This window comes from Tasmannia lanceolata, unplaced genomic scaffold, assembly GCF_043159265.1.
Source record: "Tasmannia lanceolata isolate RefF3 unplaced genomic scaffold, GAP_Taslan_0.1 ptg000025l, whole genome shotgun sequence".
In the NCBI taxonomy this organism is placed as follows: Eukaryota; Viridiplantae; Streptophyta; class Magnoliopsida; order Canellales; family Winteraceae; genus Tasmannia; species Tasmannia lanceolata.
Window position 1 is genome coordinate 2,253,264 of NW_027518702.1, and position 144,179 is coordinate 2,397,442.

General features: G+C 38.4%; 2 protein-coding genes across 13 annotated transcripts; one reads left to right on the top strand and one right to left on the bottom strand.

Moving 5' to 3' along the window:
- The first annotated feature begins 926 nt into the window (after positions 1 to 926).
- Positions 927 to 24,543, top strand: LOC143857939 (elicitor-responsive protein 3-like). The gene is made up of 5 exons (XM_077368490.1): positions 927 to 1,159; positions 8,272 to 8,337; positions 10,074 to 10,200; positions 18,971 to 19,085; positions 24,124 to 24,543. The coding sequence occupies exons 1-5, from the start codon at positions 1,093 to 1,095 to the stop codon at positions 24,211 to 24,213; spliced, it is 465 nt and encodes a 154-aa protein (XP_077224605.1). The 5' UTR covers positions 927 to 1,092; the 3' UTR covers positions 24,214 to 24,543.
- Positions 24,544 to 26,875: 2,332 nt separating this feature from the next.
- On the bottom strand, positions 26,876 to 71,253 carry LOC143857913 (uncharacterized). 12 transcript variants are annotated; one of them, XM_077368451.1, is made up of 9 exons: positions 71,081 to 71,253; positions 67,152 to 67,242; positions 53,465 to 53,577; positions 53,272 to 53,373; positions 40,170 to 40,307; positions 39,984 to 40,085; positions 30,671 to 30,820; positions 29,121 to 29,286; positions 26,876 to 28,458 (listed from the first exon to the last, which is right to left on the bottom strand). In XM_077368451.1, exons 3-9 carry the CDS (start codon positions 53,528 to 53,530, stop codon positions 27,302 to 27,304), a joined length of 1,881 nt encoding a protein of 626 aa, XP_077224566.1. In that variant the 5' UTR covers positions 53,531 to 53,577; positions 67,152 to 67,242; positions 71,081 to 71,253; the 3' UTR covers positions 26,876 to 27,301. The 12 variants fall into 12 exon arrangements, with proteins under 12 accessions (XP_077224566.1, XP_077224568.1, XP_077224564.1 ...); XM_077368453.1 differs by having other exon boundaries at positions 53,465 to 53,602; XM_077368449.1 differs by having other exon boundaries at positions 67,152 to 67,288.
- Positions 71,254 to 144,179: the final 72,926 nt, after the last annotated feature.

Sequence of the window (144,179 nt, forward strand, 5' to 3'; positions counted from 1 at the left end):
GAGCTCTACATGGTTTTCAAGAAGGTGTTTTGAAATCCCATTTCTCCACTCTACAAATTGTAAAATTAAAAGCCTAGCATTAACATATGTACATGAAACGAAATTGCATTTCTCCATTCCACAAATTAATGTCAAAAATTAAACCCTAGCATCAACAAATACCGTAGCATGCAACTCTATTTTACTCTGTAGGTGGATACGCATATATGAAATGAAATCCCATCTCTCCATTTCACAAATTAATGTACAAAATAAAACCCTACAATAAATAAACAGCAGAACGTTTCTCCATTTCACAAATTATTGTAAAACATAAAACCCTAGCAGCAACAAACAACATTTAAAAGCATTTACAACTATTTTACTCTGTAGGAGGAAATGCAGTAACTGACATGTATATGAACTGAAAAAAATAAAAAACATATAGCATGAAAAAGGATTCCCCCCCCCCCTTTTGCATCTCTCTCAATCTGATTTTCCTCTTCAAAAATAAATAAAAATGAGATTGAATAAAGGAAGGGAAGGAAACGACGTACCAGGTAGGGTTTCCTTCAAATGCGAGGTTTGATACGTACTTTTCACCTTGGTCGAGATTGCCGTCGAGATCGCCGGAGTGATTGCCGTAGAGATCGCCGGAGGGAGGAGAGGACGAAAAAAATTTAACAGAGACGAGAGGAGAGAAGAGAGAAGAGGGAAAACGTAAATGTTTTATTTTTAAATTTTTCTAAGTCATTTCACTGTTTCTGCCAGAGGGGCATTTTCGTCCCACGAAATTTTGAAAACCAAATTTTGACCCCCTTCTGTCATTTCCAACAAGCACTTGACCCCTCTGATATTATGTCTTTTATTAGTCCCCCTGTGTCAAATTTCCTTCAAATAATGGGCCCGGGGCGGTTCACAATATTCACGAACCCGGTTCATAATATTCATGAATCCGATGGTTCTTGCTTTCTTTCGCGTTGTCCGTTTTACGCGGTTTGCTTTTTCCGTGTGAGGATTGATACAAATACCTCCTTCAAATATTCATTTTCAAATCCATTTCTTTTCTTTTCCTTCATTCCATCTCTCAAACGATTCTAAGATCGATAGAAAATGCCTCAAGGAAAGATCGAAGTTCTTCTCGTCTGTGCCAAAGGTCTCGACAACACTGATTTTCTCTGTGAGTTTTCAAGAATATCTCATCATTCAATAGCTCTCTCTTTTCTTTTAATTATCTTCTGCCTCAATGTCCCTCAGATCTTGCTTTTCTGAAACTCATTTGAATTTCTTCATATTAATGCTGTTTTTTTCTATTTTGTTTCTTCAACTCTCTGTGTTTTAGGTTTTTGTTTTGGATTCTTTTGATCTGTGTTTTTCCCTGGAATCTCTCTTTGGCTGTTCTTCTTCTACAATTTTTTTCAGATCTCGATTTTCTGGCACTGATTGGAAAATGTTTTTCGTATATATATTTTAACCTTTCTATTTGTTAGGCTTCTGTTTTGATTCAAATGAACAGCGCTATGCTTTCCTGATTATCGGTTTAGTTTTATCTGGATCTGGATTTTTTTTCCTTCATTAATTTAATGTTTCTCCAATGAATTGGTGTTTTCTAGGTTATTTTAATCACCTGCTTGATATGTTTCTGTTTTTAATATTTCCAAACAATGTTTTTAATAATCAGGAATTATAATTTAAGTTGGTGTTTTCTTGGATTTTATTCTTCTTCTCTTTAAAAGGATTCTTTTACGTGGAAAACCCTCCAGTGAAGAGAAAAAAACCACAGGGCGAATACTACGGAATATCCACTAATCAAAGTGGGTAATGTAGCGTCTCTCTCGAGTTTTCACCCAAGACTTAAGGAAATACAAGAAATTAGAAAGATACTTTACCTTCTTAGGAATGGCCAATCCCAATTTCTCACCACAAATACGCATTCCAATCTTCAAGATCGAAAAACCAAATCCTCGCGAAGTCTCCGAGCATTAAGAGGATTCAACGGTGCGGTGAAAATCTTCAAGAAGAATGCCCAAAAGGGCCTTAGATTCTGATCCCGAGCAAAACCCTAAAACCGTTGTTCTTCTTTCTTCTCCTTCTCTCTTCTTCCTATCATGTATTTTTTTTTTCTCTCGTCACACCCACACACGACTTCTTTTTATCTCTCCTTTTGTTTCTCTTTTTTGCGATTAGGAAACATCTCTAGTTTCCTATATTCAATAGGATACTGTGTGTGGGTGTGGGGCCCACATCATGGGGCTGGACCCCGCAACAATTTCAACCATCCTGTGCCATCATGGAGACTCCCCCGGGTCGACTTTTCCCCCCCTTGGCCGCATTCTGCATTTTGCCCCTACATTCTGCATTTTGCCATACAGAGTTAATAAAACTCCTTTGACTCTTTGGACTTGTGACCCCGTCGACCTAGTAGTCACCCGCTGCAGTTGCGCTCTTAGTTGTGTCCATGCTGAGTTGACAAGGATTTTTCTTGGCTGCATTTTGACCCATATCCTCTTTTTTAAACACTGATTTTAACTTATCCATATGAGAGACATTATCTGCTTTTATTTTAAATGTGTACTTGGTTATTGTTTTTGTTTTTAAGGAATAGTTTCTTTTTGTGTGAAAACTATTCTTGACTGAGTTTTTTTTTTTGAAATGACATACATTTTATTAAAATGAGAGAGGACCACTAGAATGCGGTGGTTGGAGATACATAAGAAAGCTATAGAGAAAATACAAACCAAAAACAAGACTCTAGGGAAGAAAATAAAAAATCTCCAGGCTCTCTCTATTAGCTCCAGATCTGGTTAGCCGATCAGTGAACATGATGAAAACGAACTGACCGCCCCTCCACTTGATCCTGAATAATCTAATCGATCACCTCTACAAACCTCCAGGATTAGGCCAGCTACCGACCGTCTATCTAATAACATTGATGGAATCTCCCTCCACAACTAGTTTGTCCAAATCACTTTTCTGAGCATGAGGACTACCGCTGTAACCTCTGTCTTTTTTGAGTCCTTAGCCCCCAATGGGTCCCAAGTAAGCTCATACAATCCGTACGAGGAGACCTCACTCTTGATGGCCCAGGGTTACCAATGCTAGATCCATCAAAGTTTAACGTCATCCAGCCAGGGTTAGGGGTTTCCATCTAGGGGTTACCGATTCCACTCTCTCAGAGCTAGAGTAAATCTCCTTCGAGCATCTATTAATATCTAAGTTAGAGAAGAGTTGGAAGGAGGGCGAGGATCCTCACCCAAGAAATAATGATCGAGATATTTTATTAAGTGAAGGGCCTTTGACAATATTTTTGAATGGCCTTGCATTCCTCTCCTTCAACGAACTGAAATTGTGGCTAGCAGAGCCACCCTCCAAATGATCCTTCTTCTGCAGGCCAGGGCATGAAGTACTAACTATCCAATAGATCAATCAAACGAAGTGGGAAAACCCAAGCCATCCCAAATCTACCAAGGATGCAACACTACTGCTTTTTACTAATTTTTTTCTTCATTTCCTTCCATTCCCGCTTTATTTATGCTGGAATTTGGTTTTCTCATATGAATTATGTTTTCTAGTTTTTCCTTGTGTCCATATTTTCACTATATATATATATATATATAGAGGAAAAGGATTGTGAGCTTGAGCGTTCCAATCAAATGGTGCGCTTGAGCTCTCAAACCCATGTGGCCCACATTGTTAGGATGATCCAAAGCATTCATTTGAAAGGCCCTTACATAGATAGGGTGTGTACAAAATATCAGCTCCATAGGATCATCCTAACCCATCCATTTGAGGAGGTCAAAATGGACAGACCACAAATCTGCCCATTTTTGCCCTCCACTTTTGGAGGGGTTAGGATGATTCAATGGAGCTGATTTTTGGTACACACCCTATCTATGATGGGGCCTTGCAAATGAATGGTTTGGATCCTCACAGAAATTGTGGGACCCATGTGATTGGTGCACTCAAGCGTACCATTTGATGTTAGAGCTCAAGCGCACGAACACATTCCTCATATATATATATGCATGTGTGTGCGTGCGCGCGAACAGTATTTGTCAGTCTAGTCACTCTCTTTTTCTTTTTCTTTTTCCAATCTTCTGTTTTAGTTTCTTCGGTCGCTTTGCGATAGGGATTTCATTGTAAAGTTTGTCTTCTAGTTTATCATAATTGTTATTAGTGTTGTTGTTATTTGCGTGTTAGCTAGGTTTTGGTTTTAACACATGACCCCTGAGTAATGCATAAGCTCCTGAAAATCTTGCTCTTTGGCTTTTCTTTTGCTGAACTAGTCTAAGCATGGTTTTAAATTTCCACGGAAACCGACACGAAATGACTGAAATGTTTCTGTTTCCGTCCCCACCGAAACAGAAATGACCAAAATGCATAAATCAAAATTGAAAGTGTAATAGTCGTATACCATATTAGTATGTAATATATACTATATTAGTATGTAATATATAATTATTTTTATACGAAGTGAATGAAAAATGTGTAGCATGTATTATTTATACATATTTATATGAATTACATGTGAATTTTGGCAGGTACTAAATTGTTTGACATAAGCGACAGTGCATGTCATTGGGTGTTTGATATTTTTTAAACCATTATGGATGGTTGTCTTGCTTATATGATAATTTATAAGTGCGTATTTGTGCTTATTCTAGCTTTTCCTGAAGTTTCATCTTTAAATTCTGTCATTTGCATATGTTGTAATACGTTTCCTTGATTTTATAGTATTTCCACCGAAACCGAAACGTTTCTGTTGCGACCGAAATCAAAGCCAAAATCAATATTTAAAACCTTGAGTCTAAGTTCCTTCAATAATTGAAATTTCCTTTACGAGCTATATTTTTTATTATTTTATGTCTGTACTTGTTACAGGATTTTTGTTTCTGATTACTGTAAAAAGTGATTTTATCTACAAGATCATTCTCTTTTGCATCTACTGATGTTGTAGTAACTTATTGAAATATCATTATTGCATCGGATATTTGATTTATTTTATCGTTATTTTTACGTGCTATATAAGTTCCTTCTGTTATTTTATCATTTTATCTACAAGACCCTTCTCTCTAATTTAGTTTTGTTCTGTGTATTTTTGTTCGATTTCTCGGATATTTGATTTCATTTTAGTACAAATATTGTTTTCTTGAGTCCTTGTCTACATCCATACTGCTGCTAGTTCTTTGTTTATGAGCAGCAACTGTTCCTATAAAATATTAAGACTCTAACCATTGCATCTTGCTCTCTCTTTCTTGTGCTTTTTACAGTGGATAATTGAATTTGTCAATGAGAATGACGTTTTCTCGGGTTTTCAGCCACACTCTTACCAGGCTATGTTTCTAATCATATGAACATCAACCTTCTATTCAACTTCTCTCTAGTTTTGTTTTGTTTATCTTTGATTTAATTCCCTCAGATTTTTTTCAGAGCTTCGAACATACCCCCACCCCCTCCTTTTCTTCTCTCACAAATAATATTTTCTAGGGCATTTTTCTATCCATAATTTTTCTGGATCTCTGTTTTCTAATTCATACGAACATCGGTTTTCTTTGGGAACTCTTGGCAGTTTGGAAGAGATTTTTTTTTTATACTTCGATATTCACACTGGATATCTCGTTTCTGATTCATACGAACAGTGACTGTTAAACATCTCAAGACTCTAGTCCCTTTGTTGTCTCTCTCTCTCTCTCTGGTGCCTATTTTTGGTAGTTATTTGAATTTTTTTCATAAGAATGATACATTTAGGTTTTTAATCCAAAGTCTTACTAAACCTCTATTTCTTATTCATACGAACATCAATTTTCTCTCTATGCTCACTCTAGTTTTCTTTTTCTTGTCTTCTTCCTTTTTAATTTGTTCACATCTATCTTTTCCTGTCAGAGATTTGATTTTTCATGTTTTATTCATTCTTTTTATCCACAATTTTACTTGGACCCTTGCATTTTCGTACGAACATCACTCTTCCCTGTAGCCTCTTGAAATTCATTGACTGTCTTTTGTACCCTTCATTCTCAATCCTGTTACGATTCCTTGAATCTTGCCTCTTGTGAATGGTCACTTGAATTTCTTTGTACGAATGTTGTTCTAAGGTTCTTCATCCCTTTGTTTAGTGTTTGCTACCTCTTTGTTTTTGGCTAATATGAATTATGAACACTAAGTTTCTCTGTAAGATCTGCAAATTCACATTGTCATCTCTCTCTCTCATTTTCATGTTTTGATTCTTTCGGTTTCTTTTGGGAGATTTGAATATTTTCATGCGAGTGATGTATAATCATACTTTTAGTAGGGATCTGTTTTTCATGCTTGTGTTATTTGTGTGGAAAATCATATTCACAGGCTCTTTCTGTGTATTTATGTTTTATAGAGCTGCATTCTCATTACAGAAATTTGATTTTTTTTTTCATATGTTGGAGTTTGTTGATTTTTTACCATATGTTTACTAGGATTTTGTTTCATTCATCCAATTCATAAAAATGCCGATTTTCTCATTGGGTTTTCATAAATCCATTCATAATTTTTCCATTTTATCAGTTTTCTATTTTTGTTTTAGTACCATCAGATCTGCCTTATTTGGGTAGAAATTTGAACTTAAATACAAACGGTGTTCTCTAGTTTTTTTTTTTTTCCTTTTTTTTTCATTGTTATGCTCGCTAAGGTCTCTGTTTCTGATTCATGAAAAAAATACTTTCACTGTTTGTTTTTTAGAGTATCATGATAACTACTTGATCTAGCTTTCCTTTGGGCTGTAACTTTAGTTATTGAGAGCATATTTTAAAACTCCCCTGCATCATCGTGGACTCCCTGAGTCAACTCCCTTTTCCCTTGGCCACATTCTACATTTTTCCACCGCCTTCCGCATTTTGCCCTACAGAGTCAATAAAAACTCCTTTGACTCTCCCGAGTTATTACCGCGCCAACCGAGTACTCAGCCACGTCAACCGTGTTCTTGGTCGCGTCTGCGCTGAGTTGATAAGGATTTTTCTTGGCCACATTTTGACCCGCATCTATGTTTTTAAACACTGAGAGTATGATGTTAACTTCTGATCTAGCTTTCCTTTAGGCTACAAATTGAAATTTTCATATCTGTTATATTTTACTCATGTTTTATCGATTGCTATTTTTGCTACTTTTCCATTTGAAATTATATTGAAAATATGATATTCTCTGGAAGTTGGTGAAAGTTTCATGTTAATTTCCTGGTCTTGCTTTCTTTTGGTGGCATTTTGAGTCATGAACCACATCTGCGATGATTTCTTTTTTGGCAATGACTCAATGCATTTAGTAGGTTTCTATTTTTGATTCCTACGAAACACAAACTTCTATTTGGGCCCTCCAATATCTTCTTCTTCTTCAAATAAGTGACTATTAAGAACCCAAACAACAAAAAACAACATCAGCCGTGCTAGCTGAACACACAAACAAAACTGGAACCACCCCCCGGCATGTGGCCTGCTGCAAGCAGGGTATCTCATCCATACTCGTAGACTAGAACAATCTATCCCAAAAGTTGCTAGTTTATATGCCCTATGGTTCCCTTCTCAATGTATATGGGAAAGGGAGTACTAAGTACTCGGATAGCCCATTCTTCACATCCCTGAATAGCCTTCGCATTCGTAAAGGGAATGCCCTTGTTGTTAAGCTATTTGATAGATACTAATCTATGATTTAGCCGGCACTTTGAATTCACTGCTGACACACGTGTCAACACATATCAACACCCCTTTCGACACTTGTATACGTATCGCTAGTAGTGTTAAGACTTAATGTGGGCATATCAACATGTTTTTGTGCTGTGTCAAATGTGAAATACTATTTTTTGCTTGGCTTTTTTTGTTTCAAATTTTCGGAGCTTGTTTTTAGAAGTGACTTTTTCCTGAAATGAGTTTATTGCCACCAATTCTGAAAAAAATGAGTTACTCTATGATCTGAATCATTGATTTCTGGGTGTATGATTAATATTTTTTTTAAAAGGTGTATGATTAATAGTTTGACTTATTTATGTCACAATTACCAGATTTCTTTTAATTTTAGTGATTGTTTTTTGATAAACTGGTCATTGGCACTAGTTTAATTGTGAGAAATGAGAATGGTGAACCTATTCCGATATTATTTTGCAGTCAGGTCCCTACTACTTAATTACATCTATTCATTTTTATATTGGAGTTTTCTAAATAGACATCTATTTTAAAGTCTTGTCCAACATAGCAATCTTATCTCAGTTCTGTTTTTTTGGTTTATTATTAGTTCACTGTCGTATGTTTGATGAGCTTTAAATGTCAAACAAAACAGGTAACATGGATCCTTATGTCATCCTCACCTGCCGCACTCAAGAGCAGAAGAGCAGTGTTGCATCAGGTGCATTTCTTAGCCTCTTTAAATTCTTGGATGCCTGAATCTGGCATTGGCCACGATTAACAGTGTTTGATCCATCCGCCACATCTGTGGCTGTGGATCATATAAAGGCGGATATGTTTTCAAAATCCTTTTTCTTATACGATACTTTCTTTATTTGCTGCAGTTTTCTTTCTTTATTCAGTCCTCTGGTTCGTCACATTGATCTGGTTGCAATTTACAAGAACCATTAGATAATTAATTTGGCATAGGTGTAAAAGTTTTTTCTCATGGAAACGATATGGGAGTAGTGGGTCAATGTCTGGAATATAGTAGGGTAAGTTTGAAGCGCTAAAAGTGGGGTGTGTGGGGTCTCCTACAGCAAGATTTTAAAATTTGACACCTTAAGGCTTTCTACTTGAAACTTGGCTGAGCAATTAATCTATTTTTCGAACTTGAAAACTTGATACTCAATTGTTGATACTCAATTAATCTAAGTCAAATCGACTTAGTGAGTTCTTTGAGTACTTGGTCAAATTTCTATTCAAGGTCTTATCACCCTTAGGCCATTCGTTTCATTGAAATCAAGGAGAGAAAATGAGAGAGTAAGCCATTTTGCCACAAAAATGACTGCAGCCTTGCTTTGATTTGCATGCCAATTTGGGCTGGATTATCTTTTTGGTTCATTTGGTTTTCTTCTCTTTCCCCTCTACCCAATAATTAACAATCTGGGTTTGCTGTTTCTTTCCTTTTCTTTTGCAGTGAGTTCACTTTTTCTTTTTCTTATTATGTTTTTCTCTCTCTTACCAACAGAAAATAAGAAAATAATATTATCATTCTAAAAATATTTCACTAAAGAATCTTCCGAAGTTGGTAGCATAGCTTCTGACAGACAGATTTCAAAGCTTTTTGTGGCTTCCATTCCATTTGCCAGAACTTTTTTGTTGGGTGAATCTTCTACATAGAGTAAGAAGAGTATCACTCCCACTTCAAAAGTTCACAGTATCAAGACCGTTAGGGTCACAATGGAGCTTATTTTGTACTAAGTTTTTGGCTGATCCTCTTTGTTGGGAGATATCACGGTCCAAGTTTCCTTGGGCCTTGTTTGTTTTGGATTTTGAGAGTTGATCGAGTCCATTACTCTCAATGAACTCGATAGACACAGGCAGTCCAGAGAGGATAAAAGGGTATGGATATGGAATTCATTAGGGACTTTTCTGTAAAATCATATTATCTTCATCTCACGTCTAATACTGATTCTTCCAGAGTAGCTAGTCCACCAATGGAGTGGCTGATAGGCTTGCTAGAGAAGGGGTTGAGAAGGAAGAGATGGTGCTCAATGATTTTTTGCCTCTTCGAACCTTTATTTTATTCTTTCAGATGTATATTATTTTTTACTTTGCTCTGTACTTGACCATCTCCCAGACATCTCACAAGACCTTGCAATGGCGGGGGCCTCGTGCACTGGGCCGCCCCTTTGTACTTGACCATCTCGGTGTTTCATTAATAATACATAGCCATTCAAAAAAAGAAGAAAAAGAAGAATTGATCTAGTCCAAAACTGATTATTGAACTCAAAATTGCTTTTAATTTTGAGTCTAATAATCAGTTTTGGACTCAAATTGATTCTCAAAATCCGATAAGAACTGGGCGCTAGTAGTTATACTTGTAATTTAGCTTTTCTTGCTTTCTTCCCAAATGTATTATTTATATCTGTTCTAATACCATAGTTTATTTAAAGTAACTTTGTGTTGCCACAGGTAAAGGAACTGAACCAGAATGGAACGAGACCTTTGTATTTAACGTTTCTGATGGTGTCTCAGACCTTACTCTCAAAATAATGGACAGTGATACCGGCTCCGCGGATGATTTCGTGGGGGAAGCAACGTGAGTACCCCATAAAATCTATGATTTTTTTTTTTTTTAATCTATGATTTTCGTTCTTCTGAATTGTATCTCTTATATAGTCTAGATTGACTTATGATCTGTGTTGCATGGATTTGGATTTGCATTTTGGGGTCCGGCACATATTCGAGGTGTTGGATTTGCCAAACCTCAAAATGTAGGATTTGTGGATTCGGTTTTTTTTATCCCTCGATCCTCGAGGGAAGATCTTTCTTTAATGAAAAGTTTTCTTATTTCTATTTAGAATTGATTGGTCATACCTGTATTGCAATAATACAATAATATGAATGACTCGCTATTCACTCGGTTTCTGGGTCATAATCATAAGATTATGTAGGAGAGATGGCCGAGTGGTTCAAGGCGTAGCATTGGAACTGCTATGTAGGCTTTTTTCCGTGTTTCAGAATATGGTTAACCAACATGTTAACTAATCGATTACGATAAATTGGATCGGATTTTGCAGTTTTTTCTTCTGCAGTACCTCGACGTGACATGAGCATGTTTCTTGTTGTTTCTTCAACAATTTCTGATCTCTAGTGGACCTCTCAGTAGGATTCGAACCCAGATTAAGTTCTGACCCTTTGTCAGAGAAAAAAGAACAAATTGATCTTGTAGGATTCCCAAGAAATTCGTCGATTTCTTCTGGAAGCAGATGATTATTCATCTGCTTGTCATGTTCCGTGAATAGCCGGGACATTGAGGAATATCCAGAATGGCATTTCGGGAATCGATCTAATTCTATCTCTGTTCGTTCTGGCCGTGCCTAAGGGCATATCGGTTGAAGTAGATTCGTTCTTTTGATCAATAAAAACCCCTTCCCAAACTGTACAAACTTCTTCCAAAGCATACGGCTTTCTGGATGTATATGATGATATCTAGACAGATGGATCTTATATGAATCGTATGATGAAGTACCGCATGAATCCGATCCAATTTATCGTAATCGATTAGTTAACATGTTGGTTAACCGTATTTTGAAACACGGAAAAAAATCATTGGCTTATCAAATTATCTATCGAGCCGTGAAAAAGATTCAACAGAAAACAGAAACAAATCCACTATCTGTTTTACGTCAAGCAATACGTGGAGTAACTCCCGATATAGCAGTAAAGGCAAGACGTGTAGGCGGATCGACTCATCAAGTTCCCATTGAAATAGGAATGGCAAGAGAAATTGTCTCTAGATATTAGGAAATAACAATGTGGAAAACAAGACAAGGATTCCCTACAATCAAACTGTACAACAATTGAAAGGGATGTAGCACAGCTTGGTAGCGCGTTTGTTTTGGGTACAAAATGTCACGGGTTCAAATCCTGTCATCCCTACCTATTACTTCTCCTATGGGCAGTAACGAGGGATTACAAAACTTCTACCCCGAGCACACGCAATGGAGCCGTAGACAGTCAAGTGAAATCCAATCCACGAAATAATTTGATCTATGAACAGCATTATGGACAGCATCATTGTGGTAAAGGTCGTAATGCCAGAGGAATCATTACCGCAGGGCACAAAGGGGGAGGTCATAAGCGTCTATACTGTAAAATCGATTTTCGACGGAATGACCAACACCTCAAAATGTAGGATTTGTAGATTCTGTAATTTTTATTAAATAAAAAAAAAATTAAAAAAATTAAAAAAAAAAATAAAAATAAAAAAATATATATATATATATATATATGTATATATATATATATATATATATGTCTGTGTGTATGTGTCTATATATATAGATAGGGAGAGAGAGAGAGAGAGAGAGGCGTGTCTACTCTATAGAATAAATAAGTTATCTACTCCGTCGGCCCCAAATACAGTGGGGGCCCACATTGTTTGGGTGATGCAAACCATTCATTTGATAGGCCCTGACATAGATAGGGTGTGCTCGAAAAATCAGATCCATAGGAGCCCTTCGATTTGTGGAGGTTAAAATGGACGGGTATAAACCTCCACAAAATGGCCAGATTTGTGAAGGTTTATGTCCATCCATTTTAACCTCCACAAATCGAAGGGTTAGGATGATCCTATGGAGCTGATTTTTTTAGAACACCCTATCTATCTTTGGAACATCCAAATTAATGGTTTGGATCATCCAAACAATGCATGCATGATTTTTTTGAGGGGCAACACAGATAAGTTATCTGCAGTACCCCGTAGAAACAACTTTCCACACACACACACACATATGTTAGAAATGGAATTAGGGTTAGAAGAGGGGAAGAAGAAGATGAGTGAAGAGATGGAGAGTCTCCACTAGGGAGCTCCTCATGTAAATGATGTATATATAGGCCCATCCAAGGAAGCAGGAATCTTCCCCCGCATCGTGGAATCGCGATTCCCTGGAACCGGATTCCGAATTGGGAATCTCGATGATTCTCCAAAAAGTGGGATCGTGCTTCTCCAACAACGGGATCTGCTTCCCAAGAAACGGGAATCACGCTTCCCCAAATTGAGAATGCGCTTCCTCGTCGCTTCCTATCGTTTTAATTTTATGGGAATCACAAAAATGGGAAACACGCTTCCCCGTCGTGCTTCCCCGGTGCTTCCCTCCACGCTTCCCTGTTGCTTCTCCCGACCCTTTGCTTCCCACTTCCTGCTTCCAACTTCCCGCTTTCGCTTCCCTCTCTGGCAACCTTGGGATCATCTAGGGCAACATGAGTACAAAGACTATAATACCCTCACTACTACAAGCAATACCTAAACTACCCTTACATACTCTTCAACACTCCCTCTCAAGCTAGAGTGTACATAATATGGAACTCCAGCTTGCTACAAAGAAACTACAACAAACAACTAAAAATAACAAATAAGTACAATAATCTCATACACACATCCATCTTGGTATAACACTCCTCAATCTGGTGTGGTGAATACATGATGAAAAACATAACAAACAAGACAACGATGAGCATGAGGGTACACTCGTCGAGATCAACAGCCACCAACAAATGAACAGCTCCCCCGTGAAGCAGCAATACGGCAATAGCGGTTAGAACAGGGTCTCCCCCTGAATGAGAGTCCGTCGAATAAATATGCAAACTACGAAGGATTGAACCGTGCACCTTGGCAGGGGAATAACAACGATCCATCGAGCAAAAAGGCACACCAAAGGTGCGCACGTGAGCAATGACGAAGCACCACGAGCAGGAACACCAGCTAAGTAGCACCACGCCAATAGAAGATAACCACCGATGGGGAAACCATTAGAAACAAGGTCGACGGGGAAACCATCCCTTGGAGAGAATAAGAGATAGAAAAGATAACCAACCAATGATGGGGAAACCATCGTCTGGTGACAAGGTCGACGGCATGAACATCGTTGCCTGAAGACAAGAAGAAAATGAGGGAAAAGATAAACCAACCAACGATAGGGACACTATCGTCTGGAGACTAGTTCGACGGCATGGATATCGTCGCCTAAATGGAGCCGACCAACAATGGGGACACCATCGCCCTAGAAAGAGAGGTCGACGGGAAAAGACTGTCGCCTGTAGGAGAGCCATTGCTCGGAAAAGAGGGAATAAGGCATAAAGCCGAGAAGACAAAGGCTGAATCGGAAGCACAACAACACCCCCTCAGGCGAAACTACATGAGCTCGGAGATGACAAGACAAGGAGGACAATATCAAGACAAACGAAGAGATAAGGCATAAAGCCGAACAGCACGAAGAGACATGAAAACAAGACATGAAAACTAGAAAGACGATAATAATCACTAAGGGGACGAACGAATAACATAAAGAGAAGACGATAACACTCTCTCTCAAGAAAAGACAACATAACAATATAGCAACACTCCCTCAAGAAGACAACACAACAACATCGCAACACTCCACCAAGAAAAGACACAAAGAACTACATGAGAACACTCCCTCTCAAGTTGAAGGTCAAATACCTTCAACTTGCAAAGAAAAACAGACAATCAAGGCACCACAGCTCTCTCAGACATTTCATCGAATAGTTGGTGTGCGCCTTGAAGAACAACTCAAAGGAAGAGAAAATAAAGAGATTTGGAAGGAGTTTGGGTATATTGGGAGCCATTTGGCTTCCCCAAATGGGATGGCGGTGATAAAGTATGGTCCAAAAGGGGATTTGGGATTGTGAGTTGAGAGTGAGAGTTTTGAGTGGAGGGCCAAAGAGCCCAAAAAATATAGAAAAGAGGATAAAGGGTTGGAGTAGAGATTAGGTTAATGAGAAAGAGGAAAATATGCCAAATAGGGTTTACCGCAAACCAAGAGGGAGTTTACGGCAAAGAGATCCAAATGGGTTGTGTGCATATATGCACACACTACACTCGCGCGCGGGCGCGCGCACACACACACACACACAGAGAGAGAGAGAGAGAGAGAGAGAGAGAGAGAGAGAGAATGCAAGACTGGAGAGAGATTTTTTTTTGGTTGTTTTTCCGGTACAGACAAGGTAGGTTGAACTTCACCGCAAGAGAAAGATTACATAGAGTTTTTTTTTTTTCCAGTGAATATGCGATTAACTACTTTAAGCAAGGGGAGATGGAGAAATGGAGTGCCATTAGAGTTTTAGGTGTTTTGTGGTTGCGGGAAACCCAAAACAGGGTTTTACGAAAAAGAAAGAGAGAGATTTGAGAGATGAAAGATACAAACAAGGAAAGATATTTGGAGTGGGAAAAGGTTGCGCACAAAAAAAGGGTTGTCCAAGAGACTAAGAGAGAGATTTTTGAAAAAAAAAACTAAAAAAAGATGTAAGTAGAGAGAGAAATACGAGAGCGAGAGTTTACGGAGAGATTTTCGGGATTGTGGGGAGAGATTTTAGGGTATGGAGAGGATTTGGGCGTGGATTTAGTTTCTACGACAAAACCAAAATCGTAATAGAGAGAGAGAGAGGCGTGGATGGCGTGAGGTAAGATAAACTCTTCTTCTTTTCCCTTCCCATAGGATCTTTGCTCTGATACCATGTTGCAAATGAGATTAGGGTAGAAGAGAGGAAGAAGAGAAGTGAAGAGATGGAGAGTCTCCACTAGGGAGCTCCTCATGTAAATGATGTATATATAGGCCCATCGAGACAACATGAGTACAAAGACTATAATACTGATGCAGTGCCAACATGGCAGCCATGTCATGCTTAGGTGGTTTTGGTGGACTTCCAAGGTGCATTCCCGCAATAATGTTGCTGGCCCGTTTTGAACCTAAATTTTGGGCATCTAAATGGCAGAATCATAGAAAGTGGTGAACTACAAAGTTGTAGGTATTTTTGAGATCTTTCCAACAAGTATTTATGCTCGAAAATTGGACAAGTGGTTAGAAAGTTATGGCAGTTTTGGTGGACTGTGTCCGTGGGTTCCCAAACCGGTCAAAGTTAGTGAGTTCCAATGCAATTAATGTTAGTTTAATCTCTAAGTTAGCTTGTGGAGGAAGTGGACGAATTTTCTTTGGTTGTCTTTTATTTAAAGGGTTAGAAACCATATTTAGAGGGGATTTTGGATTTAGATTAAGTTATGTAATTGATGGAATATCAATTGGGTTGAGTTTTGCTCCCATTTTCTTCTTCTTCTCTTGGATGTGTTCTTGAGTTATAATTTTCTTCTTCTTCCCTCTTAAGCACCCGCATTATTTGGTGTAAGAGCCAACGTTACTCTCTTGGGCTAGCTTTGATTTGATTTCATGGCGGCTCGAAGAGGTAGAGGAAGGCGTGGTAACCAAATGATGGAAGATTTGAGAGATGAAAGAGATGATGAACTTCAAGTGCTTCGAAGACAAGTTAAGCAGCTTACCATGCGACTTGAACACCAAGAGGCTCGTAGTGAGCGTGGTGGATAAAGCCGTGGAGGTTCTAGTGACAAGTCTGATGTGAATCCCTTCGCCAATACTCGTGAGGAGGCCTGGTTGGGAATGTTCTATCGTGATTTCGACACCGTCAAGATTGATTTGCCGGAGTTCCATGGTTGTCTACAACCCAAAGAGTTTCTACAACCCAAAGAGTTTCTTGAATGGCTTAGTACCATTGAGAAGTTCTTGGATTATAAGGAGACACCCAATAGCCAACGTGTATAGCTTGTGGCTACGCTTCAACATGGTGGGATAAGGTTCAAGAGATGAGAATCCGCAAAGGAAAGTGTAAGATTTCTTCTTGGGAGAAAATGAAGTCAAGGCTTAAGGAGAAATTTCTTCCATTGGATTTTTGTCAAATTATTTTTTCTCAATTCAACAACCTACGTCAAGAATCTAATGTGTTGGACTACATCGAAGAATTCTACAAACTCATGGCTCGTAATGATATTCAAGAGGGTGAATTGGACAAGTGGTTAGAAAGTTATGACAGTTTTAGTGGACTGTGTTTGTGGGTTCCCAAACCAGTCAAGGTTAGTGAGTTCCAATGCAATTAATGTTATGTTAGTTCCTAAGTTAGCTTGTGGAGGAAGTTGGACGAATTTTCTTTGGTTGTCTTTTATTTAAAGGGTTAGAAACCATCTTTAGAGGGGATTTTGGATTTAGATTAACTTATGTAATTGATGGAATATCAATTGGATTGAGCTTTGCTCCCATTTTCTTCTTCTCTTGGATGTGTTCTTGAGTTATAATTTTCTTCTTCTTCCCTCTTAAGCACCCGCATTATATATATATATATATATACATATATATATATATATATAGAGAGAGAGAGAGAGAGAGAGAGAGAGTTAGTGAAGCTACACATACGTGTAGCTAACTTAGCTACACCGACGGCTTAAAATATAGTGGGCCCACATTGTTTGGGTGATCCAAATCATTCATTTGATAGGCCCTCACATTGATAGGGTGTGCCCAAAAAATCAGCTCCATTGGATGATCCCAACCCTTCAAACTGTGGAGGCAAAAATGGACAGATTTGTGAAGGTTTTTACACGTCCATTTTTGCCTCCACAAATTGTAGGGTTGGGATGATCCTATGGAGCTGATTTTTTGGGCACACCCTATCTATGTGAGGGCCCATCAAATGAATGGTTTGCATCACCCAAACAATGTGGAGCCCACTGTATTTTAAGCCGTCGGTGTAGCTAAGTTAGCTACACGTATGTGTAGCTACACTTTCCTCATATATATATATATATATATGAGGAAAGTATAGCTACTCGATCGGCTTAAAATTTTTGATGGGATGGCAGGATTTTGACGATCTCTGATTATAGACGGAAATCAGATAAATAAGAAATGCTTGATTAGCAGTTGTGGCAGATTGCCTTGAGATAAGCAAACGTGTCAAGGAAATTTCGAACTTAATACCAATCACTCAAAGAAAAATGAATGTCTTCACCATTTTTTTCGATTTGTTTCTTCTCTGCATCCAACACGCTTCCCATTCTCCCATTTTTGGAGCAAACAAAGCAAGTATAACAGAATCACCGAAGTAACTCCGACTCCGACTCGCTTCAGTAATTCTACATCTTTTGCCGCTCAAAAATAGGAAAATGGAGAATTGGTACGGGCAGCTCAGGATTTCCGAACGGAACTCTACCTCTTCCACTCTACATCGAAGACGAAAAATGGGAAAGCACAAAAATTTGCTTTTCTTGAGTGTTTACAAACTCACTCCAAAGTCCTTGAACCCCTACTTTCTAGGGCGGCAAAGTCGCCTTGAGTACTCTCGTCAACCATTGAATATCTACAATGTGTTTTCTCAAAGTCTGGTCTTTTTTGGTATGTCTTGTTCTTTGGTCGTTTGTTCATGTGGACTTCCAATATGTTCTGATACACAGGTTTTATCAATACTTCTGTACACATGCACTAACATATCCCAAGTTTTAATATCCCAAGTTTTAATCTTTCTAGAAAATGTTTAAAATAGCTTTCCTTTCATAGATTTTCAACTGGATATTTATCATAAGCAATGTTGAATCCTTGTCGATACGTTTCGACATGCGAATCCGACATGGATTTGCGTCGGACGCATCCAGATTCCTATTGTAGCCGTGTCCCGTATGAATCCTGTTTTTTCAGACGAATCCGACACGCCGTTGTCTCTTTTAAAATGTGAATTTTCATTTAAACACGTTTTCTTCTTTAATTTTTTCCTTTCTTATGAAAGCTCACCCTATCCTCTCAATAAAAAACCCTAGCACCACGACCTTCCACCCTCGAACATCGACCCCCTTCTTCGCCTCTCTTTATAATCCTAACATCTCGACCCTCTACCCTCAAAATTTTCATGAATATATATATATATATATATATATATATATATATATAAGAAAAGTGTAGCTACACGATCGAGTAGCTAACTTAGCTACTCCGTCAGCTTAAAATACAGTGGGGGCCCACATTGTTTGGTTGATGCAAACCATTCATTTGATGGGCCCTCACATAGATAGGGTGTGCCCAAAAAATCAGCTCCATAGGATCATCCCAACCCTACGTTTTGTGGAGGCAAAAATGGACGTGTATAAACCTTCACAAATCTGTCCATTTTTGCCTCCCCAGTTTGAAGGGTTGGGATGATCCAATGGAGCTGATTTTTTGGGCACACCTTATTTATGTGAGGGCCGGTCAAATGAATGGTTTGGATCACCTAAACAATGTGGGCCGTATTAAAAACATTTTTTGTATGATTTCATTATCCTAAAGCACTGGAATATTTTACTTGATTTTTTGTGATATATTTTTTGTTGTTCCTACGAAATGGGTGAATGTTTATATTTCCCTTGCTTAATTAATTTAGTTGTCTTTACTCTTTACCATTCAAAAAAATTATAATTTAGATGTCTTTGGAGACCAATAATTTCCTTTTTTTTAATCTTATGGTCCTTGCAGCATTCCTTTAGAGCCCGTGTTTCTGGAAGGAAGTGTTCCCCCAATGATTTACAATGTTGTTAAGGACCAACAGTATTGCGGAGAGATCAAAATAGGCCTCACCTTCACTGCAGAGGTATTTATCCTCTTCCGTTAAGTTCTAGTTCTACTTATGCTTATATTACAATAGAAAGCCATTAACCACTGTCACAAATATTTTCCTCGGGAATTTCTAAGGAAGTGTATATCTTGGTAGATTTTAGATTTATTTTGTTACTTTCATATCTATATCGGGAAAAGAACTTGAGTAAACAAATTTTAAACAATATAATAATATAAAATTAAAGAAAAATATATAAAATTAAAAAAATTGTAGAATTATCTCAATATTCTTTTTATGTTTTCATGTTAAATAATAAAAATGAAAATACTGTGATATTTTTAAAATCTCAAGATTATTTCAGGGTTTTGTTTCTCTATCGAAATGTCAGCCATAAAATCACAATATTTTGAAAAAGTCAGAGATATTTCTGACTGTGCCATTAACTATATCATTTCTAAAACTCTTAGTCATTAATTGCTAATCATAACATTTAACTTCAAAACCATTTCACATAAGATTAAATGAAAATAAGTTTTAGAAGTATCCAAAGAAATCTTAAAACTTCAAAGTTACCGTTAAACTTTCAGAACACAATTTTAAGTAGGCCTTCTGTTCAAATAATCGATGCATATTCCCTTTCCCTTATCCTAACTAAAAATTGAAGAATATATAATCAAGTAGAGTTATTGAGATTCACTCTATTGGTAAACCCTCGCGTGAGTATCCATAGTGAAGGCTTATTCTGGATTTACTTTATTACAATCCACACTCCCATACTTATTTTGATAATGACACTCCTTATTCTGGTTAAACAACATTGAAAAGTTAATTAAAAGAATGTAAAACAACAGAAATTTTATAGTATGTAGTCCAAGATTTCAAACAATGGCAGAGCAATGTAATGTAGTAATTACCAATAAGCATTTTAATAAAATAAAAATACGGAAATGTTTTGCCCGACGGATTTTCTCAACAAGTGGTATCAGAGCTGTGGTTGGAGCGATCGTCGAGGCCAGGTGGAGTGATCGTGGGTGCTGTGGTTGGATCGCGGATCTTTGGAGTACAAAGATTGTCCAAGAAAGATTCTCGTTCGAGGTGGAGCGATACACCGAGAAGTGCGAAGTAATTTGAGATGGCGGTAAAATCAAGTTCTACTCAGTTTAACATCGACAGATTTGACGGAAAGGACAGTTTCACCCTATGGCAAATGAGGGTGAAGGACATCTTAGTTCAACAGGGATTAGCTAAGGCCTTGAAGGGAAAGGATGGCAAGACGGAGAAGATGACGGATGTTGAGTGGGAAGACATAGAATCGATGGCGGTCAGCACGATTCGACTATGTCTGGCAGATAGCATTATGTTTAACGTTATGGAAGAAGAAGATGCGCCTAATTTATGGGAGAAGTTGGAAAAGCTTTACATGTCAAAAATCTTGGCCAATCGGTTGTATCTGAAGCGGCAGTTGTATGGGCTGAAGATGCAGGAAGGCGGAGATCTTCTGGAACACATTACGGTGTTCAACGGGCTTGTGGATCTGCTCCACAAGGTTGATGAAAAGTTGAAGGAAGAAGACATGGGCCTTTTGCTTCTTACTTATCTTCCTGATTCGTATGACAACCTGGTGACGACTTTGTTGTATGGTAAGGATACAATAAAGTTAGAGGAAGTCACGAAGTCGCTCTTATCGAATGAGATGTGGAAGAAACTTGTTGGTGGAAATGAAGAGCATGGGTTGGTTGTTCATGGTGGAAATCAAAGATGAAGGTCGTCTGACAGGGGATCGGAAAAAGGCAGGTCTAGATCCAGGGTCGGCAGAAAGGGCGTGCAATGTTACCGTTGCAAAGAATATGGCCACATTAAGCGGGATTGTCTAAAGCGAGCTGACCGAGCAGAAAATGGTACTACGAATGCTGTGGTGGCGGTAACGGATGAGTAAGGTGAAGAGTTCGGAGACGTTCTCACAGTCTCCACAGGTAATCACACTTCTTATGACGAGTGGATTCTAGATTCAGGGTACTCTGTTCTTGTATGCTCCAGGAGGGAATATTTTAATACGTTTCAGAAGACAAGAGCGGGTGTAGTGTCCTTGGGTGACGGGTCTACTTGTGACGTCACGGGAGTTGGGATGGTGAAGATCAAAATGTTTGATGGAGTTGTTTGTACTTTAGGTGGTGTGGCGTATGTCCCAAAGATGCGAAGGAATCTAGTATCTCTTAGCCGGTTGGACTTCAGAGTTGCATGTTTTCAGCTGCAGGTGGAGCCATGAAAATCACATGCGGCTGTATGGTTCTGATGAAAGGCGAGAAGTGTGGCGGGTTATATCGTTTGGTCGGAGACACGGTGACTAGTGTTCCTAAGATCTCGATGGCTAGTTGGAAACAGGGTTATTGTGTGCGCATATGTTGGGTCTCTTTCGTAGTTGGTGCAGAGACAAGTTTCGGGTTGCATACGATGGTGAGGTGTTAGTACCTGCGTTGGGGAGGATGGATCGAGATCCCTCTCCAAGGTTGACTGGGTGAGTCAATGGGTTGGTAGCTACACATGTGCATCGGCCGTGTTGATCGAATCAAGAGGAGTCAGAACCAAGGTGATTCGAGGGTGCGTAGCTGTTGCTTCGGAAGGCCAATGGTGGTTTGCGGTAATAGCGGACCGGTCGCGACATCAACAGGAAATCTTCAGGTGGCTAGGAAATAAGCCAAGGTGGAGATTGTTGGGAAAGTTGCTTGTTTCTCACCCACCGAGTGTTGCTTGGGTGGGAAGGCAATATGGCAAGAAAGGCAAGTGGGTTTTGTTTGTGGAAACCCAAAGGCTGTAAAAAGAAGAATCGATATTCTCCGAGTGCACAGCATAACGAGAGAGGGAGAGAGAGAAAGAGAAAAGACGTTGGAGAGGGATCGCTCCAACCAAAGCTCTGATACCACTTATTGAGAAAATCCGCCGGGCAAAATAATTCGATCGTGTACAAATTAACGAAAAAGTAAAATAATAAATAAAGCCACAAGATGAACACCAAGATTTTATGTGGTTCGGCCAAGCCTACTCCATGGGCAAGAAACACGATCTTCCACTATGAGAAAAACAAAATACTAGGATTACAATGGATTAAAACCAAAACCCACAGCCCGCAACCCTTTCCTTGCTTCTCAAACCCAAGACCGCACACAAGAGTAACCCGAGAGAAATCCACAAGATAAAAGCCCTAGAAAAAACCCCAAGAGGAACCTAAGAAGAATCCCAAAGAAGAATCCACTTTCTCCTTCTTTCCTCTCTCTCTCCCTCCTTTTCTCTCTTTCTCTCTCTTCTCTCTTCTCTCTTTCTCTCTTTCTCTCTTCTCTCTTCTGTCTTTCTCTCTCTCCCTCTCTCCCTCTCTCGTTTTGCCGTGCACTCAAAGAGAATACCGATTCTTCTTTTTATAGCCTTTGGGTTTCCACAAACAAAATCCACTTTCCTTTCTTGTGATAGTGCCTTCCCACGCAAGCAACACTCGGTGGGTGAGAAATAAGGCTACTTTCCCAACAAGAAATGATATATGCACTACCTTGTTTCAGTAATGGCACCCGTCACTTTATTTAACACTTTTCAACTTTGCTGTTGATAGATTTTGGGCAGTGATACCCCCTCCCTCTTCCTAGTCCACAGCCGGTACAACTACTCCAAACCGGTCTCTCTCTCTCTCTCCATCATGAACGGTTGGTGGCCCCAACAATTAATTTGTTTAAATATTTGAGCAACGTAGGCCCCACCATGTTTTTCAAAATGAATTGTAAGGCCCACAGCACAGGATGATCTAAACCGTCCATTTGATGGGCCACATCGTAAATAGGTTGTGTCCCCAAAAATCATTTCCATAGGATGATCCTAGCCCTCCGATCTAAAGAGAAACTCCATATTATAGAATCTCTATCGATCAGAGTGTTGCGATCATCCTATGGAAGTGGTTTTGGGGGCACAACCTATTTACACTGTGGCCCTTCAAATGGACGGCTTGGATCATCCTGTGGTGTGGGCCATACACTTCATTTTGAAAAATATGGGTGGGGCCTACTATTGGGCCTTAATGTTACTGAACGATCCACACCATAGGATGATCTAAATCCTCCATTTGATGGGCCACAATGTAAATAGGTTGTGCCCCAAAAGTCATTTCCATAGGATGATCGCAACCCTCTTATCTATAGAGGTTTCCGTAATATGGAGTTTCTCTTTAGATAGGAGGGCTAGGATCATCCTGTGGAAATGATATTTTGCGGCGCAGCCTATTTACGATGTGGCCCATCAAATGGACGGTTTGGATTATCCTATGGTGTGGGCCTTACGGTTCATTTTGAAAAACATGGGTGGGCCTACCTTGCTCAAAGATTTCAATAAATTAATTGTTGGGCTCACCAATGTTTCATGTTGGAGAGAGAGAGAGAGAGAGAGAGAGAGAGAGAGAGAGAGAGAGAGAGAGGTTTGGAGTAGTTGTACCAGCTGTAAACTTGGGGGCGGGGGATATCACTGCCCTAGATTTTTGAGCATAATAACAGCATTTAACAGCTAATTAGATACATAAACTATGGTGCCATAATTAATTAGGGAATTGCTAGCGTCCATCGCAAAAGGCATTTTGCTGGTCTGTCGCATGTCAGACCAGCCACCTCGTGAATGAAGACAACAGCTGTCGACCACCTCGTGAATGAATTGTCTTCGACAGCTGTTGTCTTCATTCACGAGGTGGCTAGTTTGACATGCGACAGACCAGCTACGAAATGCCTTTTGCGATGGACCCTAGCAAATCCGAATTATTAATTTTCGAAAAGAAAAACCTTCTCCAAACTTCTTTTTTTCTCTTGGAAATTAACCCTAAAGTATCGGTTTTTCACTTTTTCCCATTTCCCTAAAACTATTTTTTCCTTCCCAGCGGTTTCATCTCTTTGTTTCCACGGAACACTTTTTTTTTTGTTGTTGTTTAAAGAATTTGTTTTCTTAGCAGCTGTCATGAAAATTACGATTTTGAAGTATGTCTTCTACTGTTATGATAAAGCAACTTGGTTTGTTTTTTTTAACCGTTGTCAATAATGGGTTGTTGCAGGAAAGGGGTGAAGGGGGGTATGGAGGCCAAGAATATGGAACTCAGGATTACAGCGGAGAGACCTATGGTGGATGGAGAGAATCTTCATGAGGTGAAGAACCAACTTGTTACGATTCTGTGATACTGTTGCCATTGACAATTTCTTCATAATTTTCTTTGAATTCAGGCTTGATTTTACTCTAAAAGTCGTGATGAGGGGATGTTTATTAGATTACTCATAACTTGGTCAAAATAAAAATAGTAATAATAGCAGTAATATTCACTTGTTTGTAGTTTGAAGAATGTTTCCTAAGAAAGTACTCTTATATCTTATAGCACTGGAGTTTTGTATTAAGTACTAGCAAGAAGGAAGTATAGGAACAATGCTGGTTCCTGCTTGAGCAAAAGAGATGATAAATTTATGGTGCATTATTTATTAGAGCCTCAACTGTAAAATAAAACCAAATAAGTTGTAAGTTTAAAAAAATTCAACGATTCTGCTAATGAGGATTGCAAGATTTAAGTTAGGATTAAAATTAGCAGTAGCCGCTCGCGTCTTCAATTTGTATGGATGGATTAGGGATGCAATTTGGGTTGGGTAGGGTTAAGCTTATGCGAAAAAAATGAATTGGAATCAACCTGAAATGTTAAAAGCTCAACAAAGATCCCCAAAAATTGACTTGAGTTGCATCCCTTGGATGGATACCATAAGAATTCAGTGATTAACATGAGAAAAAACTGGGTCTTTTATTGATTGATGAGAAAAAAATGAGATCTCTTGTCCTTTGTACAAGTAGGAGGACGTTTGTTTAGACTGCAACATTTAACACACCACCATTTAGAGATGGATGTGGGTGGACTCACAAACATTCAATAGCAAGTGCCATTTTATTTTTTTAATGAATTCTCAGGGAATTTCTGTTGAATTTTTGGCTAAGTTTTGGTAAAAGTCTACGCACGAAGAAAATTGGGGGTGACTATTTATAGACCAAAACATGTAATTTTGTGAGCAATTTTGGAAAAAAAAACGGAAGATAATCTCTGCTTGAGTAAAATGAGGGAGAGAGATTTTTGGGGCTAATTTTTTAGCACCCTAATTATGATATATTTGCCCCCTTTTTTTTCTCTGGTCAACCCACTTGTGATGTAAAAGAGGCCGTTTGGATACTCGGATTTTAAAATCCGAGATTTCTTCAAAATTGTAGCTAAGAGACAAGAGAAGAAGCTGACCGGCCGTCGTTTTTGACTTCTCGCCCTTCTTTCCGTCAGCAAGAGAGTAGCGATCCTCCTATATTTCTAGGTTTTAGAAATCTCAGGATGCAGGAGAGGTTTCTAAAACCTGGTTTTCGTACTTAAAAGCCAAGAAAAGCAAGATCATGAACCCTCCTTTACACTGTTTCAATTAAAAACCTGGATTCTAAAATCCACGTTTCCAATCGGCCCCAAAAGTAGTCATAAATGCAATAAAGCAAAGTGGCCCAAGGAAGAGAAGGGGGAGAATATATCACTCTCCTTATTAATATACTAGTATTATGGGCCCAAGATATGTGCATGGTGTAAAAGTGAACCCCACGCCATTAAAGCATACCGTGGGCCCATCCTAATGCATATGTTTGTGTAGAGATGGTGGCCCCCAGTCCACCAAAACATGAGGTGTAAAATGGTAGGATGCCAGGCAATGATATAGTGGCCTCACCATATGCAGAGTTGGAAAGTTAACCGTAAGAATAAAAAAAAATGGAAACAAAGCAGATAAGAGGTAACCAAGTTTATGGAAGAAAAGGTTTCCCAATTTTAAAAAAATTCTTCAAAAGAAAACGAATGACAATGGAAAGAAACATTGTTAGTCATTTATCGAACATATATATGCTTCAAAATGGTGACATGTTAAACCAAAATCGAGATTGTATGATTCTAAAGATATATCCATCAAAGATGTAGCAGAAGATTTAAGTTGGAATTTAGAGTCCCTAACTCCTAAAAAAAAAAAAAGGGCAGCCCAATGCACAAGGCTCCTTCCATTGCGGGGTCTGGGGAGGGCTAGATGTAAATTTAAAGTCCCTATCCCTAACTCCTAAAAAAAAGGGCGGCCAATGCACGAGGCTCCTTCCATTGCGGGGTCTGGAGAGGGCTAGATGTAAATTTAAAGTCCCTATCCCTAACTCCTAAGGGTATTGAATTTGAGAGCTTCCATCTAGCAACCAGTTTTGCTAGAAATAATATCTTTCAAAACCATAAAACCAACTTTTAAAGCATATTATACATTTGTATAGCCCCAAAAGGTCTACCATTGCAATGCCTACATCGGCCACTGTAAATTTAATTTCCCATCCCATCCAAATCAGGAGGGAACTTTTTCCACAAAAAAATCTGCAAATTCTTACCTCGTCTAAATTTCCATTGAACAGTAAAAGCGGCAAAAAATCAATCCCATAGATCCTGTACCTCTAACATGTCAATATAACATCAGGTCTTTAACCAATGATTCCAAACCACCCAGCACCCAGCACCTGAGTCCAAATGAAGAACAACACTTTATAATGAATAAAGAGAGGAGTAATGGATCTTCCTCTGATCCTTTTGCTAAATAAATATTGTGATTTTGATCTTGCCAAGTGAGGTTGTGCAAGAAAAAGGCATGCACTCCCAATGCACTCTGGGAGGGACTAAAGTATCTCCAAATCATCTTCCAAGCTCCAAGGGAAAGAAATCAGTAAAGGATGGCCCATGAAAGGAAATGGCGATGAGAGAGAAAAGTCTGTGAAACAACCAATTATCCAAAAGCTTAAGCTGTTAAGTTGGTGTTAGTGCGGCCCCTCTTTTTCTGGGTTGGCTGTACACGGGGGCACCTTTTTTGGGTTGGTTGTACACATGGATTTTTATTATATCAAGGAGTTGGGAGTAATGAGACAATAGTTGTGGTACCCTGTGAAACAACCAATTACTCCAAAAGCTTAACCTGTTAAGAGTTAATGGTGTTGTTTAACCATTTAGACTTAACAGTCCTAGGACCGAGTATGAGAATTACGAATGATCCCTCCTGCGCCAGCTGAACTGAGGTTCCAAACTTTTGCTCACAAAGAACATTTCCCACAACTACTTTTTCATTAAAAGTTGGGGAAACCAGAGGGCTTAAAAGAGACCAAAGACAGTATATATTTACAGATCTTTTCATTTCCTCCAAGTGGAGATAGCTCTACTAATGCTTTACTTTCCCCTTTTGGCATTCCTTGCTCTCTTTCTCAAGCCCACAACCTGAGCTGACACGACTCTTCGTCTGACCCATAACGATCTGCTTCTGGAAGTAGTCTTGGATCGCTAATGTATCCTCCTCCCCTACTGGAATTACACCTGTAAGCGTCTTGAATGCAAATTCGAGGCATGGATCTGGCCATGAATCCCCAAACGGATAGACAAGCGCAGAAACTGACTTCTCATCGGCGAGTTTCTCTTCTTCGAGCTTTTCTGTTTGTCCTTCTTGTGCAGTTTTTTTGGAAGCATGAAGAATGGACTCTACTTCTGGATTGGCTTCAAGCTTATCAAGCTGGTCGGACGCCCACCGAGCCCAGCCACCAGGTTGATCATCAGCTTCATGATGAGCCTGTTGTTTAGCCGTAGGACGATAAACCCTGTCGAGATTCATAAAGACTGGTGGCCCCTCGGGTTCGATTCCAGCGAGTCGCTTTGACGCTCGACGAGGAAAGCGTGTTGCTTCTTTATCTTTGCGTTTTCTTGAACAAGTGCGGGCACTTTCAATTTTTTGGTTCTCCGCTCCATTCTCTGGCAGGCTCTTCATTTCTAGTTCCAATGGCACTCCATTCTCCGATTGCTTGTCTTCGGATCCCGGTAGCATCCCATTTTCCAGGGACTTGCCCTCTTCAGATTCTGATGGTAATCCTTTATCAGACTGCTTGTCTTCCATTGGCGGCAGCCCATTTGCCGTGCCCTTTTTGTCTTCAGACTCTGATGGCACTCCGTTATCTGACTGGTTCTTGTCTTCCACTTCCAGTTGCGGCAGCCCATTCTGTAGGGTCACAGCCTCTGATTGTACACCATTGTCCGACTGGTTCTCGTGTTCTGCTTGCAACAGTAGCATCCCATTTTCTGCGGGCTTCTTGTATTCTGATTCCGGTGACATCTGGATCGCCAACAGTTGCTTATCTTCCAATTCCAACAGCAATGCACTCTCAATTATGTTCTCTCTCAATTTTGAAGGCACACCATTCCTTGAGGGCTTCTTATCTTCTGATGATCCAGTGCCGAGGTGATCTTTGGCTCCAACCCTCCTACTTCCCTGCCTTCTCTTTGGCTCAGCATTTGGCGGGCTTATGTTGCTTGGCCCAGCGCCTTCCCCAACTGCCAATGGAAACAAGATCAGATCAGTGGGTGAAGGACTTCTAACATGAGCCTATGGAGTTATGAGACTTGAGTTATCTTTTCAGCATCCATTAACCAATGGCATTTATACAATTTCAAAAAGGGAGATGATGTTGACACCCCCTCTATTTTTAATTACTTTCATTAGAAAGGCAGGCTGATTAAATGTTCGCAAGCCTTAGACACACCCATATTTGGTAACTTTTCATAGCTTGGATGGGTCATCAGTTGGCCATCAAGTTGGGTGTAAGGCAGACCCAAGAGTGGCAAGGCTTTTAAAAGACCATTCGAATCCAACCCCATTGCAGCTCCTCACTGGACTTTCTGAATGGATCATAAACTCCAAGAAGAAGGCCTTGGCCTGTCAGCTCAATTGGAATTTGCTATTGCAGCCTTGTGAATTCAATCCACAAGTCATATTTACAAGAGGGCATTGAGTTTTGCTGAGGGCCACTTATTTTATTTTTTTTTGTTTTTTTTTTTTGAGAAGATTTTGATTAGTGTTATCAGGTCAAGAGGGTTTATTCAGATCATTTCGAACATGAGTGATTTCAGGATCCCACCTAGAAAGATCATTCTGAAATACTAAGAAAATAAACCAGCAGTCACGGAGTTCGTTACAACAAAGCTTAGAATTTTACCCTGACAATGTTTTTTGTCACTGGTAAGGGCTAAGCACTGTTCTTGCAACAGTGATCCATTGGGCTGTTCTGCTGCCATTTCATCACAATTCAAGCCACGGTTCCCAAAAAGGGATCGCCTTGCTGTTGAGCCTGCTAATTTCTGTCTTTTTCTTGCATCAGGAGCCTAAGATAGAAAACAAAACAAATTGCATAAAGTCAAAACCGCTGAAAAAGGAATGAGCAAGCAGTTCGATAGGAATTATGGCTATTGGAAGGGGAATGCATCTGGCATAACAGTAAAGAACTCATAAACCCTTCAAAGGAGTTCTTTTAACATTAACTTCGGAGTTATGAGGTGTATAAAACAAGGAAGGTTTCTTTGAAGCAATGAATATGTATCAACGAACTTTTATTTTCTATTTTTTCCTAATTTTTTATTTAGGCCGTTTAATATTATCCCTTTTCATTTTTGGATATATATTATAAATAACATATAGGGAACAGTGCTGATTGTATGTGCAGAAAAGTTCACCTCCCATTGGTGGGAGTAATGGACCCCCTTTAAATGATATTCAAGGCCTGTGAATGGGTATGGATCCCACCCCCTTTACACCAATGAGAATGGATTACCAAAAGTTTGAGGAACGATCCTGTCCTACTGGAACTGTTCACTTTTTAATACAACTAGAAAGACTGATTAAGTAGTGAGCATCAAGACACAAAACAGTTATGAGTAAGGTAAACAATATATTATAGGGCCATAACCAAGAAAAAATTGTTGTACTAATCTCTGGCTTTTCTTTCCGCGTGCACACATACAGAGAGCACAGACTACTCTTCTATTTCACCATGCCTTTAGACAGGAATGACTTCCTCATAACTTTTTTTGCCTAACCCTAACCAATTCATGGAAGGGAGGGAGTTTTGGATACTATAAAATGATTTAGTTCCAGGCAATTCAGAATAAGACCAGAATTACCTTTCAAGTAGGTGACAAACACACACTATTTCTCTATTTTAGGTATGTAGTAATACAGCTTTGCCATTCAAAAATAAAAATAAAAATACAGCTTTCAGAACTATAAGCGTAATGCAGTGACATACCCATCATCATCAAACAGTAACTATAAGAAAGGGTTATTAACAACTAGGATTAAAGGAGGTAGAAGTTGGTACTTTTTCCCTAGTGATGAGCACTCCAACTGTGTAACCTTGAGGTCAAAGCCTAAACTTCACAATCACCAATGGAAAGGAAAGAGATATTGGATATTCCAGACCGTAATAGGAAGTCAGTGTATCTCATCCAACATCCTTTTCCGAAACAGAGTGATGTCTGTAAATTCAACAAGTGTATTCACGGTTCTTGAGTGGGTTCCATATGTAATTTCCCATTCATTTTCTGGTCCGGTTTACAAAACATCGAGAAAAACAAGATATTCTTGTAGAGCAACTACTTTAGCAAGATAAGCAGAAACTCTTTATATGCTGACATGCAAAAAACAGGACAAATAAAGGAAGCTGAGGTAAAGAACATAGAGGCAAAATAAATTTGGAGATGATTTACTCACAGAGACTTTGTTTTGTAATGACTGAGCCTCATCGTCAATGCTTAATTTCTTTGGTCTGCTTACGCACTTTCCTAGCTCACCGGTTTCAAGATAGTGAAAGACATCCGGTTTAGAGCGGAATTTGCATCCAGTTTCAGGGTCAGTGTAATACTGCAAAAATTTACCAATTACAAAAAACATGTGTGTAGTTCCAGATGAACTAGTATGTTTTCAGATACAAACACAAAAGATAAAATGAGCAATATTAGATGGAAAGCAATCCAGCACAACATGAAAATAAACCAACTCTAAGAGACAGGAAAAATGACAGCGGACTGAGCAAAGCATGACTACTTTTTTCTGAAAAATAGCACAAGCAGCCAATTGTTTACCAAGAAAAATCAGGACTAACTGACATGAAAACTCAACTCAACTAAGCCGTCGTCCCAAACTAGTTGGGGTCGGCAGGACTAACTGACATGAATGGTAGTGAAAAATATGAATCCCCAAAAAGTACTCTTTTTGGTCAACCTCAAAAAGAACAATGAACAATGGCAGGATTGGTCTTGATAATTTAACAACCAGCAAATCTAATGAATTAGATACATGCCAGATAAGGTTGATAAATCAGTAACCAAGTACAATGTCATAGAAGATTAACAAGACTATGAAGAATGAAATGAATAATTATACTCAACCCTAAAGCGTAGCAGCGGACTAGGCATAAAACCAGCACAATGGTGACGATAATGGACAGACACCTATTATGCATATTAACACAAACGTCGGAATGGTTGGCATACCAATAATCACACTTTGTATAAAATCCTCACCCTAAGTCTTATCCATGCCGCCATTACAAAAAAAAAGAAAAAAAAAAAAGCCTTATCCATGCCATATCGAAGAACTATACTAAACCTTCAGTCACTGGTTAAATGGTGAAACAATGAGGCCACTTAAAAGAATCTAAGGCAAGCATTTACAATGAGGACAAAATCAATATGATGCATCATACAGTCATGGTTCTGAATTTCCATTGAAACCAAACAAAATGACTGAAAAATTTCTGCTTCCATCCCCACCGAAGCCAATACCGAAATCAAAACACACACAAAAACCAATTCAGTAAGTCTATAAGTTGTATACTATATCAATATAGAGACTGGTGATGTTGGCTATGTGGGTCCCATGGAAGGAGAGGAACACTCACATCTTCAAAAACAGTACATAAGGCCCTTTTTTTGTACTCGAAGATTCAATTGCTTGTCATTTCTTGGATCAGAATTTACTTTGCTTCAAATTCACTTCTAGTGAGGTCTTGAGACATTGCTGGAAGGAGATCTGTTTTAGTAGGGAAAGGGTTGAGGCTATGATTTGTGGACACGGACACGAGTGTCGCGTGTCGACACGGAGAAGGAATGTCGGGCACGGGAAACCCCCAGAATTTAGAAACGGTGACACATCTAAAGTACAGAGTATATATAATCATGATCAGTAGATACGGATTCACGTGTTGAGTTTCGGCATGGATACAAGTTGTCTGACGTGCATCTAAAAATCTAGAAATGGTGACATGTACATACATATAAAATTACTAATTACTATCATTATTTGTAACAATATGATGCTAAACTCACAGGAGCCCTTGCGTAAACCGGCTACAAGGGCTCCTCCATTGGATCCACGTCATTTTCTGATAGCATTATCAGTGCCATTATAAATGCACTAAGGATGATGTGGATCCAATGGGGGAGCCCTTGTAGCCGGTTTACGCAAGGGCTCCTATGATTTTGGCATCCCTCCAATATGATATTCATTTAACAAACAAATAAATCTTAGAATTAATCAACTATGATCTAAAACAAATATGAGATAACCAAATAATAATGAATTTATCAATTTATTCTAGTTCTCATACATCTCTAATATACAACGAGAAAGGGAGACCGGTATGATACAATGAATATAGTATTGGAATAAGAGTTTGTTTAGGTTTTAGGTTAGGAGATATAGCAGCAAATATTAGTTAAAGAGCTAAAAGGTGGTTTTACTTTTATAATAAATGAAGACTTAATAATAAAAGAGGTAAACAATTTAAAAAAATAATAAAAGAGGTAAACCCACATTTCAATAATAAAACTGTATGTCACACTTAACAAGGTACAAAAACGTGTCAACACGCCCACATTAAGTCGAAAACTTCTAGCAATACTTTTAAAAGTGCCACTTGTGTCAACAATAAATTCAAAGTGTCGGCTAGATCATAGGGTTGAGGTGTGTTGTCTGCAACGGAATCCTCCAACCTCAGGCAAGGTGAAGTTAAATTTTAATCGGCAGAGCATCCGCAATCCAGGTTCCCCTAGAGTTGGAGGTCTCCTTAGGGATGAGAAAGCAGTAACCATGTGGAATTTAGGCTTATGTTAGTACCGTTATTTAGGCTTAGGATTTCTCTAGACCAATTGGGATCAAGGATTCTAACGAGGCTAAAGTGAGTGCCGTTATTCAGGGTATTCGGCTTATGTGGAGAGAGAATTTGTGTAGGTTGATCGTAGAAGGGGACTCCCTAAATGTTATCAGGTCGTTGGATGGGAGAAGCCCTCACCCTTGGAGATTCATAGGTGTTATTGAAGTGATCCAGAATAGTCTCGAGGGGTATCCGGCCGTTTTTCACCATGTCAGGAGGTCAGGAAATAGTGATGCGGATTGTTTAGCCCAGGCAGGATTTGATAGGATCATTTTAGAGACCTTCGATCTCCTCTCCCCTTGATTTTCCTCTGTGCTTGTAGCTGGTTGTTTTTCTTTTGGTTTTCTCTTTGTATTGACCATCTCGGTCGTGGGGTCTTTCCCCTTTGCTTTCTCTAATAAAATTAACTATTGTTCAAAAAAAAAATATCAGTACGTGTGATATAAATTATTTATATAATTACAAGTGAAATGTGGTGTATGCATTATTTATAAATTTTTACATGAATTACATATGAAATGTGGTGTACTGAATAACCAGACATGCGTGATGACATATGTCACTAAGTGCTTGATGCTATTAGATCATTATGGATGGTTCTCTTGCTTATGTGATGGTTTCTAGGTGTGCGCTTATTCCATCATTTCATGATGTTTCATCTAAAAATTATATCATTTGCATACGGATCATTTTAGAGACCTTAGATCTCCTCTCCCCTTGATTTTCCTCTGTGCTTGTAGCTGGTTGTTTTTCTTTTGGTTTTCTCTTTGTATTGACCATCTCGGTCGTGGGGTCTTTCCCCTTTGCTTTCTCTAATAAAATTAACTATTGTTCAAAAAAAAAATATCAGTACGTGTGATATAAATTTTTTATATAATTACAAGTGAAATGTGGTGTATGCATTATTTATAAATTTTTACATGAATTACATATGAAATGTGGTGTACTGAATAACCAGACATGCGTGATGACATATGTCACTAAGTGCTTGATGCTATTAGATCATTATGGATGGTTCTCTTGCTTATGTGATGGTTTCTAGGTGTGAGCTTATTCCATCATTTCATGATGTTTCATCTAAAAATTATATCATTTGCATACGTTTCCATGCGTTTCTGTGATGTTACAAGATTTCCATCAAAATTTTCAACCAAAACTTAAAACATTTCTATTTCTAAAAACCCGTTTCCGTGATTTTATAAGATTTCCATCAAAATTTTCAACCAAAACTTAAACATTTCCATTTCTATAAAGAGAAGGAAACTCCAAATGTAGTAGAAAAGAATTGTATATTCTCTTCAGATTGGTAAAGAAAATACTCTTCATTACAAAAGAAATGACATTCAAATATCAGCATCTTAATCTAAACAATCTAAGCAGATGCTGGATGCGTCATTCCAACATAGATCAGGCTCGCTATCCTGAGAACTTTCCAACATGCAACTCCATTTGGAGGATTGTCCTCAAGCAAGAGGACATTTTTTAGGCTACAGGGTGGAACATGGTCTAAGAAATAACACATTTTGCTAGACAACAAACATTCTAACACAGATCAGGTTTGCTAACTTTGGAACTTTCCAACAAGCGACTCCATGTGGATCCTCCAAGCATGAGCACATTTTTCAGACTACAGGGTGGAATATGGTGTTTGAAATAACGAGTATGGCTGCATATGAAGAATGTAACTAATGGTAGTTTGGTAATTATTTAATTCAGTCATATATATAAGTTGTTGTATTGGGGCTTTGCATTAGAAGGAGAATACAACCAAGTTTGTTGATTTGACACTATATCAAAGCCAAGTTGATCAAAGCCAAGTTGATCAAGATCCAAGGGAATCTCCATTTGATCCAACAGAGTTACATCTTCCCCATCTCAAAACCCTAGTTTTTCCCTATGTTACTTTATCCCAATTTGAAACCCCAGTTTCCCCTATTTTTGTCTCTCCATTTTCAAAACCCTAACTCATTATTCCTTTCAATCTATCCAATCGCTAACTTCTTTGCCAATAAGGTTGGTGTGGATAGGAGAGTTTGGATCTGGGACCCGACGAGGAGTTTTCTATTCCTTCTTTCACCAATACCTTATTATCGTTACGTCTTCTCTACCTGCAATCAGAGCTTGGAGGATTTCTGCCCCTCCTAGAGTTTGCATGTTCGCATGGACAGACTGCCTCAATAAACTCCTGATGGTGGACCACCTATGCAAACATAAGGTCCTTATTGGCCATTGTGCTATTTGTTTCGAGCTAGGGAATCTTTAGATCATATTTTTTATTCAATAAAGGGTGGCTAGAGAGACTTGGTTGGTCATTAGTGCTAAATCTGTTTGGAGCTTTATGGATTTTCCATAGCACATTGAGGGCCTATATGAGGGGTGGACCTACGCTCCATGGCCTAGAAGGGGTTGCATTCATCGGGGAGTGGATTTGTTGGCTCTGCTTAGGCTCTATGCAAGGAATGTAATAGCCAGGCTTCAAAGGTGCGACTAGGAGCTCCTACGATACAGCAACATATGTTATTTTTTGGGTGGGTGAGGGTGGGATAAATTGGGATCAAACCTGGGACCTCAAGGTTGAGAAACAAAGCCTCAACCATTGAGCTACAGGCCCAACCCCTTCCAGCAACCTATGTTTTCCTTGATTTTGAAGCAGGATGGAGTACTTAATATTTTAGGGGTGTCCTCTGAGTCATCCTTGAGAAGATATGGGCAGAGATGCAATCAAACAAGATTATCACGAGCAAGCCAACCCTCATATGGTTGCCTACCCGTCCTGGTTCGTGAAGCTGAACTTTGATGGGTCCAGCTTAGGGAACCTAGGGCCAAATGCAATCGAGGCTCTTCTTCATAAGGTGGACAGAGTTGCTGACAGATGCATTTGGCATGAAAGTGCAAGCCCTTCTGGCTAAAATTTGTTTGGTTGAGTCTAGTGATTTAGACCTTCTGGCTGTGGAAGGTCTCTCTAAACGTGATACATTGGATGAACAAGGGAGCGAACTACCAATGGAAGTTTTCCAATGTGATCGAAGAGGTCCTGGACCACGTCGAGGGTCACCTATAAAGTTGCAACATATTTGGTGCTCCGCCAATAGTGAGGTTGTTCATCTAGTTTGCTCTGGAGTTGCTAGGCCCAACCTAGAGCTTTTTGACTTTCTTCCTCCTTGATTTTTGTTTGCTGTATTTTCTTCTTTTTTCTTTTGGCTTTTTTACCATATTGGTCAAAGCCCCATTTTTAATAAATTGTTATCCTTCAAACAAAATGACGGTCAACATATGTTGGTTTTGGATGATATATGTCAACGGTCCTTACCGACACGAAATCCATGAGAAGTTATTTTGTTACAATATGTCGACCTTTACGTTGATCATGTCAGTAGCATGTTAGTGGCATTACGGTCGCGGTCAAGCTGACAGAAAAGTTATGTTGACAGCATATATTTTACAGGATTTGGGTCTACATGTCAACAATTCAACTGAAGTGCTTAATAAACTCGGTTTTCAAGTCCAATGAATACATATTTTCAGTTTTCTTTTATTCTTTCGACAATTAACATTCAAATAGAAAAAATATTTTTGGAAAAAGTTATCAAATATGCAAGTTAGGTTCTACTTTTTTATATGTAAGTTATTCTTGCCCAATCTACCAATTGTTAGTTGTTTTTTAATTTTAAAAATTATTTATTTGGTTATAAAAATTAAATAAAAATAATAATTGTATTAAAAATATTAAAAAATAAAAAATAAATACATTTCAAAAATCTTAAAAAATAGACTGGACTAAAAAATTATATAAATAGCACAATTCATAATTTCATACTATTGTATTGTTATTGTTAAAGTATAAAAGATTAAATAACGCCATCTCCATCAGCTTAAGCTTTTGGAGTTACTGGTTGTTTCACATGGTATAAGAGCCAAAGGTTCTGAGTTCAAACCTCTCGGATAGAAAAAATCCACATGCAATGGCCAAACCCAAAAGAGGGGCCACATGTGCCACGTGTAGGCCAACCCTAGAATTAGGGGTCACCCAGTGTTAAAGTATAAAGATTAAATAACGCCATCTTCATCAGCTTAAGCTTTTGGTGTTACTGGTTGTTTCACAGTTATATACTATATTTTATATTGTTATAACTTATAACAACTTTTTGTGTATTTTTAATGGTTCAGATACGCGCGATAGTGCATGTCAGTAGGTGCTCGGGGTTGCTAAACCATTATGGATCATATCTTGCATATTTGTTAGTTTCTAAGTGTGAATTTGAGCTTATTCTAACATCCCTGAAGTCTATCTAAGTTCTCATCATTTGCATATGTTTCCATACAATCCCATGATTTTATAGGGTTTTCACTGAAATACCCAACCAAAACCGACATGTTCTATTTCCACGGCGACCGACATGCATACCAATATCAACATTTAAGACCTTCAGCAAAATTTCCTCATCCATGCATTTACTCTTGTTGATCCTTTGGTCAATAATAGCCAAAAAAAATGCCACACATTGGTTTCCCTTTCGCCCTCACTTGGATTCTAATCTAAAACCTAGGAATTCCATACGTACACGGCCCAACCCAACTCAGCTAAGCCTTTGTCCCAAACTAGTTGGGTCGGGTAATGAATCCTTTAGAAAATTTTCATGAAGAAGGTGAAAGGATTTTCCCGGCTCAAATTGACATAGTCTAATCCTGACACTAGTTGGGTTTGTCTACATGGATCATTTTCTTCTATTCTATCCTATCCAAGGTCATGTTCTCTATTATGTTCCTAGCCCTCAAGACTTTCCTCACTGTTTCTACCCAAGTTGTTTTCGGTCTGCCCCTAAATCTTTTTATTCCATCAACTTAGCACGAGTCACTTCTTCTAACTGGAGCATCCAAGGGCCTACGTTGGATATGCCCAAACCACCTTAAGCGGTGCTCTCTCATCTTCTCCTTAATCGGTGCCACCTCCACCTTTTTACAAATGTCTTCATTTTTAATTCGATCTAACATTGTGTGTCCGCACATCCATCTAAGCATTCACATCTCCGCTACACTCATCTTATGCACATGCTGCTTCTTGGTGGCCCAACATTCTGAGATGGCTGGCCTCACAGCTGTCTTATAAAACTTTCCCTTCAACTTGGTAGGTATTTTACGATTGCACATAACTCCTAAAGCATGCTTCCACTTCAATCAAACTGCACTTATTCTGTGGTTAACATCCTCTTCAATCTCTCCTTCCTTATGTAGGATTGAACCAAGATAGCGGAAGATACCCTTCTTACGTACCTCCTGTCCTGTCATATTTACTACATCCTTGCCCCGCCTCCTTACACAACTAAAGTTGCACTCCATAGACTCTATGTCCTGCTCAGTCTAACCACGCCCTCCCCCCCCCCCCCCCCCCCTTCCTCCACCACACACACAAAAAAAAAAGCAAAAACAAAAATAAAATAAAATAAAATAAAATAAAAAAATAAAAAAGAAACAAAATCAAGCATCCCGTATTTTCTCCTACATATATGGGCCCTGATAACATGTGCATAGGTCACCCAATTTTTTTTTTCCTTCGATGGTCGTTCAACCACCATAATCTCCTAGCCTCTCAAGATCCTTTCAGTTGGCACTATGCATTCCTTTTTCCCTGATATGGATGGACTGGCCTGAATCAAACCCCCAAGAAGACCCTGCTCCTTCGATTACCTTCTGCCGCAATTCCATTGGAAAACCAACTTTATAAAAAGCAATGACGACGTTGAAAACCAAGAGATCTCTAATCTCTCTAAAACAAGATCAAACTTGGTGTGCAGCTAACGACAATAAGAGGTGCAAGAAATGCAAACACACAAAGCAAGAAACAAAAAAATTTACGTGGTACGGCGGTGTGCCAAGAATTCCACTATTTCAATATAAGGATTACAAACCCTCCTTTCTACCTTTTTTATCAGCCACGAAAATGTCAAAAAATTTCAAACCCATAACCCTAATGGATTCTCATCATCCAATTATTTGAATTTAAGGTTATTCTCTCAATGCAGTATTTGCATACAATGACCCAATAACCAAGGCAACTATTATTGAAGTTAATATACTAACAATGTTTAATGAAAGTAAATTTCTAATGGGCTGCCATCCTCAATAACTTGGATTGAAAATAATTAATTAAACATGACTAATAATTGATCTACATCGGCAACATGGCATGGTAACTGATGTATTTTTTTAAGAAATTTCTTGGTATCTCTGGCTCTATGCATCCTAGCATGGCAACCGATGATTATACAAAAAGATCTAAGAAATTGGACAAATATTTTTCATCAGTGGTTCATGTCTCAAGAATACATCGAAAGGTAAATTCACAATGCAGAGTGCAGACAAGTTGGCAAAATTTTGCATTGATTTCATCGCAAAAAATACTTGGTGTTTTACACCCAACTTGTAATGTGGCTTTTACCTGACTATGGTGGGACAACTAGGTAACCTCTTTATTATCTTTTCTTATTTTTCTTTTGAAAATGTTGTTGTTAAAAAAAAATTGACTGGCCACTACCTATTTACATTGGACATTGGCAAGGTGCGTTTTGGTCATTTTAAATACCATGTGAGATTTCTTTGCTCTTCGTAAAGAGGATTTGATGAGTTCAATGAAGATAGATATATCTTCTACAATGCATATACAGACATGCTATAGAATGATAACACAATCAGGCCATTAATATAGTGCAAGGTAGATAAAACTTTTTTCTATGTTTAGCACACATGCCAGCTTGCATGTGATGTGCCAATAAAGTTGTGTGAGTTGCCACTAAGTGGTCCACGTGCAACCAAATATACCCTTAGAAACGAAATATGAGATGAAAAGAAAATTTCTTGTTTAATGAGGAGTACCTTGTCATGTGATCCAGCACTTGAACCACTCTTACGGGTCCTAATCTCGGTAATCCAGCCTGAAGGCAACCATTCCGGTGAACCCTCCATTGGCAATATGAGCTAGATGTTAATTAAACAATCAACAACTAAATAAAGACGTAAAAGATACCAAAGAACCAATGAGTTCGGAGGGGCAAAGCTTACTTCTTTTGGGTTGTTTCCTGACCAAAGGCTGATGCCTCTTAGTTGTTGAGTGTGGTTGTAGGGCGTTCCACTTTCAAGATAACGAAGGACCTCACCCTTGGAACGGAATTTGTCTCCAGTTGTCGGATTAGTATAATACTATAAAACCCACAAATAAATAAAAGTGGTCTTAGCAGTTGTTATAGCAAATAGCATGCCTGCCAAACTCTAGATCCCCTTAAATCACTCATTCAGTTTGTGTATCACTTTATTATTGATAACTGGATTCCTTTTCCTCTTCATTGGGACTATCAACCATCTCTTGTGTCACTGGTGCTAATACGAAACCCAGATCCTTTCAGTCTTCTTTGAAGTGTTTCATGGTTGACATATTACATAGCTTCTTCTTTGAACTCATGCGCTTATTGTCCTTTTCGACCCCCACACGTAATGAATTATGCACAATGCTCTTTCCAGTAAAACTTAAGTCGCAATTATTACTCTTCCTTGAAGAGTAGCATCTCTGTCATAAATCCAAGGCCTGCTCAACAACGCATGCACGGTCTTCATTGAAATGTCATCACACCAGACTAAGTTCATTGGGTTCTCATTGGCCATATTGCAAGATACTTTGAGTTGTGGAGAATTGATCTTTCAACATCTAGAAGCAAAAATTGTGGTTGTTAGGTGTATATGTGCCTAAGGGCACTTTTGTCTTTGTACTCTCTCTCTTGTTATAATAAATACATATGTGAGGGGAGCTCTCTCTCTCACACTCTTTCACTCTTAATATCTTCTCTTCTCCTCTTCTCTCCTCTCCTTCAACATGTTATCAGAGCCCTAGGGTTGTGGTGCCCTAGGGACCAACATTGGAAGAAAGATTTTTCTTTCCCTTCTTCTCCTTTTCTTCTTCTTCTACTTCTTCTACTTCTTCTTCACCGCCTCCACCAGTGCCCTTCCCTCCACCATCCGCGACCTAGAACTTCCACCCCCACCACCAGCGACCCCAGCCCTTCCGCCACCACTCCCAGACCTTCTGCCACCTTCGCTACTTTTTCCCTGCCACCTTCGACCACCACCAAATCCTCCCTCCACCTCCTCTTCCACCCTACCCCTCCAGATCCACTTCCGCCACCTCTTCTTCTTCCTTTCTCTCACCTCCGACCGCTACCCACCCCCTCAGACCCCGCCCCACGTTCTCTGACTCCAACACCACCCCCTCCAACCAAACAGAACCCCCCCCCACCCCCTCGACCTAGAACTTTCGCCCCCACCACCAGCGACCCCAGCCCTTCCGCCACCACTCCCAGACCTTCTGCCATCTTCGCCACTTTTTCCCTTCCACCTTCGACCACCACCAAATCCTCCCTCCACCTCCTCTTCCACCCTACGCCTCCAGATCCACTTCCGTCACCTCTTCTTCTTCCTTTCTCTCACCTCCGACCGCTACCCACCCCCTCAAACCCCGCCCCACGTTCTCTGACCCCAACGCCACCCCCTCCAACCAAACAGAACCCCCCACCCCCCCAAAAAAAAAAAAAAAAATTCCCACGGCCCCTACCGCCCTTCCCCTGACCTCCATAAGCCCCCACCACTCCCCTGCCCTAACGTCACAAATCAGGGGTTCTTCTTCCCTTGAACCCTAATCATTTTTCCACTGCCCTAAACCCAAATTTTAAGGGTTTTCTAACCTTTAACACCTGCTCTTCGTCTTCAAATCCTTCTCTAGTATGACCTAAATCACCCTTGCTCCATTGCAAGGTTTTAAATTTCGGTTTCGGTACCGATTTCGGACCCCACTGAAATCCGAAATTTCGGCGAAATCCGAAATTTGGTAAAATTTTGAAATGATTTTTAAATAAGTCCGAAATTTTTGACCGAAATTCTGAAATTTCGGACCAAAATTCTGATATTTAGGTCCAAAATTTCGGAACATTCCCTTTTAAAAAAAAAAATTACATTTAGGACCGGTTAAATGAGAGAATGCCACAGTGCGGGTTGGCTACTAGCATTCTAAAAAAAAAGGTGCTCATAAGAGAGATAGAGAAAGTGTGTGAGTTGGCTACTAGCATTTCAAAGAAAAAAAAGGATCTGTCAATTCAAAAAAGAAAGTCAGAAAGACCTACCTCTTGCCGTCTCTATCCTTATCTCTGATATAGAAAGCATGTGAGCTGGCTTCCACTAAAAATCAATTGAGCATCCGTTACCTTTTCTTTTGGAAATGATATTTTCAACCCTTTTTTTACTTGGGACAACCCTTGCTAGTGTAAAACAGTAGCCATTAATGCACTAGTGGGGGCTGTCCCAAGTAAAAAAGGGGACAATATCACTTCACTTTCTTTGCACCCTCTCTTTAATTACACAAATTCAGCTTGTCCTTTCTTTTATAATTAGTATATGATATGCTTTTTAGGTACCCTAATAACCCTTGACAGCTGCTTAAATTATAAAGGACAAGATAAGTTATTGCATTTATAAATAAATGCACTGCTAATATCAGCAACTTACTTTTTGCTGTGTTTACAAGAAAAAGGCAACAGTGAAATACATCATTGCTGTGACATGTGGCAGGAAGAAGATTTCCTAAGATTCTTATAGAGTGTCACTTTCACCTTTTCTCTCTACTTGCAAAAAAGAAAGACAACCCTCGGAACTATCACTGCCACATGTATAAAGCTGCACCAAAGATGGTTTCCCAATTAATTATCTGTCTATCACTTCCAAAAAAACAAGGTAAGTGATATATGCAGCCCTTGTTTTACTTGGGATAGCCCCCCCCCCCCCCCCCCCTCCCCCTCTAGTGTATTTATGACTACTCGTATACACTATATGGAGCTGTCCCAGGTAAAAACAGGGGCACATATATTCCAATTTTCAGGGCTATTTCGTGCAAATTTCCCACCGAGACCACATGTTCCGGCAATTTTGCCTAAAATTCAGGCGACAAAAATGTATTTTCCCGAGTCTATGTTCTTTCGGTGTCGGTGTTCACCGAAATCGACACATTTCGGATTTCGGCCGAAATTTAAAACCATGCTCCATTGTTATCCCTTCCCGTGGCTCCGAAGTTCTTTGCTAGTATCTCTTCTCCTTTCTTTACTAGTAGACGCGTGTCTACCTTGGCTATTAGTCTTGCTCAACGCCACGGCATCATGTATGTGCCCGTCTAGTGGTTCTCCCTTCTCTCTTCTCCCTTCTATATTATTCATCTGCCGTTGTGGTGATTGAGAGTCCCCTTCTCTATTTGTCTTTTCATGGATCTTCCTGTCATCATGGATCCTCCTGTCAGCATGCCTCCTTCCCCTTCAGCTCTCTCATCTAGTTATTCCCCTTATGTGGAGGCTTCTTTCCCACAGATGACTACTGAACAACTCGATGGGTCTAATTAGTTTAATTGGCGTATGGTTGTTGAGACCTGCCTCCTTGCTCGAGGTAAGGTTGATTTCATTGAGAATGATCCCCCTCCATCCACGGATCTCTCTGATGCTCGGTGGCGGCAGGATGATGCCTTGATCTGCACCCTTCTCTGGCAGAGCATGGCTCCTCATGTTGCTGGCACTATGATGTGCCTTAAAACGTCCAAGGCAATATGGGAGCACACGACTGTCCTTTATTCTGGGGTTGATAACCTCACTCGTATTTGCGCCACATATTCAGAGTGGATGCGCATCCAGCGTGGTGATACCCCTCTCGCTGCTTTCTACAATCAGTTCGTGTCTCTTTGTCAGCAGCTCGATGTCTCTATGTTGTTCACTTTCTCGATGCCTTGGGCCCTGACTTTCAGTCCCTCCGGCTACGATTATTGGTTCCGGATCTATTCCATCCCCCACGGAGGTTTCCTCTCGTGTCCAACATTGTGTACATGGTGGTTTCTCTCATGCTCTTTCCGTCGATGGTTCTGCACTTGCTGCGTATGACAACGGTGACCGTTCAAACAGCGGCAGTGGTACCTTTAGCCGTGGCAGAGGTCGTAGAGGCCGTACTGGTGGCCAAGATATTAGAGGCGGCCATGGTTACGATGGGTGTGGCTGCCCTTACTGCACTCATTGTGAGTTGGTCGAACATCATATGGATATCTGCTATGTCTTACATCCTGAGCTCCGTCCACAACGTTCTGCCCACATCACTGCTGCCAGCCTTCCTAATGTCTCTACCTCCACCTTTGCCAGCCCAGCGGCGCCTGATGATTCTTTCCTTGTCTCCCCAGCTGACTATGAGGAGCTTCAGCACCTGCGCGTCAGCAGCCGACCGCACACTGCAGGCTTTGCACAGCAAGGTAGTTCACCTGCTTCTCTTCTCACTAGCTCCAATTCCTAGATTATTGATTATGGGGCCTCGAACCACATGACGTGTAATTCTGCCTCACTTAGTTCCTTTCGGCCCTTTATTTCTGTCACCCATTCTATAACTCTTGTTGATAGGACTGTTGCTCCCATCTCTGGTGTTGGTATTATTTCTCCACACTCGGGCCTTACCTTATTCTCAGTTCTTTGCATTCCTAAATCTCCTTTTAATGTACTTTCTGTTAGCTAGCTGACCAAAAATCCTTTACTTTTTTTGAAAATTGACAAATATATTCATACCATGAAAGATACATTGGGGACCAGTAGTCCCACCAGATAAACACAGCATGATGGCCCAGGAGCATACTCCTAGACCAAAAGGGAAAAAAGAAGTAAAACATCTACACACCCAACAAGGGTCTAAATTAAACATCATCTCCAACCAGCAACAGAGACCCTCCACTATAACTTCCAGACAAACATCTACAAAAATCTTCCAGAGAGACCTTCAAAACTTTGACTTCCAAGGGTAACCACAGAAACCATCCACCAAGACCATCTAAATTCCACATACTACACCCAACATCAAGGATTTTATGAGCCTCGAGATACGAAAGACAAAAGTCTCTCAAGCTGTCGAGGATCTTCTTCATTTTTCACGCACCTTGACAATTACGAAAACACTAGCATTAACCATGGGATTGGAAGGGCATCAGGGGGAGTGGATCTCCCCTGAGCAGTTGAGGACTCGGATAGCCCAATATTGCCTCCCAAAAAAATATCAATAAATAGCATATCCACAGGCATCCCACCCACCAAGAAACTATCCCGCACATCTCCTAAGGTTACAACCATAAAAAAACTTACAAGACTCCAATCCAAAAACCATGATAAAATGATCCCCAAAAGCCCCAACCCAAACTATTTACAAAGAAAGAACCCCCTTCACTTCCTGAGAGCTTTGAGCTCTCTACTGCCTCGCCCAGGGGTTCTTCCTTTTTTTGCCTCCATGTCCCGTTCTCTATCTCAAAAAAAACTTATTTTGTCCCATCTACATTCTCCCCATACCCTATTCCCAAGATATCCCCCCATTTTTGTAATCTCATCAAACTCATCAAAATAAGCCTTCTCTTCTTCCTCTGACAAAACCTTCTCTTCTCCAATGAGTCATCCTTTTCTACCTCCACTGAAACCTGTTCGGCCCTACCAATGCAGGATTTGATCTTCCCACTGAGCTCCACCTCTACCGAGCCTCTAGACATCTTCGATTCCTCATTAGGAATAGTTGTGTCCTTCTCCTTCTCCTCTTTTTGGCTTTTTTCCGCCACAACGGCCTTCATACGAGTCTTTTGTTCCTTCCGTTCTTCTTCCAAGCGTTTTTGAAAGTGTGGCAGTTTGTATTCCGAGATACAAGCTTCTTTAACAGATCTCTAACCTGTTAGTTGGAAGAACTCTTCCTCCTTTTCTTTAGCTTCCTTCTTGAACTTTTCCACTGAACTTTCATATACGCCATTGCTATCTCACTTTTAGTCGGGGATCCTTCGCACGCTCTCTTTTAATCCTGCCCTTCATTTTTTAATTGCTTTTTTTCCCCAATTCCCAATCCTTCATCCCTTGCAGCCTTCCCTTCACCTTTGTCTTCCATTATTTACTCCTCTCAGAAGACGAAGAGTCCCCAGGTCTCTCAAAGCTTTCCGGCATCTTAAGAATATCAGAGACAAATTGTTGCTTTTTTTCTCTTCTGCTTGAACATCAGCCCTCTAGCTTCTTCTTATAGGGGAAAGTACCGCCTTTTCTAGCCTCTAGGAGAGAGGGCTTGTAATGATGACCATTGGGCTTATTAACGTCGTGCATGAAAGAGCCATTTCCAGCAGGAAAAGTTTTCGTTTTCCGATTAAAATTGACTTGTTTCTCAGCCAAGTTGCGCCTCTGTGCTACTTTCTTGTTTGACCTACATAATACTTTCTTGTTTGACCTACATAAATCCTTTTTGTAGCTAAAGTTTGTATTTTTCGACGCTATCCCCAGCTTCTTGTCCTTTCAGCCACGATGTCTGGATTCCAGAGCAGATCTTTTCAAAAAATAATCACCTTTAAAGTTTTTATATGCATTCGTTCCTGCCGCCTTATCAAATATTGGTATCCATTGTGGGTTATTATCCTGACTTAATCCCACTCGGTTTGAGGTATCCATTGACAAGCCGCCATGTGTGGGAGCATTAAATATGCCTCGCTTGACAATTCGACTAGCCTCAACACCAATCAGCCTTGGTCTTAGAGCACTAGCCAGGGAGGTCTCAGCTACCGCCTAGCCAGAATCAAATTTGAATTTGGGATCCAACGGATCTTTCTGGCTCTCATGTAAGAGCTGTTTTTTTTTTTACCTATTTTGGCCTCCTTCTCTGCCACCCTCTTCCGGCGCCGGCGTAAAAAATCCCATGATGCTCTTTCCATCTTGACTAACCAACTGGGACGAATCGTCCTCAGTTACAGCTTCAAGCATACATCTAACTTAAGTTAAATAAACCTTACTATCCACTTTTAAGTTAATGAACGGTTTCACAAATTTCCAATGTTGAGTAAGGACCTTTACTGAGGCAAAGGCCAAGCAATAGTCGTGATCCCCTGATAGTTGGACCTGAAGTACTTGTCCAAAAAGCCCTCCCAGAGCTTCAATCGTTGATAAAGACCATGCATGGAGAGGAATATCGCAAAATCTTAAACACACCGTCTCCAGTATGAAGGGCCGGGTTTCAGGAATGCAGGGAGGTAATAGAGTTACCCAGAGCATCTCCCCCTTTTCGGAGAACCCAAAGTGCTTGCTGCTCCTAGTCAAACCTGAATAAGATTTCTGATCTATTAATTACGAGAGGCTTTGGTAATAATGGCATATCCCAAGCTTTAATGGCCCACTGCCAAACCTCCTCAAGTTCCCATGAAGGACATTTCATGTAACCCACCAGGCATTTTTTTCAGCTCCTTCTTACGTTCCTCCACTTCTTTTCCGGCTATGGAGATTTCAGGGAATCTCGCATTAGCTTCCAATTCAGGGGAGGACACCACCTCTCTCTTTCCTCGCGATGAATGACCCCCGTCTTCTCCAACTTCGGCACACGCACGCATTTTCTACATTTACTTCGAGTGCCAAAGTTGTAGTATCCACAGGCTACACACTTCCAATCATCAGCTTGATTCGAGGTTGATGGTAGTCCGAGATCCTCCGCCCACCTTCTTGAGTTCTTTCTACAATTAGAAAGTTTTCCTCTAGGATCAACTGTTCTCTCCTCCTCATTTCCGAAATCAAGGTCATACTCCTGAGAGGTCCTCAGCAAGGATCGAGGTGATGGATTTAAGCACCGTCCATTACCTAAGAGAACCAGATTTTTTCTGCAACAGTCCCTGTCAATCTCCAACGACTCCAACGACTGCAGAGCTTCAAAAGCTGAGTAGCCAGCCGCAATAATGTCAAGATACACATCTTTGAGGCTTTCTATTTTTAGTATCCGCAAGTGCAAATACCATTGGCTATGTTTCTTCCCAGGTAAAGGACCCCTGGGGAGTTCTCTCGACGATGGCCAAAGAACTCCCGAACTCCATCTCTGATTGAAAATATGAATTATTGAACCAAGAAAGAAGAATCCAAAAATCTTAACTGCTCTATCTCCTTTTTTTTCCTTCTTATTATGTCATTCAGGATCTCTTGATTGGGAAGATGATTGGTTCAGGTCGTGAGGTGGATGGGCTTTATCGTCTTCACAGTAGCCCCTCTCTTGCCATTTTGCATAGCTCTGTCGACGCCTATCAGTGACATTGTCGCCTTGGACATCCCTCCCTGCAACGACTTTAGCAGACATCTATTATTTCTAGTCCCGTCCAATCCTTTCAGTGCGAGTCCTGTGAACTTGGGAAGCACCATCGTGTGTCTTTTCCCTCTAGAGTAGACAAATCTCGAGTCCTTTTGAGTTAGTCCATTATGATGTATTGGGTCCCTCGAGGACTATGTCTCGTTTTGGATATAGATACTTTATCATTTTTGTTGATGACTTTTCTCGTACGACATTGCTATTCTCATTTAAAGACTGCTCATGCTTTTCGCACATTTCATGCAGAGATTACTAATCAATATAATTGCACTCTTAAATGTTTTCGCACTCATAATGCTAGGGAATATTTTTTTTATATCTAATGGCTTTCAGAATTTCCTATCCACTCATGGCACCGTGCATCAGTCCTCTTGTGCTTACACCTCTCAACAAAATAGTGTAGCTGAGGGGAAATTGAGGTATTTACTTAATATGACCCGCACTCTTCTCCTTGAAATGCGGGTCCTTAAAGCCTAATGGAGCGACACCTTTCTTAACTCATTTTTCTGGCTAATCGGCTCCCCTCCTCTGTCCTTGATGGCACATCTCCTTTCTCTGTCTTACACCCTCACCGTGACCCCTTCCCCTTACTCCACAGGTCTTTGGTTGTGTTTGCTTTGTCCACAATCTCTCCTTATCCTCGATAAGTTAGATCCCAGGGCAGAAAGGTGTGTCTTTCTGGGGTATTCTCGCACCCGGAAGGGTTATCAGTGTCATAACCCTCGACTACGACGCTTATTTGTCTCCGCCAATGTCTCCTTCTTTACTGCTCCAGCTGCGAGCAGTACCTAGGGGTGTAAATGGATATTCGGAAATTCGATTACCGTCCGCATCCGAATCCGTTTAAAGCGAATATTATCCGAATCCGTTTCAAGCGGATATTATCCGAATCCGTTTATGAGATATCCGGCTCTTAGCGGATGTGAATCTGGTAAATGGTATATCCGATCCGTTTAACATCCGAATCCGAGAAGTAAATCCTTTTTATTTATCATTAATATTTATTTTTAGTAATGACACACTATCTTTTGTTTCTATAAGAAAAGTGAATATTCTTTTTAGAAAAATAAAAATAAAAACAAAAATAGCCCAAACCCATTCCATCAAAATAACCCAAACCCATTCCATCATACACAAAAAAAAAAAAAAAAAAAAAAAAAAAAACCCAAAGACCACTACCAACACTATCATCCATCCCCATCGCCTCCCAAAAAAAAAAAACCCAAAGACCACTACCAACACTATCATCCATCCCCATCGCCTCCCTCTCTCTCTCTCTGCCTTTGTTTTAAAAGGAAGAAGATGATCTCATATATTTTAGGGTTTGAGAGTTAATTTTGTGAAGAGAATGTAGAGGTCTAGTTTTAGGGTTTGGAAAATTCATTCAAGTAAGTAGGAGAAAAAAGATAAAGTGCTGCAATAAAATGTTCGAATTTACCGGATAAACGGATACGGATAATATCCGAATTCGAACAATATCCGACGGATACGAATTTGGTAATAGATATTAAATATCCGTCGAATCCGAATCCGAATTCGGATAGTGTATGCTGTAATCGAATTCGGATATAGCCATATCCGCTCCGAATTCGATCCGTTTACACCCCTAGCAGTACCATTATACCTGACTCCCAGGTCCCTCTATCTCTTCTTGTTCTACCTGATCCTGTTGAGTCCACTTCCTCTTCAGTACAGGTGACTTCGGCCCCTCCTCCAGCTCCTACGAAGGTCTATTAGCGGTGTCCGAGGCCTAAGGCCCCCCATCCTGTGCCCGAGGCACCGCCTTCTCAACTGGAGATGCCCGCTAGTTTGTCTCGGTACCACTTCTCCCTTCTTGAGATGTTACTCCGAACACACCGATTACTTCCCGTACCTGTTCCCATTCGACTGGATATCCTATTTCTAATTTTGTCTCACATGATCATCTCACTCCTTAATTTCGTAGTTTTGTGTCTTCTTTGTCTTTTGTTTCCTTGATGTAGTCTGTGGCCGAGGCTCTTGCGCCCCCAGAATGGCGCGCTGCTATGGTCCCAGAGATGGCTGCTCTTCAGGCCAGTCAGACTTGAGATTTGGTCTCTCTTCCTCACGGTGCCCAGTTTGTGGGTTGTCGATGGGTTTTCTCCATCAAATATATGCCAGATGGGACGATTGAGTGCCTCAAGGCGCGCTTAGTTGTGAAAGGGTATACACAAACATTTAAGGTCGACTATACTGAGACCTTCTCCCATGTCACCAAAATTTCGTCGATTCGTGTGTTGATCTCCCTTGTAGTTAACTATGGTTGGGTCCTCTATCAGTTAGATGTGAAGAACGCCTTTCTTCATGCTGACCTCACTGAGGTGTACATGGAGCAACCTCCTGGGTATGTTGCTCAGGGGGAGATGTCCTCGTCAGTTTGTCACTTGTGGAAATCTCTTTATGGCCTAAAGCAATCTCCTAGAGCATGGTTTGGGAGATTCAGTGATGCTGTTATGTGGTATGGCATGAAATAATGTGTTGTTGATCACTCTTGTCTTTAGCCATTATTCTAATGCTAGATGTGTTCTTCTGATAGTGTACATTGATGATATTATCATTACTGGGAGTCACTCAGTGGGCATACAGAAGTTGAAGGCCTTCTTGCAGAAAGAGTTTTCCACCAAAGATCTAGGTCGCCTGAGGTACTTTCTTCGGATTGAGGTAGCCTATTCCACTAGAGGCATTTCCCTCTCACAGAGAAAGTGTGCATTGTACTTATTGGATGAGACGGGTTCTCTAGGAGTAAAACCTGTTGTTGTGCCCATGGACCCGAAACGGAAAGGAGAATTGTTAGATGACCCTGTCAGATATAAGAGATTAGTAGGCAAGCCTATATATCTCGCAGTCACTCGTCCAGACATCTCATTTGTTGTGGGGGTAGTCAGTCAGTATATGAGCTCACCACGTACCTCTCACTAGCGGTACTCCAGATTCTCAAGTACTTGAAAGGTGCTCCAGGAAGAGGCTTATTATTTAAGAGGCATGGTCATGAGATGATAGAAGGGTTCACGGAAGTAGATTAGGCAGGATCTCCAGCAGAAAGGAAATCCACCACTGGCTATTGCACCTTTGTTGGGGGTAACTTAGTGTCATGGCAAAGTAAGAAATAGGACGTAGTAGCCAAATCGAGTGCAGAAGCATAAATTGAGCCATGTCACATAGGAGTGGAGAGCTTATCTGGTTGCGCTCTCTCCTATCTAAGATTGGTTTCTCGCCATCATCCCTAGCTTAGCTATATTGCGACAATAAGGCTGCTATTCACATTACTACCAATCATGTTTTTTTATGAGAGAACCAAGCACATAGAGGTGGACTATCATTTCATACGCCGGAGAATCCAAAAGGGCAATATATGCACTAACTTCACTCATTTTGAGGATCAGCTAGCTGATGGTTTTACCAAGTCTTTGAGTAAAGCTAAGCTAAGTGATATTTGTAACAAGCTAGGAATGTATGATATATGCATTCTAGCTTGAGGGAAAATGTTAGAAGGTGTATATGTGCCTAAGGGCACTTTAGTCTTTGTACTCTTTCTCTTATTATATAAATACATAAGGGAGGGGGAGCTCTCTCTCTCTCTCTCTCTCTCTCTCTCACACACACACACACACACACACGCACACACACACACTCTTTCACTCTCAACCTTTTCTCTCCTCTCCTTCAATAGTGGTACTTATTCTCTTTGGGAAGGAGAGAAACAGGAACCCACTCATTGGCTCATATGGAAGGAAAGAAAAGAGTGTTCAAAGGGGTATCTAAACATGTAAAGACTATTTAAAGGCAAATCTTCCCTACGGTTGTCCAGTGGCTATCTAGTCTTACTACGCCCTGAGTTATTTCAGTGTCCTCCTTATATAGGTCTTAAGAGATCATGTAGAGAAGTGTGCAATTTGAGGACCCCTGTTTTACACCCAACTTGCAATGTGGCTTTTACCTGACTATGGTGGGACAACTAGGTAACCTCTTTCCTTTTCTTTTCTCTTTCTTTTTCTGTAAATGATTTTGTAATTGGTTTTCGAATAGATGAAAAAAAATCGGCTGCCCACTTCCTATTTACATTGGTCATTGGCAAGGTGCATTTTGGTCATTTTAGAAAACCATGTGAGATTTCCTTACTCTTTATAAAGAGGGTTTGATTAGTTCAATGACGATAGATATATCTTCTACAACGCATGTACAAACATGCTATAGAATGATAACGCAATCAGGCAATTAGCATAGTGCAAGGTAGATAAAAAAAATTCTATGTTTAGCACACATGCTAGTTTACATATGATGTGTCAATAAAGTTGTGTGAGTTGCCACCAATGAAGCACGGATACGGGTACGGGGTGCAGGTACGGCACGATACGGGTATGTGGATACGTGATTTTAAAAAAAAATTAGGATACGGATACCTTGGGGGTATGCTGAATATAATATATTTTTATATTTTATTATATATTTATAAATAAATAAAAAAATTAAATACTTTGTTAAAGAATTCAAACAATTTAATTGGAGAACAATCAAATAACAATAACATCACCAAAATCTAATATTACTTCTAAGTTGTTAGGTTTTTAATTACGGGATATATATATTATAGATATTTTGATATATTAAAACCCCCCCTTTTGTTAATTGGGACAACCCCTCTATTGTAAATCTGTAATTTTCGATTTAATTTGAACAGGGTGCGCACCCGATACTTACACAAACCCGGGTGCGTACCCGGTACGCACCCAAAGAGCACCCGCACCCGCACCCGATATGCGCCCGACACGGGTACGTGGGCCTCCGGAGAGTACTTGTGCTCCTTAGGTTGCCACCAAGTGGTCCACGTGTAATATGTCGATACGGAGTTCCACAAACCTAGAGTTGGATTATTGTCAATCACTACCGAGGATTCAACCAAATGTACCCTTAGAAAAAAAATATGAGATGGATAGAAAATTTCTTGTTTAATGACGAGTACCTTGTCATGTGATCCAGCACTTGATCCACTCTTACGGGTCCTAATCTCGGTAATCCAGCCTAAAGGCAACCATTCCGGTGAATCCCCCATTGGCAATACGAGCTAGATGTTAATTAAATAATCAACAACTAAATATAGAAGTCAAAGATACTGAAGAACCAATAAGATAGAAGATAGGAGGGGCAAAGCTTACTTCTTCTGGGTTGTTTCTTGACCAAAGGCTGATGCCTCTTAGTTGTTGAGTGTGGTTGTAGTGCATTCCACTTTCAAGATAGCAAAGGACCTCACCGTTGGAACGGAATTTGTCTGCAGTTGTCGGATTAGTATAATACTATAAAACCACAAATAAATAAAAGTGGTCTTAGCAGTTGTTATACTTATATCAGATAACATGCCTACCAAACTCTAGATCCTCTTAAATCACTCATTCAGTTTGTGTATCACTTTATTATTGATAACCGGATTCCTTGTCCTCTTCATCGGGACTATGAACCATCTCTCGTGTCACTGGTGCTAATACGACACCCTGCTCCTTTCAGTCCTGACAGATTACATAGCTTCTTCTTTGAACTCGCGCGCTTATTGGCCTTTTCGACCCCAACATGTAATGAGTTACGCACAATCCTCTTTCCATTAAAAATTAAGTTACTCTTCGTCTAACAGTAGCATCTCTGTCATAAATCCAAGGCCTGCCCAACAACACATGTGTGGTCTTCATCGAAATGACATCACACCAGACGAAGTTCGTTGCATTCTCCGTGTCCACATTGCAAGATACTTTGAGCGTGGAGATTTGATCCTCCAACCTCCAGACGTAGATATTGTGGTACTTATTTTCTTTTGAAAGGAAAGAAATAGGAGCCCACTCTTTGGATCATATGGAGGGAAAGAAACAAGAGAGTATTCAAAGGGGTATCTAAACATGTAAAGAATATTTAGGGGTATCTAAACATGTAAAGAATATTTAGAAACAAATCTTCCCTACAGTTGTCCAGTGGTTATCTAGTCTTACAGCGCCCCGAGGAATTTCAGTGTCCTCCTTATACAGGTCTTAGGAGGAGATCCTGTAGAGAAGTGTGCAATTTGAGGACCCTCGGTGTAGATGGACCACTCCTCCGCCTGTCAAGATGAAGCTAAACTTTGACGGTTCGAGTATAGACAATCCTGACTCGGCAGACATTTGGGGCTACTAAGCAACGAGGCTAGCGAAGTTCTCTGGTCTTATTCAAGACCAATGCATGAGGACTGTAACGAGATGGAGGTACATGCTCTTCTTCATTGGATCAGGTGGGTAGAACCATCTCAGATTGACCAAATTATCATCGAGGGGGGTTCGCTAAATGGAATTATATGGCTGAGACATGATCCCTTTTCCGTGATGGTTTGTAGATGTTATAGAGTTCGCTAAACGTAGTTATATGGCTGAGACATGATCCCTTCTCCATGATGGTTTGTAGATGTTATAGAAGAGATTCAGGATCGATTAGAGGGCTACAATACAAAGGTTTGGCATGTTTAGCGACCGGCTAATTCGGAGGTGGATGCTCACTCTTTCCGATGTTGAAAGCGATGATTTTGTCATTCAATCACTTGACTCCTTGAGTAGGTTGCATTGGTTGTGTTTTTCCTATACTGTAACCATGACATTACTATAGATGATTATATTTTTCGTGACCACCTTGGTCATTGGGCTTTTGCCCATTTTAATAAATTTTTCATCATTCACAAATGGTGGGAGCCTCGTGCACTGCGCCGCCCTTTTTTTTCATCATTCAAAACAAATTACATTACACCAGACAGAGTTCTTGTATGATCCAATCTCTAAGGGAACCAAAAATCGCTGATCAACTTTCATCATTGCATCATTAATCAAGGCCACTCTGTAAGGCTGTGGGTGTTTCTGTCACCTTTTTCACAAAGGTTTTAGATACCACATTCAAAATGCTCCCATTATCAACTATCACCTTGCACACTTTCTCAACACATGATTCGTATTTGGAAGGTCGTGGGTGTTTCTTTGTTGATAGTCCCACCTTTTTCACAAAGGTTTTAGATACCACATCCAAAATGCTTCCATTATCTACAATCAACTTGCACACTTTCTCTCCACACCTGACTAGTATTTGGAATATGCTTGTGCTCAACCAATCTCCCCACGCTCTATAAAGGAAGTATTTCACCACATTCAGGTGAGATTCTTCCTCATATATCGCATTATCCTCTGAAGCTCCACCCTCAGTCGGATCCAACTGCCTCGCTCTGAGTACTTGTCATCCTCAACAACAACATTTAGATTGCGCTTAGGACAGTTCGTGGATCTGTGTCCCCACTCTTCGCATCAGTAGCAATGCATGGCATTTTATTGCAGCCTTATCTATACACCTTTCTCTTATCAATGTATTGTGTCGTCTTAGAGCATTGATGTAGGACGATCTATGGGAGTATCTTTTACAGTTAGGTTGAAGGCTTCATGCCCACCAATTTGCAAACCAGCAAATGACAATGGCCTTATCCTTATAATATATACATAAGAAAAAGAAGAAAACTAGAAAGTTCGAAAACCCTAAAAAAAAATCTAACACTTTTGGACTAAAATACCCTTAAATGACTAAAAGGCTCTCTCCCCACTTAAAATTGTTGTAATAAATGTATGGGACATTTAAAACATTCATAACACAAAGAACTTATGTGATTTTGATGGTAAAAGACTCTAGCATCCCTCGTAGCTTATAAAAGACTTAATTAACACTCTAAAAACTAAATAAAACTCTTCTAGAATTAACGATAGGCTCCATCTTCGTAACTGCTTTGATTCATGGCATCTTGGATGGTCTCCGTCAAAGATACTAGCCTAGTGGCATCACCAGTAGGAGGGGCTGTCCTAGGAGCCTTGAGTGAGTCAATACTCAGTGACCTTCTAGTAGTCATCACCCTGGCTTGATATCCAAGCCTCCTAAACGACTATCTCAAGGTCTCTCCTATCTTCAATGTCATCTGGAAGGCATTGCCTAGATCGTAGATTTTTATTTTTTATTTTTTGAATGGTATTGTCTAGATCGTAGATATGCATGACATTCATCCCGCATTTACTCTCCATTCGTAAGTCATAACCCATCCTTGAAGCGATAAAGGGACTTTCAATCGTCCTCCTAGACCTCACACCTCAACAGAAACTCATCAAATCCCAACACATACTCCAGCATTGATAAAGCTCCCTATCGGGTGACCATTCCGATCATAAAGCTTGCCCTAGAAATTGGCCGCTAGGAACTCTTCTTTCAATAGTTGCTTCATCTTGTACCAAAATATAATAGTTGGGTGCCCCATGCGATATAGGAGAACCCTTGCGATATAGTTTCTCCTCATGCTGCCTCCACCGAGTCTTTGCATGGGCTACTAATTTTGTCTCAGTAGATCTAACCTTTTGTTCCTCGGACATGTCATACAAACCAAAGTAGTGTTACAGCACAGTTTTGTGCACAGAAATGAGGCAATAGTACACTGATTTGAAATATGTTCCAGCAGAAATAATAGAAACAAAAAACAGCCAATAATAACTAGCCAATATCCGGAGCTTAATGTGGGAAATAAAACTGAGAGAGAAATAATTACATTATGTAATCAGTAGTAAGCACATTCGCACAGCAGATTGTCTCTATATTACATGCAGAAAACAAAAACAGCAAGCAAGACAAGATATTAAATGGAAGAGAATAAGAAGCAAGTACCCAAGGAATACAGCTTAGGGTTCTAGGAATCCACCTAGAGTTCACAGACACCAAGTATCCACTCAGAAATATGGCATAAGCTTTCCTTTTCATTCATGAATTTTTCGTCAAGTTAGATGTAGAGCGTCTTCTTTAAATAATAAAAACTAACCTGAATAGAAGTAGGACCAGTGTCTCCTAATTAAACTAGATGACTTAAACGACTATAGATAGCCCTTTACTAAAGTCCTAATAAGACATGGACTATGACATGGATGTCCTAATTAACTTAAAGGACATGAATAGGCCCCACAAATGGTCATGCGAATAAGTGGGCCTATTGGGCCTTAAGGCACTAATGGGCGTAGACCCCTTCATTTGGACTTTCTCTTTGGTGGATGGGTCCCATCATTATGAGAAGGATCCAATTCAAGATCTCACCCAATGACGATCCTACGGATCCTGAGCTATGCATGTGAGGAACCGACCCAAGTCCGGCCTTTTGCCACCCCTATTGAATAGGTTACTGAGCAAATAAAAAAGGAAGAATGGATCATTTGTTTTCAAACCCTGGAACTTGTTAGAATAATCATATAGCAAGTCAATTTTTTTATGGTGAGTAAAATAGTTCGGACCAGTGAATTCAACACTGGATCAGTATGGACATGCACCCAAGTCAAGTGTATTAACCTAAGAGCGAAAGCTATTATATTCCACATAAGCAACGACAAGTCAGTTGGGCAACAAGAAATCAGTTAGGCAATGAACCTTCTTTGAGTCTAATGTAACCAACATACCTTCAATGTTTTCCTTTTCCAAAGGCCCAGCTTCTCATTGCAAACCACTTTGAAGAATGACTCTCTTCTTCTTTTTTCCATAATCACCAATAGCCCCTCACCAAGCTTATTGATATGAATTCTATGCTACGTCCTGATCTTCAAAACAACGGTAATTCTTTTTGGCATTTAAAGTTTTAAACATATAAAGGGCAACACAATTCACCTTCATCTACATTAAACTCGTTGTTCGAGGAATATCTGAGCACAGGAATTTTATAGAAGCCTGTGCTAGAATGAATAAATTGACCAAAACTAGTATGAATATTTCTTCAAAAAAATAAAATTGATAGTTAAATGAATTTAACACTCTCAAGTATCCCAACCGCTAGAAGCCTAGGGCTCATTCCTTAACATACTATGGACAATGGACAAGATTTTTGCACCAACAAATCAAGTATTTTAACTTAATCACAAAAGCCACCCACTTCCAAATGGACAGAAAAAATGACCAACTAGTGTAAACCTTCTCCAAGTCTAACTAAGAATCATTTCATGCAATCTTTATTTCTATTCCTTTCAATTCATGGCAACACAAACATCAACAACCCGATGCAAAAATGTATTGCCCATAACGGAAAATAGATTGTACATCAAAGAATCCCTTGTCCATTACTGACCTAAATTGCATGCCCTACACCTCCTAATCTTCAAAATAAGTAATCTCCACGGACATAAAAGGAAATGTTTCCTTCCATAACACCTTTATATTAAACTCCTTTAATATGGAATAGCCAAGCAACATCACTTTCAACGTACACATTATTCAAAACTAACAAAATCTCTCCCAGTAACTAGAATTGTTTTTAAAATGGCTATAAAGCCTTCATCTTCTATAACCAAACTGTTAGGGGACATATCAATTTGGATAATTTTTAGTTTTTTTTTTGTTTTTTGAACAGTGATAATTTTTCCTAGTTAGCACATTGACAAGGGACATGCACCAATACCCTACAGTTTTTGATGCAGTACCAAACCCCAACATATTATCTCAAGCTCCAGAAAACCCATCTACCAAATCCACATAAAGGAATTTCAAACTGTGAGCATTCTCTAAAACTACCATAATAACCATTTCACTCCTCCATAAACGACCCCATAGACATCTTTGACCGCATCTAAGAATCTGCAGCCAAATAAAAAAACCAGTTTGGAAGTCATTCACATTTGTTCTTATAGCGTAATATTCAATGCTCACGATGGCATTCGGCCATATTTCTATGCATTCCAAATCCCAGTCTTCAAAATACATGTACTTTATTGAGACAAATAGAACCAAAACAAATGCCTATTTCCATAAGTAGCTCTCTAATCTGAGAATATGCCAAGAAAGTCGTAGATCATTTTCTTGTGACAATTTCAAAAGCTGAGGTCATAGAGTTGTCGTCATTTGCATGTGACGATCTGGTCAATTAATAATACAAGATGCTTTAGAGCGTGTTCGAAACTAGAGAAGTATCTGAAACATGGCAAGAACGTTAAATGCAAAACCACAAAAAAATGCACATATACCACGCACCCAGAAAAAAACCTATAATAATTAAAAAAATCACAAAGTCTAACAGAAAAATCCTATCCTATATAGTAACATCACTTTTATGCCAAAGAATCTCCCAGAGATAATAGGAATGAGGCAGGAGAAGATATTTCGGAGTTTGCAGCGGCATATGATTTGACGTTAACAAATATTTTTTTAAGAAAAGAGATTCACTTGACAACCTTTAGAAGTGGCACCAACTGTAGCCATATAGATTTTATCCTTACTAGGAGAGAGGAAAGAGTTGCGATTAAATATTATAAAGTCATACCCGGAGAGTGTTTAGTCACACAACATAGGATGGTGGTGTTGGATATATGCATTAAACATTGGAAGAGAAGAGATAGAGATGTTAGATATCCGAGGACTAGGTGGTGGAATCTTAAAGGGGAAAAACCGAAAAACTGAATATGTTTAAGGATAGACTGCTTAAAGAAGGACCTTGAAGTCATGACAAAAGGACTAATATTATGTGGAATGAGATGTCTAGTTATATCAGGAAAGTGGCTAGAGAGGTACTTGGAGAATCTAGAGGGAGTGGGCCTCCGTCTAAAGATACATGGTGGTGGAATGAGGAGGTCCAAAAGGCAATTAGGTCTAAAAGAGAGTGTTATAAATGTTTGCATCGGTGTAGAAATGAGGAGAACATTGAGAAGTATAAAGTGGCTAAAAAAGAAGCTAAGAAGGCAATAAGGGAAGCTAAAGGCAAGGCCTATGAGGATTTGTACCACAGTTTAGGGACGAAAGAGGGTGAAAAAGACGTTTACAAGCTTGCTAAGATGAGAGAAAAGAAGAGCAGGGACTTGAATCATATAAAATGCATCAAAGACGAGGATCAGAGATTGTTAGTAAAAGAAAATGAGGTTAAAGAGAGGTGAAGAAGTTACTTCGATAAGTTGTTTACTAGAGAACCCGTAGCGAATTTGGGAGAACTTGATAACGCTTTTGATGATACAAGCCGGAGGTTTGTTGGTAGAATTCGAACATCAGATGTAAGAGTAGCACCAATTACCGAGGAATTAACTAGATTATTTAACAATATTTTGAAAACTAAGAATATGCCTAATATGTGGAGGAAGAGTATATTAGTACCTACTTATAAGAATAAAGGGGATATCCAGAGTTGCACCAATTACCGAGGAATTAAGCTAATGAGTCACACCATGAAGCTTTAGAAGAGGATAATTGAGCATAAGACTAAGAAAAGAGACGAAGGTGTCAAAGAATCAGTTTGGCTTCATGCCCGGACGATCGACTATGGAAGCTATCTTCTTGATTAGGCGGTTAATTGAGAGATTTAGAGAAAATAAAAAGGACCTTCATATGGTTTTCATTGACTTGGAGAAAGCGTATGATAGGGTTCCCAGGAGTGTTATGTGGTGGGTCCTTGAAAGGAAAAAGTGCCTACTAAATATGTTGATATGATTAAGGATATGTACGATGGAGCAGTAACTAGTGTCAGAACTACGTATGGCACGTCAAGTGAGTTTCCAATTACAGTAGGACTACACCAAGGATCAGCTCTAAGCCCTTATCTTTTTACTCTAGTTATGGATGAACTTACGAAGGGGTATCCAGGATGAAGTGCCGTGGTGTATGTTATTTGCAGATGACATAGTATTAATTGACGAAACCAAAGCAGGAGTTAATGCTAAGTTAGAATTATGGAGAACTACTTTGGAATCCAAAGGTTATATACTGAGCAGGACTAAGACAGAGTATATGGAGTGCAACTTTAGTAATGTAAGGAGGCAGGGCGAGGATGTAGTAAATATAACTAGATAGGAGGTGCCTAAGAGGGATATCATTCTCTATCTTGGTTCAATCCTATATAAGGAAGGAGAGATTGAAGAGGATGTTAACCACAGAATAAGAGTAGGTTGGTTGAAGTGGAAGCATGCCTCAGGAGTTTTCTGCGATCATAAAATACCTACCAAGTTGAAGGGAAAGTTTTATAAGACAGTTGTGAGGCCCGCCATGTTGTATGGCTCAGAATGTTGGGCCACCAAGAAGCAACATGTGCATAAGATGAGTGTATCGTAGATGCGAATGCTTAGATGCAATGATCTGAAAATCAGAATCGTGTCGTAAATCGTAAGAGGGGTCGAATCGTAAATCGTAAGATCTTTTCAGATTTATATATAAAAATTAGAAAAATTTAATAAAAAATAGAAAAAATTATAAATAAGAATAAAAAGAGTGATTATCAATTTTCCATTCAAAACCATTAAAACAGGATTGTAAAATACAGGAATTGGGAGTTGAGAAAATACAGATTTTTTCTAATTCATTTAATTTATCTGAGGGCTGACCTCACATGCAAAGACGAGAGAAAAAAAACGTATATATTAATATCTATTAGAGGAGGACCCCACCTCAGCTGGCTTTTGCATGTGAGAAAAGCCACACTTGGCAAATTTTATTCTTACCTGAGAACAACAAGAAAAAAACATATATATATTGGAGGAGGACCCCACCTCAGCTGGCCTTTGCATGTGAGAAAAGCCACACGGGTTGATTTTTTTGTCAGATTTTATCTTATTCATTTAATTCATCTGAGGGCTGTTCTCACATGCAAAGACAAGAAAAAAAACATATATATATATTGGAGGGGGACCCCACCTCAGCTGGCTTTTGCATGTGGGAACAGCCACACATGGCAGATTTTATCTTATTCATTTAATTCATCAGAGGCAAGAAAAAAAACATATATATTGGAGGAGAACCCTACCTCAGCTGGCATTGGCATGTGGGAACAGACACACAGATTGATTTTTTGGCAGAGTTTATTTTATTCTTTAATTCATTTGAGGTGGCTGTTCCCACATGCAAAGACAAGAGAATAGCATATATATATATATATATATATATATTGGAGGAGGAGAGAAGACAAGAAATAAGAAAAAAAAGGGAAAAAACTGCAAAATCACTCACGGGCTCAAGGCACAGTGAGGGTTTCTTTTTGTTCTTCTCACGGCACAGATTTTCTTCCTCTTTTCTTTCGTGCTGGCAAGGAGCAAGGATGCCATCAAGGGTTTCTTCCTCTTCCCAAACCATCAAACCCTAGCTTGCAATCCCAAACCAGCAAACCCTAAATCGATTTGGGTTTTTTTTTTCTTGCCGTCTTGCCGTCTCACATATATGCATTAAAGAGAGAGAGTCGAGAAGAAAGGTAAAAGTCGATTGGGTTTTTAACTTAAGACCTTGGCCCACTTTTTTCTAACAAAAATGATAGCTAAAATGAATCGTACGATTCACAAAAATCGTGCGATTCAAGATCGAATCGTACGATTCAACCCAAAACCGATTCATTGAAGCGATCTGAATCGTTACCTGTACGATTCGATTCAAATCGTACGATTTGAATCGTAAATCGTACGATTTTGACAACATTGCTTAGATGGATGTTCGGTCACACAAGGTTAGATCGAATTAAAAATGAAGACATCCGTAAAAAGGTGGGGGTGGCACCATTTGAGGAGAAGATGAGAGAGCACCGCTTAAGATAGTTTGGGCATATCCAACATAGGCCTTTGGATGCTCCAGTGAGAAGAAGTGACTCGTGCCAAGTTGATGAAGTAAAAAGAGGTAGGGGCAGACCGAACACAACTTGGGTAGGAACAGTGAGTAAAGACTTGAGGGCTAGGAATATAACAGAGAACATGACCTTGGATAGGATAGAATGAAAGAAATTGATCCATGTAGACGAACCCAAATAGTGTCAGGATTAGACTTAGTCAATTTGACCCGGGTAGATCCCTTCACCTTCTTCATGAAAATTTTCTAAAGGATTCATTAGCCGACCCCAACTAGTTTGGGACAAAGGCTTAGTTGAGTTAGTTGAGTTAATCTCCCAAAGATAATGGGGCTAAATTTCTGAGAACACCCTGATTCTAAACAAACTAATAAGTAGCGATTTGGAGTTTCAAACTACATTCCAAAAGAATCTACCAAAACTTCCCTCATTGATACTAAGCAACAATGACTAGGAAAATTCCACCCATCACAATAACACCAATTTCTGACAGCTATGCCACTGTTGATGTCAATCAAATAAAAAGTAATATAAAAATCCAATATAATCATACCGTTATTCGACCGTAACAGCATTGAACCATCAATCCACGACAGCAAATTGCCTACAACAATGAGCAAAATTTCTGGCACTATCCTGATTCTAAAAGCAACCATAAACGCCACTCAAAATCTTCCAAGTGATCATTGTTGAGAGCACTTTGGTCAATTCAAAGAGCCAGACTTCTTTCTCTCAACTTCATTCAGAAACAAGAATAATTCAATTGATTTCCTAAGATAAAGCACCTTCCCATCATGCACACCCAGATTCCATCAATCTGTTTAGGAACAGTAACCTCTCAACTCATTAACCTATATATAACAGAATTCCGCCAACATTCTGCTAACACGACACTCGCCTTCCAAAATCACAGTTTTCCACAAATCAAGCAACAAAAAATCGTACGCAAGCCGGATCTAAAGCTCAGATCACCTACGAACAATAGTAAGAATGCTAGATAACTTCCATCAGGAGAAAAAAAAAAAAGCTAGAAAACTAGTAATTTTTTTTTGAAGAAAAAGAAAACTAGTAATTGGCTGTCCCCGTAAGTTTCAGTGAATCATGTCGTCAGATTCCGGCCACGGAAATAAAAAATTGCATGAAAAAAAACCAAGGCAGCAGAGGAGCAGATGTCATATGGCTATTGGAAGGGGAATGCATCTGGCAGAACAGTAAAGAACGTATAAACCCTTTAAATAAGTTCTTTCAACATTCCCTTTGGAGTTATAAGGTGTATGTAACAAGGAAAAGGCACATTTCGGTTTCTTTGATGCCTCAAATTTCTTCGATGCGTCAAATATGTATCAACATCCTGTCAAGTGTAGCTAGAACTTTTTCTTCTATTTCTTTCCTAATTTTTTATTTAGTTCTTTTAACATTTTCCCTTTTCATTTTCGGATATATGCTATAAATAACATATACGGAACAGTGCTGATTGTATGTGAGGAAAAAGTTCACCTGCTCCCATTCGTGGGAGCAATGGACCTCTTTAAATGATATTCAAGGCCCATATAGATCCTGGCACACTTTAAACTAATGAGAATGAATGACCTACAGTTTGAGGAACGACAACTAAACAGACTATCAGGTACTGATCATCAAGACATTCGCACATTACAGTTATGAGTAAAGAAAACAAAAAATTATTAGGGAAAGCCAAGAATAAATATTGCGCAACTGGTCAATAACCACTTTTGGTCTCAAATCTTTGGCATTGTTAGTGGAGTACAAAAGAAGTGGAACATGGGAGACTACACGCATGTATATCTTGCTGGGTGCCAGCCTGCCAGGTCAATAGCTTCAGTAGATCAGGAAATGTCAGGCAGATGTTTTGTACTTGGGTCCTTTTTTATGGCACCCAAATATTTTTTTTTTTCACAATGTTGCTTCTCCTGTTCACGCTTGCCAGGGAACTCGATAAACGGCCTTCCCGGTCCTTCCTATTATTGGGAAGGATCAATAATACTACCATATGAGCAGGCGTACATCTTACAATGACAAGTTGAAGTTTTAACAGCAGAAGTCCCTCACAATAAAATTTGTCGTACTGATCCCTGGCTTTTCTTTCCAGGTGCACATTTAAAGAAGCACAGACCACTCTTCTATTTCACCATGCCTTTAGACGGGAATGACTTCCTCCTACCCTTTTTGCCTAACCCTAACCAATTCATGGAAGGGAGGGAGCTTTGGATCATAGTTTCCAGAGTAGGAAGCGAGTGGGGAGCCAGTGCCAGAAGCGATGTGGGAAGAAAAGAGGGAAGCGAGGGGCTTAGAAAAGAGAAAAGGCGGGCAGCCAAAAATTCAAAAAATAAAATAAAGAGAATGTGTGGGAATGATTTTAAATTTTGGCTAAAACCGAAACATTTCAGCTGAAATTTCGGATTTCGGCGCAAACGGACACAAAATTCACATGAAATCGGAAAAGTACAAGCGTTTTTTATCCTTTTTACAAAATTTCCACCGAAAGTCCAAATTTTTTTACCGAATTCTATAAAATTTCCACCAACATTTTGTTAATTTCGGGGGAAATTTTGAAAATTTCCATAGAAATTATCGAAATTTCCACCGTGAAATTTCGTTGGAAATTTTTTTAAAACTGAAATTTAATATAATTTTTTACATGATTTTGGTTGAGGTCGAAACCGACATTTAAAACCTTGTGTGTGGGAAGCGTTGAAATTTAACACGAAGCATATAATAAGCCTTTTGGAAGCAAACAAGAATGACAAAAAAGAGTATGATTATAGTAGGTTAGGGAGGAAGGGTTCATATAGGTGGATTACAAGTAGAAAAGAAGACTTCGTGATTGATCAGAATTACAAGTTTTAGGAATTTACAATTTCAAATGTTTTATTCATATTTATCTAATGTTGAGTTTTTGGAAAAAGTTCCACATAATTTCCATTTGAAACTTAAGATGAGTTTTCAAATTTTAAATGGACTTTTTTTAAAAAGATCCTTCAGCATTATCAAAAGAAGAAGAAAATATTCCTTTAGGAAGAAGTAATCACCTAAATAGGAAGCGTACTCTTAATTAGGACGAAATGCATAGGAAGCGTATGGGAAGTGCGCTTCCTCTAAATTTGGGAAGCGAGAAGAACTTAGCTTCCGAAGTGAGTTTCTGGGGAAGCAAGCTTACCATCCAATTAGGAAGTTTCCGGTAACTATTCTTTGGATACTATAAAATGATTTAGTTCAAGGTAATTCAGAATAAGACATGAATTGTCTCTAAAAAAAAAACAATAAGACCTGAATCTCCTGATAATGGAGCAAGGATCGGAAGACCATTAGCAAGTAGGTGACAAATACACCCTATTTTATAATTTAGGAATGTAGTAATACAAATTTCAGAACTTTATATAAATGAATTGGGCATGTAATACTTCCACTAGCACAAATAACGGTCCTTTAAAGCGGTGATTTACCCATCATCATGAAAAAGTACCTATAAGAAAGGGTTATTAACAGCTGGGATTAAAGAAGGTAGAAGTTGGGACTTTTTCCCTATTGACAAGGGCTCCAAGTGTGTAACATTCCTTGAGGTCAAGCCCAAACTTCACACTCACCAATGAAAAGGAAAGAGATATTCCAAAACGTAATAGGAAGTCAGTGTATCTAATCCAACATCCTATTCCGAAATGGGCTAAGGAAATGCCAAGGGGTAAACAATATGATATGTTTGTAAATTCAGTACGAGTATTCACTGTTTTTTTTTTGAATGGTACGTGTATTCACTGTTCTTGAGTGGATTACATATGTAATTTCCCATTCATTTTCTGGTCCAGTTTACAAAAACATCGATGAAAACAAGATATTCTTGTAGAAAAACTACTTCAGCATAATAAGCAGAAACTCTTTGTTAAAGTATAAAAGATAAATAACGCCTTTCTCCAACCGCTTAAGCTTTTGGAGAAGTTGGTAAGTTAACATGGTATCAAAGCCAAAGGTCTCGAGTTCAAACCTCCCGGATAGCAAAAATCCACATGCGATGGTTGGCCCAAAGTGGGACCACATGTGCCACGTGTTTGCCAAGTGGGCCACACGTGCGGGGGAGTGTTAAAGTATAAAAGATAAATAACGCCTTTCTCCAACAGCTTAAGTTTTTGGAGAAGTTGGTAAGTTAACACTCTTTATATGCTGACATGCCAAAAACAGGACAAATAAAGGAAGTTGAAGTAAAGAACATAAAGAAAGACGATTTAGAGTTGGAGACTATTTAGACTTACAGAGAATTTGTTTTGTATTGACTGTGCATCATCGTCGATGCTTTGATTACGCGTTTTCCTAGCTCACCGGTTTCAAGATAGTGAAAGACATCTGGTTTAGAGCGGAATTTGCATCCAGTTACAGGATCAGTGTAATACTGCAAAAAATTACCAATTACAAAAACATTTGTCTAGTTCCAGATGAAGTATGTGTACAGATACAAAACATAAAAGATAAAATGAGCAAATATTAGATGGAAAGCAACTCAGCATGATAAGAACATAGACATCAACATGAAAATAAACCACATACCAATAACCACACTTTGTATAAAAACCTCACCCTAAGTGATCCAGATTGTAGGCCCAATAAGAGGCGTATTTCCCCATTAGAATTTATTTACATGTTATTTAGTTTGTAGGATATTATTTACATGTTATTTAGTTTCTAGGATTTTATTTTCATGTTTTTCAGTTTTTAGGGCTTTTATTTATTTCAATGGAATTTTACTTTAATTGCCTATATATAAGCCTTTTTTTTAAAGGCAATATATAGGCCTTATGTAGTAGAGCTTTTAAGTTTTTGGATGATTAATTGATTGATTGAGATTTCTCCCCTCTAATTCTTCCTCTACTTCCAATTCTCCTCTCCTCTCCTTCTCTCCTTCCCCTATTCCTCTTTTATTCTTCTATTCTTCTCATCTTTCCTCCTCTTTCCTCTATTTCTCTTCCTACTCCTACATCACTAAGGCTTGCTAACTTGAGAACTTTCCAGCATGCAACTCCATTTGGAGGATTGTCCTCTAGCATGACGACATTTTCCAGGCTACAGGGTGGTACATGGTGTAGGAAATAACATAGTTTGCTAGACAAGAAACATTACAGTTCCAACACAGTTCAGGATTGCTAACTTCAGAACTTTCCAGCATGCGAATTGATGTGGAGTAGTCTTCAAGCATGAGCATATTTTTCAGGCTACAGGGTGGAACATGGTGTAAGAAATAACACGTATCGCAGCATATAGTGAATGTAACTTCAAATCTGCAAAATACGTAATTTCCATGAACATAAAAGGAAAATGTTTGTAAAATGAAAGAGAACGAAACAATGTTGATGCCCCTACCAGCCTACCATAAACTTTCCTAAGGCAACCCCTTTCACCATTTTATTACAAATGGCCTTGTGGATATTAGAACCCAATAAATGATCAGGTTGCCCCTTGCAAAACCACTTGAGAGGCCCTTTATTCAAGAATAATCATCAATATTTCTTAGTAAGCATATAAGCCGCCTAGCCTTAGTTTGTTTAAACCTAAATAAAATTAAAAAATAAATAATACAATGAATGCTTTGACAAACACTCCTCAATAAACTTGTTAAACATAGGAATATTCAAGCATATAGAAAGAAAAAGGGAGATTATGACAGCCCCAAAATTAGGATAACTTTTCTTAGTTAGCACATTTGAAAAGGGGACCAATACCCTACAGTTTTCAATGCACTACCAAACCCCAACATTAATTCAAGCCCCAAAAAACCCATCTATGAAATCCACAAAAGAATTTCTAAACTGTAAGCCTTCTATAAACCGACTATATTAACCATTACACTCCTTCTTTCTCCATAAATGGACTCATAGATATCCTTGAACACATCTAAGAATCTGCAGCAAACTAAAAACCAGTTTGGAGGGCATTCACCTGTTTTCTTATAGTGTAATATTCAATGCTCACGAACGTATTCGGCCAATTTCTATGCATTCCGCATCCCAGTCTTCAAAATACATGTAATTTGTTTCGACATAAATAGAACCCAAAAAATGACTACTTCCATAAATAGCTCTCTTATCTGAGAACATGCCAAGAAAGTCATAAATCATTTTGAGGTCATAGAATTGTTGTGATTTGCACGTGACGATCGGGTCAGTTAATAATGAAAGACACTTTAGCGCGTGTCCAAAACTAGAGAAGTATCAGTAATATGCCAAGAAAGTTGCATGCAATCATTTCTATGCACACAAAAAAATATAATAATAAAAACAACAAATCACAAAGTCTAACAGAAAAAACTACCCCATACAGTAACATCACTTGGATGCCAAAGAATCTCCTAGAGATAATGGGGCTAATTTTCTGAGGACACCCTGATTCTAAACAAAATAATAAAGAGCGATTTGGAGTTCCCAACTACGCCCCAAAAGAATCTCCCAAAAATCCCCTAATTGATACTAAGCAATAATTAGTAGGAAAGTTCCAACCATCACAAAAACACCATTTTCTGACAGCTATGCCACTGCTGATGTCAATAAATAAAAAGTACCATAAAAACCCCAACATAATCATACTAACACCATCGAACCATCGATCGATGTCAGAAAATTGCCTACAACTACGGGGCTCCTGTTTCTAAAAGCAACCATAAATGCCACTCAAAACCTTCCAACTGATCATTCTTGAGGGCATTTTGGTCAATTCAAAGAGCCAGACTTCTTTCTCTCAACTTCATTCAGAAACAAGAATAATATTCAATTAACTTCCAAAAATAAAGCATCTTCCTAACATGCACATCCAGATTCCATCAATATGTTTAAGAACAGTAACCTATCATCTCATTAACCTACATATAACAGAATTCCACTAACATGCACCCGGTACAAAACCCTCGCCTTCGCAAAATCACAGCTTTCCATAAATCAAGCAACAACAAATCGCACACAAGCCCAATCTAAACCTCAGATCCTCTCCACTACCAACAGTTGTAAGAATGCTAGATAACTTCCATTTAAAAAACAAAAGAATGCTATATAACTAGTAACTTCCATTCAATAAATCGCACACAAGCCCAATCTATAACAGAATTCCGCTAACATGAACCAGGTACAAGACACTCTCGCCTTCGCAAAATCACAGCTTTCCACAAATCAATTAACAGCAAATCGCACGCAAGCCCGATCTAAAACTCAGATCCTCTCCTCTACCAACAGTAGTAAGAATGCTAGATAACTTCCATTCCAACAACATAAAAAAAATAAGAGAATGCTAGATAACTTGTTTTTTTTTTGTGAAATAAAAAAAGATAACTAGTAATTGACTGTTTCCGCAGGTAGGGGGCGTAATGTCGTCAAATTCCGGCAACTGAAACCAGAAATCGGAAATGCTGAGAATCTAAATCCGAACAGGGAGAGAAATGCAAGCTTTTGAATCTGAAACCCTAGATTCAGATTAGACACTGATACAAGACACTCAAAATCAAAGTTTTGCACAAATCAAGCAACAACAAATTGCATGCAAGCCCTGTCTAAAGCTAAGATCCTCTAACAACAGTTGTAAGAATGCTAAATAACTTCCATTCAAAAAGAAAAACAAAAAAGAATCCTAGATAACTAGTAATTGACTGTTCCAGTAAGTACCAGTGCCTCATGTCAGATTCCAACGAAAATCCGAAATCCAAAACTTTTTTTTTTTTTGAAATAGCGATTTGCATTAATAAGAAAAAGTGACAAGGGAGCACCCGAGAAGAGGCAACCCAGAGAACAAAAACAAGAAAGAAGAAACAGAGAAGAAGAAGAAAAGATACAATAAAAATAACAAGATTATATTACGGGGGAAGATGATCGAACCAGAGAATACTCCCTCCGAAATCCGAAACTATTAGTCTCTAACTCCCACAAAGAGAGAAAAATGCAAGCATTCAAATCCGAAACCATAGATTACGAGAATCGAAGAGGAAAAAACAACAAACAAACTGGATGAGTCGAGCAATCCGAAATCTGAAATTCCGGCTACACGGAAATCGAAAATCCGAAACGATGATACTCTAACTCCGAATAGAGAGAGAATGCAAGATTTCGCATCCGAAACCCTAGATTATGAGAATCGAAGAGAAAAACACAACAAAAGAAAGTGAATGAGTTTGAAAGATGAGATTATTTTTTTACCCTATCTTTGGTACCTTCCTTGGAGCCTCTCTTCCTCGTCTTGAGCTCCATAGTCCAGCCTTCCGGAAGCCATTCCAGTGTTTTCTTTCACCGGAGATCTTAACATCGTTCAAGATCAAAATCTCTCGAAAATGACTCAGAGCTCGTCCTTACAAAGAATAAGAAAATGGGAAAATCGCTCCGAAAAAGTTAAAAACTGTCCCGACACTTTCCCTCTCAGGATTCGCGAATGTGCGAAACGTGTCGGACGTTTTCTTAGGGACCTATTTTAAATGACTTTTATGACCTGGGTACTTTGTGACAATGACGGGTGTGCCCATTTTTTAGGTCTGACTTTGTGAGTATGGGAAGAGGGGCACGTGGGGATTTTTGCTTTTGGATTTATATGATTGGAATAATCTCAATTGACAGTGATAGTTTGGGGTTAAAGTTGACAAGGGGCTAATGACCGATTCTGCCCTTGTGGTTTTCACGAATGACGTGCAATTTAAATGGTTTTTGGGAAACTGGTAGGGGCAAATGGTCTTTATAACATTAAATAGATAAGGAACAATTACCGATGGTTGACACAGAGATGACGTGACACATAGATGACGTAATTGTCAACAAGACTCATGCTTTTCTGAAATTATCCTGAGGGACAAAAAAGGTCTTGTAAGTAAAAGCCGGACGAAAATGCTCTTTGACATTTACAACATGTTTTCACCGAGTTTTTTCCTTCTTCCCTCTTCTTTTATATTTCCATTTTCACCTTTTTGATTTTTTACCTTACCTGTCATCTTCCTCATCGTTCAGCCACCATTATTGCTGGCAAGTCTTGACAACTTGAAAGTTGAGTTCTTACCATCTATCTCTCTGTATCTCGAAAACTTAGAAGTTAAGTTTTTTTATCCTACTAGTCATCTTCCTCTATTTCTGATTTATCTTGTTTAGGGTTTAAACAATTTGTATTTTAGGGTGTGTTATGGAGATAATGTATGGATGGCTTTACTCACTTTTTGGAAGACTAGTGGTTGTATAAGAAAATTTTGATGTAATACATGAATGGATGGCTACACATTTTTGATGTACTTAATGTTATTTTGTAATACACGAATTGGGATGACATGAAGCACATTTAATGAATGCAACATCCATTTCTTTTGTTATTTCTATCATGGGCAGAATTGTAATGCCACTTAAGAGTTGCTATAGGCAGGGGATTTTGTAGTAAAAGGGGTTTATCAACTCTCTGGAAGGGGGTTAGCAACTCTCAAAAGTAGGGTTACCAATGGGCTTATCAAGTCCTTGAAAATTGGCCTAGAGTACTGGAGTTTCAGAAGGGGGTTTTCAAGTCTCTGGGATTGGGTTATCTAGTATAAAAAATTGGCTACTAATTTTCAAAAGGGCTTATCAAGTCCCTGAAAATTGGCCGAGGGTACTCGAGTTTTGGAATGGGGCTTTCAAGCTTCTGAGATTGGAGTTATCTAGTATAAAAAATGGGGTTACCAATTTCCGAATGGGCTTATCAAGTCCCTAAAAATTGGCTGAGGGTACTCAAGTTTTGGAAGGGGGCTTTCAAACTTCTAGGATTGGAGTTACCTAGTATAAAAAATGGGGTTACCAATTTCTGAATGAGCTTATCAAGTCCCTGAAAATTGGCCGAGGGTACTGGAGTTTTGGAAGGGGGTTTTCAAGTCTCTGGGATTGGGGTTATCTAGTATAAAAAATGGGGTTACTAATTTCCGAGCGGGCTTATCAAGTCCCTAAAAATTGGGCGAGGGTACTTGGGTTTTGGAAGGGGTTTTCAAGTCTCTGGATTGGGGTTTTCTAGTATAAAAAATGGGGTTACCAATTTTCGAATAGGCTTATCAAGTCTCTGAAAATTGGCCGAGGGTACTGAAGTTTTGGAAGGGGGTTTTCAAGCCTCTAGGATTGGGGTTATCTAGTATCAAAATGAGGTTACCAATTTTCGAATGGGCTTATCAAGTCTCTTATGAACACGTTTTACTTCCTATTTTTTCACTTGTTCATTTTCACCATTCTTTTTTCTTTCTACCCTACGATTCATCTTCCTCATCTGCCATTGAAAGGGAGAAGGAGAAATGCAAAACCCTAAAACAAATGAAAAACAAAACCTATATACAAAGAGATAGATGGGGAATGAACTCACGTTTCAACTTTTCGAGACTTCCCAGCGACAATGGTGGCTGAACGATGAGGAAGATGACTCATAGGGTAAAGAAACAAAGTTGAAATTAGAAAAGTAAAAAAAGAGGGAAAGAAGAGACAAGAGGGAAAATTGGAATTTGTGACAATGACGGGTATGCCCATTTTTAGGTCTGACTTAGTGAGAATAGGAATAGGGGCACGTGGGGATTTTTACTTTTGGATTAATGATTGGAATAATCTCAATTGACAGTGATAGTTTGGGGTTAAAGTTGACAAGGGGCTAATGACCGATTCTGCCCTTGTGGTTTTCACGAATGATTGGTGTAATTTAAATGGTTTTTGGGAAATTGGTAGGGGCAAATGGTCTTTATAACATTAATAGATAAGGAACAAGAGAAAAGTACGGAATACGGGTATATGTTTTGAGGAATTACGGATTTCAGGCTCCTTTTAAAACAAAAATGAAACACGGGCGATTCTTCAAAATCGAGTGGGAAAAGACCCCAATACCCTTCTTACACCAAGAGGTAGTCCTCGTATTTAGCGCCAGATTGTACACCTCAATCATTCTCTTCGGAGGTAGCTTTTTCTATAAAAAATAAACTTCTTGGGGAGAAAATGGCGCTGCATTTAATGCACATCTCGTCCTCATTAATTCATGGCGCGGTGGCGTGCTCCACAATCCACGTAGTAGAAAATAGTAGCGAAAACGCCGGCGTACTAAAATACACGCCAACGTACTTAAGTAAACGCCAGCATCAGTATCTAAGACGCTGGCGCTATTAGTTAAAATGGTGGTGTTTTCAACTTAGACGCCGGCGTATCTTTGAATACGCCGGCATCTTTGTCGGTACGCCGGCGGTTTTGTGACGAAAAACATGTCCAGAAAGGGTAGAGAGCACCCAATTTGATTTCTTTCACACTGACATCAAGAAAGGCAAACAAAAGCACATCTTCTTACAGTTACAAGTTTTCCACAACATCACTGGCATATTTGAAGAAGCTCCCTTTGAAGCTTGCTTGCTATGAAAGATGATCTCCATTCCAAAAAGTTAGAAGATATATGTGGGAGGCGTTAATGGTGAAGCACTGAAGATTAAGGGTGTCAATTTTGGCTCGGGCTCGGAAGCTCGCTCGAGCTCGTCTCGAATCCTTAACGAGCCGAGCCGAGCCGGCTGGTCAGGCTCATTAAGCTTAACGAGCCGAGTCCGAGTTAGGCCAGGCCAGGCTCGGCTCGGCTCGTTAAGGCTCGTTAAGAATTTAATATATTTAAATATATATATATTATATATTAATATATACACTAAAAGGGTTGTCCAGGGAGTGAAAGGGGGAGGCAAAATATGTCACTTCTTTTTTGGAACCCCATTTGTTACTTGGACTACCCCTCACAGTGTAAAAAGAGTAGTAAAAAATACTAGATAGGGTTTTCCAGGGAAGATGAGGGGTGTGAAATTAATATAATTCGAGCTCGATAAGGCTCGCGAGCCTGGCCGAGCCTGACCGAGCCGAGCTTTTGAGCTTAACGAGCTGAGCCGAGCCTGGCCAAGCTCGGCTCGGCTCGGCTATCGGCTCGTTTACACCCCTACTGAAGATATTTAAAGTGCAAGATGGTCTGCAATCTGAGGTAAACTCCATTTCTGCGAACCAATAAAGGTGTTAATGTTACAAGATTTATCAAAGAGTTAGAAGGTATTTTAAGTTCACTTTGAAGCTATGTTGAAGGTCTCTCTGCAGCTCTCTTTTATTTTTCAACATTAACATTAAGAGTTTAAGTCACACATTTCTTTACACATACATCACTGGCATATTTGTTGTTGTCAGTTACTGCTGTGTTTTTGCTTACTTAAGTTGTATTGAATCTTGACAATCTGGGTTAAGAAGATGGAGGAGGGTACATTTACTTTTATGGTATACTATGGTGGATGTTTGAGGGACGATGGATCGTTTGATTACATTGGGGGTACTGTGAAGGCTGTAGTCTTAGACCGCAGAGTTCGATACTCTGGATTTTTATCTGCAATTCGTAATACCATTCGAATGAGGAAAAATGATGTTTCACTGCGTATCCGTTCTCGATACATACATCGTGGATCCGCATAACTACATTCTTTACGATATCCGTGACGATCAAAATCTCTCTGTGGTTATGAGAATGTTTGACATGCAAGGGTTGAATGCTGTCATCATATATATATATATATATATATATATATATATATATATATGAGAAAACGGTCTCTGCACACATGTGTTGATAAGTTATCTACACACTAGCTTAAAATACAGTGGAGGGCATATTGTTTGGGTGATCCAAACCATTCATTTGATTGGCCCTCACATAGATAGGGTGTCCACAAAAAATCAGCTCCATAGTATCATCCTAACCCTTCGAACCGTGGAGGCAAAAAATGGACAGATTTGTGAAGGTTTATACACGTCCATTTTACCTCCACAAATCGTAGGGTTGGGATGATCCTATGGAGCTGATTTTTTGCGGACACCCTATCTATGTGAGGGCCAATCAAATGGATGGTTTGGATCACCCAAACAATATGCCCTCCACTGTATTTTAAGCTAGTGTGTAGAAAACTTATCTACACATGTGTGTAGGAACCGTTTTCTCTCTCTCTCTCTCTCTCTCTCTATATATATATATATATATATATATATATATATATATATATATATATATATACGGAAATGAAGTATGTGCAGCTGCACAAATAAGCTATATGTGCATGGTTGTACAAACCATAGTGGGGGCAATATTTTTTGGGGGATCCAAAGCATTCATTTGGAAGGCCCTTCCATGGATAGAGTGTGTTCCAACAATCAGCCCTTTAGGATCATCATAACCCTGCCATTTGTGGAGGGAAAAAATGGGCAGAAACAGTGTCTGTCCATTTCCCCCTCCAACTTTGATTGGGTTAGGATGATCCTATAGGGCTGATTTTTGGTACACACCCTATCCATGGAAGGGCCTTCCAAATAAATGCTTTGGATCCCCCAAAAATGTGGCCCCCGCTATTAGGGGTGGCCAACCGGTTCGGTTCTCGGTCCTTGGTTACTTTTTTTTCGGTTCTCGGTTCCCGGTTCCATGAACCGTAAGAACCGAAGCGAACCATAGTACATAGTAAGACTGAAGCGAACCGGACCGAACATAATCGGTTTGGTCCGGTCCGGTTCTCCGGTTCTAATGGCTAATTACTAATTACTAATTATAATTTATAAAAACTTTTAATTAAAGTTATAATATAAGTTACTTTCTTATTATAAGAATAGTATTAACTATTACTTATTAATATTATAAGTAATTTATATTAATAAGTATATGTATAATAGAAACATAAAAAATATTATATATATATATATATATATATATATATTCAAAAGTTCGGTTCTTCGGTTCCAGAACCGAACTAAGAACATTAGACCCGGAACCGAACATAACCGAATAAGTTCGGTTCTTCATCAATGGAACCAAACCGGACCAAAGGTATTTTTAAACAGTTCGGTTCCGGTTCGGTTCTTCGGGTCCGGTTCTGTTCTTCAGGTCTGGTTCTGTTCTGGCCACCCCTACCCGCTATGCACAGACAGCCATGCACAGACAGCTTATCTGTGTAGTTCCACATACTTCATTTCCTCTCTCTCTCTCTCTCTCTATATATATATATATATATATATATCTAATACTATATAGCAAAAGAGAAAATGGAGAATTATTGTCCATTTAACACGTCAATGGGGATGATTTTATCCTTTTTTGCCGTCCCCACAGACCTGTACATACTATCCATGTGAGGGTAAAATTGTAATCTACATACAAAAAGTACCGACACAGGGTACCTGTCTATGACAATTACGAAAAAAAAACTACCGAGAAGAGGTAAAGACATATGACAATGACGAAAGAACTACTTTATATAACTCGTGCAGGACACTTGAAAAATATTGACAGATTCCGGGCACCTGAAGAGGAACAACAATCATGGAAACCTCTATCGATTGGAGTGCTAGGATCAGCCTATATCGATTGGAGGGCTAGGATCAGCCTATATCGATTGGAGGGCTAAGATCAACCTATGGAAATGATTTTACGGGCACAACCAATTGATGTTGTGTTCCATCACATGGACGGTTTGGATCAACCTATAAAGCCACATAATTTCAATCTTACTCCCCTCCTTTATGCTTTTTTAATAAAAAATCTATAGGGTGATCTTAACCATCCGATTTAAGAGGAACAACATATTATGGAAACCTCTATAGATTGGAAGGCTAGGATCAGCCGATGGAAATGATTTTTGGGGCACAACCTATTTATGTTGTGTTCCATCACATGGACGGTTTGGCAATGTGTAGCCAGCGTATCATATACGCCGCAGCAATAATGTGATGGAGGAGACTTATAAGCCAGTGTATCTTGTACACAACAATAATGTGCAAGAGGAGACTTACCGGCCAGGTTTTCTTGTGGACGAGGATACTTATCCTGTACACTGCACCAATGTCTATCATGTGCGGTGCAGCTGCCCCAACGTGCAAGAGTATACTTCTCCTCCAGACTCTACTGTACGTTGCAGCTATTTGAAACGAAGCCCTAATCTTCCGGAGGATACTAATCTGCTGCCCAATGCACCCCTCCCCAATTCAAGCAATCCAGTTCTCCAAATTTCTTATGCATATGTGCTGCAAGGTGAAATATCACGATTCATTGTAATTTCTATTTTGGCAGGTATCATCTTAGAAATGAAATCTCTCTCATCACGATGTTTTCTATGTTCTTACTATATGTTTGATTGGAATGAAGATGTGGAGGAGGAGGTACGTCCTATGGTTCCTGATACTAATTATAATCCAACGGGGGATGCATTTGACCTCGGTGATGACGACATGAACTACTTGTATGATATGGGTTTTGAGGTGGGCGTGGATGAGGCCACTAATGGAAACGACAATGGGACTGGGAACGAGGCCGGAAAAAATTCTCAGTTATGTTACTCACCTCGACCCAATGATGATCGTTCAAATTCGTTGGCATATGATAACAGTGAGATGGTTAACTACGAGCTTGGAACCATCTTTGAAACTCTCGCGACATTAAAAAGAGCAGTCGCCGAATATGCTCAACGCCGACGCTTCTCATTCTGTGTTGATAGCAACACAAAGTGGTATGCAGTTGTATGCAAAACAAAAGAGTGCCCCTGGAGAATAAGCGTAATCATGTACAACGATAATGCGAAGGTGAGAAGATTTGTGAAGGAACATGCTTGTACTCCTCAACTACTCGGACATGATCATCCTAAAGCCACATCGGATTGGGCAATTAAGACTTGCATAGGTAAATTTGGTCGACTGATAAAAGCCAATATTATTATTGACTACTTGAAGGCCGAATGGGGTATCACACTGAGTTACCGAAAGGCACATGTTGCGAAGGAATTAACTGCTCAACATTCCTTGGAAGTCATTAGGAGTCTTACCGCCTACTATCGGCATATGCAATAGAGTTTCACCATGCCAACCTTGACAGTTTTATGGAAGTTTACAGGTTATCCGAGTTATCGGGCAGACATGATTCATTCGGCTGATTATTTTTGGCACTCGGTCCCTGTATTCGTGCCTGGAATAAATCACTCAGACCCGTTATCACCGTGGATGGTACTCACCTGTGGGGAAAGTATCCCAGTGTATTGTTGATTGCATGCGGGATGGATGGAAACATTGTGATAGTTCCACTTCCGTACGCTATTGTTGAGAAAGAGAATTGAAATCCAAGGAGTGACTTGGTTTGACAACCTAGAGGGGGTGAATAGGATGTTTATAAAACCTTTTGCCTCTTAAAAACTTTTCCTAATATTTCACCCAAGACCTATGCCTTGTTTAATTACGTTTGAAATATTTGAATTTCAAACAATATTACAAATTAATATTAGTTCAAAAAACCCTTGTTGATTAGCAAACTTAATTAGGTGATTTATAGCCTAGTTAGCAAGATACAAATATTCAATCAAAACTAAAATACTAACTACTCACTCAATTCCAAATATGTAAAAATACAAGCACAAATAAATAAGAGAGTGAGAGGGAGAGAGAGATAGAGAAATACCAACACAAGTGACACAAAGATTTATAGTGGTTCGGCCAATGGCCTACTCCACTCTACTCAAGGTTGCACTTGAGGATTTTCACTATTAAGACCTCCACGACACCTGGCTCCGAGGGAATTAAATGAGGATGTCCTTCCACCTTTACAAAGACTCTCCTACTATGCCGAGTTCTAAGCGTTTCTCCAAGGGAATAAAAAACGGATGCCCTCACCACCGATACAAACCAAGAAGAAGATAAAAGCTTTGCCTCTAAGTAGGCTACAATGCACAATGAAGCTCTCACAATGTTCTCTCAAAGATAAACAAGTTTAAGCCTAAACCACTCTCAAATGATTTTAAAAAATCAAGGCACAATGAGTTTGGTTGGTGAGAGAAATTAACCCAAAATAGTTGCAAGTGTGTTTCTAGGGTTTAATTAGAGTTGAAAATGTTCTCTTAAATATTTTGAAACCATACAACATGTATATATAGGTTCCCAACTCAATATTACCGTTTCAGGGGCAAACTGGTAATTTTCGGGTCAAAAAGACCACTAGCCGTTGTAGCCACAATGACTATATTTTTTGAATTCGTAGTGTTCTCGGAGTTCCGAGAAAACGGCCAGAGTATAAAAATTTTACTACTGGACCTTTTCTCGGAGTTCCGAGATAATGTCCAGAGTATAATTTATACTCCCTGGAACATTTCTCGGAGTTCCGAGAAGCCTAAAGACAGCTGGATTTCCTGTTTTCTGTGCTGATTTTCTTTGGCTTTTGATGAAGATTGGAATGATGTGAGGGTCCCACAAAGATGGAACACCACATGGACATTCACTAATCCAATTAAGCTCTAAGGGTGTGTTGTAGTCTCTTTGAAAAATATTATTTTTCACTAGTTTTAGGGGTTTAAAAACAATGTGCCTTGACAAGAGAAAATGCAAGAGAGATAGGAATACATTCTACCCTTTCTATCACTCTCTTGAACTATTCTCTTGAGCTGGGATCTTCTATGGTTGAGCTTCCATGCTTGAAATCTTCAAGTTGTGGTACAAGCTCTTTGGTCTTTTGCATTGGTTCTTAATCCTCTAGCTTTGGCCTTTATGATCTTCTCCATATGTTCAATGCTTTGAGTTGATTGTTGAGCTTCTCCTTGGTAGATCATCCAAGGTGTGGTTTGTGCAAGTATGCTCTAGCTCCTTTGTCCATTGGTTGGTTCATCTTCAAGCATAAGCCAACAAGGTGTGTGCTAGGATGATTTGACTTGTGTAGGACCTGTCTAAAGCACAACACTCAAGGCAAATGATCAGTCCATAAACGACTAATCAATTTGTGTTTGTTAATCATCAAAACAAGGTGATTGAATGAACCCATGGGGAACCCTTAGGCTTACAATCTCCTCCTTTTTGATGATGACAAACCAAATTGATTAGATAGGTGGGAGGAACCTCTTATGAGGATTAGATAAACAATTTATTCATTACTACTCCCCCTCAACATATGCATGAGTTATATTTAATAAGTTATAATACAAGAATGCATATGATAATGAATCTAATCAATTATACAACTTCTCCCCCTTTTGGCATAAGCAAAAAGGAAGGACTAAGCATTTAAGCACAATTACATAAAACATCAAAGATATTCAATGAGAATATGATGCTCCCCTAGCTTCTTATCATGATTAGCCAATGAAATCAATTATATATGGCATGATAAGAGATAATCAACATAGGAAATGAAGAAACTAATACAAATCAAGCCTATGTTAGAAAAACAAAGAGACATTCCAATTTTAGCATAAATTTTTAGGGTATATTTTAGTATATATATAAATCCAATATAAATCTACCCTATGACCCATAATATAATAATAGATTAGCAAGTTAAAGCTTATATTTTACTTATCATGAAAGAAAACAAGCAATTTTAAAGTTTAGCATGATAAGCCCCCTTTTGTTTTTGAAATTCCTCTTAGAATCTTATCATGAGATGATGTGTAGTTATAGACTCATCATGATAAGCAAGAACATATATTTTTCAAGTTAAAAATATTCTTTTGAATTGTCATGCATAGTAATGATCATTTGAACCTAAAATGGCTAACTATTAGAATATATGGCATGACAGTGAAACTTATCATGAAAATACAAATATTTAAGTAAAGGTACACATGATAAGCAATCAAATCCACAGAAACTAAGATTAGCAATTTTAGTTCACTCCTATGAATGTATATCTTTAAGATATGCAATTTTTAGCACTATTAGTGGGGATATATTTGAATGGACAATGTGAGCATCTCACCATGATCCATGTAAACATAAAAATAACAAATATTAGCTCTCCCCCTTTGTATTTGTCATTGGCCTTATATAAACCATATGAAACAAGGCATGACACAATAGGCCAAAGATATAACAATTGAGTACTTGGCCAACAAACCTTATCCTTGGAATGGATGATAGCACATTCGTTTATCCAAGATAAGTCAAAAGCCTAAAGAATATAACACTAAGGTCTAGGCTATGGGCTTTTTGTCTATACAAAAAGGAAATGATACAAAATAAAAGAACACAAGACAAGCCCGGACAACCCATATGGAGCAACCATGCTCCAAATGAGTCTACTTATCATATGTGATGTGATAACCATATTAGGAATCAAACGATAAGTAACTAAGGACAATTTACCTTTAAGCTCCCCCTTTGAAAATGAATCAAGCAATGCATGAATCCAAAGGGATGTCCTTGCGTAGACTTCAAAGGTTTTTGATTATATTTTCCAAAAGATGACATGTTAGACTCAACCCTTGGGCTACAATGACACTTACTCTCCAAGTGTCTGTTTATCATGACAAAATGATAGCCATATTGTGGCTCATCATGATAAACAAGCATGGAACAAAAGATTTACAATTTTTGGCTCATGCTCCCGCTAAGTGTGATATTAATGTTTACAATTTTAAATTTTATTTCTCCCAACTGTATATCATATAAACTAGATAGGGAAGATCACACAAACATATATCTTTCCATGTTGAGATGTTGGCACAAGACCACATAATTAAGTGTTTTAATTATGGTGAATGTACCATCTCCCTCTTAGAAACTACGAAGGCTAAGGGCACCAATTGAGTGCTTTTTAAGATAAATGTTTAACATCTCATACGGGTAGATATTATCAAACAAGAGGTGATAACTATAGAATACATACATATAAACTAATTTGAGTTCAATTCTATAAGACTAAGATATAGTAAGAATGGTCAATAAAATACCATGTCTTAGAGAGACATCCATGATTCATGAAGGTGAGAGTATACCTTATGAGAAAGATATGATCCATATCAAGGCCTTCATGGATAGTCAATCATGTTTGGACAAGGTGAACATGACAAATGAAGTACAAAGTCCAAACATCTACTTCCTACATCCACATACCACAAATGTAAAGATAAGGTATTAAGCACATAGTGCATAAACCATAGGAAAACCAAAATGTGTGGGAGACTCATGTTCCCATCACAAGGTATAGGGGTATCAACCACCAAGGTCAAATATGCCCAAATAAGATACTAGATTTACAAGATTTTTCAATTTTACTTAAATACATTGAATCTAGACCATTTTTAATTTTCCTAACTAATATATTCTTATGTGAGTTTAGGGAATGATCAAAGGACTTAGAGAATATTCAACAAGTGGTAACACCTTGGACAAATGTATTTCAAAAAGAACCTTCATGACTACTTGAAGAAAACACTTAGTCATGAGATTATCCAATTAAAGCCTTTGAAAATACATTTGATTATGACCCATATATGATTCTTATTACATTTGATGCCAATCATGTAATAGAATGGTCTTGAAGGACAACTAGGTGCTAGGTCATTTGAAATGTTTGCTCACCTAGGGCACAAGAAATGTCTAAGAAAGGATTTGATGTCTTTTTCTTAGATATGACATTTAATATTTTAGTTTTGTTAGAAATGATATTTTAAAACAATTTAAGTACCCAATTATCTAGCAAGTGCCATGTTTGTCCAAAATAGAGTTTAAAGAATAATAATTTGGCATATTCACAACTTTCACTCAAATACTATTTGATTGCAAAAAAAAAAATTCATTAGAGTTCAAGTCTTTAAACCTATGGGTTTCTTCTCTTTTTGGTTTTGCTAGAGAGATGCAATAGATCGTACAACCTACCTTCTAGCAACTACCAAATAATGTTCAAATTTGAGGATATACTTGAAGTACAATTTGAACACATGGGCAAGAGTTGTGGTTGAATATTCTATAAGGATTAATTATGGTTTTCACATTAAGTTCTAGTGTGGCATGTTATGTGGATGGATAGTAAGTGCAATATGATCTAAGTTATAGTATGTGCATTTAGCCAAATATCTATTCATACCAAAGAGGATAGTGTACTTATACTAGGCACAATGACATGGGATAACAAATTAGACAATCCTAGTGTCTCATGTCACATATGGTATGAATAGCCTATCATAGATACATAAGGATTAAACATGATAAGTCTAGTGTATCTATAATTTTATTTCTTTACAAAGATGTGATCATTAAGCACAAATATAAACTAGATATCAACATTGGATATCTAGGAAACCTTTTCAATGGATATTACAATTAGTGCAATGTGTCAAAGTCTAATCAAATTTTAAGCATATAGACTTTGGACTCTAAAAATAGATTTATCATTTAAGCATCAAGCATGCATAGATACATGGAATCAAAATAAGAATAAGCACATGGTATCTATACAATCAAATTTATCAAATGATATTTAAATTAAAGCTCATATCCCTAAATCTACTAATCATATGATATGATTCAAGTAGGGGATTTTGAAACCCAAACCATGTTGGTTTCAAGCAAGTTTGTTCTAGTTGATTTGTCTTTTCTAACCCAAACAAACTTACTACTTTTTACAAACCTAAACTTGCATTTAGATTTGTAATGTCTAAATCTACCACAAAAATCACAAGACATATATGAGTAGGTAGATGGAAGGGATGAACATGATGATCTACAAGAATGATCATGATGGCAATTATGTTTTACACTTTCTTGTAGTTTGTAATTTTCCAACTCAAGTTTCTCATTCTTGATTTTCAAATCATTGATTTCCATTTTGAAGTTATTTATTTCAAGAGATGAGGAATTCTTGATTTTATCATCTTCTTCTTTAAGGAGTTGATTTTCTTCTCTTAGTGAAGCAATGGTATCACTTAGTTTAATAAAATCATTTTTAAAAATTTCATTTTCTTCACTAAGATCTACATGATCTATTTCTAGTGACCTAAACTCCTTATGAATACTAGCTAAATTATTTTTCAAGTTTGAATTATTAGCTAGTTGATCCTCAAGTTTCTTATTCAAATCTTGAAAAGCACAATATAGTTCTTCAAATGTGAAATCAACATTTTTCAAAGTATTTTCATTTGATTTTTTAATTATTCCATTTAAGCATATAATTTCACTTTGACTAGATTTTTCAAGTTTGATCAAAATCTCTTTAGCATTAGAACATGGGGATACTTTTTCATAGATATTTGGTGGTAGGGAGCAACATATAGTAATAAGGGCTTTTGTATTAAGTAAATATGATTTTTTATCGTAATCACTTAATTTTCTAGATTTAACATTTAAAATAAATCCATTTCAATTATCTTTACCATATCTTTATCTAGACCTTTTAAGTATGTATTCATATGGATTACCCATGATCCATAATCTGATCCATCCATTATAGGTAGTCTAGATCCCATCTTTTATAGTTGCAAAAAATTAGATCGTTTAACTCTTAACCGGTTAGGGTCTTAATCAAGAGCCAAAGCTTTGATACCAATTGAAATCCAAAGAGTGACTTGGTTTGACAATCTAGAGGGGAGTGAATAGGATGTTTATAAAACATTTCGCCTTTTAAAAAAATTTCCTAATATTTCACCCAAGACCTATCCCTTGTTTAATTAAGTTTGAAATATCTGAACTTTAAACAATATTCCAAATTAATATTAGTTCATAAAACCCTTGTTGATTAGCAAACTTAATTAGGTGATTTATAGCCTAGTTAGCAAGGTACAAATATTCAATCAAAATCAAAATGCTATCTACTCACTCAATTCCAAATATGTAAAAATGCAAGAACAAATAAATAAGAGAGTGAGAGGGAGAGAGAGATAGAGAAATACCAACACAAGTGACACAAAGATTTATAGTGGTTCGGCCAACAGCCTACTCCACTCTACTCAAGGTCGCACTTGAGGATTTCCACTATTGAGACCTCCACGACGCCCGGCTCCGAGGCTTTTACACTCTAAGAAAATTAAATGAGGATGCCCTTCTACCTTTACAAAGACTCTCTTACCGGAATAGCCTAGTCGACCGGCCCTGTGTAAAATTCTATTTTTAACTTTAAAAATCATGGGCCTTGGGCTATGGTCTTTGGACTTTAAACATGTGTTTTTAAATTCATTAATACACTTAGAAAAATAGTTTTAAGGATGATGTGAAAATGTCAAAATATGTAAACACTAAATGCCAAGAGGACTCCCATGCATTCTAAAGTATACAACCTTGAGTCTTCTTGATTTTTCATCTTCTTGAGTGCTTGCATGAACCTCCCTTTGTCTTGAGATAGTCTTTGAACATGTTCTTGTGCTTGTGGTTCCCTTGATTGTTCAATACACCATATGGCTTGAAGGTTAACCACCATGACTTGACTTTCTTCAAGACTTGCCCTTGTTCTTCTAGCTTCAAGTGTTGACATGATTGAAACCTGTCTAAATCACAACACTAGAGAAGTCACTAGCAAACTACCATAAATTTGGGTTTGTTGATCATCAAAACAAGAGAGGGATCTACCCTTGGGCTTAGATTCTCCCCCTTTTTGATGATGACAAACCTAAATTGATTATGGAGTTGGAGGCTCCCCCTTAATAAAATATTTATGCACATTTTGCCTCCCCCTCAATATATGCTTATCATGAATATGAAGATTGAAAGATTTATGCAACCATTTAGTACAAATGACAATGAGCATAAGAGAAGCATAGGTAGAGCTAACATGGTGACTTAGGAAAATCATATGCATGGAACACAAGAGTGAAACAAGTGAGAGCATACATGCATACATAATCAATTTACCATTCTTTCTTCTCACCCTTTCATCACATAAAAAAGAATGGGGAAAGATAAAATAATTGAAAGTCCCCCCCTTTGTTTTGTAAAAGCGTTTGTAAAACCTTTTCTCCCCCTCTTTTGTAAAATACATACCCATATAATTATAGTACTAATCAAGCATATAGGCATGTTCACGGTCTTGATGAGGCAATAAACCAAATGATTAGATATTTTAATTAAGAAGTGAGTCTACACTCTCCAACTTACAATATAAGAGGACTAAGAGTACAAATTGAGTAGTTTTTAAAGTTAAGTTGACATCATGACCATGCATGTAATAACACACAACCATTCAAGTATATAGAATATATGTATATGCATGGTTTAAAATTCTTTTACCTGTTGAAGAGACCACATATTCAAACCACTCCTAAGATAACAAAATCTCTCTTCACTTAGGGGTTTAGTGAATATGTCAGCAAGTTGAGCATTGGTGTGAATATACTCAATTGATATGTCACCTTTCTGTGAATGATCTCTAGGGCATAGAAGCAATTAAGGATTGAAGAACGTGATTTTGTTCAGGTTTTATTGATTGTGATAGAAATTCTTCCAGGGGAAAATGATGCAAATTCATGAAATAAATTTCAGTGAAAGATTTTGAGGATTTTTAAAGCTAATGATTTGAATAATCTGCACTTTTAGTCTAGTGTGTGTTTTGTGAACATCAATATCCTAAGAAAAGATTTTTTTTAGAACCATAGTGTTATCTTGAACCCTTCTTAGTTACTCATCATTTAGATTCACCTTTAAAATAGTCAGTGTAATATGTCAAAAGACTCATGTTAACAATCTTGAGAGTATTTGTCTAGGAATTTATATAGTGCCTATCCCTCGAATAAATTCCTTTGTGATTTTTTATTATTATTATCTTTTTAGTTGAGTTACATTTTGGAAATTTGTATATTACTACCTCTATCTTGTTTCAGCCGATGAATTGATGAGATTTTGTATAGCCCTGTTTCAGTCCTTGTTTTGTTTCAACCCATGAGTTGTTGAAGTTTTGTATAGCTCTGGTTCAGTCCTTGTCATGTTTTAGCTCATGAGGTGATGAGGTTTTATATAGCCTTTTTCTAGCCCAGTCACCTTTCGGCCATCACTTTTATTATCTATTCCAACCTTAGAATTTCAATTTTATACCCTCAAAAGAGCAATGATAGGGAGTAAATTTGTAGGTTGTTTTTTTCTATGAATTGTGGATTTTTTTATGAGCTGCAGTTAGGATTTTGCAAAAGTTCCTGTTATTTGTACTTAATAACCGGATCAAGGCTCACTGAATTGAATAGAAGCATTAACTTGTTAGCATTGTATTGTTTGGAGAATTGATTTTTGATTGCGGATATGAGGTTGATTGTTTGATACTATCTGGTTATGCTTGGATAATAATCCTAAAATGATTTAATGTCTTGAGGAAATGATACTAATCCAACCTTGTGATGTAGTGCCAACATGGCAGCCATGTCAAGCCTAGGTGTTTTTGGTGGAGTTCCAAGGTGCAATCCTGCAGTAATGTTGCTGGCCCGTTTTGAATCTCTTTTTTGGTCCTCTAAATGCTAGAATTATGAAACGTGATAGACTACAAAGTTGTAGGTCTCTTTGAGATCTTTCCAACAAGTATTTGTGCTTGAAAATTGGACAAGAGGGTAGAAAGTTATGACAGTTTTTGTGGACTGTGTCTGTGGGTTCCCAAAACAGTCAAAGTTAGTGAGTTCCTATGCAATTAATGTTATGTTAGTCCCTAAGCTAGCTAGTGGAGGAGTTGAACGAATTTGCTTTGGTTTTCTTTTATTTAAAGAGTTAGAAACTATCTTGAGAGGGGGATTTTGGATGTTGATAAACTTATGTAATTGATGGAATATCAATTGGGTTGAGCTTTGCTCCCATTTTCTTCTTCTCTAAGTTGTGTTCTTGTGTTCTAATTTTCTTCTTCTTCCCTCTTAAGCACCCGCATTATCTGGTATCAGAGCCAACGTTACTCTCTTGGGCTAGCATCGATTTGATTTTCATGGCGGCACGAAGAGGTAGAGGAAGGCGTGGTAACGAAATGATGGAAGATTTGAGAGATGAAAGAGTTGATGAACGTCAAGCACTTCGAAGACAAGTTGAGCAACTTACCATGCGACTTGAACGCCAAGAGGCTCGTAGTGAGCATGGTAGATCAAGCCGTGGAGGTTCTAGTGATGAATCCGATGTGAATCCCTTAACCAATACTCGTGAAGAAGCTAGGTTGCGAAGGTTCTATCGTGATTTTGACACCGTCAAGATTGACTTGCCGGAGTTCCATGGTCGTCTACAACCCGAAGAGTTTCTTGAATGGCATAGTGTCATTGAGAAGTTCTTTGATTACAAGGAGACACCCGAAAGCCAACGTGTGAAGCTTGTGGCTACAAGGCTTCGTGGCTATGCTTCAACATGGTGGGATAAGGTTCAAGAGATGAGAATCTGCAAAGGAAAGCGTAAGATCTCTTCTTGGGAGAAAATGAAGTCAAGGCTTAAGGAGAAATTTCTTCCGTTGGATTTTTCCCAAATTATCTTTTCTCAATTCAACAACCTACACCAAGAATCCAAGAGTGTGTTGGACTATACCGAAGAATTCTACAAACTCATGGCTCGTAATGATATTCAAGAGGGTGAAGATCAACTTGTGGCAAGGTATGTTGATGGTTTGAAGTTTTCCATTCGTGACGAGGTGGAAATGCACCGATCATTGAGCGTCAATGATGCTTATCAACTAGCCTTGACGGTGGAGGCTAAGCTTTCTCGTTGTGGTGCTAAAAAGTATGTGGATGTTCGTAGTCTCTATCTTTCTTCTAAAGGTGAATCTTCACATGGTGGAGGTACAAAGTCAAGGTCCGACTATTTCAACAAAAATTCTTCAAAATCAGCCCCTACACATCAAGTTGGAAATTAGCTCAATCGCCCCAACAATTCAAATGCTTGTTTCATGTGTGGTCAAGTTGGCCATCGTTTCAAAGATTGTCCAAAGAGGCAAGTAGTGGCCTTCGGTGATGAAGAAAATGATGATAATTTTGTTGATGATTCAAATCAGCCCATATATGATGAGAAAAATGACATACAACATGAAGAAATTGAACCCGAAGAAGGAGAAAGCTTGGTGATCCAAAGAGCACTTGCTACACCAAAGGTTGAATCCGATGATGATTGGCTCCGTTCCAATATTTTCAAGACTCGATGCAAATCTCATGACAAGGTTTGCACCATTATGATCGATGGTGGGAGTTGTGAGAACATTGTATCTCATGACATGGTGAACAAGCTCAAGTTCAAAATCGAACCACATCCAAAGCCCTATCGGATTGCATGGTTTACGAAGGGTAATGAGGTAAAAGTTACTAAACGATATTTAGTTTCATTTTCTATGGGTAGGAATTACCATGATCAAGTTTGGTGTGATGTTGTCCCTATGGATGTGTGTCACATACTCTTAGGAAGGCCATGGCAATATGATAGAAATGTTACCCATGATGGTCGTAAAAATACATATACCTTTCGAATGGAAAAAGTGGAGATTGTTCTTTTGCCTAGTAAGGAGGAAAAGGCACCCAAATCTTTACAAGAGGAGGGTAGTAATTTTCTTACTTCATCAATGTTTGCAAGAGAAAGTGAGAGTAGTGGTGTCATTGTAGACACCCCATTTTGACCGTACCCTAATATCTCCATGTTTGAGCAAAACCCCATCAAATGAATAAGATAGGACCCCAAATTTCTTCTTAGGCTAGGTTAAGCTCTCAGCTTGCTCCCTGTAAAATTTCGTCGAAATTCGAGTGCATTTTTGCCTAGTGAACGATCCGAAAAAGTGTCCGCAGTGTAACTGGAAGAGGGGGGTGAATTATCCTGGAACGGTGCCAAACCTGGGCCGAATAAGACACGCAATTTCGCGCGTCTATAAAAAATTCGCGCGCTCATCATTTTTGGAGTGCCGATATCAGTCCCCCAAAATTCCGTATAAATACCAGCATAAGCTTTATTTAAAAAAAAGAAGAGATCTGATTTTTTCCCCAAATCAGCGAGAGAGAAAATCCGAAACCCTTGCTCCGATAGATTTGTTTCCTCCGGTCATCTTCTCAGGAAAACTTGCCTGAGTTCCGGCTTTGCTCCGATCTTTAATTCTTCTTCGTTTTCTTGTAAGTGCTATTGTTCTTCTTTTCAAACCCTAATTCTAGCATCAAAGAAACCAAAGATCTAGCTTTTACAAACCTTTTAACCCTAATTCTTTCGCCTAAGACCTAGATCCCTCTTCAAAACCTTGGATCCAAGCCATTTTTATTAGATCTGTAGTTATTCTTTGAAGATCTAAACCTAGTTCTCATTTTCAGTTTTTTTTAGAAAGAGAGTGAAAAATAGGAGAGAGAAATTAGATCTTAAGATTCAAACCTTAATTTCGTCATTCATCTTCTCCGATCGTTCCTCCGGCGAGTTCATTGGAACTCTGATCAGAACTTTGTTCATCATTTTCTTTCTTTTAAAAAGGAATCTTGATAATCTTTTTCAACTTGAATATGTCTGGAGGAAGATTTTCTTCGCACGATTATCTAAGAGGAGGAATTCGCCATCCAAAGTTCATTTATATTTTCTGCTGAGTTCAGAAGAAGAAGAATTCGAAGGATTTCTCTGCCTGTATATTTTTACAAGTAAAGAATTGATAGTTTGAACAGGTATTTAGAGATCCTTGTCTTTTGATCATGTCATTACTTTTTTCAGTTTTGATTAATCTTAAATTTGATATAATTTCTGGATTGAAATTAAGATCATTATTTTGACCTTTAGTTCACATAAGATATGATTTGGATATAAATTAGATCATTAATTTCAATAACTGAAACTTACGAATCAAGTTCCTGATTATGTGTTTGGTTATATATCAAGTATATCTGTATTAGATCATTGTGCCTTAAATTCGAGAGTCATAAGATTTATTCATACATCTTGTCATATGCTCTTTAAATTGGATTCATAGGAATCATTCAGTCTGGAATTTATTCTCCCTACTAAATAACTGGTTAGGAGTTTTCTAGTTCAAATACAAGTCAAATCGATAAATATAGCTGCTAAAATTATGGGAACTACATTATTTTCCCGTGTTTTGATTAGTATTTTTATTTTTATAAGAAGTTATTCTTTGCAATATTTTGCCTTCTCTGCAATCTGAAAATGAGTTGTTATCTTCATTATCTATATGTTTTAGAATATGTGGATCCATTAAAAGAGATTTTTGGACTTCTCGTGTAAATAAATAATGCCATTGGCTCTTATGCTCTGTTACGCTTCATTTTTTTTTTATGAATTCAGTTTGCCTAGGCTGTTAGCAAATCAAGGGTAAATAAAAATTATTAACACAGCCAAAATGCATAGCTACTGTCCTGCAAGGCATGGCTACCATCTTACATGTTGCATGCTCTGTACTTGTCATTTTGGTTTGGTTTAATAGTACACAGCTGCAGTCCTATGACACATAATTTCAATCTTATAAGTTCATACACTCAACAGTTATGTATTTGCTGTCCTCTCAGCATTCTATACAAGTTTAATTCATTTGGATATGTGTAAAACAACAGAGGTGTTATTTCTTATAAGGTGTTTCAATCCATTAGATTATTTGGAGAATTTATTTGAGATTTTCTCTTGTTCTCATAATGTCCTGAATATTATTTCATTTATGGTATTTGTGTGAGTTCATGTTTTGATCTTCAGTTCCTTCATCGCAATTCCATTCCTTAAGCTATCTCCACCAACGCCCCCTACTATTTCTCATCTTAGCCCTTCATTTTCACCTCCACCATCTCTAATGCATTTCCGTAGCCATGATAACCTTTGTCAACTATTTTTTTTTTACTATCAAACCCCATTCCAACCACACACCATTTAATAATGGCAGCCCCACATACCTTTTGATGATAGCAGCCCTCACACTCCATTTGATATGCACAGCCCTCGTCCCAGTTTGATAGGAGCAGCCCTCACATTTTGATAGTGGCAGCCACCTTCTTATTTTAATAATGGTAGTGCACTTTACCTTGACATTGGCAGCCCTTGCAAACCTTGATTTTGTTTCTCGTCATTATGTTTTGAATACAATTTGGTGAAGGTTTTCCGCTCAAATATATGTTCACAATTTTTTTTTTGAATCAATAGCTCATGGAAGCCTTGGATAGTATGCCTATAAAAAAAAAGAGGCTTCTGTTTTGTGTTGAAGAGATTTTCTGTGTCATTCACTCTCGGAACAACACTTGTGTATTTGTAAAGAGTTATCTCTATGGTTCAAATTAGTTTTTATGTTGAAGTGTTAGTTCAATCAGGTTCTATGGTTGACTTTGCAAGAGTGTGATCTCATATTATGAAAATAGCCTCCATACTTTTGTGATATTGGCATCCCTATATCCTTGATAATGTCACCCCCTTCCCACTTTAATGTTTATTTTCTTCACCTCATTTTGATGTGCACTGCCCTCTTTTTATTTTATTTTTGGCAGCCACCTCCTTATTTTGATAATAACAGCATTCTTATAGTCTTGTTTTCAATTTTCTGACATTTAATTTGGGCACACCCTGTTTCATTTAATTCCAGGTATCTTTATCATGAATTTTTAGGGTCTATGTATTAGAAAATTAGTTAGAAGCATTTTACATTCAATCCTTTCGCATAATCGTGTTCTATTATGTGCACGATCCTGATTTGTTCATTTTCATGTGGTGTACAAGAAATGATGTTTGAATGACCCTATTTTAACACAGGTGCTTATTTCTATTTAGACATAGCTATTAGCGCACTTTTGAGAATAAACAGGTGTTGGGCTAAAGTTTAACCCTTTTGTGTAATTATAATACAGCTCATATATGTGGCTGTAATAATTTTACTAGATAGGTTTGTTTAAACTAAATGTTTCACTTCTTATGTGAGTCTTTACTCATATACACAACCAGTCTTGGATATCTCCCTGTTAGCTTATGATAGTGCAAATATTAGTTGAGACTATTTTCTCCAGTTATATACATGCTCATGTTTGTATCCTACAGGCCATGCACCTTTATTTACAAAATCATTTCAAGGGATATTTATGTCTGAACATTATACGTTTTTTTTTATCATACTTTATTCAAGGTGTTTTCTCTTTTGGGGTTCAAATTTCAACTTTTATACATAACTTCATGGTGCTATTGAATTTGTTGTGGCATGTTGAGTCCCTCATATTATTTGTCAAATGTTTTTCTGATAGAGGTTTGGATACATGTAATAAAATATAACACTAGAGCATTTGATGGGGGGAAAGAATATGACTGATTCTGCAAGCAAAATATTTTTCCTTTTGGGATCACTCACTATAAGAAAATCAAATCAGCTTTTGAGTTTATTTTGGAAATCAGGAAGGTGTTTCGAATAATTGTATAAAAGTTGAAATGAGTTCTGGGCAGATGGTGATATGGGGTATTATACAAGCTATGTTTGAGTTTAGATAAATAAAATGTTATGTGTATTGTTGCAAGCTACAGTTTTGGTCAAGTATTTTTGCTGATTGCATCATTAGTGTCTTATTATGTCTAAGAGGGTGCATTCTCATTATCATTTTTTTATATATATTCATTGTGTTTAATACGAGATATGATAACAGCTAGACTAATTATTAGACTAATGAAAATATATGTGTGTCATAGCTTGTAAAGATTTTGATTTAATATGGTATTATTATTAAACAAGGTTGATAATGATATGTGCCTAATTATTTCAGACAGTTTATCCATAACTTATCTTTATCACCCCCAACCGGAGACCTCTTCTTCTTTCATTTATAGGACTTGCCTAGTATTTTAGATGTCAGTAAGTATTAGTAGCCTTATCATTGCTCGGGCGATGAAGGCGTTAGCCCAAGCCCATCCTTAGGGGACTTGCTCAGTCCAAGTAGCACTCCCCTCTTTACTTAAAAGACTTGCCCAGTGTTTTAGGTGTGTATCTCTTTAGATATTAGAAGCCCATTCATTGCAAGGGCAATGAAAGAGCTATCTAGAGCCCTTTAGGGAGACAAGCTATGTCTCAGCACGAATGTCTTACCCTATTAGGAGACAAGCTATGTCTCGTGCAGAAATGTCTCACAATTTTAAAGAGACATGCTTTGTCTCGTAGAAAAGCTTACCCTCAGGGAGACATGCTATGTCTCATACATGGAATGTTCTATCCTTTAGAGACAAGCTTTGTCTCATTAGTGAGTCTGTCTCTAGGACACATGCCATGTCTCATTAGCACTTCTCTTAGAGTCATTTGTTTAAGAGTCAGTCCTTTAGCATTGGAGTCTGTCCTTAGCTAGAGAGTCAGTCTTTCAGGAGTCAGTCCTATCATCATAATGGTTAAGATTCTTTCCAACCTCTCATCCAATCATGTTGTTTTTATCCACTCGTGCAAGGTATAGGATGCTGTCCAACCCTTGCAAAGTCGTGATTCTGTCTTTTTCCCCCGCAAAGTATAGGATGCTGTCCAACCTTTGCGGGATATCAAGAGTCTGTCCTCCCCTTATTATGATAGGTTTCTGTCATCTTGTGTCAAAAAACATCAAAAACATTTTAAAATCCAAAAATCTCAAAAATCTTGAGTCATAGGAGAGTAGTTAGGAATTATGTTCCGAACTACATTGGCTTGATCCCTTCCCATAGGGTACGTAGTGCAGCTTGGGATTCACATCCCAAGTCCAGCCAACCTTTTAAAAATAAACATTTCATACCCTCCAAAAAAATGCAAAAACTCTTCAAAACCTTTTCAAAAAGATCTTCCTCTAGAGTTAGGAGTCTGTCCTAGATATTTAGAGTGTTTTAGAGTTAGGAGTTTGTCTTGATTTGTTGATATGGTGTGTCCTGTCGTGTGAGTGTCCCTAGAGTTAGGAGGCCTCAAGTCGATCGGTTAGACATTCAGTCGAACCGATGGCTAGACTAGGAAGCATATAGTCAGCCCATGGTTTTTCTTAGGTTGCACAGCCTAGTTACACATAGGATGTAGGGCCCACCTGCATTAGCTTAAGGCTAATCAACTTGCATTAGTTAGAGCATATAGAGAGTCCTCAAAATTACAATTCACATGAACTTAAGTGATCGTACAAAAAAAAGCTTTAAAAAATCAGTTGAGTCTAGTGGATCGAGTCTAGGATAGCAGTTCTAGATAGTTATGCATAGTAGTTAGAATAGGTCATCGAACTACGTTGACTCCGATTCTTCCCGAGGCCAGGATACGTAGAACAGCTGGGATGGACGGCCATCTTGGTCCGAGTCAAGTCGCATTAGAGTTAGGATTTGTCTTGTCCTGTCATATATAGGATTGATTTGTGTTTTATGTTTTGATGTGTTTTCTTACTTTCATTTACAGATCCTATACCTTTAGTGGTAGCATGCATGTGTTTGCACATCAGAACTCAGACACCAATTAGGTATGACACTCATAACTTAGCTCTTTAGGCTTGTCCCTCATAACCTAGCTATTATTAGGCGACACTTCTTTCATTTCTTTTTTATGTGTGCTTATTAATCATCTCCGAGACATGCATGATTAGATAGATGTTTTCTTCGAGATATTCGTTCCCATTTCATATGACTTTCGCCCAAAACTCTTCAAAATTATTAAGTAAATGGCATAAGAGACCAGGTGTTTGCACTTGGGCGGATGAGGTGCTCTTTGGACCTTCCGAATTCGTAACCAGGCACGAACCCTCTTTTATATCTCTGGTTATCCGTTGCAACAGAGCATAGTATGGGATCCTTGGCTCACTTCCTTGGATGGCGACTCTTCTTTGTTTAAGGTACGCCTCGAATCTGGGCTAGTCCCCGAATCGAGAGGTATCTCACCTTTGTATCGCCACTCATGCTGTGAGGGGCACATTATTTCGAGAGTTCCTTGGTAGAGCTCTCCATTCACGTGGATGATCCTGAGACTGTTTGTGTGGGGCCCGTCCCTCCGCTTCTCTCTCGGATCGGGGTCTACAGGCTGGCGACTCTGCTGGGGAATTATTTCGAGATATTGCCTAACTCTGTTAAAATGTCTTTTTTTTATTAACTTTGAAGAATTTTGGGCTAAAATCATTATAAATGGGAATTTAATCGCTTAGAATCCAGGAGCACCAAATAGGTGTTCAAAACAAGGGATTCACACACTACACAGCATACATCATTTTTTTTTTTGGCTTCACGGGATAGATACAAGGGGTGCCACATGGGATGTCATTACCCTGTTGGTGCTGTTGTATTTATTTCCAAGCTATGCGCCAGTGCTGCAGTCGTAAACACTCGGTGTACTTGTGTTTACAGCAGCCGGTGAGCAATGAAGCATACTGTATATAACACTCGGTGTACTTGTGTTATATACTTAAAGTATGGATCATATGCATAGTACTCGATATATTGAGTCCGGAGCTCTACTTTCATTTCACATATATTATGTACATGGATATATTTGTTGATTTAGTAAAACCCAATTAGGATCTGCATATGCTTATATATATATATATATTGCATTCATATAAGGACGAACATGTGTTGCTTATACATGTTGGAGCCTAGATTTAGGAACCATATCCTATCCATAGATTATTGTAGCTCACCGTATGTGGCTATAACGCAGTCCTCATACACTCACATGTCTGTCATGAGTCAAGTGTCTTGACTCTGCGGGATTATATTTAGGGCTGGTGCCTCTGGTTAGGATATATATATATGTATATATCTTTATTTTGATTATTAGATTAGAGCCTACTCATTAGTGAGGCTTCCTTATCTAATCAAATCAGTCATATTAGTCCGTTCTTCGGATCTAGACCCGACCAATGGCTTTTTACTTGCCCCTCTCATGGTCGTGGCCTATCCTTTGATCTATTCATTGAGATTCTTGTCCATATATCTCTTGATTATAAGATCAGGACCTACTTTCTAATAGCGATTCCTGGCCTGAATCAGTCCATCGTGTATATTCATCTCTCAGATCTAAACCTGGCTAGTGGCTTCTACTTGTCACACTCATAGCTATGGTTTATTCTTTGACCCAGTGATGATAAATCTTACCTGTTTTATCCTTCAGATTCAAACCTCATTTATCCATTCTTTCGTTGTAGATTCATATTGTATATGTATTACTCAAATCGTTGTTTGCTTTGTCTTAGATATGGTCGATAGCTTGTCTGCTGTCTCTATGACCATAGTCTATCATTATTGATCTCCTTGATCATTCATTTTTGACATCCATCTTCCAGATTTAGATCCGGTCTATGATTTACTTTTGTCATTTTGTGACCGTGGTCTCGTCTCTGAGTTTCTGATCATCTTTGATCAACAGTGGAACATTTGATGTTATCAATTATATCCTTCTTGTGATTAATTGCTAATTCATCTTTGTTCTTTGTTTATTCCAAGTTATTCTCCATTCCCTAATTATCCCATTCTATTCTTTGTATTTAGGTCAAATCATGGCGAATAATGTGCTGAAAGGCTGGATAAGCGAGACTATTAGGACTCTTCCGCGAGAATCTTCGGAAAGGAATATGGCTGATAGGTTCATCTGTACCTTCAATCATTTGAGTGTATCTGATACAAATTGGAAGTTTCTCCAAGCAGCCGCTGGATTCTGGGATCCTAATCTTCATGTTTTTCGGTTTGGATCCTTCGAGCTTTGTCCTATATTTGAAGATTGGTGTGCCTTATTAGAATTCCCAACAGAGGGATTTTGGATACGATCTTCGAATATAAATTCCCCTCATTCTCTTTTTTGCAAGCTATTCAAAACTCAAACCGTTGATGCTCTTCCATGCTTAACGGATACATGTGTGCAAGTCCAAAACCTCATTACCCTCTTTTCCGAAAACGTCGATCCTACTAACTCCCGTTTTCAGAGTTGTCGATGCAATGCTTTGATTTTTAGTGTCTTTGCGCAATATGTCATTCGGAAAAACCCTCGTGTTGCTCCGTTAACCTTGTTAACTGTGGTAGACCAAATTAACGAAGGGAGGAATCCAATCCCCACCATGTTAGCAGAGACCTTCTTGGGACTAGATCTTATTGCTTCCCAAGAAATCAAAGACAATTTCTGTGGGTGTGTCAAGTTGTTGTATGTCTGGCTTGGTGAAAAGCTTCAAATTCTTCAGCGACAAAACCAAAATCCGTATACCCTGAAGAATTTTCATACATGGAAACCAATAGCTAATCGACCTCAATCCATCGATGAATGGCGCAATTGGTTGCAGCATGTAGAGGAAAGCCAGTTTCATTGGGTAAGTCATTCATGCTTTCAAGTTTTTACTAGCACTTACCCACATCCGTTTGTTTATCTCATGGGTACCGAGAAATCTTCCTTTTATGCACCCATGCGATTTCTCCATCAGATTACGGGAATTCCATGTCCTCCCGGAATCATAGTCCCTCCTCTTTGTGAAGATTTCACTCCTGATCTCGTCCGATCCATTGTGGCTGCTTGGGGAAACAAAAATATGGAAAAGAGGTTCGGTTTATCTCGCAAAGTCCGACGTGGAGAAATATCGGAAGAGCCCGCAAGCAGAAGAGCTCGAATTGAGGAGCCCTGATGATCCATATCATGTTTTGTTATTTTGATTTCTGTATTTCCCATTATTGTCAGTCTTCTTATCCAGTTGTGATCAGAGATTAATATTTTTCATCCGTTGTAATCACAATTTGAATTTTATTAATGAAAGTGTGTTTTCTGTTTCTCTTGTCACTGTTTGATCAGAATAGTTTATCTTGATTATCAAATTTTTAATCTAGTGTTTATATTTCCATAACAGGATTCTTGATTGAGCAGCCATTGCTCCTAAGAAAATCCTCGTTTCAAAATCAACCTGGTCCCGTCAGTCCGCTGATTCCAGGCTAAGTCGATTTTCTTCCTCACCAATTTCTTTTACCTCCCCTGCATTACCTTTCTCCAATCTCCAGGAAATTCCTTCGCCTGTCCAATTTACTCTTGAACAGATGGCTGAATCTGGAGTTGCTTTGGCAGAGATGAGTGAGATGTGAAGGCTATGCTCCAGCAAATGAATAATATGAATGAGGAGATAGCCCGTCTGAAAAATGACAGAGAGTCTACCTCCAAAGAGCATGTGGCTCAGCACCCTTCAGTTTTACCTCCTCCCCCTCCTGCAATGGCCAGGCCTACTGTTTTGAATGTCGAAGACGATTTCGAGGATGGACAGTATGCAGAAGATAATTGTCTCCCTCATCTGGAGAGAGCCAATGAGGACAAAGCGATAACGGACAGAATGGATATGTTGGCCCGAGAGATGGAAAACATAGAATTTCAAGGCCCGAAAAAGTTGAACATGGCTGATTTTATGTTGTATCCAGGAGTCACATTGCCCCCTAGATTCAAAGTTCCGGACATGGATCAATACGATGGGACAGGATGTCCTAAATGCCATCTAATATCAGTTCTCCCGCTTTTACAGCACCATGGTTTATCTTCAGAGCAGGTTGCTCTCCTTTTCCCTCGATTATTAGTCGGAACAGCTAAGAAGTGGTTCCTGAGCCTAAAGTCTGAAGAGATCAGAACTCTATTGCAAATAGGTTCGTCGAGCAGTTCTCCATGGAGGAGGGGATCGACGTAACCAAGAGGGATCTCAAAGCTTTAAAGCAGGGCCATAATGAAACCTTTACTTCCTTCATCCGCAGATGGAGAAGGAAAGCTGCGCAGATGACTCATCGTCTTTCAGATGAGGAGCAAATCAAAATTGTGGTGAAAAATCTGTCACCCCAATACTATCATCATATGGCTATCCAGTATTTCCTAGATTTCAATCATCTCATTAAAACTGGGACCCAGATAGAAGATGCATTGGCTAAGGGCTTAAGATCGAGAATTTCATCTGATGTCAGAGAGGGAAAGAGACCTGTGTTAGCTCCGAAGGAAGTACATAATGTCAATTATGTCAGGCCGCCGCCCAGGGTAATCAATGAAGTAAGAAGGCCGCCGATGGAGCAGAAGCCTCCTCGTCACTTTGATCCCCTTCCATATTCTTTGTCTGTAGCTTTGAAAAAGCTGTTGAAGGACAAAAAGATCAAGTTACCTGACATTAAGCCTCCTCCCAACCCGTTGCCGAGATCCTGGAGAGAGGATCAGTTCTGTGATTATCACCGCAACACTGGCCATATCACTGACAGGTGTTTAGCTTTGAAACACCAAATACAGAATATGATCGATAGGAAGGAGCTGGCAATTGAGCTGCCAAATGTAACCAGAAACCCCCTTCCGACACATGCAATGCCACCTCCACCTTCAGTCAATGTCATTTGCGCTGAAGAGTCTATTATTGATCCTGCTTTTTTCATATGCGAAATTGAATCTGAGGGAAATTATGTTTGGAAATTTGAGGAGGAAGATCAGTGGGCAGAAACAGAAGAGCCATATGTCTTTTCCTGGAATGACCCTGATGTGGCTGGCCATCAAACCAGTCATATATTCTCCAGTGTGATGATGAAAAGAAAGAGAGCGAATCTCTGTATGTCTTAAGGGTGACTGATGATGAGGAAGAAGAAATACAAACCCCTTACATCCTTAAGATAGAAGATGAAGATCTGTCGCTTTTAAGTGATCAATGCGATGAGCTCCGCCACGTCACACGTGGTGGACGAGTTTTCAAGCCAGCTGAGCTCAGAGTTGAGAATCCCGCTGAGGTTGCAAGAGGGGTTGACAGTCAGAAACAGAAACAAAGGCTTGATGAAGAAGAAGACAACTTGTTGAATCAGCTCAAGAAGACACAAGCTAATGTTTCTATCTGGGGCTTACTGATGGCATCGCCGAAGCACAGACAGGTTGTACTTCGTGAGCTGAACTCATCCCAGGTATCTGTTGAGATTACTCCAGACGAGTTGGTCGGTCTGGTAGCCATGACCAAGGCTTCAAAAGCCTTATCTTTCTCAGATGAGGACTTACCTTCAGAAGGAAAAGATCATACTCGTCCTCTCAAAATTAACCTGCTGTGCAACCAGAAAAAAGTTTCTGAAGTGTTGGTAGACAATGGGTCGGCCCTGAATGTGTGTCCTTTGAGTACTGCCACTACTCTGGGGTTTGGGCCTGAAGACTTCATACCGTCTGAGCAAGGTATAATGGCGTATGATGGCACTCGAAGGGACGTTATCAGAACATTGGCTACTGAGATTGTCATCGGAGGAGAAACCTTTGACATTGAATTCCAAGTGTTGGATATCAAGACTTCTTTTTGTCTCTTGCTTGGTCGACCTTGGCTGCACAAGGTTGGAGTTATCCCTTCCACAGGTCATCAAAAACTGAAATTCATTCGAAACAACTGGGTGATCACAGTCAAGGGAGATCCTGAGCTAGAAGTCGGACAAATATCTCAAGAGCTTGTTACTGAAAACACAAGAGATATCAGTTTGACAGGATTTTCAGTAGAAGTTTCAGCTATCACTATGAAAGAGGCTATGAGTGAAGAAATTATGTTTCTCTCTAGTACCAATACTCGGGTGGTCAAGATGATGCGCCGATTTGGATATCTCCCAGGGGCGGGTCTGGGAAAGAATATGCAAAGTCCGACTGAGCGGCCAGAGTTAAAAGCATCTGACGGATTGTTTGGGTTGGGATATAAGCCAACTCGCAAGGAGGTACAAGAAATGAGAGCTTACATGTTCAAATGGGCTGAATGTCGTCGCAGAGGCTTAGAGTTTCCCATGGGACCGTTCAGCAAGATCATGAATGGCAGATTCCGAAAAGAGGGAGCTGATTGCCCTTATTACCGTTTCTCAGAGCCATGGTATGACGAGAGCGGGGTAAAGCTGCCGGGTCTTGAGATCTTCTTCACAGATGAGCTGCCAGCAGATTTTTACAGTAAACAGATTGCAGAGGCAGTAGTGACAGAGGAGCCAGACTCAGATTGGGTTGAGAATATTGAACCAGAGCTCTTAAACTCCCTGTTTCAGGACGAGGCCCCAGTCATTGCTATGATTGGAAGAGACGCACCCTTTGTGAACCCAGAGAACTGTATCACCCCAGCCGAGGGACCTCTGGATAACTGGACCTCACAGGTTATACCCCAAGTAGTCCTTCAGTATATTCCAGTCCCTTCAAAAGAGTCAGTTGTTTCAAAATTTGTGTCAGTTTCTGAGTCTGTCACAGAGTATGTCATTTCTAACTTTTCTTTTGATGCAGGTACTGTAGAGGTCGTGTCTACCTCTGGAATGGGTGACAAGTCTGTCCTTGGTGGCGTTGAGTCCGAGTCTGAGGACGTATCATTGATTCTTCATCTGTACATATTTCCCATTGTGTCGATACTGATGTCGACTTATTTTTTCATTATGTTTCAGAGTCTGTAACGCCTGATGTGGGCGAGTCGTTTGATGTAATCATTGATTCCGATGAAATAAAAGACTCTTTTGCTTATATTCCTGTACTTGTCTCTTCTACTGATTCTGCTTCTAAAACTGATTAAGTAACTAATAATAACAATCAAGACTCCCCTCTAATGAGGAAGCCGACGAAACTCCCCTTGAAATCAAACATATGATTCAACAAGAGGAGAGTCGCCGAGCTAAACCACTTGAAGAGGAAATTGAAACCGTAAATATAGGTGATGAATCCTTAATTCGGGAAATACAAATTGGCAAAATTTTATCTCCTGAGGAGCGCGAAGAGTTAATCACCTTGCTAAAAGAGTTTAAGGAGGTTTTTGCTTGGTCTTACGACAACATGCCTGGATTGAGTGAGGACATTGTCCAACACAGATTACCTCTAATCCCGAGTATCAAGCCGAAGAAGCAAAAACTTCGGAAACTTAAAACAGAATGAGAGTTGAAAGTTCATGATGAGGTTAAGAAACTACTCGAAGTGAAATTCATTGAAGTAGTTGAATACCCTGAATGGCTTGCAAATATTGTACCGGTGCCTAAGAAGGACGGGAAAGTCAGGATGTGCGTTGATTTCAGAGATTTGAACAAGGCAAGTCCGAAAGATGACTTTCTACTTCCGAATATTGATCTCCTGGTTGACAATATAGCTGGTCATGCACTCTTATCCTTTATGGATGGATTCTCAGGGTACAACCAAATTAAAAATGGCGCCTGAGGATATGATGAAGACAACATTTATTACTCAGTGGGGGACATATTGCTACATCGTTATGCCGTTTGGTCTCAAGAATGTTGGTGCCACCTATCAGAGGGCTGCGACTACTCTTCTTCATGACATGATTCATAAGGAAGTCGAGGTCTATGTAGATGACATGATTGTTAAGGACAAGACTCGGCCAGAGCATACAATCGCTTTGAGAAAATTCTTTGAGCGAATCCGAAAGTTTCAACTTCGCTTGAACCCAAATAAATGTATATTTGGGGTCACATAAGGAAAGTTGCTCGGATTCATGGTCAGCGAGAGAGGAATTGAAGTGGATCCTCAGAAGATCAAGGCTATCCAAGTAATGCAACCACCAAAGACAGAAAAGCAGATTCGTGGATTCCTTGGCAAAGTGCAATATTTGAGGAGATTCATATCTCATTTAACTATGACGTGTGAACCCATCTTCAAGTTATTGAAAAAGAATTCTTCCAAGACATGGAATGAAGAATGTCAGGAAGCATTTGAAAAAGTCAAGCAGTGCTTGTCCTTGTCTCCTGTCCTATCCCCAGTCATTCCTGGTCAACCATTATTGATGTATTTGTCCATCACAGATACAGCAATGGGTTGTATGCTTGCTCAGCAAGATGCAGGATCTAAGAAAGAAAAGCCCATTTACTACATTAGCAAGAAAATGCTAGAGTATGAAATTAAATACACTGTTTTGGAAAAGACATGTTTAGCATTGGTTTGGGCGACTCAAAGGCTTAGACATTACCTGTTGTCAAATAAGATATTTCTGCTCTCACGGATGGATCCGCTGAAATATTTGTTAGAGAAACCCGCTCTTACCGGAAGAACAGCCAGATGGTTGTTATTGTTGTCTGAGTTTGACATCACTTATGTCACTCAGAAATCAATTAAGGGGCGGGTTATTGCTGAACAGCTGGCTGATGCTCCTGTTGAAGAGAATGCTTTTCTGAAGGCTGATTTCCCTGATGAAGAAATCATGGACATTGAAGAAGAGACTCCGAGTTCCAAGTGGCTTATGTACTTTGACGGAGCTGTCAATAATCATGGTCAAGGAATAGGGGCAGTTTTAGTATCTCCAAAGAAGGAATACATCCCGATATCCATCAAATTGCAATTTGAATGCACCAATAATATGGCAGAATATGAAGCATGCATCGCAGGACTTGAGGCAGCTTTGGCTTTGTGAATTCAAGACACCGATGTATTTGGAGATTCAATCCTAATCATTTGTCAAGTAAATGGGGATTGGAAAACAAAAGAGGCGAGGTTGATCTCATATCACACTTATCTTGCATCTCTGGTCGAGAAGTTTAAGAATGTCACCTTTACTCATCTGTCGAGAACAAGAAATCATTTTGCTGACGCTCTAGCCACTCTAGCTTCAATGTTGGACATTTCTGCGATAATGGAGGTTCAACCATTAGCTGTCAGATTGCAATGGGCTCCAGCACATGTGAATGCGATAGAGATATCAGCCAGATGTCCAGATGGAAAGCCGTGGTATACGGACATTCAAAATTTCATTTCAGGCAAGGGGCATCCGCTTGGAGCTTCCAGTAAAGAAAGAAAAACCCTTCAGAGGTTTGCTGCCAACTTCATCATTTGTGGTGAAGAGTTGTACAGAAGGTCATTTGACAGGATACAGCTTCTGTGTGTTGATGAAGATCAGGCTGCAGAGCTCATAGAGCAAACACATGAAGGTGTTTGTGGCCCTCATATGAATGGTAAGATGCTATCAAGGAAGATCCTAAGACTTGGTTTCTATTGGCCCACAATGGAAGCAGACTGCTTCGCATTTGTGAAGAAATGTCATAAATGCCAAGTCTATGCGAATCTTATTCATGTGCCTCCGTCAGAGCTGCATTCTATGACCTCACCATGGCCATTCTTAGTATGGGGGATTGATATCATTGGAGAAGTCTATCCCAAATCGTCAAGTGGACACGAGTACATCTTGGTGGCCATTGATTATTTTACAAAATGGATAGAAGCTGCTTCATATGCTTCCATAACTTCCAATACAGTTGCGAAGTTCATCCGTTCAAACATCATTTGCAGATATGGAATACCTCATGAATTGATTTCTGACAATGGATCTCACTTCAAGAAGGAGGTAGTGCACCTGTGCGAAGAGTTCAAAATCAAGCATCATAAGTCATCTCCTTACAGACCGCAGACCAACGGGGCTGTAGAGGCAGCGAATAAGAATATCAAGGTCATAATTGGTAAGATGACAGAGACTTATAAGGACTGGCCGAACAAACTTCCTTTTGCTTTGTGGGCTTATAGGACATCGATCAGATCCTCTACAGGTGTAACTCCATACTCTTTAGTGTATGGAATGGAAGCAGTCCTTCCTGTTGAGCTGAGAATTCCGTCTTTAAGAGTCATGATGGAAGCAAATTTGTCAGAGTCTGAGTGGGCAAGAGCCAGACATCAAGAATTGCAGATGATAGATGAAAAGAGGCTGAGAGCCTTGTATCACATCCAAGGGTATCAGAGAAGAATCGAAAGGGCCTTCAACAAAAAAGTCAAGGTTCGAGAGTTGAAGTCAGGAGATCTCGTCTTGAAGTCCTATAGGGCACCGATATTTGATCCCAGAGGAAAGTTTAGACCAAATTAGTCTGGTCCTTACATTGTTGATGAAGTCCTGCCTGGAAAAGCCGTAAGACTCCTCAATGAAAATGGAGAAAAATTAACAGAACCTACAAACCTGGATCAACTAAAGAAGTACTATGCTTAAATACACCAGGAGGCCGTCCTTGATCAATCAGAACTTAAAAGCCAACTACCTCAAAGTCAAAAACTATTTGCAAACCTTTTGAGCCTAAAAATAAAGAAAACTTTCCTTCTTTGATAAATTCAAACCAAGGGCATCTTTTATGACTTGCGTCATAAAAGATATTGAACCTGAACTACGTCATAACCTGATCCCTCTTTACAGGGTACGTAGGTAGCCTGATCAATTCAGGTTCGGTCAAATCCTTTAAACATTTCAAATCCTTAAAAAGGGCGAACTACGCAGACCTGATTCCCATTTCTTTGGGGATACGTAGGCAGTCTGGAGGGCCAGATTCAGTCAAATACATGAAAACTTATCAAATGTTAACCTGTTTGAACCCAAGCCTACCTAAAAGTCCTTCTGGTGTACTTAGGCCCAGGTTTGTAGAGAAACAGAAAGAAAATAAAAAATGATGGAGTCTTAGACCCGCTAGACTGAAAACCCGCAAGTGCGGTCTAGGCAAAAATTAGGGTCATTCACCCGCTAAGCTAAAAACCCATGAAGGCGGCTTAGGCAAAAATTAGGGTGCTGAACCTGCTGGATGGAAAATCTGCAAGGGCAGACAGTCCAGGCAAAAATTAAGGCATGCGGTCCGCTAAATTGAAAACCTGAAAAGGCGATTTGGTCATGGCAGTGACTTCATAAAGGACAAACCCTCTGAAAGCCAGCAAGATTTTCATTTCTTCGGCAGCACTACTCCAAAGTTTGAGTAAGCGCCGGCAGAGATTCTTCTGACGCTCTCTAAGCTAGGGGGTTAAGACTAAGCAATCAAAAGAGATAATAACCATGACGAAAATACCGGAAAGAGGAATGAAACGCCTTTCAATACGGTTTTCAAAAGATTCTAAGAGTGGTAGACTATACCATTTTTAAAAATACTTATCAGACTAAGAAGCAGATTCAGTCTCTCTTAGAGTTTAAGTCATTGTGCCCGTCGAAGTCCTCGTTTGCTGGTTGACCAAGTCTTTTCTATGACGAGTTAAGGTCAAACTCCAGAGTCCTGTGTGGTTGGTATCCCTCCCAAGGCTGGGGTGTTGAGAAAAAAAAGTTGTGTCTCCTCAAAGGTAATACACAGCAGAGCGAAGTTCAAAAGATGATAAATCCTCAAGTTCATATGGCAGGCTTTCAAGCCCATATGAAATAGCAGAGATCATTAGGAATCGAAAGGCGGTTGTCGGGCAAATACAGCTTGTTGTAAACCTGAAAGCTTTGTAACCTCAAGTATTCAATGAAATGAAAATTTTTGACCATTTCCTTGTATTTTGCTCTCTTATGAATTTGTCATGGAAGTAAAATCATACTAGGGGCATCTTTTATGACTTGCGTCATAAAAGATATCGATTAAACAAGGGCAATTGAGATGGCTATTCTCAAACAAATAAAGACAAGAGGAGCTAGAGCATTCTCTAGTCAAATTCTTTTCAGCAAAATTAATGCTTTTGAAAATTAGTTTTCTTGGAAATAGTTTTCAAAATAATCTTTAATTTGCAGTTCTATTTTTGAAAATGGAAGAGGGCTTACCCAAAATCCTTTCAAGTCTTTGAAGTTTTGTTCTCAACAGAGAACGCAAACTCTTTATTTCTCTCGGCAAGAGATGAGCAATCAATCCATCATTTAAGTCAGTCAAAATCTTTTTCTGATTTTAAATCCAATTCGGTTTCTTTAATCATTCGACCTTTGCTTTCTACAGCATCCGTCCTCACTTCGCCTTTAATGGCATTTTAAGTCCATTTTCACATGGCATTCTAAGTCCGTTTTCACACGACATTCAAGTCATTCAAGTCCATTTTCACATGGCATTCAAGTCATCCTAAGTCCGTTTTCACACGGCATTCAAGTCATCCTAAGTCCGTTTTCACACGGCATTCAAGTCCATTTTCACATGGCATTCTAAATCCGTTTTCATACGGCATTCCAAGTCCATTTTCACATGGCATTATAAGTCCGTTTTCATACGACATTCCAAGTCCATTTTCACATGGCATTCAAGTCCATTTTCACATGGCATCCTAAGTTCGTTTTTACACGGCATTCAAGTAATTTCAAGTCCATTTTCACATGGCATTCAAAGTCCATTTTCACACGGCATTCAAAGTCTGTTTCCACGCGGCATTCAAGACCATTTTCACATGGCATCCAGATTCATTTTATCTTCAAATTTCAAGATCATTCACAATCAAATCAATCCTTTAAAGTTTTGCAAGAGAGGCTATCTCATCCATATATCCATTGTTGAGTTACGAGTTGGAGAGAGGCTATCTCACCAGCGTTTGCAGAGTCAGAGTCCGGTGAAAGGCTATTTCACCGTGTTATCTTTGTAAATATCATTTTCAAAACCAAAAATCAAAATTTGATTTGCTTCTTTTTCGGGTCGGCCAAAATGGTTTGTCTGTTCAGCTTTGATATTTGCGCGACAAGCACGCTCTGCCAAAGATGGGCATCTGTAGACACCCCATTTTGACCGTACCCTAATCTCTCCATGTTTGAGTAAAACCCCATGAAATGAATAAGATAGGACCCCAAATTTCTTCCTAGGCTAGGTTAAGGTCTCAGCTTGCTCCCTGTAAAATTTCGTCGAAATCCGAGCGCATTTGCTTAGCGAACGATCCGAAAAAGTGTCCGTAGTGTAACAGGAAAAGGGGGGCGAATTATCCTGGAACGGTGCCAAACCTGGGCCGAATAAGACACGCAATTTCGCACGTCCATAAAAAATTCGTGCGCTCATCATTTTTGGAGTGCCGATATCAGTCCCCCAAAATTCCGTATAAATACCAGCATAAGCTTTATTTAAAAAAAAAGAAGAGATCTGATTTTTTTCCCCAAATCAGCGAGAGAGAAAATCCGAAACCCTTGCTCCGATAGATTTGTTTCCTCCGGTCATCTTCTCAGGCAAACTTGCCTGAGTTCCGGCTTTGCTCCGATCCTTAATTCTTCTTCGTTTTCTTGTAAGTGCTATTGTTCTTCTTTTCAAACCCTAATTCTAGCATCAAAGAAACCAAAAATCTAGCTTTTACAAACCTTTTAACCCTAATTCTTTCGCCTAAGACCTAGATCCCTCTTCAAAACCTTGGATCCAAGCCATTTTTATTAGATCTGTAGTTATTCTTTGAAGATCTGAATCTAGTTCTCATTTTCAGTTTTTTTTTTTAAGAAAGAGAGTGAAAAATAGGAGAGAGAAATTAGATCTTAAGATTCAAACCTTAATTTCGTCATTCATCTTCTACGATCGTTCTTCCGGCGAGTTCATTGGAACTCTGATCAGAACTTTGTTCATCATTTTCTTTCTTTTAAAGAGGAATCTTGATAATCTTTTTCAACTTGAATACGTCTGGAGGAAGATTTTCTTCGCACGATTATCTCAGAGGAGGAATTCGCCATCCAAAGTTCATTTATATTTTCTGCTGAGTTCAGAAGAAGAAGAATTCGAAGGATTTCTCTGCCTGTATATTTTTACAAGTAAAGAATTGATAGTTTGAACATGTATTTAGAGATCTTTGTCTTTTGATCATGTCATTACTTTTTCCAGTTTTGATTAATCTTAAATTTGATACAATTTCTAGATTGAAATTAAGATCATTATTTTGACCTTTAGTTCACATAAGATATGATTTGGATATAAATTAGATCATTAATTTCAATAACTGAAAGTTACGAATCAAGTTCCTGATTATGTGTTTGGTTATATATCAAGTAGATCTGTATTAGATCATTGTGCCTTAAATTCGTGAGTCATAAGATTTATTCATACATCTTGTCATATGCTCTTTAAATTGGATTCATAGGAATCATTCAGTCTGGAATTTATTTTCCCTACTAAATAACTGGTTAGGAGTTTTCTAGTTCAAATACAAGTCAAATCGATAAATATAGCTGCTAAAATTATGGGAATTGCATTATTTTCCAGTGTTTTGATTAGTATTTTTATTTTTATAAGAAGTTATTCTTTGCAATATTTTGCCTTCTCTGCAATCTGAAAATGAGTTGTTATCTTCATTATCTATATGTTTTAGAATATGTGGATCCATTAAAAGAGATTTTTGGACTTCTCGTGTAAATAAATAATGCCATTGGCTCTTATGCTCTGTTACGCTTCAGTTTTTTTTTTTTATGAATTCAGTTTGCCTAGGTTGTTAGCAAATCAAGGGTAAATAAAAATTATTAACACAACCAAAATGCATAGCTACTGTCCTACAAGGCATGGCTACCATCTTACATGTTGCATGCTCTGTACTTGTCATTTTGGTTTGGTTTAATAGTACACAGCTGCTGTCCTATGACACATAATTTCAATCTTATAAGTTCATACACTCAACAGTTATGTATTTGTTGTCCTCTCAGCATTCTATACAAGTTTAATTCATTTGGATATGTGTAAAACAACAGAGGTGTTATTTCTTATAAGGTGTTTCAATCCATTAGAATATTTGGAGAATTTATTTGAGATTTTCTCTTGTTCTCATAATGTCCTGAATATTATTTCATTTATGGTATATGTGTGAGTTCATGTTTTGATCTTCAGTTCTTTCATCGCAATTCCATTCCTTAAGCTATCTCCACCAACGCCCCTACTATTTCTCATCTTAGCCCTTCATTTTCACCTCCACCATCTCTAATGCATTTCCGTAGCCATGATAACCTTTGTCAACTATTTTTTTTTTACTATCAAACCCCATTCCAACCACACACCATTTAATAATGGCAGCCCCACATACCTTTTGATGATAGCAGCCCTCACACTCCATTTGATATGCACAGCCCTCATCCCAGTTTGATAGGAGCAGCCCTCACATTTTGATAGTGGCAGCCACCTTCTTATTTTAATAATGGTAGCCCACTTTACCTTGACATTGGCAGCCCTTGCAAACCTTGATTTTTTTTCTCATACTTTATTCAAGGTGTTTTCTCTTTTGGGGTTCAAATTTCAACTTTTATACATAACTTCATGGTGCTATTGAATTTGTTGTGGCATGTTGAGTCCCTCATATTATTTGTCAAATGTTTTTCTGATAGAGGTTTGGATACATGTAATAAAATATAACACTAGAGCATCTGATGGGGGGAAAGAATATGACTGATTCTGCAAGCAAAATATTTTTCCTTTTGGGATCACTCACTATAAGAAAATCAAATCAGCTTTTGAGTTTATTTTGGAAATCAGGAAGGTGTTTCGAATAATTGTATAAAAGTTGAAATGAGTTCTGGGCAGATGGTGATATGGGGTATTATACAAGCTATGTTTGAGTTTAGATAAATAAAAGTTTATGTGTATTGTTGCAAGCTACAGTTTTGGTCAAGTATTTTTGCTAATTGCATCATTAGTGTCTTATTATGTCTATGAGGGTGCATTCTGATTATCATTTTTTTTTATATATATTCATTTGTTTAATACGAGATATGATAGCAGCTAGACTAATTATTAGACTAATGAAAATATATGTGTGTCATAGCTTGTAAAGATTTTGATTTAATATGGTATTATTATTAAACAAGGTTGATAATGATATGTGCCTAATTATTTCAGACAGTTTATCCATAACTTATCTTTATCACCCCCAACCGGAGACCTCTTCTTCTTTCATTTATAGGACTTGCCTAGTATTTTAGATGTCAGTAAGTATTAGTAGCCTTATCATTGCTCGGGCGATGAAGGTGCTAGCCCAAGCCCATCCTTAGGGGACTTGCTCAGTCCAAGTAGCACTCCTCTCTATACTTAAAAGACTTGCCCCGTCTTTTAGGTGTGTATCTCTTTAGATATTAGAAGCCCATTCACTGCAAGGGCAATGAAAGAGCTATCTAGAGCCCTTTAGGGAGACAAGCTATGTCTCAGCACGAATGTCTTACCCTATAAGGAGACAAGCTATGTCTCGTGCAGAAATGTCTCACTCTTTTAGAGAGACATGCTTTGTCTCGTAGAAAAGCTTACCCTCAGGGAGACAGGCTATGTCTCATACAGGGAATGTTCTATCCTTTAGAGACAAGCTTTGTCTCATTAGTGAGTCCGTCCCTAGGAGACATGCCATGTCTCATTAGCACTTCTCTTAGAGTCATTTGTTTAAGAGTCAGTCCTTTAGCATTGGAGTCTGTCCTTAGCTAGAGAGTCAGTCTTTCAGGAGTCAGTCCTATCATCATAGGGGTTAAGATTCTTCCAACCTCTCATCAAATCATGTTGTTTTTATCCACTCGTGCAAGGTATAGGATGATGTCCAACCCTTGCAAAGTCGTGATTCTATCTTTTTCCCCCGCAAAGTATAGGATGCTGTCCAACCTTTGCGGGATATCAGGAGTCTGTCCTCCCCTTATGATGATAGGTTTCTGTCCTCTTGTGTCAAAAATCAAAAACATTTTAAAATCCAAAAATCTCAAAAATTTTGAGTCATAGGAGAGTAGTTAGGAATTATGTTCCGAGCTACGTTGGCTTGATCCCTTCCCATAGGGTACGTAGTGCAGCTTGGGATTCACATCCCAAGTCCAGCCAAACTTTTAAAAATAAACATTTCAAACCCTCCAAAAAAATGCAAAAGCTCTTCAAAACCTTTTCAAAAAGATCTTCCTCTAGAGTTAGGAGTCTGTCTTAGATATTTAGGGTGTTTTAGAGTTAGGAGTTTGTCCTGATTTGTTGATATGGTGTGTCCTGTCGTGTGAGTGTCCCTAGAGTTAGGAGGCCTCAAGTCGATCGGTTAGACATTCAGTCGAACCGATGGCTAGACTAGGAAGCATATAGTCAGCCTATGATTTTCCTTAGGTTGCACAGCCTAGTTACACATAGGATGTAGGGCCCACCTGCATTAGCTTAAGGCTAATCAACTCGCATTAGTTAGAGCATATAGAGAGTCCTAAATATTACAATTCACATGAACTTAAGTGATCGTACAAAAAAAAAGCTTTAAAAAATCAGTTGAGTCTAGTGGATCGAGTCTAGGATAGCAGTTCTAGATAGTTAGGCATAGTAGTTAGAATAGGTCATCGAACTATGTTGACTCCGATTCTTCCCGAGCCCGGGATACGTAGAGCAGCTGGGATGGACGGCCATCTTGGTCCGAGTCAAGTCGCATTAGAGTTAGGATTTGTCTTGTCCTGTCATATATAGGATTGATTTGTGTTTTATGTTTTGATGTGTTTTATTACTTTCATGTACAGATCCTATACCTTTAGCGGTAGCATGCATGTGTTTGCACATCAGAACTCAGACACCAATTAGGTATGACACTCATAACTTAGCTCTTTAGGCTTGTCCCTCATAACCTAGCTATTATTAGGCCACACTTCTTTCATTTCTTTTTTATGTGTGCTTATTAATCATCTCCGAGACATGTATGATTAGATAGACGTTTTCTCGGAGATATTCGTTCCCATTTCATATGACTTTCGCCCAAAACTCTTCAAAATTATTAAGTAAATGGCATTAGAGACCAGGTGTTTGCACTTGGGCGGATGAGGTGCTCTTTGGACCTTCCGAACTCGTAACCAGGCACGAACCCTCTTTTATATCTTTGGTTATCCGTTGCAACAGAGCATAGTATGGGATCCTTGGCCCACTTCCTTGGATGGCGACTCTTCTTTGTTTAAGGTACGTCTCGAATCTGGGCTAGTCCCCGAATCGAGAGGTATCTCACCTTTGTATCGCCACTCATGCTGTGAGGGGCACATTCTTTCGAGAGTTCCTTGGTAGAGCTCTCCATTCACGTGGATGATCCTGAGACTGTTTGTGTGGGGCCCTTCCCTCCGCTTCTCTCTCGGATCGGGGTCCACAGTCATTTACATGCTAGTGGCGAAAGATTTGGGAATGTCCTGTAATATGCCTAGTGAGTTAGAACCTCTCTTGGAGGAATTTAAGGATGTCACACTCGATGAGTTGCCTAATGGACTCCCTCCTTTAAGAGACATTCAACATCAAATTAATTTGATTCCCAGTTCTAATCTTTCCAACAAGACTCACTACCGTATGAGTCCTAAAGAGCATGAAGAGTTAAATAAGCAAGTCATGGAGTTGTTGAAGAAAGGTTACATCAAAGAAAGTATGAGTCCTTGTGCGGTGCCGGCTTTACTTACTCCAAAGAAAGATGGAACATGGCGTATGTGTGTGGATAGTCGTGCCGTAAACCGGATCACTATCAAATACCGGTTTCCCATTCCAAGAATTGATGATATGTTTGACATGCTTGCTGGTGCAAAGATATTTTCCAAGATTGATCTTAGAAGCGGCTACCATCAAATTTGAATCAAGCCGGGTGATAAATGAAAGACCGCTTTCAAGACATGTGAAGGCTTGTATGAGTGGCTTGTTATGCCATTTGGTCTCTCCAATGCTCCAAGTACCTTCATGCGGGTAATGAATCAAGTCCTTCGCCCTTTCATTGGAAAATTTGTTGTTGTTTATTTTGATGACATTCTTATTTATAGTCATGATAAAAGTGAGCATGTAGAACATTTGAAGGTTATTGTAACCACTTTGAGAGGTGAAAAACTCTATGTAAACCTCAAAAAGTGTTCTTTCATGACAACTAGCCTAGCTTTCGTAGGCTTTGTTTTGACTTCAACAGGGATTAGAGTGGATGATGAGAAGATCAAAGTTGTCCAAGAATGGTCTACTCCAAAGAGCTTGCAAGAAGTGAGGACTTTCCATGGATTGGCCTCATTTTATCGCCGATTCATGAGAAATTTCAGCACTATATCAGCCCCCTTGACGGATTGCATGAAGAAATATGGGTTCAGGTGGACTATGGAGGCCGAAAAGAGTTTTCCACTTATAAAGGGCAAGTTGTCTAGTGCTCCTGTGCTTGCTTTGCCGGACTTTGAGAAGATGTTCGAGGTTGATTGTGATGCCTCTCATGTGGGCATTGGCGGAGTACTTAGCCAAGAAGGTCATCCCATTGCCTTCTTTAGTGAAAAACTCAATGAAGCAAAGAAGAAGTACTCTACCTATGATGTGGAATTTTATGCCATTGTTCAAGTACTTCGGCATTGGCGATTGTATCTTGTTCAAAGGGAGTTTGTTTTGAATTCCGACCATGAAGCTCTCAAGCACATCAACAATCAAGGAAGCCTAAATCGAAGACATGCAAAGTGGGTTTCTTTCTTACAAGAATATACTTTTGTGTTAAAGCATAAGAGCAGAAAGTGGAATCAAGCGGCGGATGCTCTTAGTAGAAGAGTGGCTCTTCTTAATTCCGTGAGTGTGCAACTTGAAGGGTTTGATACCATTAGAGACATGTATGCAAATGATGAAGACTTTGGTGAAATTTGGAAGCTTTGCAAAGAAGGGAAGCATGCAGATTATCTTCTTCAAGATAATTTTCTCTTTAAGGGGAGTCGCTTATGCATTCCAAAATGCTCCCTTAGAGAATGTTATAAAAGAACTACATTCGAGAGGTTTGGGAGGACATTTTGGAAGAGACAAAACTATTTTGCTAGTGAAAGAAAAGTATTTTTGGCCGACCATTTACCGAGATGCGATGAGTTATGTGAAGAGATGCCGAATATGCGAAACATGCAAGGGACAAACTCAAAACACTGGTACCTACACTCCACTTCCACTTCCTAATGCTCAATGGGAAGATGTTAGTATGGATATTGTGGTTGGCTTGCCGAGAACTCAAAGAGGTAATGATTCCATCTTCGTAGTTGTTGATCGCTTCTCTAAAATGGTCAATTTCATTCCTTGCAAGAAGACTATGGATGCTTCTTATGTTGCTAATCTTTATTTCAATGAGGTAGTTAAGCATCATGGTGTTCCGAAGTTCATTGTTTCGGATAGGGATACTAAATTCCTTAGTCATTTTTGGAGATGCTTATGGAAAAGAATTGGTACTCTTTTGCTCTATAGTAGCGTCTATCACCCTCAAACCGATGGACAAACCGAGGTGGTGAATCGAACTTTGGGAAACTTGCTTAGGAGTTTGGCGGCAAAGAGGCCCAAGCAATGGGATATGGTGCTCCCTCAAGCGGAGTTTTCTTATAATTATGTTGTGAATCGTTCTACCGGTAAGAGCCCATTTGAAGTGATTTATGAAAAAACTCCAAAACACTATCTTGATCTTGCACCTATTCCCGATCCATCATTGTCCAACAAGAAGGCGGAAGATTTTGCTACTACCATGACAAAGATTCATGAAGAAGTGAAGAAGAATCTTGAAGAAAATACCGAGAGGTACAAACAAGCGGCCAATACTCATCGTCGAATCAAAATCTTCAATGAAGGTGATCTTGTGTGGGTTTATTTGAAGAAGGAACGATTTCCAGCCGGATCCTATAACAAGCTCAAGGAGAAGAAGATTGGTCCATGTCAAATTCTCAAGAAAATCAACAACAACGCATACAAGATTGAGCTCCCTCCAAATATCAATACTCATCCAACTTTCAATGTCAAAGACTTGACAACTTATCATGGAGAGCTTGATGAGAACTCGTGGGCGAGTTCTTTCTCACCCGGAGATGATGATGTAGTGCCAACATGGCAGCCATGTCAAGCCTAGGTGTTTTTGGTGGAGTTCCAAGGTGCAATCCTGTAGTAATGTTGCTGGCCCGTTTTTGAATCTCTTTTTTGGACCTCTAAATGCTAGAATTATGGAAAGTGGTAGGTTAAAAAGTTGTAGGTATCTTTGATATCTTTCCAACAAGTATTTGTGCTTGAAAATTGGACAAGAGGGTAAAAAGTTATGGCAGTTTTTGTGGACTGTGTCTGTGGGTTCCCAAAACAGTCAAAGTTAGTGAGTTCCTATGCAATTAATGTTATGTTAGTCTCTAAGCTAGCTAGTGGAGGAGATTGAACGAATTTGCTTTGGTTTTCTTTTATTTAAAGAATTAGAAACTATCTTGAGAGGGGGATTTTGGATGTTGATAAACTTATGTAATTGATGGAATATCAATTGGGTTGAGCTTTGCTCCCATTTTCTTCTTCTTCTCTAAGTTGTGTTCTTGTGTTCTAATTTTCTTCTTCTTCCCTCTTAAGCACCCGCATTACCTTGTTATGATAATTGACAAATGCTGGTGTGATTTCTAATTATTACCATGTCTGCTAAGCAGATTTGCTCAAATGTTTTTTCAGTTTTTTTTTACCAGCCTTTAGTCAAGCTTGATTCCATTTTGAGTTTTCTTGAAGTTTAAATGTATGAGTTTAAGTCATAACTATACAAATCCAATAGGACATCTTTTCTATTTAGTTATGCCTTTAAAACATTCAGTTTATTTGGGTATTTTATTGCAAGGTTTTTTTTAGCCTTCCAAAAAGCTTGGTAGCATGTTATTTTTTTTATTATAAATAAGAGTCATGCCATGGTAATCATTGTGTGGTGATGGTTCGAAATAGAAAAAGGGTTTGGTGTCTTGTGTCTTATGTCTTTTCTTGTACAGTTTCTCCTATGATACTTAAGTAGCTATGACAACTTTTTGTTTTGATTAGAGTAAAGTACTGTAAATAAACTAATTGGAAGCAATGGGAATAGTATCTTCATATATACCAACTTTTATTCTAGCAATTTTTTTTCCATGGCGATGTTTTACGAATATATATTATTATGTGAATAATTCCAAGATGAAGTGGTTCATTCCTTTGCTCTGTTATATTCATAAAAAAAAAGAGCTTTTCATGAGGACACTTGAAAAGGAAATTTGAAAGGGAGCTTTGGGACAGTGCATGTAAGAAGATCTTCTATTGGTTGTTATTGTTTAAATTGGTCATAGATTTATCTTTGTAGGAATCTTGGAGTTGTTTTAGGATTTGGTGCATATCAGTATAAGGATTTGATTTCATTATACACTTCTCTATGACAAGGCATGGTAGAATCACATTTAACCCCATAATTTTAGATGAACTGTGAGATATTTGCTTTTTATAATTTTGTTGACACCATCATTTATTTTTTCAATTTTTTTTAGAATATGATAGTAGACAAAAGCATGATTGTCGTCAATATCAGTGGCCAGTTGTTTGATTCCCTTTTGAAATTATGGAAGGTAAAGATTGGGGAACCTGTTTTCAGTTGGCTGTGTATATAATGCCTTCTTTTTAAAAAAATAAGTTCAAATGTTTGGGTGGTTGTTGAAGAATCTGAAAAATATTGATTGAGTTTACATTGGCATTGACCGCAAATTGAGTTTAACTTTGTGTATAATTCTTGATAGTGAACCCCAATGGGGATATTTCTAATGTTTGTTTATCACACTCTTTCATCTCATCAGTGTTGTTTACCCTTGTGTCCAAAAGATAACCTCTATCTCCCTTTACACTACTTCATTCCCAAACCTAATCCATGCCATTGATCACCTTTAATACGTTTTCAACTACCACAATCTCTTCAGCTGTTTTCTTTTCAGTCATCACCATTGAAACCTCACTTAATCCAGTTATCTTCCACTCAGGACATCCGAACCTCATTTCTTGATCAACAGCCTTAGGAGTTAAATCTATGACATTGAGCCATAAGCCTATTCTTAAAAATTCGTTCTCAATAGCCTAAGACTAACTCTGCTTTTATTTTTTATCATTAAAATTAATTGTAGCATTGTTTTTATGATTCATGTTTGTAAGATTAATTATGAGATGTCCTACATCTATAAGTCACTTTTCATGTTTTAAATTTGTGAGTGTATTTTGCCCATCAGGTTGATTTTACATATTGAAGTTTGAAAATTTATTTAGCCTTTTCTTCTTGTCCTTGTTAAGCATTTATGCTTATCCTATATGAGTGGATTGAATTAGGATGATGCCATCTGAATGATAAGGTAGTGTTCATTGGTGAAGTCGTATCAATGTTGCTATTTAGATGAAATCATATCATATATTGTTCAGTAAGAATTTTGTTTAGAACGGAGCACTCATGATGCAGAAAACATTTTTTTTTTAACATGATTTGTCGAACATACCCAGCCTCATAATTAGTTTTTTTTTAAACATATACATGTATAAATGTTTTGAAGATCAGGTTATTATAATTTGCTTTAGCTCCAACAAAGTAGATGATAATAAAATTACTTTATCCTGAAATCAAAGTTATTTTAGCAATTTAGATAAAATTGGCTAATGGGATGTATGATGGATTCATCCGCACTGTGATTTTTTTAATACTAAATAGTTGTATTTTGAAGAAGAAATTGCTTTGTTTTGTAATGGATATTAAAATATTTTGTAAATATAGTAGTAATGATATCATTGAAATATACTAGTATTGATGAGTGATTATTTTGTTGGAGCCTTCCTTGATTGTATATTTTACTTCCTGGTTGGGTTCTGAATTGGTATTTTATTTCTTATTCCTCAAATCAGTTATTATTCCTGAACCTCCATTAGAATTCGGGTTACTATATATACGCTATAATCATCAATTTGCCAAACTAACTCATTCTTTTCTTCTCCTTCTTTTAAAGATCTACTTGATCTCATGGACATTCTTTCCTATCACCATGTGGGCGATGAAGATGTTAGTCCAAGCCCATCCTATAGGGGACTTACCCAATCCTAGTAGTAATTCCCATCTCATTTAGAAGACTTGCTAAGTCTTTTAGACATGTGTAAATATTAAACCTCTTTCTAATTATGAAAGGGCGATGAAGGCGTTAGCCCAAGCCCATCCTTAGAGGGACTTACCCGTCGTGGTAGTTCCCCCTTCTTTTTCCTTTTCTCTATAGACTTGCATAGTCTTTAGAAACCCTTAGAATTTGTCCTCTCATTGCAAGGGCAATGAAAGAGCTATCTAGAGCCCTTCTTAGGAGACAGGCCGTGTCTCATTTATCCTAGTGGTTATCATCCTTTTGGGGAGACAGGCTTTGTCTCTTTTGTTTTACTCATCGCATCTTTTTTGGAGACATACTTTGTCTCACTAGATAATCATTTCTTTTTTAGGGAGACTCGCTCAGTCTCATCCTTTTCTTTTAGGAGACTCGCTCAGTCTCATTCTCTTGTCAATTGTTCTCTTTTAAGAGGCAAGCTATGTCTCATTGATCCTAATGGCCATTTTCATTTGAGAGACAGGCCTTGTCTCATCTGCACACTCTTTCAGAAAAAAGCAGTGCAAGATTTCATTGTTGATTTTGTTCTTCTCTCTCTTAGGGTCTAACTCAGTCTTCTTAGGTTTTCACACCTTCTTGGGATTCCTTCAATTCTAGCATCTATTTAAGACATCGATTTGCTTGTTCAGGACAACCCTTAGGCTAAAAGGGTTCCATCTTTTCATCTGACACTTTTCCAGGCTATGGATCACAGGAGTGTTCTTCTTCTTCTGATTGTCTCTTTGTTTCCCCTTTGGCTAGAAGGGAGAATCTTTAAAAAAAATTAAAAACACTTGAAAAACCAGAAAATCTTCAAAACATTCTAAAGTCTTGATTCATTAGGAGTAGTTAGGAAAATCTGTTTCCGAACTACATTGGCTTGATCATCTTCCACGAGGTACGTAGTGCAGCTTGGGATCTTTATCTCAGGTCCAGCCAAACCTTTCAAAATAAACATTTCAAACTTTCCAAAAATACAAAAATTCTTCAAAATCTTTTCAAAAAGATCTTCCCCTAGAGTTAGGAGTCTGTCCTAGATATTTATGGTGTCTTAGAGTTAGGAGTCTATCCTGATTGTGTTGATATGCCGTGTCTTGTCGTGTGAGTGTCCTTAGAGTTAGGAGGCCTCTAGTCGTGGTCGGTTAGACACTTAGTCGAGCCGATGGCTAGATTAAGATGCACTTAGTTAGCCCATTATTTTCCTTAGGTCATACAGCCTAGTTACACATAGGATATAGGAACCACCTGCATTAGCTTAAGGCTAACCAACTTGCATTAGTTAGGGCATATAGGGAGTCCTAAAAATGTACAATTCACTTGAACTTAAGCAATCGTACAAAAAGATTTAAAAACTAGTCGGGTTTAGTTGATCGAGTTTAGGATAGGGGTCTTAGATGGTCAGGTATCGTAGTTTAGAATAGGTCACCGAACTACGTCGACTCTGATTCTTCCTGAGGTCGGGATAAGTAGAGCAGCCGGGATGGATGGCCATCCTGGTCCGAGTCAAGTATCACATTAGAGTTTAAGGTTTGTCGTGTCGAGTCGTGTGTGGAGTGAGTTGTGCTATGTGTTTTTGTTGTGTTTTCTTACTTTTATGTACAGACCTTATACCTTCAGCTGTAGCATGCATGTGTTTGCCCATCAGAACTTAGATACCAATTAGGCATGATACTCAAAATCTAGCTACACTTAGGTAATACTTATTTCATTTATTTTGTATGTGCTTATTATTCATCTCCGAGACATGCATGATTAGATAGACGTCTTCTCAGAGATATATGTTCTCATTTCATGTAACTTTTGCCCAAAACTCTTCAAAATCAGTAAGTAAATGGCATAAGAGATCAGGTGTTTGCACTTGGGCGGATGAGGTGCTCTTCAGACCTTTCAAATTCCTAACCAGGCACAAACCTTTTTGTATATCTGTGGACCCTGATCTGAGAGAGGCGGGCGGACGAGCCCCACACGAGTCTCAGGATCATCCACGTGAATGGAGAGCTCTACCAAGGAACTCTCGAAAGAAGTGCCTCTCACAGCATGAGTGACGATAAAAGGTGAGATACCTCTCGATTCGGGGACTAGCCCAGATTCGAGGCGTACCTTAAACAAAGAAGAGTCGCCATCCAAGGAAGTGGGCCCTGGATCCCATACTATGCTCTGTTGCAACGGATAACCAGAGATATAAAAAAGAAGGTTCGTGCCTGGTTACGAATTTGGAAGGTCCGAAGAGCACCTCATCCGCCCAAGTGCAAACACCTGGTCTCTTATGCCATTTACTTATTGATTTTGAAGAGTTTTGGGCAAAAGTCATATGAAAGGGGAACGAATATCTCCGAGAAGACGTCTATCTAATCATGCATGTCTCGAAGATGAATAATAAGCACACATAAAAGAAATGAAAGAAGTGTCACCTGAGAATAACTAGGTTATGAATGTCATACCTAATTGGTGTCTAAGTTCTGGTGTGCAAACACATGCATGCTACGGCTAAAAGTATAGGATCTGTACATGAAAGTAAGAAAACACAGCAAAACACACAACACAATTTAATTCTATACACGGCTCGACAAGACAAATCCTAAAACTCTAATGCAGTACTTGACTCGGACTAGAATGGCCATCCACCCTGGCTGCTCTACGTATCCCGGCCTCGGGAAGAATCGGAGTCAACGTAGTTCGATGACCTATTCTAAACTACAATGCCTAACCATCTAGAACCGCTATCCTAGACTCGATCCACTAGACTCGACTGATTTTTAAAGCTTTTTGTACGATTGCTTAAATTCAAGTGAATTGTAATTTTTAGGACTCTCTATATGCCCTAACTAATGCAAGTTGATTAGCCTTAAGCTAATGCAGGTGGGCCCTACATCCTATGTGTAACTAGGCTATGCATTCTAAGAAAAACCATGGGCTGACTATATGCTTCCTAGTATACCCATCGGTTCGACTAAATGTCTAACCGATCAACTCGAGGCCTCCTAACTCTAGGGACACTCACACGACAGGACACACCATATCTATACAAATCAAGACAAACTCCTATTTTAAAACACCCCAAACATCTAAGACAGACTCCTAACTCTAGGGGAAGATCTTTTTGAAAATGTTTTGAAGAAGTTTTGTATTTTTGGAAGGTTTGAAATGTTTATTTTTAAAGGTTTGGCTGGACTTGGGATGTGGATCCCAAGCTGCACTACGTACCCTGTGGAAAGGGATCAAGCCAACGTAGTTCGGAACAGATTTTCCTAACTACTCTTAATGACTCAGATTTTTGAGAATTTTGGATTTTTCAGATATTTTTCAAGTGTTTTTGAATTTTTGATACAAGAGGACAGAATCCTATCATCATAAGGGTAGGATAGACTCCTGATATCCCGCAAAGGTTGGACAACATCCTATGCTTTGCGGGGGAATTGGACAGAATCACGTATCTGCAAAGGTTGGACAACATCCTATACCTTGCAGGAGTGGATAAAAAAACACATGATTTGATTAGAGGTTAGACAGAATCCTAACCCCTATGATGATAGGACTGACTCCTGAAAGACTGAAGGACTGACTCCTATGCTAAAGACTGACTCATAATGCATAACCCTAAGAGGGGAATGCTAATGAGACTAGGCTAGTCTCCTAAAACAAAAGGATAATTGGGGCAAGTGAGACAAAGCTTGTCTCCTATGGGTTGACTCACTAATTAGAGAAAGCTTGTCTCCAAAGGGTACGAGTTGTGAGACTTGGACAAATTTCCTAAGGGGTAAGCTCTAGACAAGGCTTATCTCCAAGGGAGGAGTGCCTTACGAGACATAGTGTGTCTCCTAGTGGGGGCTTTAAATAACTCTTTCATTGCCCTTGCAATGAAAGGGTTTCTAATGTACAAGGGATACACACCTAAAAGACTGGGCAAGTCTTTTAAGTAAAGAGGGGAGTACTACTTGGACTGAGCAAGTCCCCTAATGATGGGCTTGGGCTAACACCTTCATCGCCCTTTCATAATGAGAAAAGGCAAGGGTTCAAAGGGTGTCTAAAGAGCTAAGAAACTTCTATCTAAAGAAAGAGAAAGAAAACAGGGGGTACTACCATGACAAGGTATATCCCTCTAAATATGGGCTTGGGCTAGCACCTTCATCGCCCTGGCAATGAAGGAAGCTAAGGTCTAAAAGTAAGGGCCTTCTCATCATATCACAAGTTGTATGGGAATTGTCAACTATTGAAGCTATTTTACAAACATGAACGACCATCCAGTTAGTGTAAAAAAAATTAGCAGTTATAATGATATAACCTGAATGATCATTTTAATATAAAAACTAAACCTTGTTGTGAACATATCATTATAGAATGACCAATGAAGATCAAAAGAAATCATCATTTCCACCATCATCAATAAATAACGAAGATATATATGACAATAATTTACTTCTATACATATGACAAACTACGACAGGCTTTGCTGAACACATCACTTTTTAAATGAATTCATGGTCACAGAACATGAAGAAAAATTAAAATCAATAGATATGCTAGAGTATCATCAATTATTTTGCGCACATGAATCACTACCTACACATGATGCTAACATTTCATATTGAGGATATAGAGTTAAATCACCTAAAGCTAATTCTCACTTGTCTTTTTATTTCAAACAGTAAGCTATAACAAACACACATGGTGAGCATATGGTGAGAATGACCTAGCAATTTTCTATAAGCCTATGAAGCAACTTGAATTCATACTTGCTATGAAAAGGAAAATCTTACAATCCCATAAGTATGTACTAGTGAATTAGATTTCCAAGATGTACGATATAAAATAATCTAAAGTGTCCTTATGGTTCCCAAATGAATTTTACATGACAAATAAGAAAAAAAAAGAATTGCAAAATTTGATCATGTATTTGGGACTATGAAATACAAACAGTTAGGACTCCCATTCTCAGACCAAAACAGGGAGGGGTATGGGTCTGAGAATTTTGAAGAATGTCCACAATACACTCTAGGTGAAACTGTTCTGGAACATCCTAAACAAATCATGCAGCTATATTAATGTCATTTCGCATGACAGATTCTCAATCAGCCCTTTCACTTACACTGAACCCATTACAATTGTCAGATGTTGCTATGTTAATCTCATTTTCCAGGATAAGTTTTTAGTCAGCCCTTTCAATTACATTGAAACCATTTCAATTTCAACAAATTAGGAATGGAACTATTGAAATCAAGCTACTGATCTACCAAGACAAACAAAATCAAATGGAAGATGAAACCATAGCTAGAAGTACGAAGGGACATGTAAATGAGGTAATGGTAGATGCACAAAATTCAGTTTATCCATTATCAATTTGTAAGTTCCTGAGACTTATCTTCAAGGAATTATAGAATCCATTGCAAAAAGAAACAAAAACAAACTACTCCTTTTAGCACTTTTAAATGGCCTAAAGCTACATCCAAATCATGGTGGCAACGAGATTAACTCTAATATAAGGCAAATAATTTTTCAGGGCAATATTCTGTCCTAATCATTTCAAAGCCACCAACATTAATGCACAATGAAAGAAAAATCTTCTATTCCATACAAGCAGATTCAACATGAAGAAATAATCTAAAACCTACTCCTAAAAAAAAATCAACTTGATGTAGGTACAAGATTTTTATGTATCCTGAAAGACTAACACAACTTACACTACAATCAATCATAACTATCTTGGTGAAATGAAATAATAATCAATTTATTTCCATATATATGATGAATGATTATGAACTATTTGATTTTAATCTGAGCAAATAAGAATATCACAATTACTTCCAAAAACTTGTATATGATCACCTCATCAGACATACTCAACAAATGGAATGTAATATCCAATTGAACAAATATACTAATAAATGATAGATAGATCTTAAAATTCAAGAAAAATTGCAGAATTTGAATATTAACATATCATCATGTGACAACAGCCCTTCAAGAAAACTTTTTCACTGAAAATTAGTACAACAGACACACGGTTCATGAAAAAAATATCTGTGTATACAGAATAATCTAATATACAAAATATTCTATTCCTCAAATAATGAAAATTACATGATAAACATGAGTACTCAACCAATTGAAGGAAAATCAAAGCTTAAATGAACAGATCTTTATGTAAAAAAATAAATAAATTTTGATTCGACAATGGAGACAAAAATCAACTCGTTACAAATTACCAATCTTAAAACAAAAGGAATACGTTAGATCTTGTACAATTTTTTATTTATTTTTATTTTTAGATCTAAACCAAAATAATAACACATTCTATCAGATAATCCTCAGATGACAGAAAAGAACAAAAATTACGAAAGGATTATCTCAGATCTGATTAATGTAAGGATTAATCCGAGTAAACTAATATTTAAATACGATTAAACACTTCTAAAATCAGAGATCATGATTAATACCTTCTTTTAAAAGAGAAAATAATGCTAATAGCTTGATTGAGAAAATCCACAGCTCCAGCAAGGTTAAAGCTCCGATTTAAGCTTTGGATGCGTAGATCGGAAGCTTGCGGAGCTTGACCGGAGTAGATGATCGGAATCCGGTCAAATAGGAATATTGTCGGAGCAAACCGGAGAAGATAATCAGAAAAAACGAAGCACAGGTGAAGGTTTACGAATTTTCTCTCTCACCCTCGGAGTTTGGCCAGAGTCTGACCGATGATCGACCGGAGAAGACGAAGGTAGGTTAGGGTTTATGAGCTGTGATTTTGGGGAGGGAAAGTAGCAAATCGGACAAACATAGTGATGGAGAAGAAGAAGAAGGCTATGGTGATGGCCGGCCGGAGTATTACCAGAGAAGATCGGAGAAGAAATGGCAGAACAGAACTAGGGTTTCGCACGAGATCTACTTCCTCTCTCTAGTTTTCTCACTCTTTCTCTCTCTAAAGATTAGAAAATCTCAGACTAAAAATGAGAAAAAAATCTAATGTGGTATTTATAGGAATTTTTGGGTGTTGATATTAGCAATCCAAATTTGATGGGCGCGCAGTTTTGTGATGAGCGCGCGGATTTGATAGGCGCACGAATCTTCGTGTCCTATTCGGAATCTGCTCGGTACCGTTCCAGGATAATCCACCCCCCTTCTAGGTATTTGCACTACGACCTTGCTTCGTTTCGTTCGCTAGGCAAACACGCTCGGATTTTGATGAAATTTTGCAGGGACCTTGCTGGGACCCTAACCTACCTTGGGGTGAAATTTGGAGTTTCAAAACATTGGTTTGATTAGGTTTTGCTCAAACAAGATAGATTTAGGGCACGGTCAAAATGGGGTGTCTACAATCTCTGGTTATCCATTGCAACAGAGCATAGTATGGGATCCAGGGCCCACTTCCTTGGATGACGACTCTTCTTTGTTTAAGGTACGTCTCGAATCCGGGCTAGTCCCCGAATCGAGAGGTATCTCACTTTATATCGCCACTCATGCTGTGAGAGGCACCTTTTTGAGAGAGCTCTCCTTCACGTGGATGATCTAGAGATTCCTGGGGGCTCGTCCCCCGCCTCTCTCGGATCGGGGTCCACAACCTCCTAAGAAGTAAAGGTCAAACAAAAGCCTTGTCCAGATTCAATGAAGACTCTCTAAATGTAAGCTTCGTTGGCATTTAGAAAGTAGGAGGCAACCATGTTAACTGAATTGGGAATCGGTCTCAGGCATATAATTTCTAAAAAACTAAAGCTAAATTTGCATTTGGCAACTCCAAAATACACAGATTCATCATCAAAGAAAATAACGAAATTTGAATTAGGTTGCCATTCTCATATTAAAAAAACTAGCAGAGAAATAATTTTCCGAGCAATTGGCCAACAAATTTCGGTAAAAGTATATGGAGCCTAATTATCCATGGAAGAGTTAAAAAAATTCAAAGCAAGACCATGAATATAACCTAATAATAATCTCAACCCAAAACTTGTATTATTTGAAAACTATAATATATTTTAGATGCTGACTAAATGATAAAAAATGATATGAATTTATATCATTAATATACATAGCAGTAGTGATATTAACAAGCTAAAGCAATGAGAGGTAATCAAGCTAGACTAGTACAGCTTATGACTATTACCATCCAATTCATGAACCTATTGAGAAATGTTTATCTAATTCATAAACCTGTAGAAGTACAGGTACTCAAAGACAACATCCTAGAAATAACAAGGACCATCCAAGACATCCACCCAATAGTTCCATTTTCAAATTAAGAACTGGGCAGCTAAGAGAACACAAATATCGCCAACGTATAAATTCATTTTGAGCAAATTCTTTTAGCACAACTACAGCAATAGAAAACCATGACCAGACTCTCAAGCTATCTAAAAAATCCAAACTGAAATCATACAATTTCAAATAACCTGATTAGAATGTATTGGAAAGCAATGTGTAAGCCCAATGTTTTCCCTTTTGGCATTCCCATCTTCTTTTAATGATTCCAATACACAAGTGATTTTATATCAATAATATGTTTGATTGTCTAAGTTGTAGATCATGATTGTGTTAAGACAAGATTGCTTGGATTGAGGCCAAGAAGCTCTCATTGGACCGCATTCGGAAGGCCAAAGACATCGGAGATCCAAGACGCATGAAGACTTGAAGCATCGCAATTTAAGATCGAAGTCGTTTAGATTCTATAAGATCCAATTCTAGTTTAGATTTTAAAGAGGCATAAATAAAGTAATCACACACCCCTAATGGACTAACATGTTTAAGTGATTGTCCTTGTGGTGTTCCAAGCCTTTGGAACCCTCATAACAATCCCAACCTTGTATAAAATGTGAAAGTCTTGAAGCCCAAAACAAACAGTAAAACATATTTGAAAACCAGCTGGAATTAGGCTTCTCGGAGCTCCGAGCTCGGAACTCCGAGAAATGGTTCAGTAACATTTTTTCAACTTCTGTTTGTATTCCCGGAACTCCGAGAGAAATTCTCAGAACTCCGAGAAATTCTCGGAGCTCCGAGAAATTCTCTCGGAACTCCGAGACCACTATGTCGGGAACAAAATTATAGCCGTTGGGGTTTTTGCCAGAATTACCACTATGCCCCTCAAACGTCATATTTGGGTTTTAATATATATGTGGGTTCTAAACTTCCCAACTATCAATCCTAACACTCTAAAAACTATTGGAATATCCTATGAGTGGATTAAGCTTGTTTATGCCTCTCATCCTCTAGAATTAGGATTTGGATCATAGGCTTCAATTTGTACATCTTTTTCAAACATTGTAAACCCTTGTGAGGGATTTTTTTGTTCTTTCTTTCTTGTTCAAACGATTGTATTCGGGCGAGTGTTCGGAGAAGCGAAGCCCTCTATCCGTGGTGAGGATTGCCACCAAGGTTAAAGGCAATTGGAATTGTAATTGGCACCGATCTTCGCCGAAGTTAAGAAGATCAACATAGTGAAGCCATCAACGGGTTTGGTTGGTGGAGTGGAGTAGGCCTCGTGTTTTGAGGACCGAACCACTTTAAATCTCGGGTGCACTCTCTCTTATCTCTTGCTTTACATTTGCATTGCACTTAGGATTTAACTTGTATGCTTAATTGCCTTTTTGATCTCTTAAATCTTCAAAATTGGGTTAGAGTTTTCAAAAACTTAAAAATTGTTAGTAACCTACTTTTCCCTCCTCATAAGTTGCCATTAGAATAGTACTTGGGCCTACCCTTGGAATTTCACAATGGCAACACTATCATGTTTTGATATTCTTACTCCCAACTAATGTCATCAGTACAAACTACCTAAGCCTGGTTGGGTTAGACAAGTATATTAACACTCTCATATGACCAAATAGTCTTTATTAGTATTATTATTTTAGCTAAAACCATCGACATTAATAGACTAACCTATAAAGTAAGATACTGATCACGAGTAAACAAAACAGTCATAATTTCACTATACACAAACGTATGTTCAATTTAAACAAAAAAAAAGGTTCTACCAAACCACAGGTGGTCCAGACAACTAAAGAAGATCCTGAATGAAGGAGAGGAGAAAAGGAAGGCATGAATTCCACTTAAGTCCCAACATAACATGACACTAATTTCACTCCAAAAACACCTATATTGAAATTGAAAATATCATCCATTTCTTGGCAAAAGCTGCCCCCATTCACAAAAGTATAAGAGTAATTCCAAAAAAATGAAATGACAAGAACACAGAGTGAAATATCTAAATAGAATGAATCTGTGTTTCATTCATCATGAAGGAATTGTCATAAAAAGAATATGTACTCCTCAGACAAAGCTACTGACTACCCCTATCACCAAAGTGTAACACAATTGCATCCACTTACCAACTTTCATATACCATCAGATGCCAATAACTAAAATTCTTCAACAAAACCCAACTGATGTAAGAAATAATAAGAAAAGTGACGACATTTCCAAGGTACTTCTTGTCAACAGCATGCAAATCATTCAAAATAAATCTTGTCACAATCCAAGTATATAAACCATGAGCATTTGGTCAAATCAGGCAAGCAATGCAACACTTTGTTCATTATTGAAGTATAAAAATGTGCCATAACAAACCAGAGAGATAATCTTGAAAATGGCGATTGGCAAGTCAAAAAACTAAACCTTGTAAAACCATGCCAACAACTGAAAATGAAAGGCAAGACACGTGGTTTACTAGCAGGGCACACACAACATTCATTTACCGAAATTTTCAGAATGACTATATGAAATACAAGTGTGACAACCCAAGGGGGGTGGATTGGCTAATTAAAAATTTTAGGCTTAATTAGATGGATTATTAAAATCACTTTACCAATTAAGCATTAATTAATATCCTAACCCTTGTTCAAATAAATATGATAATAAAAGCTAGGGTTAAGATATTCCAATCATGCACATTTACTAACCCTTGTTCAATTTTAAAACATAACAACAAGTTAGGGTTAGAGATTACTAATCACCACACGTGCAAGAGAAGAAGGAGAGAGATAGAGAAGAAGAGGCACACCACAAAGAGGACACCAAGATTTATAGTGGTTCGGTCTATCAAAAAGACCTACTCCACTCTTCCAAGTTTAGCTCCTTGGATACTCCATGAAGGGTGAGATTTCAAGCCTAATCCCCAAGCTTTACAACCACCTTCAAAGGGGATAAACCCTTTCTACACGAAGCCTTGCCGAGGGGACACACCCTCGTACATGATTCTCCTTAATTAACGGGCCGAATCGGAGACCCTCATCTTCACAATTTTTACTGGGCCGAAGAGAAGATCCTCGTTGAAGAACAAATAAAAATAAAAAGCTCTCAATGCCTCTTAATAGGCTGATTACAAAGTTGAAAGCTCACAATCACTCCAAAGAAGTAAACAAATAAAAGCCATATGGAGTGCCTCTTGATAAGATGTAGAAATACAAGCTCAAAGAGGTTTTTGTTTTTTATTTTCAAAGATGAAGGTCAAAGAGAAATGGGATTCTATCTTTCTCAAATGTTCAAAAGCTTGTTTAGATAGGTTTTAATGATGGATATATAGAGTATTTGAAAATATGACCGTTTGGGGGTAAAACTGTAAAAAAACTGGGTTGAAAAAGTCAACCTGCGAAAGCCCCAACGACTAGTTTGCCCGACCATCGCGGTCGACCGAGTTACCGCGGTCGCCTGCCCTTATCGGGTGCCCTTTTATATTTTCAAATTTCTTACCGTCGCGGTCGACCGGCCCATGGCTGTCACCCGGCGTGGCTAACATCTTCTCTCAAAAATTCGGCTCAAAAACCTATCCCAGTCGACCGGCCCACGGCGGTCGCCGGCCCAAACTATGCTAGAATGTTTCTGTTTGAAACAGAAACATATCCGCGGTCGCCCAGATCACCCCAGTCGACCGGCCCGATAAATTTTCGCCAAGTGCTGGATTTCCAGCTACCTTGCCACGGTCGTCCGGGAGACCCTCGGTCGACCGGCCCTAGGTAAAATTCTATTTTAACTTTAAAGATTCAGGCATTTTGGGCCATGGTCTTTGGGCTTAAGTCCAAGGTTTTCAAACACATTTTTGGGTGTGTTGATGGTATTCAAAAATGTAAAATGTTAAGTATAAAAACCATTTGAAAACCTTTTGACAGTGTATTTAACATAAAATTAAGAGGACTCCAAATACATTCTAAAATTGTATACCATTGAGTTTTCTTGGAATGTCTTGGCTCATTAGCACTTTCTTGGACTTTTTCAGCTTGTGAGTGAACTTTTTGGCCTTGCTTGGCTCTTGTGACTTCCTCCAATCTTCAATGCATGTTGAAGGGTGCATGAGGTGTCATCATGGCATGTTCAACTCCAAGCTTCTTCTTGACACTTGCTAGGAACTTGTGGAATCTTCATCTACGAGCTTCTTGACATGAAAATCTTCAAATGATGATGTCTCTAATGTAGGTGCAAGCTCTTGGGTCCTTTGATCCTTGATCCACAAGCCATGTGTTTAAATGAGTTGTGTAATGGCGATTATGAGATGAAATTCTCGTATATAACAACACCTCAAAGCAACACATTAGTCCATAAATGCTAATCAATTTAGTTTGTTAGCATCAAAATAATAGGGTTAGGTGAATGTTTGAACCCATGGAAACCTTTGGGCTTACATTCTCCCCCTTTTTGATGATGGCAAATAAATTGATTAGGGAGGCATGAGATATTAAACAAATAGATGAATAAGCATTAAATAAAATAAACAATGAAGCCATGCTCCCCCTCACTATATACACAAGTATAATAAATGACTGTAAAGCATATGATGCATACAAAATATGGACTGCCTAATCAATTCCAAAAACTCTCACCCTTTTGGCAAGAACAAAAAGGAAAGATTTTACAAATGAAAGTGCAAATTGAGTGTGAAGATAATAATAGCTTATCTAAATCTATTACACTAGTATATGATATAACATTAAAGCTCATATGATGCTTATCAAGATAGAAAACAAGGTAAAGTGCATGATAAGCAAGATTTTTTTTAAATTTTGTACTTAAGATTTGCAAATTAAGCATAACTATGGGGGACATAGATCATTTAAACATATCATAATGATCTATATAAATATGAGTATATAACTATTTAGCTCTCCCCCTATTATTTGTCATTGGACCTAGGTGAAACCTATGTTAGGGCATGACAAGGTAGAATGGTTGGAAAGGTGATGGGTTTGACCTTAGAGCTCTTGGGTAATGAGTAGACAAGTTTCTTCCAGAGCATGGATATGCTCTGAACTTATAACTTTTTAAGTACAAGTTGCTTACCCTAGAGATTTTGAAATTAAAGCTCCCCCTGACTATGTGCAATGGTGCCACTTTACACCTTTTACCATTCATTATTAATCTATTCAAAAGAATTTTGCATTTAAAATGAGAATGGATGAATATCAGACAAGAGATATACCAAATAAAATGAACATGGTCTGATACAAAATACACATGGATACAAAAATATATAAGTAAATACCATATCCATGGCAAATAATGGAACATGTATATATAGATAAAGCAAAATAAAGTTCTATATACATGAACCAAAAATGGAAGAGATTTTACAATTAAAGCTCAATTTATAATATCATGATTTCTCTCCCAAAGAACTTATCATGTATATGAGATATCTAAAGTAAATCATACATGATAAGAACAATCAAACATAGACATGTGGTATATCAGTGTAAGGCACATCTATGTTTGAAGATGGGCATAGAAGAAGTCAATTACTGTAAAGCACTTCTATGACCCATGAAACTGCAAATGATATGCTTACAAAAGTTAGGCATGATAAGCATATACCTTGCAAGGAAGGTTGTTAAGGAAGCCTTTGGACATGATTAACAATCCTCTTGGAATTAGTAGATATGTTACTTCTTGAGATGATTTGAAAATCTCTCGAAAGAAGTAAAACTGAATTGCGCATCATCCTTTCCAGAACTCTTTTTTAAAATAATTTAGATGAGCTCTACAATACTCTACATATAGTTAGAGCTCTCATGCAAAGCCTTTCGACTCTGTCAGATGAGTTACGGAATGACTCTCCAAGAGGGAAACGATTGAGATACAAGACTACTGATGAAAGTTTAGAAGAACTTAGATCAGTGCTTGATCTTTTCATCCTTGTCCATAATGTTGGCATCCTTAACACTCTTCCTGGTTTGAGGGACTATGTACTTGTCTTAACTCTTTCTCTCTCAATCAAAATATCATCCTTAAAATGATTCAGGAAATGCACATGCCAGCCTTTAGTGATGAAACATCAATTTCCTTAGTCTCTGTTCATCCTTCACTGTGGAAAGATATAGGATTGGACAGAGGAAAATTATGTACATCTACCATCTTATTACATCTGGCACGATGGAGAGAGACAAGTACCTTAGACAAGCTGTGAAGAACCAATTATCTGAATTGGTCTTTTCTTTCGCTGACAAGCGAGATGATGAGCAATGGGACATGACAAACTCAAGAATATTAAGGAAAATACTTTGCCAGCCCAAAGTATCATCTCTCCCTCAAACAATTGTCTTTGGTCTTAGATAAAATCCATAGGGTAAGGCATGACAATACACAATGGCTATAGATATGTCTATAAATGTATAGCCATTAGATCTTATCATGATAAAAGATGTTCTTCTTCAAAACACATGATAAGAGATAACTCATAGGAAAAAAGTTTATCAAATAAAGAATAGTCCTATCAGGAAGAGTTCTAGAGATTTTTCAAACTCTAGAACAAGATAATTCTCATTAGAGATGATGATATCATATGAGTTCATTTAAGATAAGTAAGAAGCCTAAAAGGATATATTATTACGACACAAGCTAAGGGTACTTGCCAACAGGGAGACATAGTCTCAGAATTAAAGTATGGGGCTAAACCCAACTACCACACATATGGAGCAATGTAGCTCCACATGAGTGGGCTTATCATATGTGATAAACATCAAACATTTATCACATATGATAAGATGGATGGACAGACATTGAGCATGTATAGCTCTCCCTTTTGAAAAAGACTCATACAGTGTATGAATCTAAAGGGCTGTCCAACCACAGAGACACTAAGGGATTTAAAGATGAATGATTTTCAAACCAACCTTGGGCCACTAATGCATGATTTGCTAGGGTTATTAAAGTATCAACCTATCATACCATGCTCCCCCTACATATGTGCATATAATATATATATATATATATATATATATATATATGTATAACACACAAGGTACATATAGCTTATCATGGTTAAGATGTTGGCTAGAACCCAAAGTAGTTAGATTTTTTAATTAAAGTGAAGGTACAATCTCCCTCTTAACTAGTAAGAAGGCTAACAGCACCAATTGAGTAGCTTTTAACTTTAAGTTTACCATATTTACCATGTACTATAAGGGGGAAAACTATAGAATATATATATATATATATATATATATATATATATATATATATATATATATATATTATCAAATAAGCACAATTCTATAGAATCTTAGACATTAAAAGAGGGATCAATAGAAATCCATGTCTAAGAGAGACATCCATGGCTCACGTAAGTGCGAGCATTCATAGATAGTCTACCATGTTTGGTCGCAAGGATCATGGTCCAAACATATATGCCTACATCTACAAACCACTACATAAAGATAGGACATTTTAAGCACAAAGTGTAAAAGGCCCATGGAAAACCAAAATGTGTGGGATACAAGTGTTCCCATCACAACGTGTTATATGATAACAACTACAATGAGCAGCTACCCAAACAATGATACTAGATTCCTATGACATTTTCAATTTTACTTAATTGAGTTTCATATATTGGATCTAGACTCATTTTCATAACTCATCAAGATTTCTTATGCATTTAATGATAATCATTAAGCACATAAGAGTGGGTTTGAAGGACAATTAAGTGCATAGTAATAAACATACTTACTCACCTAGAGTGGGTTTGAAGACCTATGGCGCGGTTGCTATCCATGGCAAACGTACGTGATGAGGCTGGACTCCTAACTCTAGGACTCCCTAAAACCTAGGACACGACATGACGTAAGTGTTCCTAAATTGGTCTCTAATGGTTCTTATGACGGAAACCATAATCCAATGGTTCCGAAAGACACGAGATAAATCGATTTAAGTTCTTGAAGTTAATGAATTTCAAATTTCAAGGATTTTCGGTTTCTGAACATTTAAGGAATACCAAAAGTTCTATGGTTCACCAATTTTGGCCTAGAATAGCATCCACGGAAGGGAATCGTGCGCTCTTTCCTTGTGCAATTTAATACTTAAGTTATAGCACCTTATTGCCTGGCATATCTCAGGATTTCTGTGGACAGTAACCTCGGAGCCAATAACATGCTATAGCTTAAATATTCAAATTGTCAAAGATCGATTGCAATTGGGATACGATTATGGATGCACTGGCCATTTTACCAGGGAAATCTAAAGATCCTAAGATTTCTGTTTCAATGGATTAAGGAGTGAACATGTGACAAAAATTCAAGGTTCTTTAGAAACTTTATGATGATTCTTAACTAATTTCAATTTTTCAATGGATTTATCAATTTTAAACTGCATGAGTGTTTTTACAAGTGAAATTATTGCAAACGAATTCAAAACGAATTGAAATTTTTACAGCAACAATATATGAAGGTATGTAGCTTATTAGAAGAGTTTTCCAGATTTTTACATTAAGCTCCTATTTATTTCTGATTTAACGACCATATGACCAGATTGTAAAAATAACACAGAAACCACTAGAAATAGAAATCTAAATTCATTGAAATTTCTACAGTAGTAAGATATCAGTAACCACAGCATGCTGTGAAATTTGTATGAATTGTAGAGACTATATTCACTACCAATTTCGGATTTTTCAATTTTAAGACCAGATTATGAATTTACACTATATCCCTTAGGAAGCAAGATCCAAATCAATTGAACATTTTACAGCAGCAAGAAATATAGAATGTAAGACTACTGTAAAAATTTTGAGAATTTTAATTGTGATTTGATGTCAGTAAAAAATCTCACAAAATTTGATTATTTTCAAAGAAAGCATCAAATAATATACCAAACGAAATCCAAAAATTCTTAAAAAATCATGGTAGAATGTATCAGTACCATATTATTTTCCCACGAAATTTCATTAATTTTGAAATCTATATAGTATATATGTTAGTTTTCTTCGTCGAAAAGATATTTTTGAAGAGTTTTCTATTTTTAAAACATGATTTTTGAGAAAATTACGACTTCGGAAAATGTCCTTTAACCTTGTTCTGATGTGATGAACACAAGAAAAATTTTAAATTCCACAAAATCAATCATCCTGAGATAGCTATTTTTTCGAATTTTGTAATTTCTTAGCCATTATTTTAAATGAAATTCTATTCTTCACTCAAAATTTTAAAATCCTTTGATCAAATGTCTGATCCGATCCGATGGTTATTTTTTTCTATTTAAATAGATCGGTGTATTAAATTTCAAGACGAATCAGAATTGAAACACTCATGTAGATCATGATTTTGAGCACACACATATAATATCGAATTAAATTCAATTAAATGCTAAAAACCATGCAAAAATACATAAAAAAATATCAAATAATCCTGGAAAAATCTGAGAATAGTGCACCTACCTGTGATGGAGATCCTCGCCAAATCCGAGAGCCGAAAAATTCAAAAAATCTTGCCGACGCTCGATCCGATGTCCGCTTTCTCTCTTTATTTTTTTTATTTTTTATTTTTCTCCTTGTTTCTCTCACTGTGGATGGGGAGAGAGAGGTAGATAGAGAGTGAGAGTGAGTGAGAGAGATAGAGAGTTTGAGAGATCGACAGAAAAAGAGAATTCGAGGGATGAGTGAGATAGATAAATAGAGAAGTTGAGAGAAAATGAATGAGACAGAGATTGTGAAACAGAGAGTGGAGTGAGGATGAGTGAGAGTGAAACAAGGAGTGTAATGAGAGAGAGATAAACAAAGATTGAGAGAGATGGTGAGAGGGCTGACAGAGAGAGTTAAAGAGATCAAAAAATTTCTTGATCGAAGCAAGCCGAGACTCTGTTTTTTTCGTAGCTTTGTGAAAGGAAACTGTGGGACCCGATCCCGCGAGAGGGGTGGGGCGCGAGCCGCCACGCACCCTCTTGGTCTCTCGTACCCACGCGATTGGCGTGTGCTTTTTTTTTTTATTGATTTTAATTCGTCTTTTATGTGAACTTGGGATCACTAAGGCAATCCGAATTCCACACAAAAGATAGTACAGAGTCGCCACCTAGATATGGGATCTAGGACCCATAATTAACCAGAAATCTAGACTCGCTACCTGGTTACAAGAATGGAAGGTATGGGGAGTTATCCACCACATGCACCATTCCTACCCGATAATCGGTCTTCAATTCCAAAAGTTAACTCTTTTAAATTTATTTTAAATGGCTCATTCAACTCTCTGTTAGTGTGCGAACTATGTGACATGCATCCTATGATCTAATTTCAATGTAGATCCTAAATGTGTATCTTGATTTCTTAATTTGTTTGAGTTCAATCTAAGTGAAAGTTCTCCTAAAATTCTAATTTCAGGAAAATCTTACATATTTTAATTAAGAATGTACAAAAAAATTAATATACAGAATCCCACAATTTATTGTGAAGCCGACTCGCGGTTGGTATGCCATCAGACATCCAAGCTGCCTATGTACCCAAGCCTCACTGGGATCAGAGTCGACGTAGTTCGGTGCACCTAAGCTAAGCTATTTATGCCTAACTCAACTAAGACACCGACCTAGACGGGATTGACTGTTTCAACAGTTTTAGGAGAAGTTATTTAATTCAAGTTGAGGATTTTATTATCCTAGGATTTCATCTAAGATGCTATATGATTCTTATCTAAATGCAAGTTATTCCTTAGACTAATGCAGGTTAGCCTACATCCTAGTTTACTAGGCTTGTCCTAGGGAAAGATTGGGTGACTAGTGTAACTAGACCTAGGGCACGGTTTCTATCCATAGCAAACGTACGTGATGAGGCTGGACTCCTAACTCTAGGACTCCTAAAACCTAAGACTCCCTAAAACTTAGAACAAGACACGACACCAGTGTTCCTAAATTGGGCTCTAAGGGTTCTTATGACAGAAACCATAATCCAACGGTTTCGAAAGACACGAGATGAATCGATTTCAGTTCTTGAAGTTAATTAATTTCAGATTTCAAGGATTTTCAATTTCTGGACATTTAAGGAATACCAATGGTTCTAGGGTTCACCAATTTCGGCCCAGAATGGCATCCAAGGAAGGGAATCGTGCGCTCTTTCCTTGTGCAATTTAATACTTAGGTTATAGCATCTTATTTCCTGGCATATCTCAGGATTTCCGTGGACAGTAACCTCGGAGCCAACAACATGCTATAGCTTAAATATTCAAATTGTCAAAGATTGGTTGCAATTGGGATACGATTATGGATGCACTGGCCATTTTTCCAGGGAAATCTAAAGATCCTAAGATTTCTGTTTAAATGGATCAAGAAGTGAACATGTGACAAAGATTTAGGATTCTTTAGAAATCTTAAGATGATTTTCAATTAATTTAAATTTTTTAATGGATTTTATCAATTTTAAACCATATGAGTGATTTTACAAGTGAACTTGTTGCAAACGAATTCGAAATGAATTGAAATTTCTGCCGCAACAAGATGGAAATGCATGTAACTTATTGGAAGAGTTTCACAGATTTTTAAATTAAGCTCATAATTAATTTTGATTTAACAATAATAAGACTAGATTGCAAAAATAACTCAGAAACTACTAGAAGTAGAAATCTAAATTCATTAAAATTTCTACTGTAGTAAGATATAAGTAAAAATAGCATGATGTGAAATTTTCATGAATTTTAAAAACCATTTATTATCAATTTCGGATTTTTCAATTTTCAGACCAGATTGTGAATTAACAGTACATCCTTTATGAAACAAGATCCAAATCAATTGAAACTTTTACAGCAGTAAGAAATATGAAATATAAAAATACTGTAAAAATTTTGAGAATTTTAACTGTGAACTGATGTTAATAAAAATTCTCACAAAATCTGATAATTTTCAAAGAAAGCATAAAATAATATACCAAACAAAATCCAAAAATTGTCAAAAATTCAAGGTAGAATTTATCAGCATCATATTATTTTCCCACGAAATTCCAATATTTTTGGAATCTGTTTAGTATATATTTTATTTTTCTTCGCCGAAAAGATATTTTTGAAGAGTTTTTCCATTTTTAAAACACGATTTTCGAGAAAATTACGACCCCGGAAAATATCCTGAGATGGCTATTTTTTCGAATTTCGTAATTTATCAGCCATTATTTTAAATAAAATTCCACTCTTCACTCAAATTCTAAAAAAACTTTGATCCAATGTCCGATCCGATCCGATAGTTATTTTACTCTATTTAGATAGATCCTTGTATTAAATTTCGAGACGAAACGGAATTGAAACACTCATGCAGATCATGATTTTAAGCACACACATTTAATATTGAATTAAAATCATTTAAATGCTTAAAAATCATGCAAAAATTCATAAAAAATGCCAAATAATCCTGGAAAAATCTGAGAATTGTGCGCCTACCTGTGATGGAGATCCTCGCCGAATCCGAGAGCCGAAAAATCTAAAAATCCCGCCGACGCTCGATCCGTCTTCCTTTCTTTCTCTTTCTCTTTCTTTAAAAAAAAAAAAAAAAAAAAAACTACTGTGAAGATAGAAAGGGAGATAGGGAGAGATTAACTGAGAGAGGATGGGAGTAAGTGAGAGAGTGAATGACAAAGATGGAATGAGAAGGAGAGTTACAAAGATGGAATGAGAAAGAGAGAGTGGAACCGATAGAGAGAGAGAAATGGATAGAGAGAGAGTTCAAAACAGAGATTGAGAGCGAGAGAAATGGATATAGAGAAGGTGATATAAAACGAGAGAGAGGGTGAGATAGATATATATAGAGAGTGAGATAGAGAGAGAGAGAGAGAGAGAGAGAGAGAAACAGAGTATCGGTGAAAACCGATACTCTGTTTTTTTCTTTGCTATTTTTTTGTTTTTTTTTCTTTTGTTTTTTTCTTACCACCAATCTCCTTGCTGTTGGGGATGGGCGTAGAGGAGAGGGAGTTGAGCGGGAAAAGGGAGTTAGAGAGATCGAGAGTGACAGAGACAGAGAGATGGAGAGTGAGGGATACAGAGAGATGGAGAGTGAGGGATACAGAGAGAGATGAGAGCTTGATCTCCAAGAGTTGTTGTTTTGAGGGAGGGAGAGAGTGTTTGAGAAAGACCCTCGCTGCTGTTTTGAGGAGCTAGGATATGAGAGTGAGCTTGATCTCCAAGATGAGGAAGTGGGAATGAGAGCTCTGTTCTGGGTCTTTCTTCCTTTTTTTTCTTTTTTTAAAAAAACCGTCTGGCCTTTCAATCCTTGTAATGGCTTTCTTTCTTTTCTTCTCCTCAAAACAGAGCCCCCACCACTTGCTCGGTTTTTTTTCTTTTTTTTTATCGGCTTCTCTTCTCCTTTTTCTTTTTTTTCTTCTCAGCAATCCCCTCATCTTCTTTTTTTCATTGTAAAAAAAATTGTTGTCTTGGAAAGTTTCCATGCATAACTACAACTTTTTTGGAATTGTCTTAAGAATAGAACATCTTAGCTACCGTATATACTTGATCCATTGAACCAATAAAAAAAATCTGTCTACATACCATGTTGATTTTCCAATTTGAGTGCCCTTCAAATCACGTCCAAAAGATTGCAGGGATAAAAGAAACTTTCCAATTTGAGAGTCCTCCAATTTGAGCAACAGCACGTCCAAATGTCATATGTTCTAGCAAGTTGCTATTCATGCAAATGGAAAAAAAAGTGAAATTTCTAAATCCATGGGAGCACTCGATTACTAGAATTTAAGAATAAAAAAGGCACAGCACACAAATTCACATACAATTGGAGAGATGCCCATCTTGGAGTGATCCAAACCATCCATTTTAATGGGCCACAATATAATTGGGTTGTACCTCAAAATTAGATCTCCACTAGAATGATCTCAACCATCCATTTCAATGAGCTACCATATAAATGATTCGCTCCTCTAATTCATTGTCGTAAGCTGATCTTGGCCGTTCAATTGATAGGCTGCAATGTGGATCGGTTACACCACCTATTAAATCACTCCATATTGTTTAATTGGTGGCCCACAAATCTTTTCCGTTAGATTTCAATACGGACCCCGAAGAATAAGATTGAATTACCTTGGGTGGGCCTCACGCATATTTAGTGGGCTACTCCATTTTAAATCCCTCAACCAAACGCCAGGCCTATTCCTTGGCCGAATTTTCCATGAGATCGAAAATTTAGACGGGTCCGCTTGCTTCAACTTAGTGAATTCCACTCCATGTTGGGCACACTTATTCCTATAAAATTTGATTGTTAACATCCATGGTAAACTCCACAGATAACTTGGATATTTCTCATATGGGCCAACTTTCTCGATCCAAATTTAATTCAAATGCTCAATGCGGGCCCACCAAACGGGTCCCAATTCTCTCTGGTTTGGATTTTTCTGAATAACTCTTCTCAACACTTGACGAAAAGAAAAATACGGAACATTGCGGAAATGATCGGAAAGATTGAGAAAGCATAAGGGACGGACACGGGAATGGGAAACACTGAAAAAAACTGATAACAAGAACACTAACTTCTTTGTTGATTACAGCAGAGCAAAATGGGGTGTCTACAGATGCCCCTCTTTGGTAGAGATGACGTAGTCATCGAATACCAAAGCAAAAGTGACAGAGCCATTTTGCGCAGCTTTAATCAACAAAGGACTCTACACAAAACGGAACCTAGACGCAAACATTTACTACCTAATGCAAGACCCTAAATGAAGTCCTAGAATTGGAATGCAATAATATAAAAAAATCCCGCTGCGGTGCCGCTCACAAACAGGCAACGAGAGAATGAGATATCATTTTCAAATGGATTCTGAAGAGGATGAAATGCCATATTTATACGGATTCCAAGAAAATGAGACACCATATTCATATGATGCTCAAAGAGGATAAGAGACCATAGTTGTATGGACTCGAAGAAAATGAAATACCGTATTTATACGGATTCCAAGGAAATGAGGTATCACATTTGTGTGATACTCAAAGAGAATAAGAGACCATAGTTGTATGGACTCGAGGAGAATGGAATACCATATTTATACGGATTCCAAAGAAATGAGTCATCACATTTATATGATGCTCAAAGAGAGAAGACCATTTTCAAATGGACTCAGGGAGAATGAAATGACGTATTAATACGGATTTCAAGGAAATGAGACACCATAATCATATGATGCTCAAAGATAACTCAAGGACAATGGAATATCATATTTATACGGATTCCAAGGAATGGGACATCACATTTATATGATGTTCCAAGAGAAAAGACCATTTTCAAATGGACTCAGGGAGAATGAAATGACGTATTTATACGGATTTTAAGGAAATGAGACACCATATTCATATGATGCTCAAGGATAACTCAAGGACAATGGAATATCGTATTTATACGGATTCCAAGGAATGAGACATCACATTTATATGATGTTCAAAGAGAAAAGACCATTTTCAAACGGACTCAGAGAGATGAGACCCCGTTCTCAAACGGGCTCAAAGAAACGAGATAGCTTTGATTGATGAATTCAACAATGAAGAATTTAGAGATTTTTCATGAACTTGAATTTGATGTAGGATTGGATTTTTTTGAATCGGGGATTGGATTTGATGAATTTTTGATTTTTTGAGAAATGAGGCACCGTCCACAAACGGACTCAAGGAGGACATGAGACCATTCACAAATGGACTCGAGAAATGAGGCACCGTTCACAAACGGGTTTAAAGAAAAGATGAGACCATTCACAAATGGACTCGAGAAATGAGGCACCGTTCACAAACGGGTTCAAGGAGAAGACGAGACCATTGACAAATGGACTCAGAAAATGAGACACCGTTCACAAACGGGTTCAAGGAGTAGACGAGACCACATTCACAAATGGACTCGAGAAATAAGGCACCGTTCACAAACGGGCGCAAGGAGGACCTGAGACCATTCACAAATGGACTCAGAAAATGAGACACCGTTCACAAACGGGTTCAAGGAGAAGACGAGACCATTCACAAATGAACTCGAGAAATGAGGCACCGTTCACAAACGGGCTCAAGGAGGACATGAGACCATTCACAAATGGACTCAGAAAATGAGACACCGTTCACAAACGGGTTCAAGGAGAAGACGAGACCATTTACAAATGGACTCAGAAAATGAGACACCGTTCACAAACGGGTTC

Coding starts and splice junctions, on each gene's coding strand:
- LOC143857939 (XM_077368490.1), top strand. CDS start 1,093: ATGCCTCAAGGAAAGATCGAAGTTCTTCTCGTCTGTGCCAAAGGTCTC. Junction 1,160..8,271: donor CGACAACACTGATTTTCTCT/GTGAGTTTTCAA, acceptor CAAACAAAACAG/GTAACATGGATCCTTATGTC. Junction 19,086..24,123: donor GCCTCACCTTCACTGCAGAG/GTATTTATCCTC, acceptor GGGTTGTTGCAG/GAAAGGGGTGAAGGGGGGTA.
- LOC143857913 (XM_077368451.1), bottom strand. CDS start 53,530: ATGCACTACAACCACACTCAACAACTAAGAGGCATCAGCCTTTGGTCA. Junction 53,374..53,464: donor CAAGAAACAACCCAGAAGAA/GTAAGCTTTGCC, acceptor ATTAACATCTAG/CTCGTATTGCCAATGGGGGA. Junction 30,821..39,983: donor GTGCTGGATCACATGACAAG/GTACTCCTCATT, acceptor AAATTTTTGCAG/TATTACACTGACCCTGAAAC.